The sequence below is a fragment of the Colobus angolensis genome, unplaced genomic scaffold (genome assembly GCF_000951035.1).
Source record: "Colobus angolensis palliatus isolate OR3802 unplaced genomic scaffold, Cang.pa_1.0 Scaffold13, whole genome shotgun sequence".
Taxonomy (NCBI): domain Eukaryota; kingdom Metazoa; phylum Chordata; class Mammalia; order Primates; family Cercopithecidae; genus Colobus; species Colobus angolensis.
Genome location: NW_012114252.1, coordinates 13125558 through 13251363, shown reverse-complemented (window position 1 = coordinate 13251363; position 125806 = coordinate 13125558). Strand labels below are relative to the sequence as shown.

Sequence of the window (125806 nt, the reverse complement as noted above, 5' to 3'; positions counted from 1 at the left end):
CCTTTACTGATATTGCCTTCTGAGAATGAGTCTCTAAGGTAAATTTGGTGATGTTTTTAAATACTCTTCAATTTTTCTTGATGGTGATTACGGTTTCTTCTTTTAAAATAAACAATAGTTGATTCATCAACAGCAGGATCTACCTGATACAAACCTGTTTCTAAGATTTTAAGACTAATTGTTTTTTAAAAAGGAAATCATGCTTCCCCCTACTCCCACATATGTGTGTGTGTGTGTGTGTGTGTGTGTGTGTGTGTGTGTGTATATATATGGTGCTAAAGAAGTCGCCTTTCTCTCAAGCAAAAGGGAAGGAAAATGAACATTCCTTTCACAATGTCCTCCTTTAGGATATAGAATTTACAAGATCAGAACCCCCAAAGCAGAAGATAAGTTGTAGGAATAGGCAGTGTGTCTTCTACATCTGGATACTATGTGAAAAGCACAGGGTGTCTGCCTGGTGACTCCCAATTATTCCACCCAATTTTACTTGGAGCTGCTTCTCTGTCTCGTGTGAGCAAGGCCAGGAAAGTCACTCAATCTGGAAAACGTTGATTTGTTAGTATGAAGCCCAGTAAGCAAGTCAGTTGATTTCAGCTTAAAAATAGATGTATACATCAATTAAACAGAGTCCAGAAACAGACTCACACATATATGGCTAAATGATATGTGACAAAGATGCCAAGGTAATTCAATGGGAAATTATAGTCTTTTAAATTAGTGATGTTTGAACACATTGCACACACACACACACAACCTTGACCCTTCTCATACTATACACAAACATTAAATTGAAATGTATCACAGACCTAAATACAAGAATAAAGCTATAACAACTGTAAAACTTCTATAAGGCAACATAGGGTAAAACCTTTGTTACCTTAAGTTAGACAAAGATATCTTAGATACGATACCAAAAGTACAACTTGTAAATGAAAAAAATGCTGAGTTGGTCCTTATGAAAATTAAAAAGTTTTGCTCTTCAAAAGACTATTACACACACTGGGCCAGGTGCGGTGGCATGTGCCTGTAGTACCAGCTTCTCAGAAGGCCGAGGCGGGAGGATCACTTGAATCCAGGAATCTAGCTTGGACAACATAGCAAGAAACACACTGGGAGAAAATACTTACATCACACACATCTGAAAAACAGCTTGTATCCAAACTCTCACAACTCAAGACAGACAATCCAACAACTGAAAAAATGTGCAAAATATCAGAATAGAAACTTTATCAAAGCATATATACAAATGTCTAGTAAGTTCATTATTGACTGGAGAAATGCTAAAAGATTAAAATGAGATACTGTATCACAACCAGTAGAATGGCCAAAGTTAAAAAGGTGATATCATCAAGTGCCGATGAGGATGTATGAAGCTTGTAACTCTCACACATTGCTAAGTAGGAATGTTAAATGGTACAGTCATTTTGAAAATGGTCTGCTAGTTTCTTACAATATAAAAAGAAATATACCATGTCTCAGCAATTTCATTTCCAGATTATCTACACAACATTACTTGAAAAGATATGCCCAAAGACTTGTACACAAACTTTCACAGCGGCACAGCAGCATTATTCCTAATAGCCTCAAATAGAAACAATCCAAACATCCATCAACTGGTGAAGGAACAAAATGTGGTACATCACACAACACAGTATACACACCAGCAACAGGGAATGAACAGATACACCCAAAGTGGCTGAAACTCAAGAACATTACACTAGGCGAAAGAAGACACAAAAAATTTAAAACTGTGATTCCACGTATATGACATTTCCAGAAAAACTATAGGATTAGCAGTTCACCGGCTGTCTGGGGCTAGGGGTGAGAATGGAGACTGGCTACAAATGAGCTTGAGGGAGTTCTTTCAGATGATTCAGAAGTGCTAAAAATCCAGACTGTGGTGATGGCTGCATTCTAGACATTAAACTGCACACTTGAAATGGTTAAAGTTTATCGTATGTACATTACACTTCAATAAAGCTGTTAAAAACCCATGGTTTGTCCCAAATGTTATGCAAATTTTCTTTCAAATCCTAGATCTTTCAAATACACAATGTAGAGGAATCTACTAAGAAAATTACAGAAATGAACCTCGTTCCTTTAAATCTCTTAAACTTTTCACATTTCCAGGGCAAAGAAATATGATCATAGGCTTATTTTGTAAATCAAGTGTCCTTTTAGAATGGCTGAAATGCTTAGTTATCTTTTTCTTTACACTATTACAGAAAATTTTAAATAGACGAAAGTAGACGAACTGTGTATTTTAAATATGTGCAGTTTATTATATGGCAACTATAGCTCAATATTCTGCTAAATAAGTGTATTTCAATTCACGGAAAACCATGGTTAATCTAAACCACTACTTTCTCTGCTCCCATGTTAATTTGAATCAAATCAGACAAATCATTCCTTTTGTAAATTCAGCTTGTATCTATACAAGATAATCACAATACTATCACATCTAAAATTTTATGTTAATATAATACATTAAAATACACAGTGTTCAAGTTTCCAATTGTCTCATAAGTGTCATGACATTTATTTTTAGTTTCAATCAGAACTCAACCAGGTCCAAATTTGATTAATTAGTTATGTCTCTTAAATCTGATCCTCCCTTCATCTTGCTTTTTTTTTTTTTGTAGAATTTCATAGTACTGCATTATGCAGACTGCATCATTAGAGTGTCGTTTAACTTGTTCCTCAATCCTCTGTTGTTTCTGTAAATTTTACATCTTAATGACTCAGGCTTGAAACCATCTAGCCCAAGCCCAACTTAGATCTGCCAAATTCCAGGCAAGTAACACTTACTAGTGAAAATAAATTATTGTAGACAGCTGAGTTTTGAGGTAGCTTAACTTTTAAAACCACACATAAACTGAAATTACAAAATACATTTTCAGTTGCTTTGTATTCTATTTGCATTTTGGGTAAGACCTGGCCGATTCCAGAGTGAATTTGTTTGACATGACTGAGTAAGCAGGCAACCCTAGCTGCACAGTGAAAACCTGACAGCTGGCACTGACTTCACTGGACCTGTAGTTATACGCGTTTGTCCCTCGAGAGGACTCGGCTTGAATTCATTACATACTTGCCTGATGTTTGAAATCCTCTCACAAATCAGGGTTTCTAAATGAAACTAAAACAGTACATTTGCAGAACTGAGTGCAGAGGCATTTTGCAGCAAAGTGCTGGCAGGTACTGCACCATCACATCCTGACCTGGCTCTCAGGGTATCAGGAGGGCAGGTAGAAATTCTGCTGATTGGGATGCCCAGGAACCCTTCATGTTAGAGCATCACTCACATCTTCCTCTTCTGGTTTTCGGGATTTTACTTAGTCAGCTACCCTTTCCCAGTTTACCACCCATGACTACCGATACATTTTTCTCCCCTTGGTTTACTATGTTAACACAGACTCAGGCTCATGAAGTTCAGTTTCTCACTTTTTCATTCCTCAGAAAATGCTCTCCATTCAAGTTTTTCTCCCCTTCCCCTTTAGGGGAGACAGCAAGGATCCCTCTTACCTATCTCCCTATGAAGGCTTCTCTGACTTAGATCCTAAAGGGAAAGACAAAGACGCATGTATTCTGAATGCTGGGTTGTTGGGAGGACAGAGAAGGAAACACAGTGGAGGCAAAGACTCAGTTAATTCAAATGAAATAATTCTCTAGTTGGAACAGTCACATTGATTCAACACCATGATTTTCTTAAGATCCATGAGGGTCAAGTGATTTGGCTTGTCAGTACTTGAGCCAGGATGAGACAGCAGAGACCCAGGCTGCGGCTTCCAGTCATCCAGTCCCTGCACATTTCATTAGAGCTGGGGGTGGAGAAAGGGTTTGAGATTTGTGGTGCCTAAGAAGAGGAGCAGGTGGGGCTCTTCTGGGGTAAAGAGAAGTTCTCCCAGGAAGCAGCCTAACATGAGGAAGGAAAGAAATCCCATGAGATGGCAAAACTCCTCCCAGTAACAATTGGGAACCACCTCTTCTTATTGGAAAGGGGCCACAGAACTAGTATTGGGCACATACTATGTACTGTCTCTAACGGTTCTTTAAAAGGTTATTTTTACCTAGTTTTTTCAATTGTTTTCAGTGGGTGTGCGCAAACATTGGCTACTACGACCAGAAACAGGAAAACTGCTTGACTTTTTGAAGTACCATCCTACTGCTTGCATTATTTTTAATGTAATCACATAGAAACAGTAATGATTTTACTGAGGACATCTTCTGGAGCTTACTTGGGTCCACTTGTCACCACAGAAATGCAGCTAACATGGCAGCTTTGTATAACTGCCTCCAGTTACAGGAGTCATAAATGAATAGGCATGGCTCTGTTCCAATACAACTTTATTTACAAAAACAGGCAGCAGTCCAGTTTGGGTTAAAGGGCCAAACGTTACTGATTCCTGCTGTATGTAGTACTTACCTGAAACAGCAAAACCTGGGTTGTAAAGCAAGGTCTGTAATTTAATTTCCAACAGTTGATCAGCAGTGTAACCTTGGGAAGTCATCCTACCTTTACTGAGCTTCTCCATTCTCTTACTGGACTAGACCTACACAAATGGGGACCTGTATGTCTGTGCAGGTGACAGTCTATGTGTGAGAGAGAACATGCATGTAGCTGTTCATGGATGGACTTTAGACCCTAGATAGCCCAGAAGTTGTAAACAATATGCTTATACATGTATTTATGTTTCTCATAAAGGCTCTAACACTTTCATGAGATACAGCAAAAACAGGAATGACTAGACAGGATTACTGGTAGGCCTTTTGAAGCAGTAAATTTTAAGAGAACAAGATAAAAAAATCATACATACACACAATTTGCCATTAGATAAGGGATCATAAACTTTTTAATACTACTTGTGTCTGTTTATTTGGTGGAGGAATGATGAGAGATGCACATGTAGTAGCCAAAGATAAAAATAATAAAAAAGTTAATCACACAAGAATTGGAAATATATTCAAATACTTGTAAGCCTATAAGAAACACTGTAAAATAGATTACCTTATGTTTAATTTTTTGTCTATGTATTTGATGTATTATTTCTGTTACAACCCCAAATTTTATTTATGAAAAATTAAGACCAACTTTAAGAAGCTTCAATATTCACTTTTATTATTTATAAAAAAAATTAAGGTACCAGAGTGCATATGGTGTACTGTGATCTTGGTTTTGCAAATTTATTCACGTGTTTTACATTATTTCAATTTTAATAAACATATCATATGTGTATCTTGACAATACCTGATAAAGATTCAGCTGTCTGGCACTTACACATGTATTCATAGAGTTCATTCTGATGCTCTGAACTTCTATAGGATGTGAAAATGACTTGCCTGTAATTACCCCAAGATGAAGCAATTGCCATTCATTTGTGCTGGTTCTATTTTTTCCCCTTAATTGAATGTAAACATTTGCCAAAAAGAAAAAAAAAAAAATCTGGAAATGAAGTTCTGTTAATTTTTAGTCCAATAAATAATTTTAGCTACGCTTAATGTAGCTTTCTTAAGGCCTTCATACAATTGAAAAAAATTAAAGTTGAGCATGTTAAAACCCTGTTCATTTATAAAATAAAAAATAGAACTTTACAGGTTTGCAGTTAAAAGTTACCCTCCAAAACCTATCATGCATGTCATAAGCTGCAACCCAACTCGAAGTCCTCTGTGCTGGCAGGCAGGGCACATCCCCGTGCCAGCAATGTGAGGCATTAAGAAAACATCATGACGTCAGAGGTCTAGATTTACATGTATTAAGCCACACGTCAGTGAATTCTCTGATAAATACACATCATTTTAATAATCAGTATTGGATAGTGGATGAAAACATGCATTAGACTAAAAATGCCACAAATTTGTTTTTATATCCATTCACTATAAAACTTCCTTTTTTAAAATTTAAAGTCTTGTTTCCTATTTTAGAATACGCAATAGTCGGGAGGATACATGATGGGGAGCCAGTTTTCAGTAAAAGATGCACAATGGGTCCATCCAAGTAACTTCATCAGCTACAACAAAATACAATAATATATTATTATTAAGGAAGTGACAGATTTTTAAGCTCAGTATTAGAATAAATTCTGTATTAAATATTTAGTAACAGTAAGATAGTAGCATACAGAATCTTCCTTCTACCAACCGTCACCCACCCATTGATCTTTCTTCCCACCAACCAACTTTTCTTACTGTCAACCACCTTTCCTACTAACCAACCTATTCTTCTCATCATGATCCCTACCAACTGTCCTTTTCCCTCTTTCCTATTAACCTGTCTTCCCTTCTTCCTTCCAACTTACTTGGTCCTTTCCTTCCTACCAACCTAACTTCCTTTCATTCATTTCTTCTGAGTAACTATCATGTCAAACACTGGGAAAACAGCATGGAACAAATTCACCTCCCACTTTCAGGAAAAACAAATAAGAAAATTAATAAATGAATAAACAAGTAATAAGATATTTATCAGGTATACAGTAGATATAATATTTGATACAATATAAACTGACTGGGGAGTTAGATGTTTAAGAAAGAATCTCTATGGAGGTGACACTTAAGTGGAGTTTGAACGACAAGAAGAAATTGGTGTGAAAATCTGGGAAAGACATTCCATCCGGCCGGAGCAGTTAGTGGTAAGTCCTTTGGTAGGAAAAGGTGCGGATGTTTCCGGCCGGAGCAGTTAGTGCTAAGGTCCTTTGGTAGGAAAAGGTGTGGCTGTTTCCAGTGAAATAAGTCTGGAGAAGTAGGTAGGGGCCTTATGGACCACAGGGGAGAGTTTGGATTTTATTCCAAATGTGATGGAGATTCAACAGCAGGTGTCAAAAGACATCTTTTCCAGCTGCTGTGTGGAGAACAGGCAGTGGAGGGGGGGACAGAGTGGAGGGCACACAAGTTAAGAAACACTCCCTGATGTGAACGTCAGCAGGGATCACTGGCTTTACAAACCTAAGTGCTCACGGATCAGATTCCACATGATGAGAACCACATTAGACATATCAATACCTGGCTCCAGAAAGAGTTCTCTTAATCTAGTCAAAGATCTGGAGGAGCTCATTTAAAATGTCTTGCAATTTGGACTGACTGGTGAAGGTAAACAAAAAGCTCTAAGAGTAAATATGAATATATCTTACTTTAATTATCAAACATTTTCAGAGGAACCTACTGGTCAGTTTTACATCCAAAGCGTACCTTACATATGAAGTATAATTAACCTGGACTTGCCCTTTAGCTGAATCTGGCACCACCAAACTCCCCTGCCTTAACGTATCCTTTAGGCATAAACCAACTATGCATGTACAAAGACGAGGTCAGACTAAACTAACTTCTGTAGAATTCAGCTAATTTTTTTACTTGACAACTGACTTGTGCAGAAAGCTCAACTACAGAATTTCTCTGCACATAACATGATACATGGTAAAATAATTTAAAAAATGCCTACCATCGCAAATGAAGAGTAAAATCAAATATAAACTCCAGAAGTTCAACCATTTTAGAGTTGAGGCAACGTGCATTTAAAAGGAATTGTTTCCTTCATAAAGAAAAACTGGCTTCTACTTTTACAAAATTCAAAACGCATTTGCCCTTGCTGAAAACATTTGAGGCTAGTATCAGTTTTTTGGACAGCAGTGAAAAGTGTTTTTAAAATTTAAATAGCTTACTGACCGTCTCTCATGTATTTATTCTATAGTTCACATTATGCTAATTAGTGTAATAACTGGTCACAACAAAACCATGATTTCTATATCACAATCCTAATCCTTTCTCGTTATCCTGTCACTATGCAACATCAAAGTGATGCTTAACAGTGACATTTTAAATATCACTTACTTGAATACAATTTTTCCAGTTTTCTTTTGTTGGTTTTTCTTCCACAAGTTTAGTTGCAAATTTAAGGCCTCTCCCATACATTTTATTTACTAATGCATGTTTATATGCAAATGTCAAAACCTACAATGTAAAACATGATAAAGCTTGTTTATAAAATAATTTACATTTTAAGGCATTAGCTTTAACAATAAAATTAAGGCTTTAACAGAAGTGTAGCTTTTGAAATGAATATGTTATATTGAGTAAATTTTTAAAAACTTTTTTTAAATTAGTGTCTTCAAAAGAGCTGAGTAATCCACAGAATGAACCATTTGTGTTTTAGGAAGAAAACTAATATGAGAAATTATTAGCTGTGGAAATCCACTTAAAAATACCTCTTCATGCATAAGAAACCAGAGCTAACATAAATAATTACAAAGATGCAAATCAGGATAGAAATACAAAATGCAGAATCAGTAAGTCAAAAAACAAGTATTAGATTATATAGGCATGGTTTCTTTGGTACAAGTTTTTACCTGTAATTACTATATCTGTCAAATATACTTGTCATCATTTATATATATTTTTGGTCTCTACTTTGGAATGTGGAGAATGTACTCAAAGAAAATCCTATGACACTGATTTGTATTCTAAAGTATTTAACAATCGTTGCCATAAACACAGTAAACCGGTAACAGAATGCATGGCCCCTAATATAGTAGTAGTATTGCAAAAATAGAATGATCTAAAACAATTTTATTATGATGTTCATCAAGTGTTTGTCAATCTCTGTTAGATTCCTCAAAGACAAAAAACAGGTTCTTATTCATCTTTATGTTTCCAGTGGTAAGCAGTGTTTGGCACATAGCAGGCCTTCAATAACTGTTCCCTTGTTTGTTCGCAGTAACAGCAAATATTGTTGGGGACACTGCATGTACTTAACACTCACTCATCACAGCCTAAGGCAGGTCATGCAGATAAGAAACTAAGGTATCACAATTTAGTAAGTTGCCTAAGGTCACATATAAAAGTAGAGACAGGAGCCAAACTCAAGGGGTCTAATTTCAGATTCAAATTCCTGACCTCTGCTGCAATACTGACTCTTTCAGTTTCCCAAATATAACTGAGTACCTTCTATAAATGCACAACCGTACTGTGCTGGAAAAATCTGAAGCACATAAGAATTTTCTTCCCACTTCCAGGGTTCTTTACTGCAAATTACCAGTTAATTCTGAGAACAAGCATCTGTCTACTAAAACAAAACGATGGTCTGTGATAAGCGAAGGAAATCCTACTGACTCCATTTACTTTATTTTCTTTATTTTCAAAGGAAAAGAAGATTAATGACTTGTATAATCTCTATTGCAAGAATTATAGTAGAGACCTAAAAGAAATTAACAATGTTTTTGTAACCAAAATTCAAAAAAGTTCATCAACAATGCTTTTCCGAATTGGGTTTTAAAACTGATTAGCTACAAATCAAGATGATAATTATTTAGAAGTTCAAGAGTTTTGAGGAAAATAAGTAACATCTAAACTAACCAGTATGCCCCCTCAACCTGCCCCCAATCTCCTACCACCAACAAATTAGCATATAAATAGAGAAGGGTAGGCCTGAAGGCATTTTCTAGAAGGCTTTCTTAATTTAGCTACATACATAACTGATTTAACTAAACACCTACTACATATATTCTCAAACTGTTTTTAAAATTATCATGGTTTAACAGCCACTTTGCAAGCCCACAAAATAATGTTTTTTAAACAAAGGTGAGACAAACATGAAGTACTATGCTAAACATGTCATATTCGGAGCCCAGCTTAACTTTTTCCATTTACCTCTTCCTCTTGTAACCAGCAATGTGGCCCAAGAGAGGTCTGTGAAGTAACCCCAAGAACTTTGCCGAAACAAGCAGCAGAAAGGTTACCTTATTGTCAAAAATATCAGTCCATTTAGTAGTTTCCCAAAATGTTTCTGCCAGAGAATCCAAAGGACTTTCTCCTTCTTCCTCCTTTCCTTCTGCATCAGTGGAAATGGCTCCATCTTGAGCCTGGGTGTGAAGAAGATGGTCTGCCAGGGCACAACCTTTCCTACAAAGGGCATCTACGAGGGTGGATTTTTGTTTGTCCATGTCACTGTACAGCAAATTAAAAAATATTTCAGATATCAGTAAACTGTCTTTAAAAGTAAATTCTTATCTGAACTTAAATTCATGTATGCTTTTGCCTAAGATTTATAATGCAGAAATACTGTATATCCAGGTACATACATTTGTATTGTACATCAAATAAGATGCCTTAATAAACATCAAATGAGCTACTATATTACACATATAGAATGCCAGAAGCAACAGTGTTGAAAGGTTAATCACTATTCTAAATTCTTTTAGCTATATAACTTAATCAGGTCAATGTCTTCTGAGTTTTCAGATTTCTTATAGACAGCAATCATTACATATTTGTCTATATATATATACACAGAGGTCATGTCTCAAAACTTTCAGTTCATGACTAGGACAACCAAATATAATGCTTTACTCTGAATGTGCCAGCAACTGTCTCAGCATTTTAACATGTTAATTCATTCACATTCAAACCGTTCTGAGTAAGAGAGACTATTAATTACTGCCATGTTGCAAAGGAGGAAACTCAGGCCCAAAGAGACTATGCAATTTGTTCAAGGTCCTCCACTTAGGAAGTGGCAGATCCAGGATTCTAAGCTTAGCAGTAGAAATCTGTAATCTGTGCTCTTAATCACTATGGCACACTGCCGTGATCCAGGGCAGGCATCTTTGTTTTCTTCAATGCATTCCAAGTGCCTAGGATAATGCCTGGCACAGAATGGAAACTCAATAAATCATTGCTGAATGAAATACAACCACCACCTACACTCCAGGGGAAAGTGTTAGTCTCTAGAATGTATGCTTATTTGAGGCATTCTGTCCAACTCATGTCAGATACACATGAAAAAAATGTGGACTAGAAGTACTGAGAAAATGATGATGACGCACTTAGCTGTGGAACAAACTAACGGCTAAGAGTGACTCTGAAAGACTCACAGTGAAATGTGTAGCATGTGAAACCTGCTGGGACTACACACAACAAGGATCCGCAGTAGGAAAGACAGCCATCAGCCCAAAAACTTGACGGCTCAAGGGCTCACCCACATTAATCCTGTGCACCAAAGAGTCCTGTTAATCTAAGAGGCCACATGGCAGGGAACATGAACGCTAAGTACCATGGAAAATGCTGCTGCTGAAACATTGCCCAAGACTGGGGTATTCTCGGAGGTTCAAAGCCCATTTGATCTGGTACCTTGAAAGTGAGCAGGGAGGCAACGTGGATAGTAGAGCTGCAGAGAAATTCCTTCAGACTGGCAGAGTTCATCAAAGAGGACAATTACCAACCCCAATACATTTGCAATGTAAATGAAACTATGCCTAAAAGATCCCTCAGTGCTTCTCAGCACAGCATTTCAAAGCTTTAAGAACCAACTTGCACTCCCTTTTTGTGGAGATGTTTCTGGGTACTGCTTGTTTACATTGGAATTAAGAAGAAAAGGATTTACAAGTAGACTTTTGGGGCTTCCAAGCTGTGGGGCATCTGCATGGCTTGTCATTGCCTGACCTAGCCTCCTTCCCCTCCTCCACTCTTAGATGCCAGGTGCCATCCTTAAATGTCTTCTCAGCAGTCCTTTGTTTATGCCTTCCAACAACCCAAGGTGTCAGGCACAACTACTATCCTGATTTTGTGAAGCAGAAAAGGGGCTTGGAACAGCAATGGGTTGACAAGGCAGGTTTCCACACCCAGGCCAATGCTTGTAGGAGATCGATCAGGGTGGTGGGTAAAAGTTAGAGGGAAAGATGGAAACCTTCTTGGAAGGCTGGGAGGTTTTGCAAAAGCTTTGAAAGAGGATTTGGTTGAAGGCAGCCAAATTCTCTTGTCCAGAGCCTGAGAGCAAAGGGCAGATAACAATGGAATGTAAAGAAACTTATCAGATAAATTTGTTTACTCCTGTCTCCAAAAACCAACCTTTGATCATTCACTCTACTTGGGGGTCGACAATGTTTATTACCCACAGATTGTGTTTGCTCCAAGCTTTTGTCATTAAATCTGTACTAAATAAACGTGAACATCGCTGGCTGAGGGGGACTGCTAACTCTCTTCGGCCCCTAGTGCTGGCAGTCCCCTACCCTGCTCTTTCACTGGATACCTGTGCCTTAGTACTCCTTTCCTTTCATCCGTCACTCAGAGTCTGCAGGACAGATTTAGCAGGCGGTGCCCCGTGTGAGGAACGCTGCAATGGATGACAATGGAACCCTCAAAAGTGAAGGTGAAGAGACTGTGCAGTCAGTGAGTCACTGGTGCCCGCTTGGGATTTCCAAGTTCGAGGGAATTGTTCACGCTAGGGTTTCATCATGGGGCAACAGTTATCAGCTCAGCAGCAACAGTATATAAAAGTATTGAAACAGCTGCTTAAAAGCTAGTGGAGCCTCGTTTTCACAGGCTCAATTAAGGGACCTAATGCAAACTGTTGTTTCCCGTAACCCATGGTTCCTGGAAGAAGGTAGGCTAGACATAGAGCTCTGGGAACAAGTCGGGAGAAATCCTAAACAACATCATGCACAAGGGCAACAGGTCCCAGTAACATCTCTAAGGTTACGGGCCTTAGTTAGGGCTGCTTTGGTCCTCCTCTACACAGAAGAACCTACAAAGGGAGGGAGGAGGAGCCATCATCTGTCTACCTTGCCACCTCCTCCGTCTCCCTCAGCCCCGCTGGGCAAAATAACAAAGACGGAATGGAGGTTTTGCCTGAGCCCCTTCCTCCAACAAATTGGAGAAAAGACAAAGAATATGCTACAGCTATGGGACCCTGTCTTAGGCAAGTGGCATTGGAAGGGGAGCTCTTGGCCTGCCTGGTAATGCAAAATCGGCAAGGCAATTAGGTGTATGAACCGTTAGTTTTAACACTTATAAAGATATAAGGAAAAGCATTAAAAAGAAAATGGAGCCGTTAGTCCATTTACAAGAGGGTTGAGGTCACTCTGCAGATCTCTAATAATGTTATTAGAGATCCACTGTTATTCCTCCCCTACCCCTGACGAGGCTCTCTCAGAATCTTATTTGGCTACAACAGTGACCTTTAAAGGGAGAGAAATAACAAAGAGCCCATAAATTAGCTGAGGAACAATTAAAAGCCAGCCATATACAACCGTCAAACAGCACTTGGAATTCGCACATTTTTGTCATTCCCAGAAAGTCTGGCAAATGGAGACTTCTGCATGACTTATGGGCTATCAATGCTAATTTGCAAGCTATGAGGCTCCTTCAACAGGGCCTCCCTTCCCCAGCAGCGATTCCTATAGATTGGCCTATAGTCTTATTGACTTTATTGACTTAAAAGACTACTTTTATACTATTCCCCCTGCAGAACAGGACAGAGAAAAATTTGTGTTTACAATACTAGTTATCAATAGAGGCCAGCTCGCCAATTTCATTGGAAAGTACTTTCTCAAGGAATATTGTATCACTATCATGTAAATCAGGCTTTGCTCCCCAGTAGAAAAGACTTGCCTAATTGCAAGATTATTAATTTTATGGATGATATTTTACTAGCAGCTCCAACAGAGCCAGTACTTTTAAGTTTATATGCCTCTGTCGTAAAGAATACACAGTTAAGAGGTTTAATCATAGCACCTGAAAAAGTACGATTGTCTTCTCCTTGGAAATATCTTGGATACGTTCTAACTTATCGGTCAGTAAGACCTTAAAAAGTTAAATTAAATACTAGCAACTTACACACCTTAAATGATTATCAGAAATTACTAGGCGATAATAACTGGTTTCACCCCACCTTGGGCATAACTACTGATACATTACAAAACCTGCTTTCTACCCTAAAGGGCAATACAGCTCTAGACTCTCCCAGGTATTTAACTCCTGCAGCAAAAAGAGAAATTGAGGAAATACAGCACGCTATTTTTCAGAGGCAACTGGATCGCACAGACCCACAATATTCAATATTCAGTTCAATTGTTTGTTTTTCCTACTAAGCATTCCCCAACAGGATTAATAGGACAGATGTCCCCAGGGCTATGCTTCCTAAAATGGGTTTTTTGCTCACATACCAGAACTAAAACTCTATCTCCCTATATCCAGCTAGTTAGTAAAGTCATCTATTCAGGCTGCAGATGATGCCATCAGTTGCTAGGTTATGACCTTGATGTCATCAGAATTTCTTTAAGTAAAAAGCAATTCAAGGCAGTCTTGCCCTTATCTCTAGACCTGCAAATAGTACTCTCTCATTATACAGGCCATATAGAGCATGCCCTTCCTGCTGATAAACTACTTCAGTTCTTATCTTGTACTCCTGTAGTTATGCCTACAAAAGTGGTTCACCCTCACCATACCTAATGCTTTAATGCTTTTTACTGACGGCTCTGGTAAAAAATAGGAAAGTGGCTATTTGGTGGAGACGACACAATTCCCTCATTCGTTCTGGATTTAATAACACTCAGAGAGCTGAGGTTGGAGCCTTAATATTGGCCCTGGAGACCTTTTCTGCTCAGCCTATCGATATTGTTAGTGACTCTGTTTCCTCTGTTTATTTATTGCAAAACCTTGACACAGCCCTCATTAAGTCCACTCTCGAGCCCACCCTGTGTGCAGTTTTTCTTTGATCTCAGCAATTGGTGGATCAACGCACACATCCTAGTTTTATTACATACATTCAGGCCCACAGCTCACTGCCCGGCCCTCTAGCTTATGGCAATGATCAAGCAGACCTGCAGATTATGATGTCACTGCTTGACCAAGCCACCCATTTGCATCAACGTTTCCACCAAAATTGGAGAAAATTATCTAACCAATTTCAACTTACCCAAAGATGAAACACATTATCCTGCAATGCCCAAACTGCCAGATCACAGGCACATCCCCTCCTTCAACAGGTGTTAACCCTAAAGAACTAGATCCTAATCAGCTGTGGCAAACAGATGCTACACACATCCCTGAATTTGGAAAACTAAGATATGTACATGTATCTGTTGATACCAATTCTTACCTAATTAGCACACATACTCTTCCTGGAAAGTCTGCCTAATATGTTCTTAAACATTTTCTTTTAACTTCTGCATTTATGGAGTGGCCCCCAAAAATTAAAACTGATAATGGTCCTGCTTATGCCAGCTCAACATTTCAGCAATTTTGTCACACGTGGAACATCCAACATTCCACAGGCATCCCTTAAAAACTCCAAGGACAGGCCATAGTAGAACGTGTCCAATCTGCCCTTAAAAATATGCTCAGAAAACAACAACAACAAAGGAATGTGAGTAAGGACCCTGCAACACCACTGGCACAAGCCTTATTTACCCTTACTTTTAAAATCTAAATGATATATTTCAATCAGCTATAGAAAAGCACTTTGCTAAAACCTCTCAAGACATTAAACCCTGCAGTTTTACGGAAAGATATACACAGTAATGTATGGTGTGGTTCAAATGAATTGTTAACGTTGGGAAGAAGATATGCTTGTGTTCACACCCCTTCAGGTCCTCTCTGGATTCCAGCACGAGGCATCAAACCATACCATAGCGTGGCTAGGACCCAATCTGGTACCAGAAATGAATAAAACGACCCTGCAGGACCCATAGCCCTGGATGATGCGGCTTCTTCAGATGACACAAGCCCTGGACATTACCTGGGGGATGCTGAAGAAGAAAACTCAGGAAGCTAAGCGAATCCTGCTCTAGACATAGATATCCTTCACTCCAGATAATCTGTTCCTTGCTATACTTTCTGTTGTATACTGCAACTCTCATAGGGTATTAAACCTTCATATTCTCTCACTCTGCCTGCAACCTGTACCTGCTACCTCTACGGGGCTCATCTCTTTAGATCTGCCTTTCTTCTGCCCTGTTACCTGGGCAGACACCACCTTCCCAGGCTCTAATAATGTAACTGCTTGGCTGGAAGGGGTTAACACACCCCCAGTAGGGTTCCTTAGTAATGGCACACATTGGACTGAGGTGCCAAGAAACACTACACGTCACTTCTTGATTGGAAAAGCATGTTACTGATTATACTCATGTTTGTCTTATATTATTTACTAATTCTAGGAATGCAAAGCTGGAATACAAGCAGTAACCACTATGCCAGACAAACTGGTTACTGCACACATCTGTACTCTTCAATCAACAAAACCTGATGCAAAAAACAGAAAAGGGGGAGATGTAGGACACTGGTCAGGGTGGTGGGTAAAAGTTAGAGGGAAAGATGCAAACCTTCTTGGAAGGTTGGGAGGTCTCACAAAAGCTTCAAAAGAGGATTTGACTGAAGGCAGCCAAATTCTCTTATCTGGAGCCAGAGAGCAAAGGGCAGATAACAAGGGAATGTAAAGGAACTTATCTAGATAACTGTTTACTCCTGTCTCCAAAAACCAACCTCTGATCATTTGCGTGCAGGACTGCTCTCTACTCGGGGGGTTGACGATGTTTATTACCCACAAATTGTGTTTGCTCCACACCTTTGTCATTAAATCTCTACTAAATAAATGTGAGCATCGCTGGCTGAGGGGGACTGCTAACTCTCTTCGGCCCCTAGTGCTGGCAGTCCCCTAGCCCGCTCTTTCACTGGATACCTGTGTCTGAGTACTCCTTTCATCCGTCGCTCGGCCAGAGTCTGCAGGGCAGACTCGGCAAATGCTGCCTGATGGATCCTGGCTGCCCAGAGAAGGGCTGGAATGATGCAGAAATCAGAAGGCAACCTGGGGGTGACATAGGTAATCTGCATTTGTCAGACCTGGGTTAAATTAGCTGTAAGATCCCTTTCTATTTTAGCATCCTCTGATCATGTACTCTAAATGCTACATATATGGAGTATTCCTTTCCTCTCCTTAGGTTGTATACTGACTGGCTGAGATTGAATACCTTTTTAATACATGAGGGTTTTTCCACTCAGGAGAAAGTCAGCTTTTCTTTCTACAGGTTTTTACAATTTGAAATATTTATTTAAAAATACTTGTATTTCATTATCTCTTAATAATTTCCTATCTGGCAATTTCATCTTCTGTATTAGATGATAAGCTTCTTTAGAGACTATTTTGTTCATTTTTTAAGTCCCATTCAGTGATGCCTTACATGAAGTATTTGCTCAATAAATACCTTGAAATCAAATTAACAAAAAGTTAATATCATTTTTAAGATTAGAAAATGGCATTTTATAATATTTGATGTTAGTGATTTAAGAGAAAGCAATTTTGCATGGAAATGAGAAATTAATGCTTAAGTTGGCTGCTACTTGCCCACGGATGAGATCCGTAAGAAATGTTAAGTATTTCCTGATAGCATCTTGTAAAATATTTCAACTCTGAATATTGTCTTCTGTCCAAACACAACCTGGCCAGAGTCTATTTCAGTCAGGCCAAAGCAAAGGCCTGGAGAGAAATTCTTTAATTACAAGGATAGATAAGTTGACCCAGTGTTGCTAAAAACTTAAAGCAGCTCCACTCTCAGCATTTTTACAAAGTTTTATGGCTTCTTTCTAGTTTTATCAAAGCTTATTTCCAATAGCCATGATAGTCAGTGTCTAGTAATCTCCAAAGAGTAGAAATTTAAAAAAAAAGAGATTAAAAACAGTGATTAAAAAAGACCAATAACAAAATAACACTAATCTTGTGTTAGTTTATGGCTCACTGTAATCTGAGATTGAGTTTCCTCTGTGGATGGTAAAATTTAGAAAACCATATGTGTTATTTCATGTAATACCTGAGTTTGAGAAAATCATATTACTTTCAGAAAGTATAAAAAATAACAAAAGCTAGAAAGTATATGGGATAGTTAATGTCAGGGGCTGCAGAGAGCTCAAGGAAGACTCAAAATGGGCCATTCTTTTTTAGCAACTGGTTATCACTGGTGATCTGCAGAAGACAGTTTTAAAGTGACCAAGGCCAGCCTCCTCTTGTAATAAGATGAACAATGATCACCCTGAGACAGAAAGGAACACAATGAGGATGGGTGGGAGGCAGATGATGCTCCTTTTTCTGTGAGATAATAATGAGTTACGTTAACCTTCTCAAGAAGGCAGTAAGAATATACAGAGAAAAGAAAGGGCATGGGCTGTGGAGGCAGATCCTGATTTGACTATGTGCTTTCCGACTTCCTAGCAGTGGCACCTGGGCCAAGTCATCTAACCCTTCTGAACTTCAGTTTTCTCTTCCTTAAAAGGGGGATACAAAGGCCTCTGCCTTTCATGTTGTTTGGAAGACTAAATTTAAATAAAACAATGTATTTAAAATGCCCTCAATAGTCCCTTGTACATAATCCGCACTTAATAAATGGCGGATGTATTTTCTATTATTATTAACAACAACAACAAAATGGCAATGTTTTGAGACTACTCTTTTGAAAAATATGAAAAGGTAATAATAGTGGTCAAAGAACTAATTTTAAATACATTCTATCCCACTTGCAAATTATTGCTTGTAAGATTCATAAGATCCTATAGTGTCAATATAAATGATATAATGGAAAGAATTCTAGCAGTTTAGAATCCAACTATTTCATGTAGAAAAAAATACTGACTAAAACTGATAAAATTTTTAAGGAAAATTTAGTATTTTCAGGCAGCCTGAATAATTTTGGTTTATTAGTTATAATAACCACAAAAGAATCAGGATATTTCTACCTAGTTAACGATCTTGTTATGTTGAAAATGAACCAAAGTGATAAACAAGTAACTGACATTGGGAGAGCTACCATGAGGTGATGGTTTAAGAGTTCATGGAAGGGTGAAAGTGACCAAATGGTAGCTTGGTTCAGAGTCACCGGACCATTATACCAACATGGAAATCTCTTGCATGGAAGGAACCATACCAACCAGTCATAAACTCAGGGAAGCTTCTCTATTTACACACAGCATTAGGCTTTATAAAGGCAAAACTATAAATTCTCTCCTTCTATTCTCCCTAAGTAATACTATAAAGTCAGTTTCATAAAAGTTGCCAGATAGTTTTACCTAATTTTATTTTTTATCATTTATTTCACTACAAACCAAATATTGGGTTTTTCATGTTATTGGACAATAAACATTTTAAATATTAATTTTATGGTGTTAATTTTTGTCTTCCTGATATGGTCCAATTCACATAAACCCTCAAGTGGTTGGACTGCTTGATCACAGATACTCATATCGCTCCACCTTGACAGTACTTAATAGCAGAGAAGGCGAACTACTTTTCTTGGGCTTACTCTTAAAAAGATTGGACAAAATTATTTTAAAATATCTAAGGAGAGTATCCAAATGGTGATAATTCCCATTATAAGGATATAACAAACATCAGAAAAGCAATATCCTCTATATTATTAGTCCCTACTTTTAAAACAAGTTAACTAAGAAATGAGATGCAAGAAAGATTATTTACTGGTTAGGTACTTTTTTATAGTAGCTGCATCAGGCCTGGGATCAGTCTTCATTGCAATATAAACTGCTAGGGCTGTTTGATCTATATGAGAAATAACAGCATTTGCCGCATCAACAATTTCATTAAGTCTTTTCATTCGTTCCTGGAGATGAAAAAAAAAAGTAATAAAAAATAGGTACATCAATCAGCATACGAAAGAAATTTCACTTCTGCTCTCTCAACCATGAGAGCTACAACTGCAATGTGAGTAAACTACATAATTGAACCCAGGGGCTCCATGCTGTCTCCTAAAGTGATTTTTCTAATTGCTGATATCTCTATAAAACTTGAGCTCAGATGTATAATAAAAATACCTTATTTACATTCCCTGCTGGAGTACAATGGTAAAAGTAAGCAAAATATAAACTTCATAAAAATGTAAAGTTTTTTTTTTTTTAACAAAGGTAACTCCTTTTCTATATTTCTTAATATTCTAGAAATGTGATTGGCTATTGTTATTACTCTAGTTGCACACTACATGAAAACAGGGAGAAAAAAAAAAAAGCCCCAGCTGATGAAACCAGTTCTTTCTGATCCATCATGAAAAACACAAAGATGAGAGTAAACACTATAATCAACAGTCTAACTGTGATTACCATGATGTTCCCAACAATTTGCCTCTTTCTTGTTAAAGTCTTTTAAGAAATCTCCTTTAAACACCCTCTGGTTCACTCTGAACCCTTGATGATTTTTATCTGATTAGGACAGCACTTTCCCATTGCTTTGATGACTAATGAGAACTGGTCCACCTCATCACAGACTAGAACTACAGCCAACTCTCACAAATGGGAATCATTAACAAAGTTAATGCAAAGTAGGAATCCTTTCAGTGAAGGTGTTCAGATGTCCATCTGGCCAGGATTACTACCTTCTGCTCCTTACCCTTTAGGTTAAGGTCATGAAAACAGTTCTTAGGGTATCTTCTCTACTACTAATCTCACTGACCAAGCATGAGCAAGAATCCTAAACTAAATTCACAGTAGTGGCTAGGTCTTATAATAACCTTCATGAAAACAGCTTAATACAAGATTCAATTTGAGAAAACATGTTTTAGGTAGCAAGAACAGAAGAGAAAGATAATAATGCACTTTTCCTCAAAACACAAACCTTATCTAATTACAAACAAAATAAGATGTATTAGAATGAACATGTCTAACCTTTTCAGCATCCAATTGATGAAGTCGAGCAACGTACAGAGGAAGATAATTAGGATATGTTTCTTTCAATTCGTTATAAATGTCACTAGAATCCAGCCTATGTATGTAAGAAGGAGATAAATATTTACTTTTTCTTTTAAAAAGAGTATTTCTGTCTTCACTATTATTTAACATTGCTTGGAAGTTTAAGCCAATAAAGTAAGACATTAATCTGAAATACAAGTATAGTCATTGACAAGGATTATCATTATTGGCAGGTAGTATAAATGGTTAACTAGAAAACAAAATAAATCAAACTGGGCTGGGTGCAGTGGCTCACAAGGTCAAGAGATCAAGACCATCCTGGCCAACATGGTGAAACCCCATCTCTACTAAAAATACAAAAATTAGCTGGGCGTGGTGGCACGTGCCTGTAGTCCCAGCTACTCAGGAGGTTGAGGAAGGAGAATCACTTGAACCTGGGAGGCGGAGGTTGCAGTGAGCCGAGATTGAGTCACTGCACTCCAGCCTGGTGACAGAGTGAGATTCCATCTCAAAGAAAACAAAAACAAAAAATAAAATAAAAACTGAAAATTATTTCAATTAAGAGTTCAATAAGATATCCAAATAAAAATATGCATCAATATCTTTCTTACATACCAGCTATTATATTTATTTAAAAGGAAGAAAAGCATGTTCACAAATAGCTAGAAAGATGAAAAGATTTAAAAATGTCTAAGATCTATTAAACTTTTCTGAAAATTCTAAAGTCTTGAATGAATAAAGTTATTCTACGTTCCCTGATGCAGAGGCTGAATAAAATTCTCAATTCTACCTGATTATATGTATCAGGATAAAAACAAATTAACATACAAATGGTAAGTAACTAGCACCAGAAGTGGATAACTTACATTAAAGTCACCTACTATATTAACAAAACTCCATAATAGCATAAAAATAAGGTTGACTGGGATTTTGATACTATAACTAACTTTCTATGAAAATAAATTTAACTTGTAGACAACAAAATTTACACTAATTCTTAGTACAAAAAAAATTAAGTCCTGTTTTTCTCTTTTCCCTAACAATTATACAAGGGCAAAATCAACACTTTCATTTCAGATGTTAAAACTACTGCACCTTAATTATAAATTTCTTTTTTTCCAAAAAACGCTGTAAGGTTTTATAAGTTTTGTAAGGAAATAGTAATAATTTTTTGCTGTTTTCTTCTAAAACACCTATTAGGTAAACCTTTTCAATTTTTTCTCCACACAATTTTCCCATTTTAAGTGTGAATTTCAATGTTTTCTAGCATAGTAACAGATATATGCAACTATCACAACAGTCAACTTGAAAAAATTTTTCATCAATACAAAAAGAAACTGCCATACCTTTTAGCTATCAGTCTCCCCAGCCTCCCCAGCACTAAGCAACCATTAATCTACTTTCTGTCTCTATAGATTTCCTCATTCTGGACATTTAATATGAATAGAATCACATAATACATGGTCTTTTGGGACTGGCTACTACCACTTAACATACTATTTTCAAGGTTCATTCATGTTGGAGCCTGTACTAATCCTATTCATGGCTGAAGAGGAGTCCCCTGTATGGATACATCACATTTTGTTTGTCCATTCATCAGCTGATGGATATTCCACCTTTTGGCCATTATGAATAATGCTGCTATAAACTGTCATGAACATGTTTTTGTGTGAATATAGCTTTTTATTTTCCTTGGGTATATACCTGGGAGTGGAAATGCTGGGCCATATGGAAACTAAGCTTAATCATTTGAAGAGCAGTCAGATTGTTTTCCAAAACGTCTGCATCATTTTTGTATTCTTTACCATCAATGTCTGAGGATTCTGCCTTGTCCACATACTTGCCAAAACTCATCATCTGACTTTGTGATTCTAGCCATCCTAGTAAGTGTGAAGTTGTACTTCCTTGTGATTTTTATGTGCATTTCCCTGAAGACTACTGATTTTGAGCATCTTTTCATGCACTTACTGGTCATTTGTATATCTTTATAGAAATATCTATTCAGATTCTTCACCCATTTAAAAAATTGGGCCATTTGCCTTTGTATTACAAAATTATAGGAATTATTTATGTATTCTGGGGGCTGGGTGTGGAGGTGGCTCATGTCTGTAACCCCAACACTATGGGAAGCTGAAGCAGGAAGATTACTTGAGGCCAGGAGTTCGACTAGCCTGGGCCACACAGTGAGATTCCATCCCTTAAAAAAATTAGCTGGGCGTGGTGGCGTGCACTTGTAGTCCTAGCTATTTGGGAGGCTGAAGGGGGAAGATCCCTTGAGCCCAGGGGTTCAAGGCTGCAGTGAGCTATGATCGTGCCACTGCAGTCCAGCCTGGGTGGCAGAGTGAGAGAGACCCTGCCTCAAAATAATAATAATAAAAAAAAAAGGTCAGCATTCTTTACATATTCTGCATACAAGCTCCTTAAAAATACATAACTTGCAAATAGGCCTTTTTAAGCACTTTCTTGATGCTATGCTTTGAAACACAAAAGCTTTTAATCTTGATTAAGTCCAAATTATCTATTTTTTTCTTATGTTACTTATGCTTTTGGTATCTTTAAAAATTGTTTGCCAAATGTAAGATCATGAAAGTTTACCACTATGTCCTCACTGAGGAGTTTTATAGTTTCAGCTCTCTGATAAATTTTGAGTTAATTTGTATATATGATGTGAGACAAGGGTCCAACTTCATTCTTTTCACATATGGTTATCCAATCCCAGCATCCTTTGCTGAAAATACTATTCTTTCCTCATTAAATGGTCTTTGCATCAGCACCCTTGCCAAAAATAAAAATCAGCTGACCATAGACACATGGTTTTATTTCTGGACTCTTAATTCTATTCCATTAATCTATATATGTCTTACCCTCGTGCCAGTATAACACTGTCTTGTTTACTGTTGCTTTGTATTTAAGTTTTGGAATCAGAAAGTGTGAGCCCAACTTTGTTCTTCATTTTCAAGATTGTCTGGCTATTCTGAGTCTCAGGGAATCACATATGACTTTCAGAATCAGCTTGTTAATTTCTATAAGAAGTCTTCAAGGATTCTGATGGGGATTCAACTGAATTGTTCAATCAATATGAAGAATAGTGTAATGATATTAAGTCTGCTAGTCCACAGACATGGAATACCTTTTCCATTTACTCAGGTCTTTAAAATTTCTTTCAACAATGTTTTATAGTTTTGAGTATAATTCTTACATCTCTTTTGCTAAACATATTCCTACACATTTTATTTTTTTCAATGTTATTGTAAATGGGATTCTCTTAATTTCCTGTTAACTTTAAATTATTGATATATTTGGACTTAGGTCTTCGATTTGATTTTTTGTTTTTGATGTATCCTATGTCTTTTTTTGTTCCACTTTTCCTCTTTTACAGTTTTCTTTTGTATTAAGTGAATATTTTTAAATGAACATTTAAATTTATTTAATGATTTTTTTTCAGTTTATTTTTAGTTTTCCTTAGTGGTTGCTCTAAGGCTTACCATATACATCTTAACTTATAAGAATCAGCTTCAGATTTTTCCTAGCTTAACTTCAGTGATATATAGAAATGTTATCCATTTATAGCTCTACTCCCCTCTCCTTCCTTCTGTAGTATTATTCTATCTGTTGTATCTATCACTGTTATACACCAATCGTTATAATTATTACTTTACTATCTGCAGTCATTTCTTTAGCCCAATACAGTTTTGCTCCTTTGTGCTATCAGTAAATATATATTACAGAATATTACATTTAAATATTACATAGGCCTAATATATACACAACAGTCATAGAACTGCTTTTTAAATTAGTTAACAGGAAAAAAAGGAGAACTTTATGCTTTTATAATTCCATAATAATTAACTTTACCAGGGTTTCTTTCCCCACTCTCACCGATGTAGATTCAAATTACTGCCTGAGATCACCTGCTTTCAGGTTGAAGAACTTCTTTTAGTACTTCTTATAAGGTGGGTTTGCTAGCAACAAATTCTCTGGTTTACCTGGGAATTTTTTATTTCATTTTTAAAGGATAGTTTTGCTGGATATAGGATCATTGGTTGAGATTTTTGAGCACTCAGAATCCCACTGCTATCTGACCTCTACTGTTTCTGCTCAGAAGTCAGTTGTTAACCTTACTAGTATTTCCTTATAAGTGATGAGGAGTTTTTGTCTTGCTCCTTTCAAGATCTTCTCCTTATCTTTGACTTTCAGTATTTTTAACATGCTATGTCTATTTGTGGATTTCTTTCTATTTACTTTGAGTTCATTGAGTTCCCTGGATATGTAGGTTAATATCTTTCAATAAATATGGGGTGTTTCCAGCCATTATTTCACTGGATATATTTTTGCTTTCTCTCTGTTCTCCCGGTACTCGTGTTCCATGGATTTTGGTGCACCAATGGTATCCCACATTTCTCTGAGGCTCTGCTCTGTTCATTTTTTTTCATTCCTTTTTTCCCCGTTTTTGAGAGAACCCTTAGGCACATGGACTTCTCTATCTTCTGTTGCAAATGAAGTCAATTCCTTCAGGAAGAAATTAGGAGCTGTCAGTTTTATGAACTCCTTAGGCCCCACTGGCAAAATCACTAAGTCCAAGCTCTGGAAGAGGGAGTGGAAGAATGGCATGTTTTTCTTTGAGTCACACGCCCACTTAAGGAGCTCAGCACTCTCCTGTGGTCTTCTCAGCTTGCCTCGTGTGGTATGGAACCACAGCCTCCTGGACATCAGGGCCCCAGTGTTCCCAACAGTACTTTACAAGTAAGGGTTAGCAGAAGAAGAGAGTCCCCACCTCTTGACAGCACTCAGCTAGAACTGAGCCGCTGCAACTGGCAGTAGGTCAGGATGAGAAATGATGACATCCTGCTTCTCCAAGGAGGAAAGCCTTTCCTCCCCCAGGAGCTGGAGCTCCTGAAGGCAAGATCGGAAGTAAAGTTTCTGGCTCACTGAACTGGGAGAGGAAGGGGAGGCAGTGGTCTTTGCTCAAATATCACAGACTCTTGCTTTTCTTACCCAATTTTTGTAGGTATTTTTGAATAGATGTTTCTTCATTTGCTGTATGTCCTTTGGACCATTTCCAGGGGCTTTTAAAAGTTGTTTTGTTTTGTTTTTAAATAATTTTCACTAGTTTTACTGGGGACCAGCATCATGGGTCTCCTCAGGCTGTCATGCCAGAAGACAATCTCTGCAATTTCACTTTTGAAGAATTTATATTGTATTGTCAACTGTTTACGACATCCTAAAATCAGGCACAGACAGACCTGAAGACTTTGACTTCCAGTGGAGATACAACTTAGTTTTAAGTGGGAAAGGTATATTTGCATGTGAACTGACATTACAATGGATCAATCTCTGGGAAATATTTTCACATCATGATGACTTCTATTCCCTCTAAAACCATGTAACTGCAAGGATGCATACATAATCAGCTAAAGAGGATTCCCATAAAATATCAGCAGTAAAAGAAATATTGCACAACAGATGGAAAAAGCAACTGACTTGACTACATAGAATAAATTTCAAGTAAAAAGTAAGCCCAAAGTCAAAGAGTAAACTAGAGTAAAATCTGTGGCAAGTGCAGAAAAGCATTAATATCTTTTATGTAAAAAGTTTTAATAAACCAGAAACATCTAATGTCTGAATAGGAAAAAAAGGTGAAGAATATGCTCAACTGTCAGAAGCTACACTAATAATGAACGATACCATCTAAAAAGCTCTCCTTTAATAATAACTAGAGATGTAATTTAAGACAGCAGTAATGGCCCGTTTTTGCATTGTGTAGTAGCACACATACATGGCTAGATGAGTGTAAATTATTATACTCATCTCAGAAAGCAATTTGGCAAAATATAGCAAGACGATTTTTACTTTTACGATGCCATATGATGGAAATTTTAAAAAATCACCTTTATGTATAAAAATGTTTATCACAGCATCAGGAAGAAAAGCTATAAATATATATATGCAAAATAAAACGTTTAAATAGATTATGTTGCATCCATAGAACCACATACAACACAGACACTACAAACGGTGTTTCATAGGGCTGTTAAATCACAATAAAAAAGTAACTGAAAAATGGGAACTAATTTTATTCACACTGCTACATGTACAAACACAGAGGAAAAAAATAATATGAGGACAATGACTATTTATGAATTGTGGGCAAAAGTGATTTTTCTTTTTTATACTTTCCAATATAATTATCTTCCAAGAACAAATTAGAGTGATTAAAATAAAAATTAAAACATTTAATTACAAAATTACAAATTTATAATTTAAATAAATTACACATTTATATAAAAAGAGGAAAATTTAAAAGCACCTATAATCCTACCATCTGCTGTCAACATTTTAAAATACGGTCTATGTATATATACACAATATTGTTATAGTTGGGAAAATAGAACTAAACATTTAAAGAATTAAAATACATTTAAAAACCTACTTTGTCATCCACTGAATTTTAAGATCTCGTAACGCTTCAGTAAACTCTTCTTTCAAATCTTTCTCTTTTTCTGAATCTTTTTCCTTATCTTTGCTGCCGTTCTTAGTCTTTGTTGGTGGAGGTATTAAGTAGTAATGAACAGGGATTACATCCTACGAATGTGGAGAGAGATTCTTAGATAAATATGCTTAATTTTACATATGTCAAAATCATCTTCAATAGCTACATGTCATGTAACATGGGCTGCACCTGAGTTGTACTACACTGTATTCTAGATTCTAAGGGTCACAATACACCAAAAATTCCAATCTCTGGTCACAGTAATATTCTCACAAACTGATGCTGAGTACTGATAATTCAAGTATCTCCTTTAAAATAAAAGAGATAAGAACACACTTTTCTCCATTTGAGTATCTTTGGTATTCTTGGCTTTACTTGGCAGACAGATGACAAAAGTACACTAACCTTTCACATTTTAAATCTGAGAAGGGGATGAAATAAGTTCAAAGTAAAAAAAGATCCTCTAAGTAAATTTAAGGGGACATTTACACCTTCATTAAACCAACAGGACTTACTGAGTCCCCGCGATGTGCCAGGTAATGCTCGAATAGGTAAAGAACAGATCAGATGCTGACATCTGATACGAAGAAAACAAAACAGAATAAAAGGATAGAGTGACTGTCAGGTAACAAGGGGGAGCCGATGTACACAAAATGGCTACGGAAAGCCACTCTGAAGAGGTAACATCTTACGCAAACGACCCTAAATGAACAAGGAGAAGATGAGCAAGTGTAAAGACCTGAGCTGGGTATAAAGCAAGCACAGCTGCATCTTCTGAGAAAGCAGGCAGCAGCCAACTTAAGTAGGGCTTGAGAGAATATGGTTTAAAAAAGAAAAGAAAAAATACTATATATAGTATTCTAAGTGCACTAAGAAGCATACCAGAAGAGTTTTGCAAAAGACGGTGACATGATTAAAGATTTCTGCTTTTTGTTTAATGACTCTAGTTCCTGTATGGATGAAAATTTTGGTTTGTATTCTATTTACAAAATAGATTATAGAGGGTAAATGTGGAGGCAGGAAAACAACAAGTTAGGAAACAAACCTAGGAAACCCTATGCAGCGCCTTAGACTAAAAACAAAATTGGAGAAAATGAACAGATTCGAGCTCTTTAAAGGTAGAACCAATGCGTTTGCCGACAATGCTGAAAAATATGTAGATGAATAAGGTTAGGGATGGAGAATGGAAAAAGCAGCTCTGTAAGTGAGAAAGGGAAAACAAAAAGCACCTGGGATCATGGAAGCCTTGAGGAAAAACCAGCAAGAAGGAAAATGATCAACTGCCCACCTAGCTGAGAGGCAGTGTATGATGAAGTAGGAAGGAACTGAAAACCTGGCAGCACAGAGCGTGCTGACCCCCTTGGACAAGAACAGTGTCAGGGGACAGCAGAACAGTCCAGGCCAGAGAAGACAGAGATGAAAAGAGAATGGAAGTCAACATGTCTGTAGGTCTTTTGAGAAGTTTTGCTTTGAAGACAGCAGCAGAGAAATGGAGAGTAACTGTATTTATTTTATTCACAGATAAATCTTGACTTGTGAAAGGTAAAGCATTATTTGGGAAATGAAATCACATGTTATACCTGCTAGATTTGTTTTTGGCACAATAACTGGGTGTCCTTAATTAAGTTATTATTTATTAAGTCAGTTCCTCAATTTCTATCTTTGGGTTTGTATTTAAAATGGTGCTAAATTAAAATACTATATTCATTTTAATTAACAAAGTTCATAAAATTGAAACAAATGTTACCAAAAAGACATTCACTGAAAAAGCTTTACTCTGGTTGAGTAAAAAAATAATATTGCAAGTCCCCACCTCCCCATAAATAGGATGTTTAGGAGCATATACTACACAAATATTCCCATTTTAACAATTTTCACAAATAAACACAATTTCAGGGTATAAAATGATGTAACAGTAAACACCAGGAACTATGGTTGTAGTTCTAATAGTATTCCAACACAAAATAATAACTGCTATCTCCATACTGATTCATTTAAAGCACAGAAAACCACTTTGATGTCAGATAACCATATAAATCCATTTGTAGCCACTGGCTGTCATTCTCCCTCTGAAGTCAGGGAGCCAGAACCTGTAAACAAAGTCCTTATGTGAAACATGAGACTGGGAAAAGGAAACAGGTCTACTGCTTGGGCTAGTCTTTCAGGACCCAGCTGCCTGTCCTTCTCCTCTCCTTCTCAAGGTTCACTCTCCGGGCAGGCACTGCCCTGAGCAAAGCCAAGGTAAGCGCAAAATCTGAGCTGATCTTCTACCAGCAAGTTCTTATGAAAACAGACTGCATCAGTGTCATCAGTACAGTAAAGACAACACATCTAGGAATTGAAGGGGCTAAGTGGCCTCCAATATTTACTTTCTGTTAATATAGCTCCATTTTTCCATGGAATTGAGCTTCTTTGCCATCTAGTGTGCTAGAATGAGCGGTCTCCAGTCTTTCTCCCTGAGCTTCCCGCACCTCCTTGCCGTATCAGGGAGAGAGGTCTGCTGCTCTTAGGGAGGCAGCCTATATGTTGTGAGGCACTTCCTCCTCAGACTCGGAGATATTTGCTATTGTTTTAGTACAGAAGAGAGAAAAGATAATTGAATTTAAAATGAGCCATCTTCAGGAGAATGGCGTAAACCCAGGAGGCGGAGCTTGCAGTGAGCTGAGATCTGGCCACTGCACTCCAGCCTGGGCGACAGAGTAAGCTTCGTTTTCAAAAAAAAAAAAAAAATGAGCCATCTTTAAAATTAATTTAGGATTTACAATTAACTCTAACAAAGACCTATCAAAAGTAGGAAAGAAGATATCCTAGTAACCTCAAACTATCATTAAAAGAAAAAAAGAGACAAAGTTTATGATGAATTATCTCAGGGAAACAAAAATCAAGGTTTTGTAATCAGCATTTTACGTATTAAATATATCAAATTAACTATAAAAGTTAGTGTAATCCTACAAGATGTTTCAGGACAGGGAATTTTTTTATTAGTAAAAATTATAAACCTGGTAGTTTTAATTTATAATCAAAAGAAAAATGGTGCTATTTGTCACTTGCTGTATCACAATAATTTCTTCTTTGTGCCAATATTAATATTTTTATGACAATTCTCAAGGGGTTAACATAGTATCAATTTAATAGAAATAATTTTGTACCTTTAATCTTGAGAAATCTTGATTATGGTTTAAAGAGACAGTCAAGAAGAATCTTCAGAGCAGAAATGCTATGAAAATTTCTCTACAGTATGTATTTAATGGTTGAGTTTAGAAAAAAAGCATTCCAGCTATTCAGGAAGTATTTCAACAGTGTTCAAACTGAACAGTGTTATTCAGAAAGTCAAACTCACCCGCCAAACCAATAACTACTCTCTGGGCAACACAATGCACTGTAAGTTAAATTGTGGTTCCAAATAGCAATTTCTTTAGTTCTTAAAATTATTAGTAACTGAATATTCAAAATTTTAAAAGTTTCACATAAACCATTTTAAAGATGTATATCATATTTGAGTGCTATTTATGATCTGTTAAAAGTGACAATATTCAGGCTGGGTGCAGTGGCTCATGTCTGTAATTCCAGCACTTTGGGAGGCTGAGCCAGTAGGATCGTCCGAGGCCAGGAGTTTTAGACCACCTTGGGCAATAAGACCTCTCTCTACGAAAAGTAAAAATTAGCCAGGCATAGTGGCACATGCCTGTAGTCTCAGCCACTCCAGGGAGGCTGAGGTGGGAAGACCGCTTGAGCCCAGGAGCTGGAGGCAACAGTGAGCTACGATTGTGCCACTATAATCTAGCCTGGAGTATAGAGTGAGACTCTTTAAAAAAAAAAGTATATTATTGCATTTTGCAAGGAATTTTAAAAAGGGTGACATACTTTTTCAAATCAAGTCACTGAAACCCAGAGAAAAAATCTATTAAGAATTATATACAAAATGCTACTTATCTTCATCAACCGGGAATCGTACATGTATTTTTTTCTTCGTAATGTGACTATAAAACTGTAATACTAACTATTTCTAAAATAAGAGCTTTATTGTGTACTTGCATTGAAGACAGAAAGGAAGAAGCAGAGATAACTCTAGCTGCTAAGTTCTTCAAATGAAGCTTTACTAATCATCAAGTAAATGCCTTTCTATTCATTCAATGTTTTCTTAACTATACAACCTAATTCAAACAAAATCTACCAAAACTTGCAAAAGGTCAACTAAAATAAGAAAAATAATTGCTATGGCCTTCGTGATAAGTGCCTTCTATTTTTAATAGATTCCTAGAGTACCTTTTCCTTGTTCTCTAAAGCAGTGACTTGCAAACTATTTTCACAATGTCCTAAAGATATACACATTAATACATAAAATGAAATTACAATTTTATGAGTCTGATGAACTGACATTTTCTATTTTTAAAAAAATGTTGTTTTTATCCCATTACGTGGCCCCCAAATCGGTCAAGACACCCAGGTGAGAAATACTGATCTTTAGATCTTTCTCCAGAAAGATGATTCCTAGTTATCTGTATTTTGTTTGGACAAATTATTTACTATTATGTAATAATATGGACATTTCAGAAGACATTTTAATAAAGGAATTTAAGCTGTTTATAGAATGGTGATTCCCCAGTTCCATATCACTATGAAATAAGAAATATAAAGTTATCTTTTGTTTATACATTAAGACATTACTGATTTTCCCACTGTAATTCTTTCTGTTTAAAAGGAAATCATGAAAATGCTGAATGTAGCAGGTCTTCACCAGAAAGTGTATTAAATATGCAGTCCCTTTCATACATACACACACACACACACACACACACACACACAAACACACATATATATATGTTTGTTTTGTTTTGAGACAGGGTCTCACTCTGTTGCCCAGACTGGAGTGCAGTGGTGCAATCTCAGCTCACTGCATCCTCCGCCTCCCAGGCTCAAGCGATCTTTCCACCTCAGCCTCCCATAGAGTAGCTGGGACTATAACTGTGTGCCACCACGCCTGGCTAATTTTTGTTATTTTTTTGTAGAGATAGGGTTTCACCATGTTGCCCAGGCTGGTTTCAAACCCCTGAGCTTAAGGGATCTGCCCAACTTGGCTTCCCAAAGTGCTGGAATTATAGGCATAAGTCACTGTGCCTGGCCCTAAAATATATTTATAGCAGAAATTTTCTTTTCTGAGTTAAATCTGCCCCAGCAGTAAATCGAAGATTGCTTAATATGCTGCAGAGAGGCTGATCAGACCACTTAGTAGCGATGGCCTTAAAATCTGTTTGGCCTTAAAATCTGTTTGTGGTCTTAGCGTAAGCTTTAATTGTCAGTGAACAGTCCTTATTTCTGTTCCTGCTACGTCCATCGCTCTTTCTTGTTTCTGTTCTTTCAGAACCAGAATGGATACAAGAGCAGGGAATGAAGTTCACTTTAAAAAGCTGCAATATTTTATTAATCAAATCACCCAATTTAAAAGTGCTTTTAGACTTTAGAAATAATTAAGTGCTTTAGCTTGTATGGCTAAAAAAAAAATATCATATCCATCTCTCTGTAAAATTGTAAACATGAAAAATTTCAAATATTGTTACTTGTTATCATATCTGTAGCAAGAAATGAATAGCATTAAAATTTCTGTATACACAGAGAAAATGAGTCTTCCAGGAATTTATGGTGGGGGAAAAAAAACCCTTTAGAAAAGCAGTATGTCAACAATGCTTATAAGTAGAGCTAAGAGCACTATACTTCAGAATGCAAAGAAAGGAAACTAAGGGAGACTTATTTAAAAAAAAAATAGTGACAAAAAAAGTTTAATATGCAAACAAGGCTTTAAGACATCTTTTTTAAGAACCGACAATCAGTACCTTTTTAAATTTTCCTTGTCGTTTTGCTGCAGACTGCCCCTGGGAGTTAGAACGACATTCTGTAAGAAAACATGCATAATCTACACAGGATGGAGACAGAACCTCTGTCTAATTGTCTTTCAGTTTATGTTCCACCTGTGTCACACCACTTAGAAGGCTCAGGTCTGTGATCAAGATGGCACGCTTTTAAAGAAAGCAACATTGCCACTTTCATTTCTTAAATAAGAAAAAGTACTCAAATATGTTATTACTAAGAGTATGTGTCAACTTCTTACTGAAAAATTTAGTAGATCAAAATCCATTACTTATGAAAGCATTTCTTAAAATAGTAAATTTAGTTGATGGTCTAATCTGATTAAAGGGTACCACAACAACCCCACAGCCTATGCATTCCTGTAAAAAGCAAGAAAGTTACTGTGAAAGTCAAAGTGAAGTAAAAGTTACCTTCCCAACTACCAAAAAACAAGAAATGCTAAACCACTGAGAAAAGCTTACATAAACAATGTGATGGAAGTTACTATGAACTCAACAGCTTTAAGTTACTGCCTTCTCCCGGGAAAGTCTCCCTTGATAAAGAGCTACCATAGTTAACATCACATATTTGTAATTTAATTTCACAATTGTCTTCTAAAACAATATAGCTGGGAAGTAGTAACTATTTCTGAATTGCTAAAAGCCCACTATTTTACTAATAATGCTTTTCTGTTATACTCTTCACAAGTAAACAGACTCTTCAGAAGTGTCATCTGTCATCTGAATGAAAATTCACAGCTGAAGCCCAATAGCTGAAGCAGCTATGCTTCCTGTGAAATGAAATCTACAAAAAAGACTACCAGGGTTTCTTAAATCAGTGCCTGTATTAATTGCAAATCATTAACTATTGATTTACTTCAAATTATACTGAAGTATGTATGTATAAACAGTATAAACTGAAAAGAGACCCAAGAAATGTCAGGGTAGGCAACTTTTTCTAAGCACAAACTTCCCCAATTATGCTTCAATGACAGTAAATAAATGCCCTTTGATTCAATACTGGCAAGAAATAAATATAATTCTTAAGATATATGAGATCTACTCATTTTGATAACAGCATTTATGTAGAAGGCTTACTCAGCTCTGTAAGAAGTAATAGTAAAGAGAGATACAAAACTGTTAAGAATGACAACTTTTACTGGCATTGAGCAAAAATGATTTTTATGACAAAAGGTGATAGATCTATATAAACACCATTCTCATAACACATTTTTAATGAAAACACAGAAGGAAAAAACAAAAACAGGTAGGTACTTGTAAAATTGTAACGTTTATCTCTAAACAACAATAAGAAACAAATTTCTAACAAAAAGCATCATTTTGAAATTAAAAAGTAATACCAAAGGAAGTATCTCATATTTTCCTACTTAACCATGTGAAATTCCAATGAGAAAGGTCTGTAGAAGTGTGAAGACACATGTTTTAGAGTAATAATTGTTCTGACTACTTTTTAAAAGCACCCCAAGATAATCTGATTTATTCTTATGTCCATAATCTTATATTGGTTACATTTCTATAACATGTTCTAATCCTAAACATCGTATTTTTTAAAGCCAATTTTGATTTGTATTTATGTGTTTCACGGGAAGTTCAAGTGTATTAGCCACAGGAGGTAAGACAAGTTCAGGGCCTGAGTACTGCTGGCTTGTGGAAAACAAGCCTAAATATTTCAAAAGTAGGATACATTTTAAAGGACAACTAAATATTAACTGACCTTCACTAGTAACCTGGGAAAAAAGGATTAAAATTTTTTTCCCAAGAGTATCTTCTCTTTTACCCATTTTATCTTCTCTTTCACCCATTCTGAAATGTAGAATTAATTCTTATCTTTAAAGAAATGGAAATTTTGTAATAGGTAATTTCAGTGTTTAAAAAACCAATACTTACAGCTTTCTTTCCTAGTTCAGTCTTTGACAATGTTAAGGATCCTGCAAGATAGCATCCAGGTCCTGCCCCTTTAGGTATTCTAAACGAGAGAATTCAAAGAGAAAAAAAGCAACAAAAGAGAAAGTTTCACAAAGACAAGTAAGGAGAAAAACATGAAAACAATTCCACATTGAATTCATTCCCATAGCTAAGACTTCAAAAATCAAAGGAAGAAATGACTTCAGCCAAAAAAAAAAAAAAGACAACATACTCCAAATTTAGCCTAGATGTCATAAACTTACATTAAAAGTACTACAGTGTATAAGATGGGCAGTAAGCATAAGCAATGTTATCACTTACTTATCGTCAGGTAAGGAAGTAACAAAGAATGGCTGGTTATATTTGGGTGGTAATGTCAAGTTGCTCGATTTCTTCTTCCCTAGAAGTGCAAAACTATGATTTTCATGAATATCTAAGCTCAAGGTATTAGACAATCTATGAGAAACAATAAATGGAAGGTCTTTAAGGCGTTCCAAATCACTGATTTGCTCATGGCGAATTTGCAGTCGAATTGTATAATCTCCTTTCTCCAGTTTCAAAGAATACTGAAAAAGAAAAACAACATTTGGGAAAAGTTAAGTGTAACCAAGTCAACGGAAATCACTGAAAGAGGATACAGTGAAAGTTACCATTCACAGACCTGCTTATAATATGTGAGGTACAGTGCAAGGCACTATCCAGACTTTCATATACACACAAAGTCCCTAGTATGCCGGTGAGCAGACAGGACCAGGGACATCAAGTGACTTGCCTAACATCACACAGAGTAAAGTATAAGAGAGCTGGAGTCAGGTCTGACTTCAAAGCCCTTATTCTTTCCAAAAACATTAGCAAAATTGGGGCACCACAGAATATCTAAGACAAATACACACACACACACACACACACACACACACACGTAACTTATGACTGCTGGTAATCCTTATTTACTCTTAGAGAGGGGGACTCACTATGTTGCCCAGGCTGAAGTGCAGTGGCTATTAACTGGTGCAATCATACTGCACCATAGCGTAGAGCTCCAGGGCTCAAGCGATCCTCCCATCTCAGCTTCCTGAGTAGATGGGATCACAGGCATGTGCCACCATGCCCAGCTGATCTTCAAATTACAACCAAAATGTCACTCCTTTATTACAGACTTGAAACAAACAGGAAACCAATAGAGATCAAGGAATACAAGTTTATTACCCAGTTAACAGGTTCAAGAGGATGAGACGCTGTATCCTGTGTCAGCCACTTTTTCTGAGATTTAAAAAGTAACCAAAGTAATAGCACTGCAGTAGGCCATTCTGTAAGGAGATGTGACTGCTACTTGCTTTGAGGAAAATAGATACCATTCCTTTAACAACGAATTGAAAAAAATCTCCATAAATTATTTTCATTTGTCAGCATAAAATTATACATGTTACAGGAAATGTCTCATTTCTTTGCAGTAATCTCTAAGGGATAAAATATCTATAAATTATGTGATTTTTCTCTTCAATAAAACAGCACAAAGCATAGTGCCTGGTATGTAGTAAGTGCTCATTACAGAGTTGTCCAGTGACGTAGCAAATTTAAAAGTACAAATGAACTGAAGACACGTGGCCACCGCTGCAGTGCTCTCTTTAGCCCTCTCAGACTTAGGATCATTTCAAGAGGTTCACATATCTTTGATGTATGCTTTGATCTACCTTCAGATAGGCAGAATCAGTGTATAGGAAGGAGAAACACTACACATACCAAAAGTTATGCTGGCCAATGTGGCAAGCTTCACCTTTGTCCTCCTCTAATTCAGCGCAACTACACGGTGAAAGAGTTGACACAATCTGTTCCTCACCAACTACACCAAACAACAGGCTCTTGTGGTTTGTGAAAGTACTAAATGCAAAGCTATCATTTTCTTTTTTTAAAGTATGAACGTTACCATAACAAGAAACCAGGATTTTGTTAGTTCAGGAATGAGCTTCTGTATTTTATACCTGATGTGGATAGGCATCACCTGAACCCATTTGTCTTTTGTTCTGGTCAAAAATAATCCACAGTTGGCTGTCAAATTCAGATTCATATAATAGTTCACAAAGTAGTGGGCAGCTTGGAGTTACTTCCCCACTCTTGGGCTATTTAAAAAAAAAAAAAGATTACTTTGCATGATTTGCATATAATTTGATACAAATTTTTAATATTTTTATTGACATGAGACTTTTTCATTTAAAAATGAAAAGTACTTGTGGCAAAAAATTTTGAAAACATAGAACAATAGAACACATAGTATTTTGGCACTTATAAAAGTCACTGCTCTCTTACAAACTTCTGAAAACACACACCTGGCTATGTGTATTCATTAATAAAGCAATATATACATATTTCAGGACCTCTAATTACTTTATAAAACTGAAATCTGAAAACTCATTGAAACCAATTCATTTCCCTAACATTATAACCAAACTGATGTGTGTTTCAGCAATAGTTTTATTGAAATCTCATTGATCCAGCATTTACACTGGCCTCCATTACTTCCGCCACCCATTCCACCTGGGAGCTACTCTGATCTTCTCCTGTTCCAGTGCCTTCTTCACAGAAAGCAATCAGGCCCAGCACCATCATCAGAAGACAGATGGTATTTCTGAGACTTCTAATCATCCCTGGGTCAGATGGACAGTGATCAGTGATTTTATCAACTAAGGCTCAAGGTTAGGTCACCACTCAATTACGTTTTGTGACTTTACGACTGAATGGCATTTAATTACAAATTATAATTTCCTAAAGAGTAATTCCAAATTAACCAGTGTTAATCACTTGATTCTGTTTTATATATATACACCATATACACTGTCCTTCCATTTTTGATTTTATGAATCATAAATAAAACACAAAAGTTCATCCTTTACTAGGCAAACACTTACTTGATGAAAGTTGTATGTCAGGACCATCTCATAAAGTTGACGGTTATTTGGCAAAACATCTCTTGATCCTAAAGGTTTTGTTTTTGCACTCACTGGGCTGTAATGAGGAAACTACATAACTGGTTTGATTCAAGAGTTCATTGAAACAGACAAATAAAATCATAAGCAACAAAATCTGTAACATATTGCAAAAAGTGACAGATGAACCTTCCTGAGAGCTATCCTTTTCAGTATACTCTATAATATTTTAACCATTAACTTACATAATTCTTTGATTGAATCATATCAATACATACAGTTTAAATTTTGCAATAAATATTACAAAGGCAATCTTTTCATGGCAAAAACATTTTCAAATACCAACAAATAGCTCTTAACACAACCAAATCCCAACACTAGGGTGACAACTAAAAGTGCTGTAAGACAGGTTCTGATTTGTACCCCTTGTGCAAACTATTGACAGTACTGTGTTGTGCATAGCACAGACCTCCCCAGATCCCTGCTGCTCACCAGATAGCAGGGGCCACACTCAGCCCTCCTCCTGGCCGAGGGAATGGTATTTCATATTTTTAGTAGTCCTCTGAAGGAAGCTGCTAACATACAGATTTTATAAAGGAGAAAACTGACATTGAAGAGCACGTTTTAAATATAGTTTAAAATGTCAGTGAAACATAATCTACTCCTTTAAATTTAGCTCCAATTTTTTAGATTTAGGAAAACAACATTAGGATGATATAAATTGGATCTATCTTCAAAAGCTGGATGTTTTAATTTTTATTGATAATTCTAGGAAGCGGTGTATCTTTAGACATTACCATGTCACCGACTATTGTCCCTAAATGGTTATTTTAATGCACTTATGACTAGGCTGCATGCCGATGAGTTAAGGTCAGATTAAACAACAGCAACCAGGTATCTTTATAACACTGTGAGTATGTGCACACAGGTCACAGCGCCCTGCTTTTGTAAGGGGAGGTGCTGAGGCACAAACAGCAGGCTACAGTACTTAAGTTTCTACCATTCAATAAAAATTTCAGTATTGCAGTTTCTACAAATGATTGCACTAGAACTCACAAAATAATATCAGAGAGAATGTTAACTTGCTATTTTACGGCAAGAAATAAAAAGGTGAATGTCCACTGATCCTAACTAGTCATGACAGGGATCGGCTACCCACCATCTTTGACTTTGCTGGTCAGGTGGGACAGTGAGGTTGGAAGCTGATACTGGGGCTGCCTTGCAGAGATCGGCAAGGATAAAATTCTCACCTCTAGCATGCAGGTGGGTTTAAAGAAAGGCTCTTTTATCACAGTGTAAGAGATCCCCCCAATCTCTATTCAATATTTGTAGTCCCTAAAACATTGAATGATACCGTAGTGTTTGGACCCAGTTCTTTAAAGTTATGCAGGGAGCCAGATCTTCATATTTCAAGGAGGACTGAACATCAAAACGGTTGATTCCTTCCGACGCATGCTACAAAGGATATTTGTCAAATTACTTTCTCAAACTTTATGAAAAATAAGCAATATTTTGTACCTAAAATAAACGTGTCCAATATAAAGTTTATAAGTACCCACACACAAAGCCTACTGTTATCTTCAGAACCACAGGTAATTTCCCCTCATTAAAGTTTAAATCTAACCAATGAAATTACTCTCCAATAACACAAGTAACTGACATTAAAAATCATGAAAATGTTATGGAACTTACAATGTTTAACTGAGGAGCAGTACACACTATCCCATGGAAAGAAATGGTATAATCAATGTTGACATCACTGAGACTTGCCCACCAACGAGCAATGCAAAATTCAATTGCTTTTCCACCCTGCAAATAAAAGTAAATAAAATGTATCTCTTATTTTTCTCAAATTACAGAATATAAATACTAGCTGTCTCAGAGCAATTCCATGTTTTCAAACTTTTCCTATTTGTAGCAAGAAAACTCAAAAATTTGAACAGCTATGCTAAGAGTTAGACAAATAATTTGCATGTATATTTGCAAAGATGTGGTGCAAGTATTTAAATACTCATAACCCTATGCTTCTTGTCATAAAAGATCCTAGGCAGCTTCTGAAAGCACATATAATAAAGCAAATGTGATTTGATGACTTCAAAGTGAAATAAAAAATTAGGACCAAAAGAAAAATAATCAAGTATAATGCCACAAGAAAGATACTACAACTTTGTAAGGCATACTCAATAGGCACAGTTGAGTTTGGGCTCACAGCTGCCTGGCAATGAAAACAAAATGACATTACGGTCATTTACATCTTTCTCCCTGTTAAAAAACAAAGATAAGAAAAGAAAAAAAAAATTGCTCTTAGCATTGAGTTGTAAAGTACGTTTTCTAGCTATCAGTGAATTTAAAAGTTTAAAAAGATGAATCATGCAACACTGATCCATGGAAGAACACAAATGAAAAGTAACCAGAAACAAAGAGATACTGCGAAAATCCCACAACCAACTGAAAACACAAAGGAGCGAGTTGAAGGAAGAACATCAGTACTTTCACCTTCTGTGGAAGAAAGACTAGTCATCATTTCCAACACCACAGATAAGAATGCAGTGCTGCCATCATTTGAGATAACTTAGACATGAAGCAGTAGCAGTCTTCCTCTAATGCAAATTAGCCTTATAGCTTCTTAACAACACAGCATTAATAAACTAACTTAAGTGACATGCAAACAAGTCTTAAAGAAATTAATCTACTGTACAACAAAGAATAATCTAAATCAGGGTCCAAACTACAAGACACCAGAATCTACCAGACTAGTATGTTTCTTTGATTAAACTATTCAAGAATTACAGAGATAATTACCTCCAACCTGATTTCAAGTACCCTAATTAGATTTTCTATCTTCCTACTTCATTTTTTTTGGCATTAAAAAATATCCCAATGTGCTAAATACAAAATATAAAATCAAATGCAAATACTTAGTCTTAGCCCATACCAAAAAGGCAAATAAATTGTTTTAGGATTATAAACTGTAGTTAAACTTACTAGGACAGGAAAAGCTTCAGTCAGTGTTCCTTTCTCTGGAAGAGAACAAAACTTATAGAATTCATGGCTTCGATATGCTCTTTGCTTCACAAGCTGGACTGCATGAAGAACAAACTTTGCTGATACCTCAGAAGAACACGAACACACTGTCACTTCTAAAATAAGAAAGAAAGAAGCAAAGCTTTAAACTTACAAGACCTAAAATTGACATAAGTGGCTTTAATAATGCCCACTTAGGGAATAATTCCCATGTAGGGAATTAATAGGAATCAAAAATAAAATGATACACTCAAATCTGCATATTTCCATAAAAACAAAGAATCAATAAAATATTAATAAAGTTAGAGGAGTAGATTTTCTATGGGAAAGAAAGAAACTGGTATTAAAATGAACCACCACCATGATGCTACAAACACCTGGAAACAGCAGGCTGTCCATAGATGCATACACAGTTATATTAATCGGGTACCTTTTAAAATCCCTCCTCGTTTTAGCTGCAAACCAATCAATTCCAGATAAAGGTAGGTAGGTTATATTTTTGGAAACCTCTATTTGTTATCATGCCTCAATCCCTCATTGATAACTTTTCCTAATCTCTCTTCTTGGTCTACTTCTGTGCTGTGTGCTTCTACAAAGCCTGGCAGGACTACACATGCTTAACTTTACTCTGAGGCAGCGCTGGAGGTAAGCCAAGATCACCGCAATGCCAGATTGGCAGCTTCTCTAAAGAATACCCAAGCTAATTCAAGGGAAATGAAGCAAGGCGCAATCCCGTGGCTCATAAAACCAAGTGGGCACAGAGCTCTCAGGACCTAGTCAGTTGCTGAGAATACAAAATCTAGTGTTATGACAATATTTCTAATTATTTGAAATAAAACTAAGACTGTTAAATGCTCTGAACTACTTGCATTCTAGATTACTGGATAATTTTTATTCAAAAAATAAATTCTTTTCAATACCGACCTAAACCAATCATAAATCAGTGCCATTTATCACTAAACAAATACCCAATTCAGTATTATAGATTTGTATTCTTTAATTTACTAGTGCACAGGTTACCAGAGCCTGGAGCTGTACAACTCCAAGGGGCCCTATGAGAATGGTATCCCAGAAATGTTGAACACAGCAACTCTGAGTCCACTCCCTAGAAGTACTGTCAAGTGTGAGCGAAATCCCAACGAAGACAAGCTATGTACCAAGTACTCTATAAAATCCCTGATCCTTACAACAGACTAACAACTATATTTATAGTTGAAACAGAAGTTCAGAAAATTTAGAAACCTGCCTTCAGGTAACCATTAGTGTATGGCAGAGTGTGGATCCAAACCCAGACTTCTCAATTTCCAAAGCCCATGGCCTTGCCGCTACTCTGTGCTGTCTCCCTCTAATCCAGTTCTCTTAACTACAATGTCTTGGACTAGATGCTCTTAAGGCCTCTGGAAGCAGGGTCCTTGTCTAAGTAGCTCACCACCTTAGCCCGTTGAAAAGGGCCTGGCACACAGATGGTACAGAAAAATATGCTTAATGAATGAGTCTAGTACAACCCCTGATTATCCTTAGAAGCCTCTCGATGCTGCAATAGCTCCATTATAACCCAGTATGCAAATTAACAGGCAATATTGGGTACTGTTCAATTCATTGCTTTAGCCCTCAGCTTTTGCTATTATTTTGCCCTTACCTAGTTACATAAAGTAAGGAAAGTCTTGTATTTCCTGTGATACCAGGTAACAAACAGATGGACTGCATACAGATAGATGACCACAAGATGGTATGGGGAACCAAATACAACCAGTTATTCCCAAACGAGGTCATACATGTGTGGTATCAATATTGTATTTTCAATAAAGTCTCAGATGTAAATATATTTGTACTTTCATACAAGTACAAAAAACACACTCCTGAGTAAAATACAAGCCATTTTTACTAACGACACCTATCTACCTGATAGGGTTCTGATGGGACTAGACAAGATAATCTCTGTAAAGTGCTTAGCAGAGGGACCAAATCCAAGAAGTATCAACAGTGCTGGCTACTAATTTAAATTGGGTGACACTTGCTTGACTGCCCATATTTGCTTCCTTCTATCAAAGTGAGTGAGCTCTGACAACTGACACACCCCTCCATACTGACTGTTAAATTGTAAATTTAGGACATATAACTTGTGAAGGAAAATATGGTATACCCACAGGTCTTGTATAAAAGAATGACATGAGCACTCTCACAGGACTATAACATGTTAATTCCAGAGCTTTGTGTTAGGCAATCATTTACTCTCAAAATTTTGGAGGCACTGAAGTGAAAATCTCTCATAAACAGAGCTCCAAAGATTAAAAGCTCTATTTCTAAAATTCTAAGAGTTTAACAGTTTGAGGTTTAAGCAACGCTGCATTGTTTAAAATGATTTGTAGTATTTTAAAAATTAGGCCGGGCACAGTGGCTCATGCCTGTAATCCCAGCACTTTGGGAGGACGAGGCGGGTGTCTCATGAGGTGAAGAGATCGAGACCACCCTGGTCAACATGGTGAAACCTCGTCTCTACTAAAAACACAAAAATTAGCCGGGCGCGGTGGCGCGCGCCTATTAGTCCAAGCTACTTGGGAGGCTGAGGAAGAAGAATCGTTTGAACCAGGGAGGTAGAGTTTGCAGTGAGCCGAGATCATGCCACTGCACTCCAGCCTGGCAACAGAGTGAGACTCCAACTCAAAAAAAAAAAAAAAAAATTATTACCAGATAAGGCATTATTCTAAACTAAGCTCAAACCTTAAATATTAAAAACATCTTAAGATGCCTTAATTTTCTGTATGGGCCAATGCAAAATATTACTAGATCTTAAAAACGTTTTGAACTTTACAGAAAGTCTAAGGTGCCCAAATACATATATATTAGTACCATTAGTACCAGGGAAATACATGTTACAGATAAATGAACTTCATATAGCTATAGTCATTAGAATGTAAACAGAGATAAGTGGTCACGTGGATTTTAATTTTACCTACCAGCCCATGTTGCACCCTCAGGAACCTCAATAAAATGCCTTCGAATTTGGCCAGGTTTAAAGTGTACATCTGTAAAGGCTAGATCGTAATGTGATGATTCATTTACTCTGAAAATTAATAAAAATAATTAAATGTATATATTTATTATAAGACCACAGATACTCTGGATTTTATTGGATAAATGCAAAATTTATCCAATTCATTAGAAATAAACACAGGGACTTAGAAGCTGGTTACAAAACAGTATGTACAATATTCAATTTCTGCAGTAGGTTAGCAGAGATAACCTCTGAATAGCAGAGTATAGATGATTCTATTTTTGGTCTATTTTATAATTTTTAAGATACATTCACACATACTATTAAAAAAGCATTCTCTTTTTTGTTAAAGGCATTCTACAACATTCACAGAATTTTCCAATTATCAGATTCCAAGCTACAGTGAGTCCTAGATATTAAAATCAATGACAAAGTTTTATGTCACTGATATTATAGCTATGAGACTAATGTCAAATTAAGCTCCTCCTGTAGCTTCAAAACACTCCCATGATGTAAAATAGTAAAGAAAAGGCAGACTACTTTCAAAGCATTTTTGTAACAAATCAATGAAACAAAGTTTAAATTCATAACTACCCACCATGGAAACAAATCTTATGCTAGAGACAAATTCTTGTCAGTAGGACAGTTAAATGAGTGCCTACTACACATAAGGCCCTGTTATTAGGAGCTGGAAAAGGTAACAAAGAAGAAAATATGATTCTTTACCCTAGACAGTCTAGCATGGAAAGAATCATCATCAGAGACATTTAACATAAGATGCTCCAGATAGACAGGAAGAGTTAGGGAGCCTGGGAAGCTTCCTGAAGGAGATCGCGTGGCAGCTGACTCCTGAAGGTCTTACATATTACCTTGTCTAAATTACTACTGGACTTTGAGGGAATATACGGCTGAGAATTTAACTGCTGCACAATTTTCCCATGTGTACACCACTTTTTAAATTTATTCTCCTCAATTTCGTCCTGTTTCTCATGGGCATCTAGATATCTGTTGCATACTTAATATTTACCAGAGTAACTAACAGAACTGTTAGTTTAGAATTTCCACTTGGCTTCCAGTACTCTCACAATCCCAATCTCACCTTCATCCACTCGATAATTTATTTCATACATCCTGTGTAACAGTAGTCCCTGTGCCTTCAGTGGGCTCACAGTCAAATAGTGTAAGTTAAATAAAAAATTACAAAAGATTGGCTAACGTCTGTTCAGGGGCATGTAAAATGTGCCACGAAGCAGAAAGAAGGTACTCCCTTCACCCAGGGATGACCAGGAATGTACCTGGTCATTAACTGAAGAGACAGGAAACTGAAACCAAGTTATCAGCTGTGCACATGCACAAATTCTTAGAAACCTGGAGTGCCAAAATCAGTGAATTGGCCAAAATGTGTAATTTGTGTACGGAAAGGCGGGAAACACTGGCTACAGCTATAACTGTGAGGGAGAGTCTCTGCTATTTTAAGGAGCTTGAACTTGATCCTTGGAGGTGCCACCGATATATTTTAAGCAGGAAGTAATATAATCTGCTGATTTTTTCCTTGGTTCCCGGGGAATAAGATGGAAAGTTAAGAGTTTCTTAACTTCTGTTTCTACAGTAGATAACTAGAAAAGTGGGAGCATTAAGAGAAGAGAGTAAATCCCAAACATGAAGGAGACAAAAAGGACAGGAATGGAGGGGAATGAAGTAATATTACCAAATACTGCAGTGGGATCAGGTCAGATAAGACTGAGTTAGCCTCTGAACTGGGCAACGCAGAGCTCAGAGCGACTCTGGTGGAAACAGTTTTGATGCAGAGGCAGGGGAGATGCCAGGTGCCATCAGTTACTCTCAGAGTGCACAAGAGACAGCATGGCTGACTACATGACACCTAAAAATGGGAGCAGAACTAAGACAAAATCCCCATTACCTGGTTCTGTATTAGTGAACCCTTAAAAGTTCACAAGACTCCATGAATAGCCATTAAAATCTTAGAAGTAACAGTAAGCTGTGAGTAACCTGTTACTTACTTGGCTGCTATAACTGCAGTGATGGGAACTCGGAAGAGCGGACCTGCGTTAGGGGATGCTATATCATAGCCACATACCTTGAAAAAAGAATTGGTAAGTTTCAGTATCCATAAACAAACATTTAAAAGAGGAGGAAGAGGTCTAAACTATTGACAGAATAAATCAATCTACTCTTAATATGTCAAGGTCTTAACCACAGGTTGACACCAGTTTCCTGACACTAGGTCACATAATTAATAGCAAACAGCCCAAATAAATGTATAGCAACATTTGACTAGTTCAAATGGGAAAAGGAGACATCAAGTACAAAGTAAGTGCATTTTAATTACTCCCAACTGAAAATCAGCTCAAACTAGTAGTAGAGATAACTTCAGATGTGGAGATACTGTTGTGATACTATTCTATGCCTGGTTTACAACTATTTGTTTAACAGATGCTTTCTTCATCTGAGTACTAAAAGGTATAACTAGCTGGGTGTGGTGGTTCACACCTGTAATCCCAATGCTCTGGGAAGCCAAGGCAGGAGGATCACTTGAGGCCAAGAGTTCAAGACAAGCCTGGGCAACATAGAGAGAGCCCATCTCTACAAAAACAAAAAAATTTAGCCAGGCTTGGTGGTGCACACCACTAGTCCTAGCTACTTAGGAGGCTAAGGTGGGAGTATCCCTTGAGCCCAAGAGTTCAAGGCTGCAGTGAACTACGATCACACCACTGTACTCCAGCCTGGGCAACAGAGCAAGACTCTGTCTCTTAAAACAACAACAACAAACAACAAGAAGAAGTAACTGCAGCTTTGTGTAGCTGACAAAAGACCAGTTAGAGGAAGACCTAATTGAAAGGTTCTGCTGTACCTCTTCTTTCCTTTTACTTATTCATACAAGGACAAAAGATATTCTTCAGAAACTTCACTGCTTAAATGAATATAGACACACCAGAAGAACTGCATAACCCGGCAGGTGGATAGGTCTAGTTATTTCTTAGCAAGAAAGCAATACATTGCAAAAATACTTTGGATTTTTTTTTAACCTTTTAAATATTTTAAAGAGTGAAGAAAGTAAAATTGAAGATACATCAATACCTCTGTATAATGCAATCCTTCTCTTAAGCCCCTGGGATCCACACGTATGTTTATGTGTCTACATTGATTCATGAGTTCCAAATGGCTAGGACACTGAACCCAGGATGAATTTGAAGTCAGAGCTAAATGAAGCTGAAGGGATATTTTTTCAGAGTTTTCTGGCACGAAAAAGACCAAAAATTAAAGATGAGCATTTTTTTCCTTTTAAAAATGTTACATCTTCCCAAATAAATTTAGCGACTTAGTTTGGTTGGCGGTAAAACGCATCCAAAACACAGCTTAAATAAAACAGTCAAACAATCTTCCTTACAGATTACTCATGATTCATTTATACTTTCACCAAGCACTGGTATGACCTTAAAATAAAGAGTTGAAGTGAATGTTTTCATTACTGTACACAGGTAATAGTATTCAACTGAAATGAAGACAGCCAGATAATAGTGATGACTATTTTTGTTCACACCTAATCAAGCTGCAATTCTCCTAGAGTACTTCTACTTCTCATTCTTCAACTGAAAGCTCTCTCTTATACCTAAACAGGTAAAGTGGAAAAGGAATTTGATGTTTTATCATCCACAATTTAATAAAGCTGTGGGTCACTGAGGCTCATTCTACTGTTTTCTTTGGTAGTTTAAGATGCTAACTAAATTGCCATTGTACAAGGACCCCAAATTGCTCTAATATTTTCTCTTATGACTATAAGATTTAAAATAATCATACTGGCAATTCACGGATTCTCTTCATAACACTGGCCCAAACAGCAATTCTTTATTATGATACCACTCATTCAAATAGCAAATGCAAATACTTCAGCTTACTGCCAGCCTATTACTGACCTGTGTTCTCTGGAAATACAGGTTCAATGCCAACGCCATGATCTGAAGGTGCAGCCACCTGAACAGGATCTCGGAGGTAGATGCCACGGTTATTTCCAACAGTAACAGTAAAACCTAATTTATTAGCAAATGATGTATTCTGAACGAGGTAGTCATAGGCTTTATCAACCTAGTGAAAAGAATATACATGGTAAGATATCAACGGCTGGGTCAAAAAATATTTTGTTGCAAATTACCAATCAATTTGATTTCAGTTGTAAAACAAAAAGTTAGTGTTTATATTCACTTCTCAAAACTACCTGGTACCCCAACTAAGAGAATAATTCTACATTTTTAGAAACAATACCAGTCACATCTTCCACTCCACCCTATTCACACTGTTATTCTCAAGTGACCAAATTTAGGAACTAATCCCTATGCCATTATGATTGGACAGTTTTTGACCTTGATTTCTTTGCTTTGAATTTCTAACCTCTACATGGCCTCCATCTATTACATTTCCTGATCTTAGTGCAATAGATTTGTCTTAACTACAAAATTTGTTTGTGTATCCTTTTTGCTTATAGTTATATGGCCATATAATCTATAATTCAGATACACTGAATCACTGTTATAAAATGAAATATTACCCAATAATACCTAAGATATTATCTTTTTTTTTTTTTTGAGATGGAGTCTTGCTCTGTCACTCAGGCTGGAGTGCAGTGGCCGGATCTCAGCTCACTGCAAGCTCCTCCTCTCGAGTTCACGCCATTCTCCTGCCTCAGCCTCCCAAGTAGCTGGGACTACAGGCGCCCGCCACCTCGCCTGGCTAGTTTTTTGTATTTTTTTGTAGAGACGGGGTTTCACCGTGTTAGCCAGGATGGTCTCGATCTCCTGACCTCGTGATCCGCCCGTCTCGGCCTCCCAAAGTGCTGGGATTACAGGCTTGAGCCACCACGCCCGGCCAGATATTATCTTAATGATACTTTACAACCCATTTTTCATATAGGTAACAATACCTGAATAATACCATGTCCTTGAGCAAATACTTCTATATTGTCAGCCTTCACTGCAGTGTTTTCTAGAGCTCTTCTGACTGAATGAACTGTGTAGTCAATGTTATTAGCTTTCAGACCTAAAATTAAGAAACAAAAACAAGTAGTGTAGCACTATCTGAAACCTTAGCCTCCTATCAGTATGATCACCTGTAGACTCTCTGGTTTTAATGTCTTGTGTTTTAACACTCATTTTAAAATCTTTTTTGAAGACCTGAACTAAACAGTCTGACTCAAACTGCTTTCATCATATGAAGGTTTCATTCCACAAAAATCACGTGTTCTCATTATGTGGTGGGCAGAGACTCTGGTGTGGGTTTTGTAGTGTAATAGAAATGTACAAAGCAGATACCTAAAGGCATGTGAATGACATTTTCTTTAAAACACTGCTGGGTTAAACTAAACAAGATGGCTGTTGGCGTTATAAGCCCCAGGGGAACTCAAGCAAAAAAGATGCTGAGGTCTCAAGACAGACCAATAAAATCAGAATCTGAGGACTGTCCCAGAGATTGCTATTTATTAAACACCTCTCAGATGATTCTAGGGTACAGCCAGGTTGGGAATTACTGTGTTATGGGAAGAATATGGAGGCCACCAATTCGTAAGATGAGTGCTGTATCATTCTTGTCCTCTCCAGAGCTCATCAAACATCTACACATTGATGATACTGTCAGACACAACGCAAGCATGGAAACACTATGAACTTAAAACAGCAAATCAAGGAAATGACCAGTTTTGTGAGAATCCAAAAAAGGTGAAGCTCCATCAGAGGAACTGACATATGAGCCACCTCTTAGAGAATGTACAGGAGTCTTCAAGGCCACAACATGGCAGAAAGGACTTCTAGGCAGAATGCGGTACACCCAAAGATGGAGGCCAAGAGGCCTTGAAGTATCTGGTGAGGCTGAAGAGAACTAGAAAGGGTCATGTTAGGATCCATCCTAAGAGTGTGGGCTCAACCTAGAAAAGGATGGTAGCACCTGACAGTGGTATATCATCACAGGTTTATGCTGGTAGTACCAGTGTGGACAGGCCATGCCGAGGACATGTGGTCAGCAGAAGAAACTGTGGTGTGGGTCAGAAAAGGGGTGAAGAAAGCAGGCAGAGGAGAGACAACTTAAAGAGGGACATTTCTGTGGAGAGAGTTTCACAGCAGCCTGGCTACCCTAAATGTGAGTCCTGGCTAAACCCAGTGTCACTCTATTTAATCCTGGGCACCACTCTAGAAACCCCTCCTTCTCTTTCTACCTCATTTTGCTCACAGCATCCATTAACTTCTAACACGCAACATCGACAGTTTTTTATTTTGTTCAAAATCTGTTTATCCCAACCATAATATATATGATATAAACTCCACATAAGCAGGTATTTTTGGTGCTTTGTTAACTAATTTAGCCCCGGAGCTAAAATACTGCTTGATAGTCATTAACAAATATACTACATTCAAACTGTCATTATCACATAAGTTACTTGTTACCTTAAATTCTACTTTGTGCCAAGGGAATTATCAATTCTACCACACGTTCTTACCATGAGAGCTTCAGAAAACAAAAATATCTGTCTGCAATAATGTAAGGACAATAAGGAACATGCTTACCTGAAAGGATCAAGGCAATGCCTCCACATGCATTGGGGGAAGACATAGATGTTCCATTCATTAGCTGCGTCCCTCTCAATGTCCAGTTAGGAACAGAAGCAATGGCTCCTCCTGGTGCACTGATACTCACACCAAGGGCCCCGTCAGCACTAAATGGAAAGCCATTGAAGTTTGCTTAGGATGGTGAAAGCTCAACATACACGGGCATTTTTAAGACAGCCACTGGTTAAATCCAATAGTATAACACTGTGTACTAACTGCACCCATTACAAATAATGACAAAGATATTATTACGAAGAATCAATGGGGGAAAAACACCCAGCATAGCCATTTTCCCACAGGCAGCATTTATTTTTTCCTTATAAGCATACAGAAATGTCTGTGTGTATATACATATCTGGGCATGTGTGACAGGCCATAGTGTCAGGTATATCTAGAGAGAGAAAACAAATGTCACTGTTCTGACTCTTTGATGAATGTACTTCTCTCTTATCTGTAATAAGAAACTTTCCTTTTGTTTAACGTCTAATATAGCACTGTACAATAGAAATATAATGTGGGCCATATAAATTAACATTTTCTATAAGTCACACATAAAAAAAGCTAACAAGACACTAATGCAATTAATTTTAATATGTTTAACTAGACAGAGCAAAAATATTAGTATTTCAACATGTAATAGAAAAAAAGAAAAATGAATTAGTTGACTTTTTTTTTTTTGTACCAAGTCTTTGAAATCTGGTCTACCTTTTATACTTATAGCACATGTCAATGCAGACTAACCTCACGTCCCTGATTGCTGCAATACTGGATAGCTCAAGTCTAACAGGACTGCCCAGCTGATGGCTTCAACCAAGCAAAGTCTGATGAATTAAAGCCCTTAGAATTCATAATCACATTATCATTCAACATGGCTCTGTCCTCTGCCCCAAGAAGGAATGGCACAGAATAGCACACTACTTCCACCTTCCTGGCAAAATGGCCATACATTCCCCCACAGAGGCTGCCAGACTCTCCTTATACCATTCTCTCAACTGAGTTAACGATTTTACTTGGGTAAAAACACTAGGGCAATGTGGCTTTACATTTTTATAGAGAACTGAAAGCAATACATATATATTCCTCTTGAAATGGGCTGATGGCACCTCTTTTAGGAAATATCTTAGAACGATTATTATTAGGGAAATATCTGTTGACCCGTGAAGATGTTCACGACGTAATACTGAATGACAAGTAGGTTACAAAAGTGCCTAAACAGTGTCATCTCCCACTAATTCATGGGAGAATGACTAAAAGGATGTTCACCAAAATGTCACCTGTACATATCACAGATAACAAGGTTTAGGGTGATTTTCTACCTTCTTGTTTGCACTGTATTGACTAATGGTGTTCAAAATGAGCATTGGTATTTGATAGCATTAGAAAAAATAACTGGAAAGAATCATGAATTCTGACTACTTATTGCTCTTTATTAATTTTCCACTAGCCTGTTAAAGTGGTAAATGATAAAGCATTTCTGGGTGTTTAAATCAGTATTCTAAAAATGAGTCTCAGCTGGGCGTGGTGGCTCAAGCCTGTAATACCAGCACTTTGGGACACTGAGGTGGGCAGATCATGAGGTCAGTTCAAGACCAACCTGGCCAACATGGTGAAACCCTGTCTCTACTAAAAATACAAAAATTAGCCAGGTGTGGTGGGGCGCCTGTAATTCCAGCTACTTGGGAGGCTGAGGCAGAAGAACTGCTTGAATCTGGGAGGTGGAGGTTGCAGTGAGCCGAGATCATGCCACTGCACTCCAGCCTGGGTGACAGAGCAAGACTCCGTTTCAGGAAAGAAAAAAAAAAAAACAAAAGTCTCATGAAACAGAAATGTTTCCTCAAAATTCAAAAAAAGCCAGTAATATTTTTCTTCTCAATTTATATAATAAAACTTCACGACCTGTTTATGTAGCTGTGATTACATGTGCCTGCCACCATGCCTGCCTAAATTTTATATTTTTTGTAGCGATGAGATTTTACCACACTGGCCAGGCTGGTCTCAAACTCCTGACCTCAAGTGATTCTCCTGTGTCGGCCTCCCAAAGTGGTGTGGTGGGTGGGATTATAGGTGTGAGCCACTGCACCTGGCCCAGACATTTGGTAATATGTCTTTAAGAAATATGCTACACGTGCAAATGCCTGGAAGTAGTAGATGCTGTGTGTCTCAGTCAATGCTGATGCGAGGCAGTGTTTTCCAAAGATAACAGAACATGCTCTGCTCAGTGACCATTAGTCAATGTTTTATATTTTGTACCATCTAATGTAATAATTAAAGCAAATTATTTCTAATAATATTTCATGTTTATGAAAAATGAAACAAATTCAATTCTTAGAACATCTTGTTTGTGAATCAATATCTACTTTAATCCAAGTTTCCCCATAATTCATGATGAATTAGTGTTTTCTTAAAATAATTCTTTAAATGCTCTATGGCAAATAGCAGCAAAGGCTGGTTTAAACATTCTCTAATACTTTGTTTTTACATTGACAATAAGATAAAACTTAAAATTCCAAACTCAGTTTTAGAAGAGAGTAAGTTTAATAATTTTACACTTGTATTAACTGAACATAAAACACATCAAGCTTTGCTGACTTTTGGCTCTTATCCTAAGCCACTCTTACTGAGTGTCTTCAGCTGGGCTGGCAGGGGCAGTCTACAATGACAGTGCAAAGCAAAGCTTTTTGATCCATGTGGATGTCCACAGCCTGGTTGTTCTCAATGACATTTTATAATAAACTACTAAGATTATTTTTTAAAGAGGAATCACCTAGAGAAAATGAGGAAGATACCTGTAACTCAAAGAATATAACATTATTGTATTTCACCTGAGCCCAATTTTTCTAATCTTATCTTCCAGTATTCCCCACTAATCTTATACTTCAAACATACTCAGTTACTAGTTATTTCCTCAAAAAACTTTACTCTAAAACCTGCTCATCTTTGGGTTCATGGTATTCTTGGCATATAGAACTCCTTTCTTCTGTCTCTCAACATCCTATCCATCCTTTAAGGCCAACTTCAATACCACCTCCTCCATGAAGGGGTAAAGTGATTGCTCCCACCTCTGGAGTCCCATCATACTAAAATGGCATTTGAAACTCAGATGACAAACTATTCATTTATGCCTTGCCCACTGTAGGCACTAAGGTATTTGCTGAACTAAATTCAAAGTCTATTCTTTTTATAAATTAACTCCAAAGAGAGGAATTAAAATAGGCTTTATTTTTCATAAGGTTTATGTACCCGTTGATGGTATAATGAAGAATTACATAAATTAGGACTTAATACACCTCTTGAGAAAATTTGTTCCCAGAATCAGATAAATATAGTGCAGAGGGCTTCAGGGAACCAAAAGAGATAAACTTCATTTCTCAATCAGAACTTGTTTACTTACGGATCTCACCCAAAATTGCTCAAAGTAAGTTACAACTTCAAAAACATGACCACACGTATGTGGGCCCTATAACTGTGATGCTTTATAATAAAAACTCAGGGCTTCTGTTTCACCAAAGTTAAAATATCAAAAATTATTTAAAACAAGGCCATCACTACTATATAAAGATAGCCAAGTCCCTACTTTTTCTTTAGATTCTCATAAATGAAGAATTATGGATATAGGAATAAGAATTTATACTCAGAATAGTGATGTTCTCCATGTAACAATGAAACTATTTCATTTATTTTAATTATCTGTCCTTGAGATGAGACTGTTAATCAAAATGAAAATACTGAAGAAAAGTAAAAACCAACAGAAAAAAACTAGCAAACTTTTCTAAAACTCTGCCCTTCTCAACAATGTAAAGTTTAACCAAATATACGTACTGGTCCCGTGTTCTACCTATACCTACCTAGGTCCTCTAGAAGACCAAGTGTATTGATTTGCAGGTAATTTCTCTCTCAGTGAATACTCAGCAACCATCATATCAGGAGAAACATAAGCACCAACACCTATGGGACGGATTTAATCATTAAGAAAAGAAAACAAATGGGGATTCTGATTCTAAACCCACTGCTGGCTTGAGTGAACTGCCTAATCTCTCAACACCAGTCCTCTCTCTAATACAATGAAAGAATAAAATTTAATAAGGAAACGAGGAAAGTCTACTATGTACCAGACATTTTACTAAGAACTTTGCTTTTGGATACAAAATACCTATCTCCCAGGATTATTTTACAGATTAAATATGCTAATGCACCTAAAAGCATGCGTTTATATTTCTATGAAACAACTTATTTCAGTCCACTTTAAATTGCAGTCAGTTCTAGATGTGCCGGTTCCCCTACTAGACTGTAAGTTTCCTGAGGACACACTTAAAGTGTACAGTGTCTTACATGTAATAGAGATACAGGTAACATTTCATTAACTATTGTTTTTTGTTTGCTTGTTTCTAAACAAATCTATTTCTAAAACAGGAAACTAACCTATCACACTTGATGTAGTTCCACCTGGACAACCAACTGTAGACAGGCATGGACCATTATTTCCAGCACTTGAAACATAAATTATATTATGCTTCCATACTGCTTCATTAATTACTTCACAAATTCTCCTGAAAAAGAGATAATTCCTTTGAATATATAATCAGCCTCTATTCCCAAAGTGTATATAGTACCAAAACCTTGTTTAAATATATGGTTACATAAATTTTGGTACATCCACCTTTGGTGGGACATGATACAGCTATTCTAGGTGATATACCCTACTGGGGCTTTAGGGTAGGGAAGCAATTATAAGGCCAAATTAAATGTGGGAAAAATGCTAGATGTAAAACAAGAATATACGGGAAAATATACTACAAGGTAGTAAAATATTAGTAGTGACTGGGGCAATAGGTGGTTCTATTTCCATTTCCCAGTTAACATACTCCTGAAGACACACCTCAGAAGATTCGTACATACAATTATGAGCAGAAATTGACCCAAAGAACTAGTATCTTTTGTGGCAAACGTAACTAAGGCCCTAGGAAGAACTTAAGAGCAAGATTTTAAAGTGTAAGAAACCTGCTTAGAGCTTGATAGCAAACAAGAAAAATTTACTGACAGGTTAGACCATTAAGAAGAAAATGAAGTTAACATTAAAAAGCTACAGGGCCATGTACAGGGCCCTTCAAAGTTGTAAGTGTGAATATCTGAGAAAGGAAAGAATATTAGCGAAAGAGGACTTCAAGAGGATGAAAGTTAAAGAAGTAGAGAAAGAAATACACTTAAGTAAAAGAAGTGAGAGAGGAGGGAAGAATGAAATGACTGATGATAACAGGGTGCATGTTACAAGGACGGTAAAGTGATGTCTCAAAAACCAGATGATAGCTTGGTGATGAGAATGGGGGAGAGATGATCAATAAGTAAGTAAATACTCAAGGCAATTTCAAATAGCTACTACTATGGAGAAAAAAAAGGAAGGTAACATTAAGGTCAAGGCCATGACACTGGATTCGGCAGCAAAAAGACAATGAAGGCAACCAGGAAGGAGGGGAGTGGGGGTACATCCTAGACACACTAGAATGGATTGAGGAGATGTGAAAACTGACCGAGTCAGTGAATATATGACACCAACAGTAAGTTTTGCCGATGAGATGCAAGTTACTAAAGAGAACAGCAAAATTTCAGCAATTCTGGGGGTCTATTGGGTATGTATATACAACTGGGGATGGCTTCAGAGGGAACTGGGTTCCCACATGCACTTGGGAAAAAGAAAAAAACATGTTGGTGCGCAAGGTATCGGGGGAACCCATCCCCGATAATTCAACATAGGTTCTTCTCTATTTCCCTAAGTGTCGGTCAGTCTGAGAAATAAAGAGAAAGAGTATAGAAGAGAGAGATTTTAAAGCTGGGTATCTGGGGCACATATCACATCGGCAGGTTCTGTGATGCCCCCCAAGCTGCAAAGCCAGCAAGTTTTTATTAATGATTTTCAAAAGGGAAGGGAGTGTACGAATAGGGTGTGGGTCACAGAGATCACATGCTTCACAAGGTAACAAAATACCACAAAACAAATGGACGCAGGGCGAGATCACAGGACCAGGGCAAAATTAAAAATGCTGATGAAGTTTCATGTCCCACTGGGCACACACTGTCACTGATAACATCTTATCAGGAGACAGGGTTCAGAGCAGACAACCAGTCTGACCAAAATTTATTAGGCGGGAATTTCCTCGTCCTAACGGGCCTGGGAGCACTACAGGAGACCGGGCCCGGGCTTATTTCATCCCTTATCTGTAACCATGTAAGACAGACATTCTCAGAGCGGCCATTTCAGAGACCTCCCCCTAAGAACACATTCTCTTTCTCAGGGCTGTTCCTTGCTGAGAAAAAGAATTCAGCGATATTTCTCCTATTCGTTTTTGAAAGAAGAGAAACACGACTCTGTTCCGCCTGGCTTTCAGGCAGCCAGACCTAATGGTTATCTCCCTTGTTCCCTGAACATTGCTGTTATCCTGTTCTTTTTTCAAGGTGCCCAGATTTCATATTGTTTTTTTCAAGGTGCTCAGATTTCATACTGTTTAAACACACATGCTTTATGAAAAACATGTGCAGTTAACGCAATCGTCACAGGGTCCTGAGGTGACATACATCCTCAATTTATGAAGATGACAGGATTAAGAGACTGAAGACAGACATAGGAAATCACAAGAGTATTGACTGGGGAAGTGATAAATGTCTATGAAATCTTCACAGTTTATGTTCAGAGATTGCAGTAAAGACAGGCGTAAGAAATTATAAAAGTATTAATTTGGGGAACTAATAAAGTCCATGAAATCTTCACAATTTATGTTCTTCTGTCATGGCTTCAGCTGGTCCCTCTGTTTGGGGTCCCTGACTTCCCGCAACAGTAATTATAATGATGGATAGACTGTCAGACCTAAATTGCCTGGGAAGAGAAGTGAGGATGCAGTGAATCTGACAGTGAAAAAACACCAGAGGAGTCTGTGGGTTGCACATCTCAGAAGAACTGTGAGGGAGATCTAACCAAGGAAGAGTCACAAAGGACAGCACAGGAATGCTCAGAGTTGAGACTTTAGGCATGGTGCAGTGAACGGCATTAACATCATCACAGATGTGACCACAGGAATGGGGGCATGCGGCCTACAAGACATACAGTTACCATCTAACCACTCACTGCAACTGTTCTTTCTTCCACTGTGACATTCAATCCGCTTATGAAAAACATCTAATGCTCTTCACTGGCTAAGGTTCTATGGCTAACAACTGTCAGGGAACACTCACCCAGAATTTGGCCAGTGAGTTGCTTCTCCGTAACTGTAGTTGACAAGATCACACTTATGATTTATAACTTCTATCATCTATTAAAAAGATTAAAGAGTCTAGTTTAGGCAACAATTTATAGAAACAGATTAGCCAGTAAAATAAGGGATATATATATAATCCTATAGTTTCTTAGCCAATCATATTCTAATTTATAAGTTACCTCCAGGCATATCACCATATACCTGGACATGTAAGTACATAAACACAAAAAGGTAGGAGGAGACACATAATAAAGTAGTCAATGAAAAAAAAAACTAGCATTTCTAGAAAAGAGTGGGGTTAGAGGGGGAGAGTGGTAGAGGGAATGGAATGGTCCTTCCTAGGTTAAAAAATCACTAAAATTAGGGCCGGGCGTGCTGGCTCACGCCTGTAATCCCAGCACTTTGGGAGGCCAAGGAGGGTGGATCACGAGGTCAGGAGATAGAGACCATCCTGGCTAACACGGTGAAACCCCGTCTCTACTAAAAATACAAAAAAAAAAAAATTAGCCGGGCGTGGTGGCGGGCGCCTGTAGTCCCAGCTACTCAGGAGGCTGAGGCAGGAAAATGGAGTGAACCCGGAAGGCAGCGCTTGCAGTGAGCCGAGATCGCGCCACTGCACTCCAGTCCAGCCTGGGTGACAGAGAGAGACTCCGTCTTAAAAAAAAAAAAATCACTAAAATTAAATATACTTTCCTACGTTAAAATGACGTACAGAATATTAGCTGAGGTTTTAAATTCCTCTTAGGCTGGAGAAAGCTGGCTAAGAAGTCTTTCTTTTCAAGTATCTCAAAATTGCTTGTTAGGAGATTTGCTAGAAATGACGAGTATGAAGTAAGTAATTTTTTCACAAAGGTTAGGCCAAATAACTTACCGTAATAATATTTAATAAAAATAATTTAAAAATAAATTAGTAAATATTTTTGCTTTGTTAAACAAAGTCCTGTATAGTATATATATTTCAACGTATTCTTGGTAAACCAGGAGCACTTACAAACCTAAAAATATCCAAGATCATTAATCATTAATCTTCTGAATCAACAACTCACAAACACTCACAGCTCTTATGAGGCCTGTGCCTGTTTCCATTGTGCTTAGTCTTGTATCACCAATCTTGATGGAAAGAATCTGAGCAGCAGGAGCTACCCCATTCCGTTCAGGTTCTTCCGGAAAGTGTCCAGCAGCTATACTAGCTACATGTGTCCCATGAGCTCCTAGAGACACAAAAGGTGGGGAAATGACAAAACATTCTCGTGGACTGAAAGGTCATTCAATTCAATTTGTATATTATTAATCATGATAAAAAGAATACACATTACTCTGCTACCCTGTTCATGGAGAGCAAAAACTCAAGTCACAAAGGAAAAGTATGTGCAACATACATAGCTGACAAAGAGCTTATATCTGGAATATATAAAAATCTTCCAAATTCACAACAAGAAAAGGCAGAATCCCCCCTTCAAACATTTGAAAAAGCATTTTATAAAAGAAGATATCCAAAGGAAGATACCCAAAGGGCAAATAAACACACGAAAAGATGTTAAATTTCACTCGTCATCTGGGAAACGCAAATTAAGCCACAAAAAGATGCTTCTACATACCTTCTAGAATTGCCAAAATATTAAAGGCTGACAAAAGCAAGTGTGGATGGAAGTACATACCACAAACTGCTGGCTGAAGTGAAAGCTGAACGCTGCCAGAGCCTATGAGCCAGCCATAACTACCTCCAGCTACACACAATACAAAAATGTGTGCACATGTAACTAAGACACCCGCAAAAATGTTCATGGCAGCACTGTTTATAAAATTCAAAAACTTAAAAACCACCACAATATCCATTAATAGTACATGGTTACATGTATATCAATTCATAGAACTGACAATTATACAGCAATAAATATAAACTACTACTACGTACTATGAGATAAAGCTCACAAAAATAAGGCTGAACTAAGGAAGTCACACACAGAAATGGATATATACTGAAATTTCATATAAATGAAAAAAAGGCTGAACCATCTGAAACTGGCACTATTTTATCATTTCCGATCATAAAAAGAGCAACATCATATGGTCCAAACTAATGTGGCAATGGAGATCAGGATAGGAGTTAACTGTAGGAGGTGGGAGGGAGGTTACTGATTAGGAAGGGGCACGATGGGAGTTTCATTATGTTTTATTTCTTGACCTGAGTTATGGTTACAAGGAAGTGTCCACTTTGTAGTAATTCGAAGAGTTGTACAACTTGTGATTTGTAACTGTTTTTATACATGTTATATATAAAGTAATACTAAAACAAAAAACTAGCCTTTTAGTGAAAAGGTTTCTTAAAAGACATGAACATAGAGAAATATTCCACTACTCTCAGAAAAACAATAATACAAGCTCAATGATAAATGACAACTGGCACTGGGCCTTAACGTTTGGGGACTATAGTGTGTTAGAGCTCCGGGGGAAGTAGGCAGGCATCTCTATGTGGCTTTGAATGGGGTCTGCAGCAATGCTGAGTCTCCTCTGCTCTAGCCAGATGCTGTCATGCAAGAAAACATTCACCCAACGTTGCGGATTCTGGCTTTCATATTTTTTTCCCCAAACAAAATTGGGAAAGCACAATTTTAATGTGATTTTTTTCCTCCAAAACACCTTAGACCAGTTAGAGTGACCACTATTACGACTGACCACAGCCAAGTGTTGCTGAGGATATGGAGCACCTGGAATTCTCACACACCGCGGTGGAAGTGAAGAGGGTACAGTCCCCTTAGATAACAGCTTGATGTTTCTTAAAAAGTTAAATGGCCGGGCATGATGGCTCACACCTGTAATCTCAGCACTTTGGGAGTGCAAGGAGGGCAAATCACAAGGTCAGGAGTTTGAGACCAGCCTGGCCAACATGGTGAAACCCCGCCTCTACTAAAAATACAAAAACTAGCCAGATGTGGTGGTACGCGCCTGTAATCCCAGCTACCCAGAAGGCTGAGGCAGCACCATCACTTGAAACTCAGAGGCAAAGGTTGCAGTGAGCCAAGATCCCAAGATCGTGCCACCTACAGTCCAGCCTGGGCGACAGAGTGAGACTATCTCAAAAAAAAAAAAAAAGAAAAGAAAAGAAAAGAAAAAAAAAGGTAAGTACATATTTACCATATCCAACTGGTTCTCTCAGCTATCAGCCCCAAAATAAATAAAAATATATGTAAACAGATACCAAAACAACCTAAATGTCCATCAATGAGAAGCTGGATAAACAAACTGTGGTGTAGCTATATAAAGAACTATTACTCAGAAATAAAGAGCCAACTTTATAATCATAACATGAATGAATCTCAAAATCATTACGCTGAGTGAAGGAAAGAAAACCGTATTTTTTATTCCACTTACATAAAATTCTGGAAAGTGTGAAATAATCTGGAGTGACAGAAAACAAATCAGTGGTTCCCTGGGATGTGGGTGGAGAGAGGCTGGATAATAAAGTGAGCAAACTTTTGGGGGTAAGGAGTATGTTCATTACCTTGATTGTGGTGGTTTCCTGGATATATTTATATATTTACATAAAAGTTGATCAAAGTATATATATGTATGTATGTGACATTTTTGTACTTAAGCTATACCTCAATGAACTGGGAGGTAGGAGGGCGGCATTAAAAAGTTAAAGTCATCCCACTTCATTCTCCTTTCTCCCCCCACCCAAGGAGGGAGAACTTTCCCCAGAAGTAGCCATCATCCTACTTTGCCCATCTATATATTTAACAGTTTCACCATACAAACACACATATCCATAAACACTGCACAGTACTATTAGGCATGTTATAGAGTTTTACATGTTTTATCATCAATATAATTTATGTATTAGGGGTTCATACACACAGCATTTTGATTGCTATATAATACATTCAGCCCTCTGGATCCACAGGTTCCACATCAACTAGATGCAATTTAACCAACCACAGATCAAAAATATAAATATTTTAAAAAATAGTATAACAACTATTTATGTAGCACTTACATACTATAAGGTATTAGAAGTCATGTAGAGATGACTGAAAACATATGGGAGAGCATGTGTGTAGGTTATACACAAACACTACGTCATTTTATATCAGCTACTTCAGCATCCCAGGGACATTCTAGAACCAATCCCCCCAGATACCAAAGGATGGCTGTATGACAGTAAGAATAACACACAGTTGTTGAAAAAATCTGTTTTTTTGTTAATAGGTATTCAGTTTTCAACTTTTTGGAAATCACACAACGCCATAGTGAGGATTCTTTTATCTGATTCTCTGTACTCATGGGTGAATTTCTCAAGAGTTAAGATTTCGAGGCAACATTGCTGTTTATAAGATAAATTTTACTGATGGGTTTTTTTTTGAGATGGAGTTTTGCTCTTGTTGCCCAGGCTGGTGTGCAATGGCATGATCTTGGCTCACTGCAACCTTCGCCTCCCCAGGTTCAAACGATTCTCCTGCCTCAGCCTACCAAGTAGCTGGGATTACAGGCATGCGCCACCACGCCCAGCTGATTCTGTATTTTTAGTAGAGACGGGGTTTCTCCATATTGGTCAGGCTGGTCTCAAACTCCCAGCCTCAGGTGATCCGCCCGCCTTGGCCTCCCAAGGGATTACAGGCGTGAGTCACCGCACCCGGCCTATTGATGGATTTTCTGATGTTGGACCACCCTTATATTCTTGGACTGGATCCTACATGGTTATGACCTTAGAAAACAACATCTTGCAGGTGAATTAAATCACATTTATGATTCTGGACCTAGTCCTTTAGCTGGGATCTCTAGCTTAAAATTCTCTAGAAGGTTGCTGTGGGCTATGCAATGTATCACTTATCACCTCATAAATCTATATCTCATTGGTCAATCTGAAATGGGATACCTCCGCTGGTCACAATGGAGAGCAGGTTTCCATCATCATATATATTAACGGAGTAATTCAACATCTCAGCTGTGCCAAAAGAGCCATATTCTTGGGCTTCTTTGTAGTTTCTCAATACGGTAGATTTACTCAAGTCCCCATCTTCATTAGAATCAATGCAGGCTCTGTTAATTAAAAAGAAATGGAGACAGTAAAATTTATTTTCTTATCTTTTTAAAAATCATGTAATACAGTCTCTCTGCTATTTTACTACATTACTACTTCTACCATAACAAATATAATGACTACCTGGTTTAGGCTGTTTCACAGAGTGGGCAGTAAGGATTAGGTAAGATAGCTTACAGGAACCAGTTCTTACATCATGCACAAAGTGCTTTAAAAATACTGTCCTTCACAAAACTTTAGGTTGAAAACCACCTGAACTCTTAAGAATTAGAGCTAAAACTTGGCTTAGAGTTTTAGAGCAGTTTAGGATAGTTCAGACACATGGCCTAGGTCTAATTTCCAGCTGCTTATTTTAGTAACGGCTTCAAGAATCTAACAGCTTACACAAGCTCTTTGAAACTAGGTGAATTTTACTGAGCTTCAGTCCTATACTTATAACGGACTTACATTTATTTCTCACAAAAGCACTTTCTACATTATTTTATGGTTGTCTTCCTTCATGTTTTTTCCATTTTACTAGCATTTTAGTCTTTAAATTATATTCCAAACACTTTAGAAGATAGCCTGATTAAAACAAAATACACTTAACATTCAAAAGTCATAAATGAAACGAACATCATTAAAAGTTCAATATTATGTTTTTAGCTGTAAGTATGTTTTAGCTGCAAGAACTGTGTTTTAACAAGCTATGCAAGTCAGTCAAAATTGCCAAGTAAATTAATGGAAGCCTATTGGCAGAGCAGAGAGAAGATTTATCGTAAATACTGAAGCATATTTCATTAACAAATTACAACACTTTGGAAAAAAGGATTCTTAAAAATTTGTTTTTATGCATGCCCTAATATGACTGATGTCATTTCAAATAATACAGAATATACCAACGTATAGGAAACTAAACACTTATGGGGAAAATGAAGCAAACAGCAAACAAGTCACATATTAAAACAGAATCAGGCTTGAGACTGGTTGGTAAAATGCATGTCGCCAAATCTTCCATATGCTACAGAAAGTAGCACTTGTCTCCAAAATGTATGCAATCGGCCAGCATCCATCCGGAAGTCATCTATGAAGTCCTCCCTCTGCCCTTGCCCTAGCCCATCTAACTGCACAGTCCCAGCTCCACAATGTGTCTGCCTGTTTCCACTGTCTCTTCCTTACCTCTGTTGCCTGACGAGCTAATGGCCTGCTCTGCCTCTACGTTTGACTCCTGCTTAAAACCTTCCATGTCTTCCAACGGCTTTTAACATTGAAACTCCAGAGCAAGGCCCGTAATAATCATCTGCTCACTTCCCTTACCTCTTGCTCCCATCATATCCCTTGTGGCCACACCAAACTTCTCACAGTTCCTCCAACATCCTCCGGATCCTCCCTCCACCCTTTCTACCTCTCTGCTTAGTTTACTGTGATGATCCTTCAAGTCTCAATTTAAGATGTCATTAATACTTTTGGGAAATCTTTCTCAATGCTTCCTAGACTGGTTCAGACGTTCCTAACACTTGCTTCCATGGAGTCTAGAGTCCATGGAGTAGCTTCTATAGTGTCAACCTGATACAAAGAAGGTTCTCAATAAACATCTGCCACATGATTAAAGAATTAATGAAATCATCATCTTTAACAACATTCTCACAGCAAATACAGTGACACATTCCACAGGTCCGTTTCTTATAACCACCATCATTGGAGTGACTCAACAATACAACCAACACATCAAAACATAAATTACTACTGACTTCCCTAAGTAATTCGACAGGAGAAGTATGAATGTGGTGCAAGGTCATAACTTTCTGAAGGTCTAGTTAACTGAATTCAAGTAGTAGTTAGAATACAGAGAAAGGATATGAAAATGAGGCTCATACACAGAGCAGGGTACATGTAAGTGGGGAGGATGATGAGAAAAGACTTTTGTTTTACATATTTCTCGACATTTTCACACATCTCTCAATTTTCTATGGAAAGAATCTAGAGCTTTCATCAAGAATCTAAAAGGAAACATGACATAAGCAAGGTCAAAATCCACCATAAAGAAATCAACTAATAGCTTCTCCTTTATGTAATCCTCTGTAAACACTGCTGCTCTCAACCAGTTTTTGTTCCATTTGGAGTGACAGTGAGTCTGAGGTTCTGTGTCCTGACAGATGCTCAGAGCAGAGTCATCTGAGGCCACCCGTTAAGTGCAGAGATACGCACTTAACAATTAGCAGAAATGTGGAAGGGAGAGCACCCGCTGGACATTCGTCATCAAACAAAACAAAACAAAAAAACCCCAACTACTTAAAGAATAGGTCACTTTACCTCCCTTCAGAAATGGTTGGCATTTTTGAAATGTGAAATGAGAACATCTGCAGACAGGACTGGATTAACCTTATGTACCCTGGGATCTTCAAGGTTCTCTTCAAAAAATTTTGATCTAACCTGGAAATCAAAGCTCTACAGGATATACTGTATTATGCAAAGAAGTTACATTTTATCTAGTACCACCTGAAAGTATAATTATGCTATATCTATTATAATAAAATGTTCTAAAATGTTATTCTAAGATTTCAGATTTTATTTCATTTAATGTTAGATTAAATTTCATTTCTAACTCGAAAATTCTAAACAAAACCCTTAGAATAGTTATGAACAAACTGCTACAAGTGAGTCACTTTATCAAGTACCGTGAAGACCAAGGAAACCTTGTAGAAACACACACTGGCACCCTGAACATCCTGACTCCGGATTCCTTTTCCTAGGACAAAGTAATCTGCAGTGTTTTCAGAACCTAGAGCATAGCCGGGCGAGGTGGCGGGCGCCTGTAGTCCCAGCTACTCGGGAGGCTGAGGCAGGAGAATGGCGTGAACCCGGGAGGCGGAGCTTGCAGTGAGCTGAGATCCGGCCACTGCACTCCAGCCTGGGCGACAGAGCGAGACTCCATCTCAAAAAAAAAAAAAAAAAAAAGAACCTAGAGCAAACACTTTAAATGAAAACACCTACTGCCTCACTACTCAATCCCTGCTAATATTTTAGTATTTCTCTAAGTCCTTTTGTCATATATACTTTCCTAAATATACTGTTTTGTATTTAGCATTTTCCTTGAATTTAACCTTGCCTCCTTTCCCACACTAAAACGCACCTAAGGCTTATCACTGAGTGTGACTGTATCATGTTACCCCAGATGGTGGATGTATCAAGGTTTATTATTCTTTATAAAGCCTCTAAAAAATAATTTTTCAAAACGTGTATGCATGTGCATACATCAAAACAACATATGTGAATACACATAAGAGTGCATTAATATTTAGTATCATCTAGATTGAAAGAGTTATGTACAGTTATTTTATTAACACCATCATCCCCAAATTGAGCAGAAATTTCTCATTCACCTGAACACTGTATACACCCTTGATTAAAGATGAGTTAGTACCTGCACGTGGGAGGAGAAGGGTGCATTGTGAAGGTGAACAATTGTGAGAGCAGTGAGGAAGCTGTCATGGCATGATCTGTATCTGCCCCACCCTGTGATGCAATTCTTTGCATATAAGCAGGGACGCGGGCTACAAGTAATTCTTGACTACAAGTTTAAGAAATAGTCCCTGTTTTTTATTTTGCAGAAATTATAAAGCACACATACGGCTAAATATGTGTATTAACATGTCTTCCTGTTTTCATGCAGATAGTAACTCAAGAAGGCAGACTAACCAACTCCAAGAAGCACATATGTAGTGTATAAGGCACTAAAAAAGAAACTGAAAAACGTACATGATAGGTAACTTGGTATAAATCACATTATTATTATTATCAGTTTTAGTAATAGAAACAGCAGCAGCAATAATAGCATACACTGATTGCTTACTATATCTAGAAACATCAAATTAGAAATATCAAATTTAGTTTTCTCAAAGCCCTGTAAGTACTACTATCTCAAGTAATAAATGAGGAAACATTTACAAATACACAGATGGTCAACATACTAATAAATTATTAATGAAACAGGTTTATTTAAATCAGATAAAATTCAGGTTTAGTGTCAAAAATCATAACTAGAAGTTCAAGGGGCTTGTCCAAAACGACCCAGATTTGGCCCTCAAATGATTCTGGTGAGTGATAGTGTCACGAAATTCTGTGCAGCTCTGAGCATTTAATGTTTTTCAGAGTAGATAAGAAAACATTTGTAAATGAAGATCTATAAAATACATGAAGTTTACCTCCAGACTTCGCCATCATGCCATACCAAGCAGTCATATACAGGGCCAGGGTCGCTGTATTTCTTCTCGAAAGAATTCAGCAATTCCACTTGACTTTGAAGCTCCTCCTTGATGAGTTTATTTGCCTAGTCAATTGGAAAACTGATTAACATTAGTACATTCTGTCCTTCTGAAAGTTGTATTAACATACAACAAAAAATACAATGTTAATCAATAGTAAATTTATTTTACCCTGAAAAAAATGTAAGAAAATTTTGTTCTATCTATGCAACTTGTCGTTCAATTCAATGAAGCAGATATCCATTCATACAGTAAAGATCTAAACAACAGTTACTTAATCTCATTTACTCACTCACTAGGCCTGCTTTGGGAAATACATTGTGCTACAGGTTGGTGATTCCCTTTGGCCAAGATACGCTTGTTACATATTTCTCATCTAACTCATTTCCAAAAGCAACTCTAAAACTGCTACAAAACAGGTTATCTATTGACTTTCAGATTTTTATATCAGGATCTTTTCTATCTCAAATTTATTTCTTAAGAATCCAAATAAATAATAAAACCCATGAATCATCTTATCTCTTTTAGAAACTGCTATGTTAAATAGAAACACTTAATGGGGGTAAGTGAAACCTTATTTTAGCTCTGCAGTCATTAATAAAACCAAGTACTTTACATTCGATTATGTACAAACTAGACAACAACTGGCACTAGCATGTGTTACCTCTCCAAACATTTCTCTAACCTGGAGTATATATAAAAAATAAGTTAGGTACTCAAATAATTAGGGAAATGACTGGTTTAAACAGACATAAGCTGGGAGATAGAAAGGCATATAAATACCGATATTGAGACGAATAATATCTCTAGACTCACTATGTTACTATATTAAGATGCAGCAGGGGTTGACAAATCATGGCGCATGGGCCAAATCTAGCCTGTGACAAAGTTGTGTAAATGAAGCTTTACTGGAACATGGCCTTCCTGGTTCAGTTACATATTGCCTATGTTTTCATGATACAAGGGGAGTGTTGCGTAGTCATAAGAGAGTACTAAAAATATTTACTACTTGGCAATTTATTGAAAAAGGTAGCAGTCTTTGATCAAGAGCACCTAATATTGCTTAAAATCAATCTGCCTTCTATAAATAGTGTGGTGTGAGTATTAACCTAGAGGGAAGAAATACGGATTCAATTCAGAAACTTAGCTGTGCAATCCTGAGCAAGTTATTCGTCCTTATGATAATCTGAGGCTGTCACATCAGAAACTAGTAGGATAGCAAATTATCTTGGCCAATGATTACTAAATTCCATGCAAATCACAATCATGTAAAGCCTACCACAAATATCGATGCTATTTCTCGTCCCACTTAGTAAATCAGAATTATCAGAGGATACAGCCCAGAAATCTTAATTACTTTTAAAATAATTCAGGTGATTTAGAAATAATCAGTTTATCAGTATCAGTTCCACAAATCAGTATATGGGAACCAAGGACTATACCCTCTCATGTTTTGAAACAAGGACCATGAGGTCTAACATATTAACTGAAAAATGAAGTACTTTGAAATCCCTTTTTAGAAAAGTGACAATAATACATATAATTAGAGACTACATAGGCCAGGCACGGTGGCTCACGCCTGTAATCCCAGCACTTTGGGAGGGCAAGGTGGGCAGATCATGAGGTCGGGAGTTCAAGACCAGCCTGGCCAACATGGTGAAACCTCATCTCAACTAAAAATGCAAAAAAAAAAAAAAAAGTTAGTTGGGTGTGGTAGCACATGTCTGTAATCCCAGCTACTTGGGAGGCTGAGGCAGGAGAATAGCTTGAACCCGGAAGGCGGAGGTTGCAATGAGCCGAGATCACACCACTGCACTCTAGCCTGGGACACAGTGAGACTCCATCTCAAAAAAAAAAACAAAAAACATACTATATGGTTCCATTTTACACAAATCAAAATAGGCTAAATCACCTGCAGTGTTAGAAGTCAAGGTGGTGATTGTCTTTGGGAAGTGAAAGGGAGCAGTGACGAGGAAGGGGCACAGGAGAAATTCCCAGGTGCAACTTTCATGGGAGAATTCATAACTAAACACAATTTTTGTACTTTTACCCTATATGTATTATATGTTAAGTTTTAAAAATTCATACATATGTACATTGACTTGAGGATAAAGGAAAAATTAGTAAAATTAACCAACTTAAAAGAAAATTTGTGAAAAAAGAAAACTTGTGAAAAACAGTCTATTAGTTCTCTAAAAACTCTATGGGAATATGGTTCTAGGGTAATGTTTAAATGAAATCGACTAGCACCAACTTGAGAAGAGCCGTTGTTGGCAACATCAAATTCTTCCTGTTTTCTACAGGCTTCTGCAAGGGCCACTCTGTGAACAGGGTCCCAGATCTTTTCCTTCCGTTCTTTCTGCAAAGAGAGAAAAATTGCCTCATAATTAGGCTGACAAATGCTCAGGTAAACCCAGACAGGCATTTTTATGTGAACTTTGTTGTTACAGCTGTGGTGCTACACAATTCTCATAGAGAGGTTTTAAAAAATCATTTCTGGCTGGGCGTGGTGGCTCACGCCTGTAATCCCAACAATTTGGAAGGCTGAGGTGGGTGGATCACCTGAGGTCAGGAGTTTGAGACCAGCCTGGACAACTTGGTGAAACCTCGTCTTCACTAAAAATACAAAAATTAGCTGGGTGGGGTGGCAGGTGCCTGTAATCCCAGCTACTTGGGAGGCTAAGGCATGAGAACAGCTTGAACTCAGGAGGCAAAGGCTGCAGTCGGCTGAGATTGAGCCACTGCACTCCAGCCTGGGCAACAGAGTGAGACTCTGTCTCAAAAAGAAAAAAAAAATCATTTCTAATGAGAGGATAAAGCCATGGATCACTTATTAAAAACTGGTTAGTCAATTCATTGTACCTACGGTTTAAGAGAAGTTTACCAAGACCCATCCAGATGTATTGTTATGTGTTATATTCCCCAATTTAAAACCTTCTCTTCTCCAGGAATACCTAGTACCACCTCAGAAAACTGACTGAATTCCCAGTCATTAAAAGGAAGAAAATGTCGTATTCTGGGCCCATACAAAATTGGGAAATGCCATAAGCCTAGCAGAGGACTAGATTAAGACTACAGCTGCACTTTGACAGATAATGCAGGCTTCCTCAATTTCCTCCCTCTATATTTTTTTTCCATCCTCTTTGACTTGATAGGGTTCTGTATTACTGAAATTGGTTTTAACCTTATCTCCAGTGTCTTTAACTCATGGTATCTCCCCATGCAGCTAAAGGAACAGTCCTTTGCATATAAATTATATCCTATCAACACAGCTGATTAAATTTAATACTGTATAAAATGTGGTCATGCAACGGTTCACACCTGTAGTCCCAGCACTTTGGGAGAATGAGGCAGGTGGATCACTTGAGCCCAGGAGTTCCAGACTAGCCTGGGCAACATGGTGAAACCCCATCTCTACAAAAAATACAAAAATTAGATGGGTGTGGTGGTGTGTGCCTGTAGTCCCAGCTACACAGGAGGATTGCCCAGGAGGTTGAGGCAGTTATTAGCTGTGATCATGTCACTGCATTCCAGGCCGAAATTTTAAAATAACATATTATGCAATAAAAGTTATATGCATTATTCTTGTTTATTTTGCAGAATGATTAGAAACTGACAAATAAGGTCATCTGAGTAACTTCTTATGCTTCACAGGCCCTTGGGGAAATAACACTACAGAGGCAAGGGCCCACAAATCTTATTCATCAGGCTCCTGAGATTATACTTTATTTTACAGCTGCAATCCTAGACTTGTATTAGGTACTTGTATTAGCTACTTGTACCAGCATTCTCAATACAGTAGTCACTAGCCACATGACACTATTTAAACTTAAATTTTAAAATATGACATAAGATAAAATTTCAATTCCTCAGTCACACTAGACATATTTCAACTTCTCAATAGCTACACGGCTAGTGACTACCATAATGGTTAGAGCAGAAACTGAACATTTCAAACATTTCCATTATCACAGAAAGTTTACTGAACTGTTTTAAAGCAGGCTCTTCGTCCTTCTGCTTACCACTCTTATTTTTCTAACGGCACACTGGTGCTCCTTACACTTCAGCAGTTTTAGGTCTGATGAACACTTACCTTAATACTAAATGATGACTAAGTGGGAGCAAGAAGACTAAATGGGAGGGACATTATCACAGACACTACGGAACAGAAACGAAAAGGTGGTCTGGACTTTGAATTCACTGTCTTTAGCCTTTTTCAAGCAAAAAAGTCCTTCAAAAATCCAGCAAAAACTATATCCCATCTCCCAGAAAAACACACAAAAATCTGAATATAATTTCAGTGTATTCACAGATTCCCTAAGCTTATCCATGTACTCAAGATTAACAATCACGACTTTACATGGATGACATTCCATTGAGCAGAATCTTTAAGCAGTCACTGTTTGAAAGCCATCAACCCCCCAAAAAACTAAGAGTTAATGAGATTTTATGAAATATTTCTTCAGTAGGAATAAAATCTGAGGAAGAAGACAAGTCTGAAGAATACAAGTCATTGGTACCAGATTGTACATTACCTGTATCCTTTCCTTGAGAGCCTTAGGATAGAAGTCATAGCCATTTTTTATGCCAATATGATATTTGCCTGAGGGATTTGTCCAGCTTGCAGGAATCTACAGAAAAAAAAAAAAAAAAGGTAACCTGTTCATTCACTAAATGCTTTCCAATTCCAATGATACACTACTGAGCAAAAAAGTATATTACTCCTACTCTAACAAGCTTAAATTGGATAAGGATGCTCATGTATGACAACAATGTGTTTAATACTCTAAGTAGTTAATGTCTTTATCACTTCTTTTTTCTCATCCATAAATCATTCAACTAGAATAATACCTTTCATTTATACAACGTTTCGTAAAAAGGGCTTTCAACATACACTGTCTCAATAAACCACTAAAATCTTGTAACAATCTTTTAAACTATCTCAAAGTATTTTAAAACACTTTAAACTTTCAGTAGAGCGATGTAAACAGTATGCTTAGTTTACAAATAGAGAAAGCAAAGCAGCAGAGAAATCAAATCACTTGCCCAAACAACAGGAAAGTTGAAAACTGGAACCTAGTTCTATCATGGAAATCAAAAATCCTGTATAAAGGATATGGGATTTAGAGTCAGATAAATCTGGCTCTGAATCCAAACTCTATCACTAACTAGAAGGAACCCACAGGCTTCTACTTCTTTATCTGTAAAAGGAAGAAAATCTCTACCTTATTCTTGTGAACAACAAAGTGAACTGAGTGTCAACCAACATGAATGATCAATCAAGAAAATGTAGGGTATTTATATTCCTTGCAATCATGGGACTGTGGTCATCAAAACCAGCTTTTAAATATGTATAAATGACAAGGTTGAAACACGCATAGCTGGTAGCCTCATCAATCCTCACTTGTGCAGTATCTTTAACTCATCCCCATGTCCTTCATCCAATTACTTCCCAGGCAGAAAACTTTTGGATGAAATTTCCTCACAACTAAATAGAGGAAAACAATCATTCACAGAGCTCCAAAGAGCTATTAATACTACGTAGTGACCTTTTGAAGGCCTATGTGCCATTAATCACTTCCAAATCAACTGGATGTCTGGAGAATGTGTAATTTCAAACATGTTGGCATACAAGCTAGCACTTTTCACTCAAAACTTAACCTACTTTAGAGAATAGGAATTCTGAACTTTCATGTTTTTGCAACAGCCCATGTCAAAACAGTAAAGCACTGCAACAACAAAATGGGAAGTAGTCACTAGCTTTTAAATTCAGAGTATTTATTCACCAGTGTCCCCTACACAGGTGGCTTTGTAACCCTCGGCAAGCATCAACTTCTTTGTACAAAGACATTACAGAAAATCATGAAATGCCAAAAGATCAAATGAAGCAACTAATTAAAATAACTGCAAAATAGAAAGGCGTTAAGTTATATATAATCACACAATAAAAACAATCCAACAGAATTTATATTTAAATATAAATGAGATCCAAGTCTGCACGGTTCATGGAAACAGATACTTCTCAAATCACAACTATGTATTTTTCCTTACTACGAAGGCAGACTAGTTACAAAAATTACACCAAAAAAAATCATATAAAAGTTATAATCAGGGCTATCTAACTTTAGCCGAGTAAGAGTAAAGCTAACTTTATGAGGCATTATGAAATTTTGTTTTGCATATTTGAGTATTCTAGTTATTTTTTATTTCTAAGAACAAAATCTTTACGTTTGACCATTTTAAGTTGGTATCTTAAAAATGGTTCTAATTACACAGTAACTACAATGTATTAAGACTGATTTTCATATGATACAAGTAATCTTTTAAATTACCAATTACACCTCATTTCTCTGACTCTCTTAAAGAGAGGGTGCCTCACAAATCGAACATTTTTCTTAACGGGCCAAGTGTCACCTGAGTGTTGGGGTACCGTGTGGTGAAGTCCTCTTAGAAGCTTTTTTTGCTTCCAAATGATTTCAGTCTTGCCAGCCTCAATACACAGGCCAGGGCACATGCACACCGTTTCCTTTGGCTGTCACTGCATCTAAGTACCATGCTGAATCTGGCCAAGTCATTCAATATGCCTGCATTTATCTTTATTTATTTATTAAAAAAAAAAAAAAAACCCAAAAACATTTAAGACTAAGTGTTGATTTTTAAAATGACTTCCAGTTAAATGTGGTAAAATGAAAAAAATTCCAAAATGCTACTAAAATTAGAATAAAGGAAGTGGGGGAAGCATCCAAAAACAAAGGGACAAAGAGAATATGAAAGAGACTTTAGAAGCTCACCACATTTTGAAGGGTGCCAAGTGAAAAGAAGGCACTAAAAATTAGAGTGAAAATTGTGGAATACATGGTGCTGGGACAACTGGGGCTTCTTACAGAAAAAATGAAACAGAACTCTTCAAAATTAGCATATAAAATCAATTCCAGGTGAATTCTAGAACAAACAAGAGAAAAGCTGTGAAACTTCTTAGAAATATAGGAGAATATCTCTATGATCATGGGGTCAGAAAACACTTGTTATACACTGCTAGTGGAAATGTCTTTTTGTAATTTTTTTGAGAAGGAGTCTTGCTCTGTCGCTCAGGCTGGTATGCAGTGGCGCCATGTTGGCTCTGCAACATGTTGGCCTCTGCCTCCCAGGCTCAAGTGATTCTCCTGTCTCAGCCTCCCTAGTAGCTGGGATTACAGGCGCGCACCACCATGCCTGGCTAATTTTTGTATTTTTAGTAGAGAGGGGGTTTCGCCATGTTGGTCTGGCTGGTCTCGAACTGCCGACCTCAGGTGATCCACCTGCTTTGGCCTCCCAAAATGCTGGGATTACAGGCGTTAGCCACTGCGCCTGGCCTGGAAATGTCTTTTAATACAAACACTTGGTCAAGGAGATGTCCTGTCCAATTAAAAAACACACAGTTGGAAAAACTGTTTGGCATGACCTAGTGACATATCTCCATGATTCAGCAATTCTACTCCTAAGAACACATCCTGGAGACATCCACACACATGTGCACAGGATACACACACATTACAGCAGAATGGATAGAATGTAGTAGGTACAAATCATGGCATACCGCACAGCAATGAAACTGATAAATCATTGCTGCCCGTGACAACATGGGCAAGTCTTACGAAACTGAAATCACACAACACCAAGGGAAAAACGATGTATGATGAAATTTTATGAATGAAATGAGACTGTTCATATAAAGTTCAAAACTGAACAATATATTTTATGTAGCCACACAGATGTGGTAAAACTACACACAAAAAAGCAAAGGGATGATTATCACAAAAGTTGAAATAGGCTGTGATGTAGGAGGATGCAGGAAGTTTCTGATGTACGGCAATACTCTTTATCTTGATCTGGGTGGGTACAATGGTGTTAGCTATACTATTCATAAAACTGTATAGATGTGTTTTATGTACTTTATGTATGTATATTTTACAGTAAAAGGTTTTAAAGTTATAGTCCCCTTTCGTACTTTCATCTGCTCATGGGAATACCATAGGCCATAAGTAGCTTACCACTGGTTTCTCAAGGAGGCCTAGGAATGTCATTCTTAGAGAATGAGGCTACTGAAGTGTTCAGAGCAAGTAACAAAAGTTATCTTAAACTGACAGAAAAATAAAAAGTCTGTTAGCAGTTTACGGGCTATGTGAAAAAGACTATAAACATTTAATTCATTTCAAAGCATGATGGCTAGGTGCGAAGGCTTACGTCTGTAATCCCAGCACTTTCGGAGGCCGAAGCGGGTGGATCACCCAACGTCAGGAGTTTGAGACCAGCCTGGCCAACATGGTGAAACCCCATCTCTACTAAAAATACAAAAAATTAGCCGGGCTTGGTGGCGGGTGCCTATAATCCCAGCTACTCGGGAGGCTGAGGCAGGAAAATTGCTGGAACCCAGGAGACGGAGGTTGCAGTGAGCTGAGATCACCCCACTGCCCTCCAGCCTGGACGACAGAGCGAGACTCTGTCTTAAATAAATAAATAAATGCATGACTACATCAAATAAACTTGAAGACTTCCTTGCGCTGCTTTCTAAAAACTGTGTACTAAAGAGCTGCAGAGATGCAAGTAGAATCCCAGTGATTAATACTTTTTCCTTTCATTGACTACTGCAAAATATCTGAACACCTGCATGTCTCTGAAAAAAATTAAACTGAACATGTGTGTGAGTACACTTTATGGATGGATGGAGAATACAGTTCTAAGAAGACTGGTGGAAAATTTGTGTAAGAACACTCCCATTGCCCCATCTCACATCCCGCCCAAACTTCACCAACCAAGCAACTCTCCATAGCTGAACTGGAGAAAAGCTGATACGTCAACTTTGTCAACACAGCAAAGAAGAGGTGATATGGCTTGGCTGTGTGTCTCTACCCAAATCTCATGTGGAATTATAATCCCTTCGTGTCAGGGGAGGGACGTGCTGGGAGGTGACTGGATCATGGGGGTGGGTTTCCCCCCGCTGTTCTTATGGTGATGAGTTCTTAGGAGATCTAATGGTTTAAAAATGCATGGGGGCCAGGCACGGTGGCTGATGCTTGTAATCCCAGCACTTTGGGAGGCTGAGGCAGGTGGATCACCTGAGGTCAGGGGTTTGAGACCAGCTTGGCCAACATGGTGAAACCCTGTCTCTACTAAAAATACAAAAATTAGCCAGGCGTGGTGGCGGGCGCCTGTAACCCCAGCTACTCGGGAGGCTGAGGCAGGAGAATTGCTTGAACCTGGGAGGCGGAGGTTGCAGTGAGTCAAGATCACGCCATTGCACTCCAGTCTGGGCAACAAGAGCAAAACTCTGTCTCAAAAAAACAAAATAAATAAATAAATAAATAAATGCATGGCACTTCTCCCTTTGCTGGCTCTCTCTCCTGTTCAATCATGATGAGAAGATAGGTCTTGTTTCCCCTTCACCTTCCACCATGATTGCAGGTTTCCTGGGACTCCCAAGTCATGCTTCCTATTAAGCCTGTAGGACTGTGAGTCAATTAAACCTCTTTTCTTCATAAATTCCCCAGTCTCAGGTAGTTAATTCTTCACAGCAGTGTGAAAAGGAACTAATACAAGAAGGATGAGACATAAAAATGAGTCTGCATGACATCACTCCAGACCCCTTGCATGGTGTGGCTACCTGAATACCTATGGCCAGACTTCTTGCTCATTCCTCCCCTAAACCTGAGACCAAATGAGTGAGCTAAGGATTTCTTTAAGGTAACAGGACATCCCAGTGGAAAAAATACAGTGTATATTGATATTACGGGGGTCCCCATAAATGTTATCATTACCCTATAGTGAAACCCACCAAAAGACCCCACACAAGCAGAGGAGCTTCCAACCACTTTTTTTTGTGCCTTGCTAAAATAAGACAGCCAGGGATGATTAGACACCTAAACAAAATATCTAACGTTAAAAGCAGAGAACAAGGAAAAGAAGGAGGCAGAGACGGAGGAAGGAGAGGGTGAAGAAAAAGGGAGAAAGAAGAGAAAGCAGAATAGGAGACTAAGAAAGGAGAACAGGAGGAAGCAAAGAGAAGAAACAATGAAATAGAAATAAATTAAAATTTTATCTCAGAGATAAAATGTTGCATACATGATACAAAAATATGCTCCCAGTGAACATGAAGGGGCTTTTGCAATTAAAAATAGGCAAAATTTAAAAAAATTCACACAAGGGTTACAATGTTGAGAAAATGCTGGAAATCTCTCGGGAAAGAAAAAGATAAAGGCAGTGAAGAAAAGGAGGGTGGAAAAGAATTTAAAAACTGGAGGATTAAGTCAAGAGGTCCAATGTTCAATTAACCAAAAACAGCAAAACAATGGAGAGGAAGTTACCTATGAGAAAATGCAAAAAAATTTCTTGAAAATAAAGGACCTCAGAATTAAACTCTTTTCTTCCACATATTAATTCTACAAATAAAGACTAAGACTAGAAAAAAACAATCAAGAAATAAAAACTATTAGCAAGTTATTTTAAACTGAAGAGAATGTAATGTATCAATGCACTGTTGAAGTAGAAAACAGTAGTGGAGAGGTGTTACGGGGATTTACTCTTTTTGTTAGAAGCCTTGTAAAAATATTTGTCTTTTTAAACTATTAAGACATACTGAACACAATTAAAAATTAAGTTTAAAAACCCACAATGAAGGGCTGAGAATACTTAATAGTAGAGCTAAAGAAATACGTTGCCAAGCTGAGAAAAGACAAACCTTATAACTTTTTTGACTTTGATATCAATATATGATACATGTATAATTCTACCTTTGAACACTAGTGATATTATTAGTTCATGTGGTTCACCTAAAGCAGGGATTACTACAGCTATTTAAAAACAAATGAGGCCAGGCATGGTGGCTCACGCCTATAATACCAGCACTTTGGGAGGCTGAGGCAGGTGGATCACTTGAGGTCAGGAGTTTGAGACCAGCCTGGCCAACATGGCAAAACTCCATCTCTACCAAAAATACAAAAAAAAAAAACAAAAAAAAAAAACTGGCCAACTGTCGTGGTGCATGCCTGTAATCCCAGCTACTCGGGAGGCTGAGGCAGAAGAACCACTTGAATACAGGAAGCAGAGGTTGAGGTGAGCCGAGATTGCACCACTGTATTCAGCCTGGGCGACAGAGTAAGACTCCATCTCAAAATTAATATAAATAAATAAATAAATAATCGAGTAATAATTTTATATGGCTCTAAGCCTGCAGGACTTACTGGGAATTCTCTCTAGTTTCCCAGAGTGCCATAACTCACAAGAATCCCAAGTTTCCCTTTGAAACATATTCTAATAACAAGATTGACTTGGTGGAAGACAGGCCAAACTCTAGAGTAATTCAGATGGCTGAGCATTTGTAATCTGAAAATCTGAAATGCTCCATTTGAGTGTCACGCTGGCACTCAGAAAGTTCTGGATTTTGCAGCATTTCGGATTTTGGATTAGGGAGGCCCAACTGGTATATACAATGCAAATATTCCAAAATCTGAAACCTAGAACACTTCTGGTCCCAAGCGTTTCAGATAAGGGATTCTCAACCCGCAACATAAACTGGATGACTCTAACAATTGAAACTTATTTTTTCATAGTTCTAGCGGCTGGAAGCTCAGCATCAGGGTGCCAGCATGGTTGAGCGCAGGTGAAAGCCCTCTTCCTGGCTTACACAGGCCACCTTCTTGCTGTGTCCTCATATGCCCTAGAAAGAGCCTGCTCTAGAGAGAGCTCCCTGGTGTCTCTTCTTATAAGGGTATTAATCCTATCCTGAGGGGACACATACTCATAACCTCATCTAACCCTAAATACCTCCCAAAGGCCCAGCCTCCAAATACCATCACAGTGAGGGATAGGGCTTCAATGTATGAATTTGGCAGCGGGTGGGGACACACATTATCAGTTCATAACACACGGAAAAGGAAGTATAACCTGGATTATTAATGGCTGCCATCTGCCCATGACAGCCAGATTTCTAAGAAGAACCAAGTCCCTCCACTAAGTGAAGGCAGGACTTAATGAGATGTCACTCCCATGATTCCATTATGGTATGTATAGAAGGTGAAGGGATTTTGCAGATGCAATTAAGGACTCTGAGCAAAGCAAAAGGGAGATGATTCCCAGTGGGCCTGAACTAATCAGGTGAGTTCTTTAAAAGAAAGACTAGAGTCATCACCAAGGTCAGAGATTCCCTTACTGGCCTTGAAGAAGCAAGCTATCACGACTTTTACAGTTGCAATGAAATGAATTTTTCCAACAATCATGTAAACTTGGAAAAGAAGCCTGAGCCTCAGCAGAGCCTTTAACCTTGACTGCAGTCTTGTGAGACTCTGAGCAGAGACCCACAAAAAGCCATGCCTGGACTCCTACCCCATGGAATCAGGGATATAATAAATACAGAAATACACAAGGTTTTAGGCTGCTAAGTCTATGGTACTTTATTACACGGCACAGACAACCAATATGCTGCCACAAAAAGCTTATTTGAAAGACAAGGCCTAAGTACAATTCAGATAGACGGTAAAAGGTGGGAAAAGCTGACTAAATAATCATAATTTTATATTCCAAACTAATTCTGCTTATTGCTTTAAATGATAGAGTACAGGATCACAAATTCTTGCCATCCTTCATGCTCCTTAGCTCATGAGCTGCTTTGTGCTTGCTTTATACTTATTTTTCATGTTTGGCTTACCCAGGCCTTTCTACCAAGGACATAGAATAAGACAAAGCTGGTAGGCCAGGCACCATGGCTCACGCCTGTAACCCCAGCACTTCCAGAGGCTGAGGCATGGCGGCAGGCGGATCACAAGGTCAAGAATTCGAGACCAGCCTGCCCAGAATGGTGAAACCCTGTCTCTACTAATAATACAAAAATTAGCTGGACATGGTGTAATCCCAGCTACCTGGGAGGTTGAGGCAGGAGAACTGCTTGAACCTGGGAGGTGGAGGCTGCAGTGGGCCAAGATAAAACCACTGCACTCTAGCCTGAGCAACACAGCAAGACTCCGTCTCGAAAAAAAGAAGTTTTTAAAAAAAAAAAAAAAGACAAAGCCGGCCATTTAAGTTAACAGCTACTATAGCCTAAGTATTTCTTCAAGTTCACTGGGAATACTATGAAGGGACAATAAAAGATGAAGGCAAAGCTATGATGTGGTTACTTTCTCCACCTTTGTATTCAAAACAAAATTTGGCAACCTCATTGAAAAATACAGCCCAATTCTAAGCACCTCATCAAACAACAAAATAATGGCTTCTTCTAAGGCAGCCCCAATGATTCACTTCTTGTGAAACCCCTTCCCCTTAAGTGTGTGCTGGATTTATCAACTCACTTCCAATATAGTCAAGTGACAGGTGGTCCCTTCCAAGATCACTTTTACAAAAAGTCTGTGGCTTTCATTGTGGGGACTCTCTCGGTTCACTCCCCCAGGGAAGGTGCTGCCAGGTATTGCAGCACTGTGGAGAGGCCCAGTGGCAAGAAGATAAGGCCTGCCAGTGACCCTCCAGGCATGGAAACAAACTTCCCCCTCCTCTCCCAAGCTGAGACTTCAGCTGAAGTCACAGCCATGGCTAACCATTTGCAACCTCCAAGGCGATTCCGAACTATAGGAACCCCGTTAAGCCACACCCAGATTCCTCATTCACAGAAACTCCAAGGTAATAAATATTTGTTATTTTAAACCAGGAGGTTTTGAGGTAATCTGTTATGTGGTAACGGATAACTAATACCCCATCACTAAATGTAAGGTAAAAACATTAGATGCTTTGAGGCAAGAGTAAAAAAAAAAAATTCAAAAAGAAGACAAAAGCTCTGACCTTGAGCACTCTTCCTGAAAGGCCAACAATTTCACCATCCTTCGGCTCTACTTCCGTAGCCGTATTCACATCGCCACTTCCTGTTGTATCAATGATATCAACGATTTTTGGTTTTCCATCAGTTGTAACCTGAAAATTAAGAAAATTAAAATATGAATGGTAGATTTTAGGTTTTTATTCCTAAAGAAAACAATGCAAACCCACACATATATATGTGTGTGTATATACAAAATCTGCATTCACTTAAAAAGGAGAACTGAATTGTTTTAAGCCAAAAGCCTGGACAAATACTAATAAGAAAATTTAATCGTGGAAACACTACAGAATCCTTCAAGTGGTTTCATATATTCAGTTAACAAATATTTACTGAGCATGTACTATAGGCGACACCCTATTTTAGGTGCTGGGGATATGGCAGTGATCCATACACAAAAATCTCTGATGATCTTACAGTGAGGAAGCAGTTAGTTCAGTTAATTACAAAGTAAAATAAAGAACATGTCAGATGTGCTATCACAATGGGTATTAGGGAAAAAAATAAAAAGAACATGTCAGATGGTGAGAATTAACTACACAGAAAAATTAAGCAGGGAAGGGAGATGGGTGATGTGGGGTTTTCAATGTAAGTTTGACTGGTCAAGGAAGATCTTGCTGAGATGGTAACATTTGAGAAAAGATCTGAAGATGGTGAGCTGTGGGTTGGACAAGTACAGAGCTTTAGGGGGAAAAAATGTTTAGTAATAATGGTGCCATAAATGGCACCATTACTGGATGCCACACTAGCACCTCAAACACAACGAAGTTCAAGCTTATCATGCCCCCCGCCACCTGATTTTCTCCAGGCTTTGCCATCCCAGGAATCCCCACACCCAGCTGTTCACCCCGGAAATTTAACAATCCTCCTCTGATTCTTTACTTCAGTTGACTCCTCACAGTGAAGCTAACAGGAAATCCTGTTAATTCTTTGTCTAGAGGATAGCTCAAATCCATCGCATTTTCACTACCACTATCCTAACACTCCAAACCACCACCATCTCTTGCCTCCATGAGGTGAATCACCTCCTAAGCGGTCCCTCAGTTTCCACTCTTGGCCCCACCAAAAGTAACACAGGCTGAGATCCTAACCTGAAAATTCCAAACGCTCCAAAATCATCAACATGAAGCTCAAAGGACATGTTCATTGGAGCCTTTCAAATTTGTGATACTCAACCTGTATTAAAACAAGCTGTAATTTATCGGTCCTCTCCTTTAAGCCTATCGATGTATTCACGGAGCCCTCAGAATACTTGCATAAAAAGCCTCGCACCATCTGATCCCTGCCAACCCGTTACTCAGGAGTCTAACCACACCAACCTCCTTTCAATTCCTGAAACATGCCAAACTTTTTCCTGCCTCATGACTTTTTAAACAGGTTCCTTCTGCCTAGAATACTTTATCTCTTCAGTCATTCCACAGGGCTCCATCTTCTCTCAGTTTTCTATTAAAGTCCCTCCTGCAGAAAGGCCTCCTCAATGACCTCCTTTAGGTAGCTGCCATCCTGAACTTGATTATTCTTTCTCATTGTACCTCATTTCCTTTACAGAACATAATTCTATTTCTAATCATACAGGTAGGTCATCTTCATCTGTTCCCCCATTAGAATAGAAAGCTCCATGAGGGCAAGAGCCATGTCTACTTTATTCACCAACATATACCCATTACCTAGCAGTGCTTGTCAGGCATTCAATAAATATTTAATTACTGAATTACAAGACACAAGTTACTCAGCACTAAGACTGATTTTCAAAGGTTTGATTTCTTGCCAGTCCACAAATTTTCTTTTGAGCCATAACATGATTACTACAAGTAACAGTATATATTTTCACACATTTTTGTGGGAAAAATAATTTCTGGGCTCTTTCTTGGCTAGCTTTCCAAAGGAAATATGGTGTATTCGGGAATACGAACTGAGTTACCAGTAGGAATCAGACAGAAAACAGAGACACAAAGACTGGAAAAAAAAAAAAAAAAAGACACCATCCTCAAGAAAGAAACAGAAACATAAAAACCGTAGAAACTGTCAGTAAAGTGGACGAGCCCCGTCTTCAGACTCCAATTCCACCTGGGAATTCACACTCTTTAAGAAAAAGTTTAATGTCTACTGCTCCAGGTCTTTCTGACCAACACCAAGTACTTCCTCTGGGATATCCTCCAAGCTCTGTAATTAAGGTACATCCTAAAGAAGGAGAAGGAAATTCACGATGTGGAGAAAACAAAGGCACACATTTTTTTTTCTTCCTTTACCAGACAAAGCAAATGGGTGGCTGGTGGACCCCAAATCTCATTTCAATCTTGTTGCCATGGAACAACTGAGGGCCTGATAGCTGAAGGGGCCATAAAGGCCTCCCAGGCAGAGCTGTTATTTTCATGTATGGTAATTTTCAAGCTGGATGTTTACTTCTTGGGAACTGTTCTATAATCATAACAAATAAGAATTCTAATAACTCAGAAAGCTCAAAGTCATAATTCAAAAAAAATCACTGTGGGAATCATACCAAACCCTGATACAACTATAAAACTTAGATACTGATTCTGAAGAGATAGGCTATGTGTCTCAAAAATATAATTAAAAAAGAGAAAAATGTAAGAAAATCTACCAAAATAAAAACGGAAACAAAGTTGATACTACTCTATAAAATTAAAACTAGCTAGGTCATGTACTAATCATATAAGAAAATAACCTATTTAAAAACGTACCCCAAATAAATACAAAATTTGAAAGATATACAGTAGGACTAAGAACCCAAATCATCCATCTTCACCTCAATAAGCAAACCTGAGTGACTTGAGATCAAGAATAACAAGAGAGCACTAACAGGTCAGACAGATCCCTCTCATTAGAAACCTCATTATCAATATATGAGCAAAGGAAAAAAGTCTATTGGGATGTAATGGCTTATTTGTCACCTATTTCCACATGCTTACAAGGATCTCTCTCCCCCACACACAAATTTTCATTACAAATTATTATACGTGCAATTATTCTCTCCATGAATTTCTTACTTTAACATTAGATAAAGAAAACCACTTCACTAGAAATAAAAAGACAAAAACAGAAATGTAGGGTCAGAGAGGTTTTTAAAAAGGCAAATCCCCTGAGGATTTTGCCATGGTGTTTTCAGAGAAGTAAAGTAAAGGAGGAAGGTGAACTGCTAACAATGGAACGATATCCCTCATCTCTGAGAATGAGGAGGCTTCACATGAGAAAGAGGGACTGCAAGCACGGGCAGTTAGTATGGGTAGAGCTTCAGTACTAAATCCTGGGTCCTGGGGTGGAAGACTGGGAAGTGCTTACTGGGCTATGTTGGCTGGATGAAACAGAAATCGCCCAAAGCTTTTCCCAAAATGTCAAGAATCTTAGTGTATGTCTCCACTGTAACCATTAAGGTAGAGGAGTTAGTGAAGGTTGGAAGATTTGCCAAACATGTGCGGAGAGGACCAGAACAAAAGGTGGGGTGCTTGCAGAGAGGGCCAGAACAAACCTCGGGAAGTTTGTCATCTACCATAAACAACACAAAGCTAATGAATTTACTTAAAATTTCAGGAAAGATACTGAAAATATTCTTTTAAGCAAACAAAGATTTAATAAATATTAACCAGTGACTTTTATTCTGAGAATATAATGCTTAACATAAATAAGACAATCTTTGCTTTCAGAAAGGTTATTGTCAGTTGGAAAGAAAAGTAAGTAGAGAGATGATCACAAAACAGGACAACAAACAGAGGTCAGGCCAGTCTGGGTAACACAGTGAGACCCTGTCTCTACAAAAAAATAAAACAATTAGCTGGGTGTGGTGGCACATGCTTATGGTCCCAGCTACTGCAGAGGCTGAGGCAGGAGGACTGCTTGAACCCAGGAGTTTGAGGCTGAAACGAGCGGTGATCCTGCCACTGTGCCACTGTACTCCAGTCTGGGTGACAGAGTGAGACCGGGTCTTTGAGGGAAAAATAATAATAATAATAAAATAAAAGAGGTTAGGACACTATCTATGAAAGCATATAAAAACATGTAAGAACACAAAACCCAGCTTGGGGGGAATGAGGGAAAGCTAACTGAAAGAGAGGTAATAAAAATTTTAGTGAATGTAAAAACAGATTTTTATGAAACTAATTGTAACCTCCTCAAACCTTTTTTTTCCCTCCATGAGGAAATTATATTCCTTCATTATGCACACACATATTTTTTCCATTCAACAAAAACATTTAACATTACAAGCACATTTCATACAATTTTGATACCTGGTTTCGAAGATTTTTAAGTTAACCAGGAAAAAGTTATCTAAACAGAAATACTAAAATAAGTATTTCAGGTGCTATTAAGGGGATCTGAGCAAATTGCTATAAGAACAAAGGGACAAAAAGCCTAAATAACTCTTAGGAGGGATTGGGCCTTACTCACCTCTGAAGCTGCAGGCCCTAACACAATGGCAAACACACACATAAATATGAGGTGGGGTGGGCACAGAATTAAATCAGTTGATTTCCCAAAACATAACAGTGTCAAGACCCGCCTGGATCTTAAAGGATGAAGCAGGAGTTTACAGATGATGGATGGTAGAAGTCTGATGGTAGATGAAACGCCACATGCAAAGGCATGTATTGGCAAAAAGACCTGAAACATCTGGGTAAGTGAAAGAGTGAAACGTTCAAGGAGAGGCAAAAGATGAAAGGTGGGATGAAGGGGCTGTGGACATAAGAAATGATGAGAACTGAGGCTACATGAAGAGGGCAGAGTTGGATGGCAAACGGCCTCATATATATACCATTCAATTATTTTTTTATTTTTACCCAAAAGCAATTGAGATTCCAAAATGGCTTTTTTTAAATGAGGGTATAATACAAGGTGTTTTTTTTGTTTGTTTGTTTTTTTAAGGAATATAACTCTAGAAATGTGAAGGATGTATCAAAGAGAAACAAGACTGGTGGAGGGAAGACCTTCTGGCTACTGTGTATATATATTCTGGGCTAGTCCAAGTTCCATCTGGTCTGTGAAACCTGACCAGCCCAGCTCTTACTGGCCAGTGCTCCCCACCAATCCCCACCCCATCCCCCCAATAACCCCTGTCAATCTCTGTAACAGCGACAGTTTGCAAGACTACATCATTTAACACAAACTTAGCCACCTAGTAGGTGCCTGAATACCTGCTGAGGAAATATGAAATCAGTTATGTAATTACTACTCTTCTCATGCCACCCATCCTCCACTTTATCATGCCCACAGAGCTGTCACAAAAGAACTGGGACCAAGGAAGTCACCAAAGACTGAGACAACTCACTGTGTTCTTCCAAGTTTTCAGTTTGCCTCTAGTCCTTTACTCAGACCCCACCTGGCTTTCCAAACGGCCTGGTCAGCCTCATCCTCCTCCTATTTCATTCTTTCCTTCCTTTTTATTTCTATCCATCCTCTAATCTGTACACATATATCTACAAAATAAATCTGTTAAAGGTACAGGAAAAAAAAATCCTCCTGTTTGTAAGCCACCTTACCCAATTTCTTTTAACTGGCTATGTTTAGGTAAATATCTGAGTCAAGGTTGTTAAAAGAGGAGAGTTATGCTTTCATTTGATTTCAGCATTTTATTATCTGAATATTTATTACATGCAAATATCTAACATATATTTACCCTCCAAACAGTTGGTGATGAAAGATCCAGCATAAACTTCTATTCACTCACGGTGGGAGCTAAACACTGGGTACACATGGACACAAAGATGGGAACAACAGATACTGGGGATCCCAAAGGGAAGGGGAGGAGATAAGGCTGAAACACTACCTATTAGGTACTATGCTCACTACCTGGGTGACAGGATCAATCACACCCCAAACCTCAACATCAGGCAATATCCCCATGTAACAAACCTGCACTTCTACCTTCTGAATCTAAAATAAAAGTTGAAATTACATATAAAAAAAGAATAAAATAAATATTGCAAAAATAGTTTAATACTTTTCCTGAGCATTTAAAAAAGTCACATGTAATTAGTCCTCTTATAACCAATTTTCACAACAACGCTGTGGGGTGAAAATTATTGTTACTTTAGAGAGAGAAACACAAGAATGTGAGAAACATATCTGGAAATTCTACCAACAAATTCTACCAAGCAGCACGTCTCCAACCTTTTCTGACCCTCTTATTATCCTGACAAAGGAACCGGTGAACCACTTATCCCAGCTGTTTTCCTCCCACTCATGCTATAAAAAGTAAACACACTCCACAGCAGAATGGAAAGCATTACTACTTTGTAATAAAGCCTCAGTGAGTTGATCGCTGTCATTGTTTTAAGTCTTTAAGCTATTAATACAATGACAACTATACAACGCCAGTTACTGGAAGGGAATTCAGTACCTGCTCCTCTTCTGATTCATCAAAGGTGTGCAGTACTCCAGAGTGGTGCTGAAGAACACACACCAGGAATCAAGATTCCCAGGGGTTTCTAAGCAGATTCAGCCAGACTCCCCCGAGTTACTTCCAAAATGCTACCTCAATAATTAGAAAGCACGATAAAGGAGCCAGAAGGGAAGCGATATTGTGGGGAGGAGGATGAGTGTTTAGTGTAGAAAGGAGGATAAGAGAGCCTGAGGCTGATCAACGAGAGATCAGCATACAGTAGGATTAGTCAGGGATGCTGGGAGATGGATCTTGAACAATAGTGAAATTTATTACTGGATTTCAGCAAAGGGCTAAATGTACAAAAGTTAAACTTTACGGACTTTAAACAGAATGCTTTCAACGAGAGACAACACATTTCAAAAAAAAACTACCTTCTGGTATGACACCCTGAATCTACAGATTTTAAAGTTGCCTAAGGCAAAACTAAGTAATTTTTTTTAAAGCCGTCTTATGCTTTCAGGTTTAAAAAAAAAAGTCGCATAATTTCATAAGGTCTGAGAGGCTCACCAAAACCAAACCTAACTGAATTCTCCTTATGTAAACGAAGACTAAGCCACAAGATTCAATGACCCTAAGCAAATACGCTGCAGAGGATCGTTTAAAAATAGAATACACAAAACTACCACAGGAAACAATTCCGGAAGCGGACCGGGTTATCTTCTGGAAACCCAGCTTTCGTGCTTAAAGACAAACTATTCTTCCCCAAACCAAAGCTCCCGATCCCTAAACATTAAGTTCTCGTATGTCACTTGCCTATCTGGTGTCCCCACCCCACCCCAATGATAAAAGATGTAAAATTCTCTTTAAAAACGTCAGGCAGGGACCAGTGTCCGAGGCACGAGGGGTCTGCAGAGGAAGGCGGCGTGGAGGGAAGAAGACTCTGGGGGTCCGGACTGGCAGCGCCGAAGCGAGAAGGAAGGGGCGTCCCTGGGGTCAAAGGCGGACCCAGACTCCCCCCAGCCAGTCGCGCCGGGCACGCTGCTTTTGTTGGGCCGGGAACACGGCCCAAATTGGGGTCCGGGCCCTCGCCCGCCCAGCGACCCTGGCACGGTGCGCCGTTGAGTCCCCTTGGCGGGCGCCGGTCCCTCCATCGCCCGGCTCTGACCTCTGCCCACCCAGGCCCGGACTCGGCCGCAGAGCGGGGCTGGCATGCCGGGCTCCGAAGCTGTGTCCTCACCTGCGTCCCCGGCCGCCCGCGCCCCCGCGCCCGGGCCCTCGGGGGCTGCCTCACCTGCATGCCCGGAGCCCCCGGGTCCACCCCCGTGTCCAGGACGGCGATGAGTACCCCCCGCCCGTCATACTCCGGGTAGCGGCAGAGGAAGGAGGCGGCTCCGGTCTCCTTCTTCGGCAGGAGACCGTGAAAAGGGAAGGGCTCCTCAGTCGCAGCGGTGGCCATGGACGCAGGATGGAGGACGAGGAAGCGGCAAACTGCCAGGCTGCGCGCGGACTAGCAGCGCGAGGACACCCGTGCGGCCTCGGGCCGGAGGCGGGGGCGAGGGGCGGGGTCGGCCCGTCTCCCACCAATCCCGACCTGCCAAGGAGCGGTGGCCAATCACGTGCTACTACGTAAGCCAACGGCGCCGCTCTCAGGAGCTAGGCCCGAGTATTGCACGGGCTGCAGTGAAGGGGGCGGAGTCTGAGGTCATTACTGGAGGATTCGGATCTCGAACCTGGGGTCCTAAAGAGGCCCGCGCTTGGGGTTTTTAGGCAACAACAGGCCTCTAAGCAAAGAGTCCTGGTGTCCCGGACCGAAACACTCCCCGAGAGACGGGCAAGGAGATAGACCGCCAGCCAGGAATAGTGGGAGCCCTTCGCTGGGCAAACGATAGTTTCCAAACTTAAGGTTGTGGATGAAACTTTTTGGTGCGGCTGCTGCAGGGGCCCCAGACCCGGGATGCTGACCCGAGGCAAGGGAGCCGGCGCACGCACGTTAGCTGCTAAGGCGCCTGCGGTGTCGGCGAAAGCTCCGGACATGATCTTGGAAGGTCGCAGGTTAAGGGGTGTAGGCTTTGGGTTCACCTGTGTTGTTACGCCCCTTTGATGGGGGTGAGGTGGTGAGGGGGAGCGATAGGGTGGAGACAGGCAATAGTTTCAGTCAACAGGAAGTGGGTTGTTGGCCATTCCGTCGCCTTTGTAGCCAGTAACAAAGCACGAGACTGAAATGGGCCCCTCCTATCTGCTGATCCTTACCTTCCAGGATTTCTGAAAAACATCTTTTTTTCCCTCTTACACTGAAGTTTCTGATTGCTCGTTACGGCTCTCCACTCAATTATAGAGCCATAATTTGCAGTTTTCCAAACTCACAATGCCTGCTGTCAGTTGCTGCAAGCTGCACAGTGGTCCTCTAATGATCTTTATGTCTATGCTCATGCCAGGGTAATCTTAGCCTTTTATTGTGCCAAAGACCCCTTTGGCAATTTGGTGAGGCCTATTTCTCAAGCAGTGTTTTAAAATGCATACAATGAAATATATAGGATTACCCAAGAAATAAATTATATTTAAATGCTGTTATCAAAAATAGTAAAGGCAATTTTGTTATATAACAATAGGTTTACATGTGTGTATATAGTTACGGGTGTGCTTCTTTTTCATTAAATAACAGGAGCTAGGGCCAAGTCTAATAAACTACCATAACTTCAAAATAATGAAGAATATAATTATTTGGAGATAGCGGTGAAAACTGCACTATGATGAACTGATTTTTATTGGTAACGTAACAGCGAGTGCTACCCTGGTTTTACCTACATTCATACTTGATGTGAAAAAAATTAAGAGGTTTGTATCTTTTTTCTACAGAAGTTTTTGAACCCCTTAGATTCTGTCTATGGACACCAAGTTAAGAATACGTGGTATAAAGGAAAGCCTTATGCATGTGGTTTCCAACCCACAGAATTTCAGAGATCCTCCATGAAGTCTCAAAAATTATTCTCATGGCTGTGAGTTTCATGCAACGGTTTCAGCTGATTCCTTGATCATTTATTCAGTTCGTAAGTCTTAGAGAAGCATGTTCTCTTTAGTGCAGAGGAAAAAGAGAAAAGTTGAATGTTTTTCTTCTTATTCCCAATTGTTTACATTACCTCTAGAAAAGAATTTCAAATTAACACAGAGGAAAACAGAATAACAAACTCGCAGAAGACATTCAATATAGAGCTTACAGTGACAGAATAGATTGGCTCCCAGTTTCAAATGAACCGTAGTCCAATCACTTCATTTTACAGATGAAGAAACAAAGTTAACTGACTGTCATGGCTTACAAAACAGGTTAATGAAAACAGTGGATATGTCTTCTCACAATCTCTCCCCAGTATGTTCTGCCACACCGTGTGCGTGACTTTGCCAGAGTATCACCCAATTAATAAATGGGGAATGAACAGTTCCTTATGAAACCTAAGTGGCAGACTTTTCATTAGACTGCTGTAACCATGTTCTTTAGATTTTTCTTTTCTTTTCCTTTTCTTTTTCTTTTTTTGATGCAGAGTCTCACTCTATGGCCTAGGCTGGAGTGCAGTGTCACAGTCTCCGGTCACTACAACCTCTGCTTCCTGGGTTCAAGCAGTTCTCCTGCCTCAGTCTCCTGAGTAGCTGGGATTACAGGTGTGTGCCACCACACCCGGCTAATTTTTGTATTTTTAGTAGAGATGGGGTTTCGCCATGTTGGCCAGGCTGGTCTTGAACTCCTGACCTCAGGTAATCCACCCACCTCGGCCTCCCAAGGTGCTTGGATTACAGGCATCAGCCACTGCGCCCAGCCAGATTTTTCTTTTTTTGCTTACATATCCCATAAACATGTTTTTAAAAAATTTATGTATCCCTTTGTACAGCTGTAAAATGAAGTCTAAATTTGTCTTTTTTTTTTTTCTTTTTGAGACGGAGTTTTGCTCTTCTTGCCCAGGCTGGAGTGCAATGGTATGATCTCGACTCACTGCAACCTCAGCCTCCCAGGTTCAAGTGATTCTCCTGCCTCAGCCTCCCTAGTAGCTGGGATTACAGGCATGTGCCACGACACCCAGCTAATGTTTGTATTTTTTTAGTAGAGATGGAGTTTCTCTATGTTGGTCAGGCTGGTCTCGAACTCCTGACCTCAGGTGGTCTGTCCGCCTCGGCCCCCCAAAGTGCTGGGATTACAGGCGTGAGCCACTGCGCCTGGTCTGTCATAAATTTTAAAAATTATAAAGGATGTAATTTTTGGCATAGTATAAATATTGTCTTTCTTTAATGAAACTTTCATGTTTCTCATGTAAATATACCCAGTTGAATGTAACTCTGATAGCTACCATCAACTATTTATAAAATACCTGAACATTTAAAATCAGACATTTTACATCACTATTTCTTCTGGAAACTTTATTTCCATTCTATACAGAATTTTTTCCCAATATAATTTGCATTTATGATGGAAAGGTATATTGATAATTTATCATCTGCAAGAAAATATTAATTTTTAAAATTTCCCTGGAAGAAAAATGTTAAACTTATTCTTTTGGGTTATCTTTCAGTTATTACAAAGTTGATTACAACAACATGAGTAAGTCTTAAGCTTTGATTAAAAATTATAGGACAAAAAATTTTTTATTGAAAATAGAGCTCTTAAAAAGATGCTTGGTGTAAATAAGTCATGCTTCCATTAATGACAGGACTAGTTAAAAGGATAAGATTTGTATGTCTGTGTCTCTTGTAAAATTGAATCATTGATTCTCAAGAAGCAAAACCAGGATATGTAAGTATTACATAATATGCCCAGAAAGTGATATGAACAAAATTCAGACTTACGTTGAAGCTCCCATTTTAAGAATCACTCATGTGACAAATGTCATCTTTTGCTTAAATTGGAGAAAAGATGGATTTAATGAGACAAATGAAAAGTGGTTTAACGTAACACACAGCAGGGCATATGCTATTATGCTTTGGTGTTTGTTCCCTAGCCCTTGTTCCTCATAATAGATTCTGGGATGTTTCAAAAATGCTGTAACTTTTTTGCTAAATGTGGTCTTAACAAAAATTGTTCCTGATTTACAAAAAAAGATGAATAGAACTGGTTATTGGACTTTGATATTAAATAAAGTTTTACTGATAGTATTTCAAATTGTCACTTTATTTGATGCCCCAGACGCTATTACACCTGCAGGTGGTACATAATAGTAAGATTCAGGATGTGTTCCTTTTCCCTAAAAAGGTGCAAAAGATAATCACGTCTTTCTACCACAAGCACGCTCTCAGGCAGATAAGCTTAGAAAAAAGTGGATGACTTCAGGCATCTAGAAATTGATTTCATTGAAACTATCTATTACTTTGTACCAGTTTGAAACCCACTATTTTATATAACCCCTGAAATCTCAATACAGTCATTTACTGTTTTTCTTCAAGCCAAGTATTGTACATAATATATGTGCTTACATTTTTTCCTCCTTTGATTTAATGACATTATCACTGGGGGAAATTTTTAATGCTAAGTCAGTTTGTGTGACAGTTCATTGGAAACAAATACAATATAAGTAGAGAAACATGGATAATCTGTAATAATAGATAATAATAAAACAAGGGCTTAGACAATAGGAGGAGGAGGAGGAGGAGGAAGAGGAGGAGCAGCAGCAAAAACAAGGTCAGTAGGCCTAGGCGTTAGTCACCTTATGGAGGGTAAAGTATTAATAATAGGCTGGACGCACAGCAACTTCTGTCACCCAGCATTGTTCAAAACAGGAAGAGCTGAGTCAGATGTTTTTCCTATCACCTGCCCCATTCAGGCTGCAATCCAAGGCACAGGTGCGGTGGAAGGCAATAGCTTTCTATGAATCGCCTTCTTTGCAACTATTGCTGCATCGTATCGTTTAGAGAATATTTTAAAATTTAATTTCCCAAGACTCTAGAGATTGCATAAGCATCCTACATGTGCCAGCCGCTGGGCTTTGAAACTTCCTCAGCACTGCAGCGAGGCCGCACCTCCCGTGGGCGGCTCCCAGCCTGGGATTGATGCGGGAGGGATGCTGGAGCATATCTGTTCCGGGAGGCGGGCAGCTTCGTGGACAGCTGTCTCAGGCTCCAGGACTCCCCAGCAGGCTTTGCCAAGTTGGACTGCGTGGACCTCGTGGTGGTCCAGGGCGCTTCCACCCAGCCTCTCTGCCTCTCCTACTTACTCGGGGTCAGACTTGCATCGCGGCCTTACACCTCTCCCAGCTTTTTGTGAACCATTGACTACCTTACCTCGCGCAGGCACTAACGTGAATCCTTGCTTCTTAGAACCCATTTGCACCCACCCCAAGGACCCGAAACTAAAATAGCTCATACCAAAGAAACAGGTTCGGACGCATGAAGTTTCGCCACTGCTGCCGCCCAAAGGCAAAAGCCGTCGTTACCATTTCTACCAAAGATACCAGAGTCCAAAAGCCAGGGCGACCTGATCAGCAAAGTTTCAGTCACAAGGCTGTGCCTGGCTGTATGGAAGCCTGATCAAGTAGTTCTGATTTCTTACATGGAGAGCACGACTGAAAATGTGGGAAATTCCATAAACATAGGAAGGACTTTCCAGTGATGCCAGCAAATCGTGACAAATACCCACTTCGCTAACAGATATACCTCCAAACCAAAGTAAATTATACAACATCAAGTTCCAGGTACTTGAGTCTCCAGTAATAAAATGGTAAACTAAGCAATTTGGACCAGGTCTTCTGGTGAAAGTGAGAACTGGACAATGTATAAAAAATATCTGCTTGAAATATACCTCCCTGAAGGATCAGAGAGCTAACAGCGTGGTGAAGAGTTTATGTAAAAGACATAAATTCAGAGACTTAAGCTTAACATTTGAGACAGCTTTGCCTTTCAGGGCTTTTGCCAGTGCATAAAGAGGTAGCTGAGAGACAGATTTTTGTCTGTCTGTTTGCTTTTTACAGCCTTGCAGGGCTATGGGTACAAGGGTGGAGGCTAGAGCCTGCCAAGAGTGGGAACAGCAGGAAAAACCTATATTTTGGGTTGAGGCTGCAAAGTCCACACCTGAGAAGTTGGAATAAAAGGAATGTAAACTTAGACTGGCCCCCAGAGGGATATCACATTATAAATAATATTAAGTCCTGAACTTGGATCAAGGTGATTATTCTCAATGGTATATGTTCATTGGAATCATCTGGAGAGCCTTAAAAATGTTGCTGCTTGAGCCCACAGATTCCCAGAATTGCAGATATTCTGATTTAATTGGTCTGGGTTTTTGCCTGGGCATTGAGATATTTTATATTTACCAAGATTATTCTAATGGGTAGCTAAGGCTGAAACCCACTCAGCTAGTGCTACTTGGCAGAAGCAAAATACCTACATTTACTCCATTCAGGAAGATAAAGATATAATTAAGCATTTGGGCAGAAAATCAGAAACTTAAAAAAGACAAAACCAATTTAGAAAGAGCCAAAAGGAAATTTTAGAACTGAAAAATGCAAAAGCAAAACAAAATTACGAACTCAGTTTCTTAATTAAGAATGAGTTTCATAGTTACTGTCATTTAGCCAAAGAGAATTATAGATTGGAAGAAAATACTAAAAAATACCTGGAGAAATAAAAGGATGAAAAACACAGAAGAGGTGAAAAGAATGATAGATGTAATAGTGGGAAGTTCTAACAAACTTTTAGGAAATGAGAAAGAAAATGCTTTAGAAGCAATATCTGAAGAGATAATTTATGAAAATTTTCCAAATTGGTGAAAGCCTATATATTCAAACAGTTCGATGGCCCTAAAGCAAGATAAATTTTAAAAAGCTACATCCAGGGACATCATAGTTAAAAAAAAAAAAAAAAATGAAAAGGCAAGAGTAGCCGGTGAAAAAAGATTATTTTCAAAGGAGCAGCAATTGACTGACAACTGATTCCAAACAGAAATGAAGAAAACCAGGAGACAATGAGACGACAGCTCACCCATGCTGAAAGAAAATAATTGCCAGCCCAGAATTCTGTAGCTAATGGAAACATCCTTCAAGAATGAGAATGTGATCAAGTGATCTTCAGAGACACAAAGGCTGAGGCAATGTGTCACCAGAAAGGCAGCAAAAAATAAATACTAAAGGACAGTCTTTAGGCAAAACAAAAATGGGCTGGGCGCAGTGGCTCACACCTGTAATCCCAGCACTTTGCGGGGCTGAGGTGGGTGGATCACGAGGTCAGGAGATTGAGATCAGCCTGGCCAACATGGTGAAACCCCATCTCTACAGAAATACAGAAATTAGCCAGGCATGATGGCGGGTGCCTGTAATCCCAGCTACTTGGGAGGCTGAGGCAGGAGAATCGTTTGAACCTGGGACATGGAAGTTTCAGTGAGCCGAAGTTGTGCCAGTGCACTCCAGCCTGGGTGACTGAGTGAGACTCCATTTCAAAAAAAAAAAAAAAGACTCAGACACTCCAAAAGCTGTATCAAATTTGAATCAATTTCAAAATGGTATCCTTTATTGTCAGTTAATGCAAGAAATTTTTTAAAATGCCTTCCTAGGCCAGAGATGGGGAGATGTACTTTTAGCATTATAAGGTTAGGGTTATTACTTTACCCAAAAAAGAGCCAATGTTATGTAAATAAGAGAAATGTGATTTTTTCATATAGGAAAAATAGGTGCTTTTGATAGAAAATTAATACTTGGAATGGTGAGGTATATTTAATTTCAGGTATCTCACAAAACACCGTGAAATCTCTCACCATTTTCCTCTAATCTGTGGGACCAGAGCTGCCTTTTCTCCCTTTCTCCCCAACGGCTCTGAACAGCTGTCCCAGGGAGCAGAGGCTCACCTTCTACTGGTCTGCAGAACCAGTAGAAACTGGGCAGAACAGTGAATTCATTTACTTCCAGAGGACGCTAGAGACTGTAGGTTAAAAAACATAAGAGAATGATGTGGCAGACGGCCTTGATTATTTGCGTAGGGCAGATGGTATGTACGGGGAAACACAGAGGCTTAGGCAGGGGCTTCCCTTCGTGGGCAGCACAAACAGATGCAAGCTCAATCCTGGGCATGAGGCCCACTTCTATGCTCCTCTCTGTTGCCTTCTCCAGTTGTGAGACATTCACTGGAATTTTCAGTAAATAACTGCTTGGGACCTCTGTGTCAATCAGGGATAGTCCAGGCTATGCTGTGGCAGAATGTAAGCCCAAATTCCGGTGAGCTGAAAAACATTGCCCATGTCTACTCATGCAGTATCTCCGCTCCGGTTGGCTGAGAGCTCTGCTCCAAGTTGTCACACCCTTGGATCCAAGTAAGGGCTGCACTGTCTGGAATGTAGCTGGTCACCACGGCAGGAGAAACAAGAACATGGGGAAACAGGCATCAGCTTCCAGACCTTCCATCACTTCTGCTCACATTTCATTAACCAAAGCAAGTTTCATGGCCACGGCCAAGTCAAGGACGCAGAGAAGTGCAGTTCTATCATGTGCCCATGAGGACAGTCTTAATCCATTCCGGCTACTATAACAAAATACCGTCAACTGAGTGGCTTATAAATAATAGAAATTCATTTCTCACAGTTTTGGAGGCCGAGACATCCAAGAGCAAGTTGCAGGCAAATTCAGTCTGGTGAAGGCCCATTTTCTGGTTCAGAGACAGCTGTCTTTTCACTGTGTCCTCACAGGGGAAGGGGTAAGGGAGGTATCTGGGGCCTCTTTTATAAGGGTGCTAATCCCATTCTTGAGGGCTCCACCTTCAAATACCATCACTTTGGGGCATTAGGTTTCAACACATGAATTTTGAAGGAACACATACGCAGCCCATAGCAGGAACAATAACTCAGACTTTTGGATGGTCCTGATTGCCCCCACACCCTCACTGGTGTCCACTTTGTTTTCACTCTAGTGAGCATTGGTCGTGGAGGATCTGTGAGGTGGGGGACTGGCAGGACTTATTTCCTGGTCCCAATGAATGAGGTGAAGAAACTGGTAGGAACCAGCAGATGGTGACAACAGTGATTCCTTGCTGCCCTCATTGCTCATTAACATAAAACAGTCCCACCAGTGCCATGACAGTTCTCAAATGCCATGGCAACAACCCAAAAGCTACACCTCTTTCCATGGCAACTACCAGGAAGTTACCTCCCCTTTCCTAAAAAGTTCGAAATAAACGAACCCTCAATTTGCATTAGCCCGCCCCTCAATTTGCATGCGATTGTAAGTGGGTATAAGTGAGTATAAACACAGTTGCCAAGACCCTATATGCTGCTGACTCTGGGTGCACTGCAAGGAGCAGTGCTGTTCAATAAAAGGTTGCTGGTACGACTGGCTTGCCCTTGAATTCTTTCCCGGGTGAAGCCAAGAATCCTCGCAGTTTTGGTGCTCTCTTGTCCTGCATGATCCACAACAGGAAGTGCCCCCCTCCATGGTTAGTAACCTTGTGTGAACTGCTAGACAGACAGTGGGAGGCTTCTACTCATGGATAACCCCCTGGAGAGAAGAAACTACCCCAGGTCATCTGAGAGTCCTATCTTCTCAACTATATACCCCCTAGCACTTGAGTGCTTCAAAAATAGTGGTTGAACTATGCTATGTCCTCCCTGGCCGAAGAATTGTGTTCTACGATACCCAATGATGTCTCACACTGCTTCTAACTCAGAATAGGTTCTCAAATCTTTGTGCACTCGCGCAATTTATTTTACTATCAAATGTTTACACTATTTGTAATTACTGATTGCATAGTCTTTCTAACTTACTACTTCGTGTTCTTAGAAGTGAGAAAAAAGAATAATACAAAAACAGGATAGCATTATGAGTTGTAGTATCATAGAGAGAAAGGAATGTCCAGAAACATTGCAGCCTGAAGAGTGGAAAATTCTCTAGACTTCAATTTTATATCCTTCCAGAAATGTCGTATGCATACAAAGAATATGATGTATATATTTCCTCTTTCCTTTTTTACGCAAACTATAGTATACTATACTCACTGTCCTACACTTTATTTTTTTCTTTGTTTTTTACTTCACAATATTTCCTGATGAACATTCGTACATAGAATTTTATTCTTTCTTTTTAGTCATGCGTACTATTAATTTGTTCGGATATATCTGTTTATTTAACTCCATGTGTTTGTTTTTAAATCTCTTGAGAAGCTGGAAATGGGTACTTTCTTGCAAGTACAGTTGTTTCCAAAACATAAGCCTTTTGGGTAATAAAAGTCTTCATTTACTTTAGTTCTGATGTAGTCAGATGCCTGTATATGGCTTACATAAGTTCCACTCCCATCCTTAGAGGCATTCAACCCACAGTCCCTGCTAAGTGGGCAGGAAGAAAGTAACCCACTTACCTTCTGGCCACAGATGATGGACCAGGAGTCCTGACCTGAGGCAGAGAAGAAGCAAATGGGTATGTAGTGTGTGATGGGGGCTTACAGTGAGCTTCTGGTCCAATCAGCTTCTGCTTTTGGGTTGACAGGTGATTCCTTTGTATCCTTACATTTGACACTTTTATTTGGCATCATATGGGATTTTCCCTTACTTAAAGCAGCTTTTGCTAGAACAGGGCATATGGTACTTATTTTGTTTCCCTTCAATTCCTGCTGTATATTAATCAGCAAAAACATTCTCTCACTGAATTCTATGACAATAAATCACCATGAGGATGGCAGACATGTATTAAATCAGACACAGTGAAGCCATTGTTCAAGGTGTAGTTCCTGCCCTGTGGTGCTTCACTCAATGGGCTCATGCCTGGACTTGCCTAACTGGGACTGTTGTCATTTGCTACACCTGCATGGGACTTCATAAAACCTGTCCATCTGCCCACATTTGGAGTGTCAGGAAAACTTGCCAGGTTTAGGATTTCAGTAAAAGGTGAATCTCAATGATGATCCTGAGCATCCTGAATTGAACAAGAGAAGCCAACAATATGGTAACAAAAGCATCTAGGCAGGAGTTAAAGGGTTTTGTCTTCTAGGTCTAAGTCTGCCACTAATTAGCCACCTGACCTTAGCAAGGCCTCTGTTTCCTGTGCCATCAGTCTGGAAGTTATATGAGTTAAATGAGGCTGGGCGTGGTGGCTCATACCTATAATTCCAGCACCTTGGGAGGCTGAAGCAGGTGGATCCCTGGAGGCCAGGAGTTCAAGACCAGCCTGGCCAATATGGTGAAACCCGTCTCTACTAAAAATACAAAAATGGATGTGGTGGTGCACACCTGTAATCCCAGCTACTTGGGAGGTTGAGGCATGAGAATTGCTTGGGCCCAGGAGGGGGAGTTTGCAGTGAGCAGAGATCGTGCCACTGCACTCCAGCCTGGGTGACAAGAGTGAGACTTTCTTTCAAAAAAAAAAAAAAGAGTTAAATGAGAAAAATAGCTTCCACGTGCTAATAACTATTTGCTGTTAAAATTTGGCTGTATGCATGAAAAAGGATGAGTTCGTGTCCTTTGCAGGGACATGGATGCAGCTGGAAACCATCATTCTCAGCAAACTATCGCAAGAACAGAAAACCGAACACCGCATGTTCTCACTCATAGGTGGGAATTGAACAATGAGATCACTTGAACTCGGGAAGGGGAACATCACACACTGGGGCCTATTGTGGGGTGCAGGGGGCAGGGATAGCATTGGGAGATATCCCTAATGTAAATGACGAGTTAATGGGTGCAGCACACCAACATGACACATGTATACATATGTAACAAATCTGCACATTGTGCACATGTACCCTAGAACTTAAAGTATACATATACAAAAAATTTGGTTGTATGTAGTAGAGACTCAATAAGCAAAACCAAAACTGGTCAGATTTAGCATTCTACCACCTTAAGACTTACTAAAGTTACAGAATTTTTTTTAAAAGAGGACTTTTTAGTTTGCAAGAAATGTTTTTAAAAATCAGCTTGGCCATATAGTAAAGGGACCTTGTTTTTGAGGTAAATCATCAAAATTTATAATTTGTCAAATATTTTATGGACAGATACGTTTATATTGTTTCTAGAATCTAGTTTTTTAAACAACATACATGTCTGATCTTGCAGCACTATTCTTTTTTCTTTAATAAAATAATGACAAATAGAGAACTGGTTATAAAAATCACTTTGTATGTGTATTCATGTGAACTGGGGTAGTCACATTTTGGGGCACCAGATAGAATTCTCTGAAGTCTTCTAAAACTGACTGTAAGTATTCATTTACAACGATCCAATTCTCAATGAATTCATAAAGCTGTTTTTTGGTGTTTTGGGGGTAGTTTGGGGAACGTAAAAGGAATAGGGAGAAGGTAGAAAGGAAAGAGAAGAGGCTTTATAAAAAATTAAATAATTAAAATCTTTTTTATTAATTGATTTCTTGAAGATTTTGTACACATATTTTTTTAAAACAAAATGTTTAACAAAATTACATTATATATGCATGTGTGTATACAGTATACAATATATAAAATACTCTCACATTTACACATGCACATGCAGACCCTATATGCATTTTAAAATCAGCTGCAGATATCTATTACTTGAATGCTAAGACAAATATTTCCTCAACTAGTGTCTCCAAACCTGCCCAAAGATCTGAATCACCCAGCACTCTTGTTAAAAATACAGTTTACCTGGGTTCCAAATCAGACCTACGGAATCAGAAGCTCTAGTACAAACACATCATAATTTGTGTTTTAAACAAAGATTCTGGGTGATTCTCGTCATCAGGAAGTTTGGAGAACACTGAGCTAAACTGTATTCATTGGCTGTACTTAGTTCTGATATAGCATTACAGTACAGAGGATTAAAACCGGGAAGTTTCTCTAAGATATTTTTATGCCATGGGGCAGTGTGCCAGTTGTCAACTTCCTGCCTCTCCCCTTCAAATGCACCTTCTTTGCTCTGCTTTTGATACTGGAGCTGGACCCTGTACACTTGTCTCCCTTCCCAGATGGCACAAGGTTAAGCTTTGCGCACTTTTGAGTTGTGTTTTCTCTAATTTAACACCTCTTATTTTCTTAAGAATCTGCTAGGATGAAGTTCACCTTTGAAACTGTCTGTTCAAGGACCTCCACAGTGCTGACTCCGAAAGCTGAGCCTCGTCTTTTTACTTGACCATAGCATCTTTTTACTTATCCATAGCATTTGACACAGTTGAGTGCTGCTTCTTCCTTGAGAGACTGTCTTTGGTTTTGAGAACACTGCTGTCTCCCGGTGTCTTCCTGTTTCGTGGCTTCAGCCTCCTTTGCTAGTTCCTCTTTTTTTTTTTTTTTCTGACCTCTGAATGTCAGCATGATCTAGGACTCAGTCCTTGAATCTCTTCTCTTTTCTGCCTACACTTACGCCTTTGATGATGAAATCTAATTGCCTGGCTCTGAGTACCATCAGCATCCTGAAGATTGTAAAATGCGAGTCTCCAGCTTGACCTCTCTCCTACATTCTAATTCCTGTTTGATATTTCCACTTGGATGTCTAATAAGAATATCACACTTCATATGCTCCAAACTTAACTACTTGTCTTCCCCAGATCTTTTCTTCTTCTAGTATTCCTCTTCTCAATTATAGGAAACTTTAAAGCTTCTACTTGCTCAGGCCAAAAATCTTGTCTTCTCACTCTCTTGCCATCCATCCAATCCATCTGCAAAACCTGTTAGCTTGATCTTCAGAAAATGCTCAGAATCTGATTACTTTTCATCACCTCCACTGCTAACGTTTTCATCCAAGCCAACATGATGTTTTGTCTGCATTATACCGGAGCCTTCTCTGTCAGGATAGTCTGGATTATGTGGTCATCAAAATGATCCCCCAAATCCCAGTGACTCCAAACCACGTGTTCTCTCTCTCTGGCATGATCATTGCTGATTTATTCCCTGACATCTTCTGTCCAGGCTCTGGCTCATGGAGCAGCTGTAGACTAGAACATTGCTAGACGACCATGTGGTTAATGGAAAACAGAGCATAGTGAATGATATAGTGCTCTGAACACTCTGCCTGGACATCCAACATGTCCCCTCTGCTTCCATTTCATTGGTGAAAGCATGGACATGCCCGAGTTCAATATGACAGGGAGGTACAGGTGATCCTTGTTAGTCACAGTACTTATATTCTATAAGGTTGTAGCAAACATTGAATTAGCAAGTACTGAAACATTGCTCCTACGCTAGGAAATACAGGATCAGGTTCCTGTGAGCTTCTGGCTGAAACATTTTTGTCAACTGAAATGCCATCCTGTTATGTAGGTTTATTTGCCAACTACCTTGTAAAACAACCCAGCCTCACTGATGTTCAAAACCTGTTCTTCCACACAATCCTTTTCCTGCACAATACTTAAATACTTAGCAGGCATTTTTAAATATATATATTGAGGGAGTAGAAAAGATATCAGCCTTATCCTGGGACTGAGTCAATGGCAGCTTCTTGTTCCGCAGGGTTGGGGAAAACTGTGTGGAAATACAAGTTGTTTGGAAAAATCCAGGTGGCATTGCTTTGTATGTTGTGATGGGGAGAGGGCAGAAGTGAAGTGTGAAAGCCCCTCACACCCTCCATCTCACCTCAGACTGTGTCCTGCAACCCTGGGCAGAGAAGCCCCACTCACACTCCTGCCTCTTGGGATTACTGGTGGCCGTGTAGTGATGGAGAATGACAAGTAAGAAGAGCAAGCCGCCTGGCATGTGGGTGAAGACGGCGAGCTGCCCTGTTGTGGTTGTCCTGGTCAGCTCTGCTGGGCACCGACACTGTCTGAGCACACACTGGAGGCAGGATACCTGGACAGCGTCTTTGCAGGCCAACTGAATCCCAAGGGAGGCACTTCGGCCTCGTGGTCAAATCAGAGTGGCCTTTCCAGCCCTGCTACCTCACCTGCTCCAGCAGAGGTTTTAAACATTCTTCCTCAGCCTCTTGATCTGCAGACCCTGCCTGAGCTGCAAGTTCAGCATCTCATGCCATCTGGCCTTTTGAATGAATGACTGAGCCAGGCAGTAGCTGAGAAAGGTTTAACATTTTCCTTGTCCTAAGGAACATGACATAAATGTCTTTGGCTTTCGGCCTCGAAACAATGCCGTCCACATGCTTTTTAAATCAGCAGTTATCTCATCAATCCACGTTTTCCACAGTGATATGGTTTGGCTCCGTGTTCCCACCCAAATCTCATATTGAACTGTAATCCCTTCATGTTGAGGGAGGGCTCTGGTGGGAGGTAATTGAATCATAAGGGCAGTTTCTTCCGTGCAGTTCTTATGATAGTAGCGAGTTCTCAAGAGATGTGATGGTTTAAAAGTGTGCCATTTCCTCCTCTCCCACTTCCTGCCACCATGTAAGACATACCTTGCTTCCTCTTAGCCTTCCACCATGATTGTAAGTTTCCTGAGGCCTCCCCAGCCACGTGGAACTGGGAGTCCATTAAACTTCTTTTCTTTATAAATTACCCAGTCTCTAGTAGTGTGAAAATGAACTAATACACACAAGTTTATCATACACTGTAGACATAACTCCAGCACTTTCTGGAGTGGCCTTGTATACAGACTGATGGATTTCCACTTCCTTTTCCTGGATGTACCATACTGTTGACTCATTAACATTGAGGTCGTGGCCAACAGCACTGAACTCATACCTGAATGAAGTTTCTCTGTGTGTTTTCTCCATAAGAGCACGTTACAGTCTTCTTGTGCTTAACAACACTAGGCAGCACTTCTACTTGGGGGCCATTTTAAACAGCACAATTACCAACAAAATGTGCAAAAAAAAAAAAAAAAAGCAAAAACAAAACAAAACAAAAAACTTTGGCATTAAATGGAACCTGAAAAAGATGTGGATTGTTTTCCTACTTTCCTTTTTGGATAGCTCATTGTGAGTGTGTAGGAATACAACTGTGGTTGCCACGAGGCTTGCATATGAGCCTCAGAGCTGTAATAGCCTATTTCGAGATAACAACTTAACTTGAATTGCATGTGAAAGCTCTACATGTTTACTCCTCCTACCTTATGTTATTGATGTCAGAGTATATTTTTATATTGTGTACCTATGAACAAGGTTATAGTTATTCTTAATAGTTTTAACTTTTAATACTAGAGTTAAAAGTGGTTTACACAGGGCCCTGTGAGGGAGAATTAAATTCAGATCACAACTGGAATTCAGACAGCCATCTCTGCATTTGTAGCACTAATATAAGCGAAGGAAAGAGAGTGATGATGGGCAGCATGTGGTCTACTATGGAGTTACAAGGGAAAGGGGAGAACCAATCTTGCAGGTTACATTGAGCCTTGCTCAGAGTGGAGGCAGTGGGTGGGGGTGATTTGGCCCATGGATCCCTGTTGTGTGCTCATGTTGAAGAGTGGGATTCCTCCACTGTCCTGTCGGAGTAGCCAAGGAAGGGCTTCTGCTTCCAGTGGGAATGAGGCATGATGACTTTACAGTTCCCTCTCACTTTCAGAGGTTTCACACTGCAGTGGTTAAGTGCACAGAGTGGAGTTAGCCTGGATGGATTTGAGTACTGGCTCTCTCGCCTATCAGCTCTGTGACTTGGGGCCAGTGACTTAACGTCTCTGTGTCTCAGTTTCCTTATCCAGAAAAAAATAGAGATGCTAATCCAACAATAATACCAATTCCATAGGGCTGCTGCAAAAATTAAATGACTTTGTATAAAATATTTAGAACTATCCCTAGCACATCATGAGAGCCAGAAAAGCCTTTTTGCTTAAACGGCTGTGATATTTACAATAGGCCACGATCGATAACTGCAAATCTACATATTGTAAAGAAGCATGCTGTCTTGATAGTAAACTTTTAAAATATGTGTTCAGTTTTACAATTGTAATTGCACTATAGTTATCATAAGCAGGAGTACACATTTCTTTATTCTTTTATTGATATACAATTTGATTCAATATTTACTTTTTGTGTATGATTAAATCCTAGAAAATGCATCTTCAAAACAATTCATTTAAATTTTTTTTTTTACAATAGCATTGGCTTTGCAATAGTGCCACCTTCTGGTTGAATTCCTTATTTACAAGCCAGCATCTTGTCTAGACTTGTCCTACTGTGCTTGGTATATTGTGATTTTGTTCTAGGAGATACTTGAGTGAGGCATGGTAAACCAGTCCCAGCAGACCACTCCCTGAAGATGTTGGCTTGATATGTGCTGGAAGATGAAAAAGCATAAAGAATGCAGGACAACATGAAGAAAATAGAACCAAGAAGTTATGCTAAACATATAAACAAACCAAGAGTATGGATTGGAATGCTGTTTTCTTTGGACTGATCAATGCTCCTTTGGAAAGATACAATGAAGCTGAATAAGTTGCAGAAAAGGTCAAATAAAATGATTGTGTCCAAAAGACTAGGGTTTTTCCACAGTTTGGAACAAACAGACAGAGGCAATGCAGTATTTCATGACTGTTCTGAAAAAGTAATTATGATATTGTGGGATGAAGGAGACTCTCACAGTCAAAAGTTATGAAAGAGAGCCACATTCTACAAATTATAGCAAATTTGGGGACATATTAGGGTGAAGGGAGAAGGAAAATAAAGTGTGAACATATGATATAGTAGGTATTTTACCTATATGATCTAAATTTAATTGTCTAGACAACCAAGCCTTACAATTGGTCTTATCATCCTTTCAGATATCAGAAAACAGAAGCTCAAAAAGTTAAGTATGTTGCCGGGTGCCGTGGCTCATGCCTGTAATCCCAGCACTTTGGGAGGCTAAGGCGGGCAGATCACCTGAGGTCAGGAGTTCAAGATCAGCCTGGCAAAACCCCATCGCTACTAAAAATGCAAAAATTAGCTGGGCATGGTGGCGGGCACCTGTAATCCCAGCTACTCCAGAGGCTGAGGCAGAGAGAGCTGCTTAAACCTGGGAGGCGGAGGTTGCAGTGAGCTCAAATTGTACCACTGCCCTCCAGCCTGGGCAACAGAGCAAGACTCTGTCTTGAGGGAAAAAAAAATGTTCAGTATCTTGGTCAATTTCATAGAATAACTGACAACTGTGTCTCTGATCCCTAAAGCTATGCTGATGCCAATGTACCATATGTTCCCCCATTTTCATTTTACTCTAATTAAATTATTTATTTATTTATTTTGAGACAAGGTCTTGCTCTGTTGCTCAGGCTGGAGTTCAGTGGTGTGATCATAGCTCACTGCACCCTCAAACTACTAAGTTCAAATGACCCTCGTGCCTCGGCCTCCCAAATAGCTGGACCATACCACCACGCCTGGTTAATTTATTTTATTTTATTTTTTGAGATGGGGGTCTCGCCTTGTTGCCCATGCTGGTCTCAAACTCCTGACTTCAAGTGATTCTCCCACCCTGGCCTCCCAAAGTGTTGGGATTACAGGCGTGAGCCACCACGCCTGATCTATTTTACTATTATTTTTTAATTTTTAGAGAAAGAAGAAAAAGGAGGTAATATGAGCTAATATTCTTTCAGTATTTACTTTGTACTATGCACTACACTAAATTCTTTTACACTTATGGCGTCAGTTACATTTATTTATTTATTTATTTATGGAGACAGGGTCCTCTTACTCTGTAGCCCAGACTGGAGTGCAGTGGCGCCATCTTTAAAGTTCCAGGTATTAAATAAATGTTCAAACCTATAAAAAATCTCTCCCTCATACTACCTGATCTCAAAATCTACCGAACTATAACAATCAAAATAGCATGGTACTGGCACAAAAGCAGACATATGGGCCAATGGAACAGCGTAAGTAGCCCAGTAATAAATCCACCCATTTACGGTCAACTAATCTTTGACAAAGTTGCCAAGAACACACAGGGAGGAAGAATATTGTCTTTAGTAAATAGTGTTGGGACAACTGGATATTCACACCCAAAAGAATGAAATTAAACTCTAATGTCACACCACATAGAAAAATCAACTCAATATGGATTAAAGAGTTAAATAGCCAATGGGATTACATCAAACTAAAAAGCTTCTGCACAACATGGCAACACTGATCAGAGTGAAGAGACAATGCACAGAATGGTAGAAAATATTTGCAAGCCATACATCTGATAAGGGGTTAATATCCAAAATATATAAGAAACTCAAACAACTCAATAGCAACAAACCCAAATAACCAGATTAAACAGTGGGCAAAAGACCTGAACAAACTTCTCAAAAGAAGAAATACAAATGGCCAATGGGTGTATCAAAAAATGCTCAACATCACTAATTATTCAGGAAATACAAATTAAAACCACAATGAGATACCATTTTACATGTGTTAGAAATGCTATCATCAAAAAGATGAAAGTTAGTGAGTATTGGCAAGGATGTAAAGAAAAGGGAACACTTGTAAACTGTTAGTGGGAATGTAAATCAGTACAGTCATCGTGGAAGACAGTATGGAGGTTCCTAAAAACGTTAAACATACGATGACTATATGATCTAGCAATCCTACCTTCTGGGTATATATCCAGAGGAAATAAAATCAGTATGTTGAAGAGATATCTGAACTCCCATGTTTATGGCAGCATTATTTACAATAGCTGAAATATGAAATCACACTAACTGTCCACTAGTGGATGGATAAAGAAAATGTGATATATATAAACAAGGAAATACTATTCAGTCTCAAAATAGAAGGAAATTCTGTTATTTGTGACAATGTGGATGAACCCGGAGGTCATTATGCTAAGTGAAATATGCCAGGCACAGAAGACAAATAAGGTGTGATCTTACTTATATGTGAAATCTAAAAAAGTTGAACTCATAAAAGTAGAGAGTAGAATGGTGGTAACCTGGGCCTGGGGCTGGGGGTGGGGATGGGGAGATCTTGGCCAAAGGGTAGAAAGTTTCAGTGAGAAGGAGCAAGTTTTGGAGATCTATTGTGCAGCATGGTAAGTACAGTTAATAATAATGCACTGTACACTTGAAAACTGCTAAGAGATATTTTAAATGTTCTCACCACAGAAATGGTAAGTGTGTGAGGTGAAGGCTGTGTTAATTGGCTGGATCTAGTTATTTGACAAAAGCTTCTCCTCTTTTTATTTTGGTAAAAATAATGCAGTGCAATAATTTGTGTTCAATATAGCTATTAAGGTTCAACAGTAATGATTATATACTGCTAAATTTGGATACAAGATACGTATAATTCCCCTACTTCATCATTCTCTTTCTCCCTCAGAAAAGCTTATTAACACGAGTGAGAGTTTCTTTGTTTAAGGAAAACCTTTATTTCCCTCAGACATGTAAAGCTCAATGACTTTGTCACCGCACTGAATCTTGAGTCCAGTCTCACCATAAGAACCACCCCCCGCCTCCCCCTACCTCAGCTCTCAAACTGCTCCTGGTAACACTTCATTAGGAGCAAATCCTTTCTCGAGACAAATCTCACAAATGATCAAGAGAGTTTCTACTGAGACATATAGATCTCTGATCTAAATGTCCGGAACTCAATGAGTATAGATGCACTATTTATTTTCACTTACTCAGCCTTTCAAAATGTACTTAAAATATCAACATTCTTACAGCAAAGGCCACTAGCGGCTTCCTCAATTAATGTCTGGATGCATGCAATTCTTTGTCATACTTTGATACTTTTAAGCACAAAGGGCACGCTAATTCTCAATTATGGAAAATAATAAAGGGTTTTTTTTTTGAGACAAAAATTTGGAGACAAAAATGGATACTGCAAAAGAGTTAACCGGTAATTTTTGTTGTTGTTTCTAACGTTGTTGAACTTCTCAATAGAAAAAAAGCAGGCAGAGTTTCTGCCGATCTCACTGTGGGGCACACAGACTGAAATTTAGTCTTGTATTGATATGTAAATATTAAAAAATGCCTATGATTTTTTTCCTTTATTCCTTCTCCAAATCTGATGACAAGCAAAGCTCTTAAATTGCATGCACATATTTATGTGTCACATGTGAAAACTGTTCATGTCATCTGGATATCAGTTAGTCAGCAAAATGAAAAGTAGGTTTGACTGGCCAGATCTGGCGGCTCATAAATGTAGATTTCCTTCAAAGAACAAAGACCTGAGCAGTGTTCCTAACAAGGAAGATCCTGTAGATGTCTCCAGTTTATCTTCTATATTTGCACTTGTGAGATCATTAGTCAACTGCATTATTTATCTCCTACACAAAAGTATTTCAAGGTCTGTGGGAGTTTTCTCCAGTTAAGGTTAATCAATCTTTATTACTCCCAGTTTACAGCTTCCCGGATGCTTAAGTTGGTGAAGACTTTTTTGTTTTTAATTTAAGAAAAGAGTTCTTTATTTGTCCCCTTTCAACCATTCTTGAAGACTTGAAGTCACATGACTATTAAAAATGATGAACAAAGAGACTTAGATTTTCATTGAATGTCTCTGAGAAACATCTGCAGCACAGTATATCATGGTAAAGCAAGAATAAGGGAGGAATGTTAACAGGTTTAGGCTTTGAAACTTAGTATGTTTCCCCTGAACCTTTTGAAAACCCATAAGCTCTACATTTTTAAACTGAGGAGAATTACAATGTAATTTGTTCAACTAAATAAATCATTTATACAGGAGGAATAATATTTGTGCTAAGCTCTAATTTACCATGAAACAAAGATATAGATTTAACATAACTGTGTTTCTGCATAAAATAAAATCTATACATATATTTTGTCCTAAAAATAAGTTATTAAGGCCGGACGCAGCGGCTCACGCCTGTAATTCCAGCACTTTGGGAGGCTGAGGCCGGTGGATCACCTGCGGTCAGGAGTTTGAGATCAACCTGGCCAACACGGTGAAACCCAATCTCTAGTAAAAGTACAAAAATTAGCTGGGCGTGGTGGCACATGCCTGTAATCCCAGCTACTTGGGAGGCTGAGGCAGGAGAATCACTTGAACCTGGGAGGCAGAGGTTGCAGTGAGCCGAGATCGCACCATTGCACTCCAGCCTGGGCAACAAGAGCAAAACTCAGGTTCTAAATAAATAAGTAAATAAATAAATAAGTTATTAAGCGAGCTTCTGGGCTTCCATGTGACTCTGGCTTGCTACTACAAATGCTCCAGACCACTAAACTGGATTCCTTTCCTAAAATTGCAAATCAGATTTCCCCACCTTGCCTTGGCATCCTCAGATATTATCTTTTCCAATATTTTCTTCATTGTTTCCCATAAATCAATGATGCAACTAACATGATCTGCAATTTTTTCACCAACAGAGGAACCATCCACCTGCATGCCTTCGCTGCGTCCTGCCAGGGCCCCCAGGGCCTCCTGGCTTCTGTGGATTGCCTGCTGGCTCCTCCTCTGGCTCCTGAACGGGTCCTGCCTCTGTGCTCCAGCTGAAGCAGTGCCATTTGTCTTTTCCCCTGCTCTTGCCAATCCTGTCTCCAGCAGGTCCCTTTCAGGATTTTTTTTTGTTGTTGTTATCAGCCAGCTCCAGCAGTGAAGAATATAGATTTTGATATCTATGCCTGCACTCTAATTCCACTTTGCAACAAGTCATGGGGGTTTGCCTGAACTTAACTTCTATATAAAACTACTTTAATTTTGTTAAAACTCATGACTTGCATTTAAATTGATTCTGTCAGTCAACAAATATTCCCTACATACAGCATTTAAATCTTCCTGCAAATGCAATCCAAATGAAGAGTTCAAGTTAAAAGGGGCTTTCAATACACCATCTCAGGAGAGTCGGTGGTGGAATCTCATGGGATACAGGCATTCACACACAGTCTGTGGTCATAGTTTCCTACTGTGGAGACTTTTCAACATCTTTAGATTGAAAAAAACCCATCTTTATATATAAATATCACGATTTTTTGCATGACTTTCAAGGAAAAAGGAATGGATGATATTTTTTATTAGCTCCAAGCCTTAATGGGGGTGAAGTAGTGGAGGAGGTATTTTCTTTGACACAGTAGATGAATTAGGAAAGTGTTACTCACAGGTACATTCAAAAACATGAACATGCAGAAACTTGCAAAGCAGGTAAATACATGAGAGTTAGAGACTGACAGATAGAGAGAAGAAATGAAAGCAGGAGATAGAGCAAGTGTATTTTTATCTTAGTATTTAGCAAGTATAATCAGGCAGTGCAGGTGACGGCACTGAACATAATGCCGTCATCAGGGTGCTTCAGGATCTTCGTGCTGAGCGAGAGGGAGGAGCACAGCTGTCAGGAACAGCTGGAACAAAATGGACCTTGAATCACGTGACCACCATGTAACGAGATTGGCATGTATCACTGTTGTACATGATCCTTATTAGACTGTTACCCACAGGTCCCGTGTCTTTTCCATCTTTCACAGCTCTTCCTTGCTAGGATTGCCCTCCCTCTCCCTCAGATTGGACCATTTAACTGAATTCCCCAGGATGCAGAGGTCCTTAGTTGAGGATTAAGGAGTGCAGTCACGCTCGGGGGCATGCCTTCCCGGGCAGATGTCAGCATAGTCAAGACCGTCTTCTTTGCGATTAGGCAAGGCATGGACTGTAGTAATAGCTGCTGCGTGTTGTTAAAACATCTTTGATACAGTAGATTCTCTGATTTTCTGAGCAAACTGCCTTGAGCAGAATAGGTACTCCATAAATATTCATGGTTAATGGTTTCTGGGACTTCCATTATCAATGTCATCTAAGCAGCTCACCATTCTGGCTGGAGAAATGGAAATTCAGAGAAAACAAGCAGGCAGTCCTGTCTTTCCTAGTATGAATATACCTACAGAAATGAGCTAATCATAAATTTCTTACCAGACTGCAATTTCCCAATTGTTTATGCTGAATTCTGTTGAGCATACATATGTGATGACTGCTCAAATGATTCCCTGTGACACCCCCTCAAATGAGAAGGCATCTGTTTGGCCTCAGTTGGGAAAGCATGCTAAAAATGTCTCCACTTTGGCATTAAATCAGCTTATTGCAACAGTGTACATTCCCAAGTAGATGTTTCTTACTTTTTCCCTTTTAGAGAAGTTATTTCATTTATAATCTATTTCTGGGTAATCCAGGGACTTTACACATTGCATTTGACCTAAATGCTAAGGTAAGGATAAGTTTCTGCTAGTAAGAAATGATAACTGTTTTTCTCTTTTTTTTTCTTAGAGTCTCATTCTGTCGCCCAGGCTGGAGTGCAATGGCACAATATCGGCTCACGGCAACCTCCGCCTCCTGGGTTCAAGTGATTCTCCTGCCTCAGCCTCCCAAGTAGCTGGGATTACAGGCATGCGCCACCACGCCCGGCTAATTTTTGTACTTTTAGTAGAGATGGGGTTTCACCATGTTGCCCAGGCTGATTTTGAACTCCTGACCTCAGGTTATCCACCTGCCTCGGCCTCCTAACGTGCTGGGATTACAGGCATGAGCCACTGCGCCCGGCCGGTGGCTGTTTTAATTATAATATAAAGCGATCATAAAGAAGAGCTTCTTAATGTTTGGAAAGACTCCTGAGATAAAAATCATAATGACACATGGATATATTAGTTTAGCAGAAAAATCACTTGTCATTCTAAGCCAACAATATGCCATTTAACAAAATTTAAGCCAAAAGTGGGACTTTCATAGGTGATTTTAAATAATAGTTGAAAGTTTACTTCTAAGCAATAATAATTTAAGCTTCTTATCCCTCCCTAAAGTAATGAAATCACTTATTTAGTTAGGATAGCTACAACTTCTATGATATGGGTGAATTAACAAGTTATGTTTTTTAAAATTATTTTGTTTTATTTTATTTTATTGAGATGGAGTCTTGCTCTGTTGCCCAGGCTGAAGTGTAGTGGCATGATCTTGGCTCACTGCAACCTCCACCTCCCGGGTTCAAGAGATTCTCATGCCTCTGGCTCCTGAGTAGCTGGGATTACAGGTGTGTGGCACCATGCCCAGCTAAATTGTGTATTTTTAGTAGAGACAGGGATTCACCATGTTGGCTAGGCTGGCCTCGAACTCCTGGCCTCAAGTGATCCACCTGCCTCAGCCTCCCAAAGTGCTGGGATTACAGGCATGAGCCACCACACCCGGCCACAAGTCACGTTTTAATGCTTTAGTGACACACTAGAATTTACTCCTTAATTGATAGCAGCGATGCTGGAGTTTAGTGATAGATGAGAGTGTATGTTGATGTGACAAGAAGAATGTACATGAACATGGTGACATTATAGGTATACATGGTGACTAAAGGATTGCAGTGTTGGAATAATAAATATCTTCATAGTAGAAGAAGGTCTTTCTCCAAGACAGCCCTGGTAGTCCTCCAATTTTGTTTGCCATCATGAGAACATTTATTACTTTTATACACTGACATAAAACTGAACTCATATTTCATAATTTGGTAGGTGATTTCATGCCCTTTTGTGTTTCTGCTGAATTCACTATCCTTTGTATTTGTTTCACGTATACCCATGAAGTTTAGAGATTAAGGAGGGCATCAGCCTACTTTCTTTTTGACATTTACAGTAAGGTGACCTACAGTTTGCAAAGTGGCTATTTTTTGTGTTCCCTGCTGGGCTGGATGGTGGTCCACACAGGGCACCAGCGTCACACATCAGGGCTGAAAGCCAAGTCCTATGAAGTAGGCTTTAAAGAGAATGGAAAAACAAGGCAGAATCATGAAGAAGAGCAGTCATGGATCCCCCTCCCCACCTGCTTTGTCCGGAGAGAAATGTTCTCAAGTCTGCTGGACACAAAACAGGGGTTGAATTTCAGCAGAGTCCCCTTTTTTATGGGGTAAGAGTTAAAGTGTCAGCAGGGAACACAGCATCAGTTTGAAAACCAGGCAGTCTAGATTTGGGTGCCAACTGAAGATAGGAGTCTTTCTGAGGAAACAAGCTGCTCAGAACCTGGTGACTTTGGGGACCTGGGGGAATGAGACCACCAGAACTATGGGAAGATGAGATTGGGAAAAGCTCTTGCATGCGGAGAAGAGGGTGCTTATGCTACTTGCCTAAGCCAGCTCATTGTCAGGTCAACCAGAGTGGGACATCAGAGTCATGGTGGGGGCTGAGGAAAATAAGGGTGTAGGTGAATAAAAGACTGCTTCTAAACAGAGGGACCAAGGTGCACTGAATATTTTCCATTTACCACTCCAGGTCCACTTTCTGTCCTTCTTCATCCTTCTCTTTGCTCTGAGAGAATGATCTTTCTCATTAATGGGTTTCCTTCTTTCCTAGCTCCTAGTAAATGGGAGGCCCTGGCAGAGATGGGATGGAGATAAGACAGGAAGGCCAGGGTATTTATTTCCATAACTTCACCCTTTAGGGGTATCTGTGGTTGGCTTCATCCTCCCACCAAAAGCTCTTGTTGGTTGTCCCTCTTCTATTGTGTCTGTGACTGCTCCCTCTGGTTTCTGTACATTCTCCCTGACCTTGCTCCTTTGCCTGTAGTGATAACTGCTATTGAAGGGGCTGACCCTGAAGGCAGCTGCTGGGCTATGGGTCACTGCTGTGGGACCTAACGGGCATGTCGCCATGTCCTCTGCACCCTTATGGCATCTACATCTGTATTCTACTTCCCCCATGGTCTTAAAAGTCTTTTCTAAATTAAAATGTCTTTGGTCCTAACTTTAACTTTTTGTTCATATTTAGTAAGCTAAACTTCTACTGTAAACCTAAAAAAATGGTATTTATTGAAGGCCAACTATGAGTCCAATAGTATGTTAAATGTTTCCATATATTGTGCCTTTCACTTTTTTCCACAATAACTATGTAAGATCTGTTTTGGGAAGTCAGGGACCCCTAATGGAGGGACCAGCTGAAGCCATGGCAGAAGAACATAAATTGTGAAGATTTCATGGACATTTATCCCTTCCCCATTCAATACTCCTGTGATTTCCTATGCCTGTCTTTACTTTAATCTCTTAATCCCGTCATCTTTGTAAACTGAGGGTGTATGTCACCTCAGGATCCTGTGATGATTGTGTTAACTGCACAAATTGTTCATAAGGCATGTGTGTTTAAACAATATAAAATCTGGGCACCTTGAAAAAAGAACAGGATAACAGCAATGTTCAGGGAACAAGGGAGATAACCTTAAAGTCTGGCTGCCTGTGGGCCAGCCAGGACAGAGCCATATTTCTCTTGTTACCAAGAACGGGTAAGAGAAATATCGCTGAATTCTTTCCCCAGTAAGGAACGTTAATAATTAACAGACCTGGGAAAAGAATGCATTCCCAGAGGAGGCCTCTGAAATGGCTGCTCTGGGGGTTTCTGTCTTATGCAGATGTAGATAGGGATGAAACATGCCCTAGTCTCCTGCAGTGCCCCCAAGCTTGCTAGGGTTAGGAAATTCCAACCTGGCAAATTCTAGTCAGACCGGTTCTCTGCTCCTGAACCCTGACAGTGTGTGCACAGCAGGACAGGGAAGTTCATTAGTGATTCTAGTTTTGTCATGACCTTCTGCCTTGTGATCTTTTGTTGCCCTTAAAGCATGTGATCTCTGTGACCCACACCCTGTTCATACACTCCCTCCCTTTTGAAAATTGCTAATAAAAACTGGCTGGTTTTATGGCTCGGGGGCATCACGGAACCTGCTGACATGTGATGTCTACCCTGGACACCCAGCTTTAAAATTTCTCTCTTTTGTACTCTTTCCCTTTATTTCTCAGACCAGCTGACACTTAGGGAAATAGAAAAGAACTTATATGAAATATCGGGGGCTGGTTTCCCCCGATATCTGGCGCCCAATGTGGGAACCTCATGAGGGGAGGCTCAGAAAGATTGAGTTTAAGACACGTGTCTTTTGACTTGGACACCTGCACACATAAACACTACATCATGCCTCTTCAACCTTTCATGAAACAGGCAAAAATAACTTACTATAATTAAAAACAAGGACGTAACTAACTCTGTATTTGTCAGTACTGAGCATTGGAGGAAGAATGCCATGGGAAGTCAACACCAAACAACCACGTTAGAACCAGTGAATTTAAGTTACTCTTTAAAATACGCGATTTTTTTTTCCAAAAATTATTTTGGGTTTTATCCCTAGAGAGACTTTATTGCTTCTGACTGTCTTGCTTCTATCCTTTCACATATTCAATTATCTTAAATTAATCCACCATGGCATCTGAACTTCTTCTTGTTTCTTCATCATAAGCACCCATCTATTTGCCTTTAATTCCATCCCCCATCTCTTCCTTGGCCCTACTCTGCTCTTGTAACCTTAGTATTTCAGATCTCACGTAACAGCCAGTACCTCCTCTAGCTTTTGAGTGAAAGAAGTCACCTCGTAGGGGTAGATGTGGTTTCCTCAGCACTGGGCTTGATTAGAGGATGTTGTTGTCCTTGTAGAAATTAGGATACAGTCCTGAGCTTGGACGGCACATAGTTTGGCTGAAAAAGCATGGGCTGAGTGCCTGTCCTACTTCCCATCTTAGTTGGGTGTCCTTGCTCAGGGCCATACAACCTGTACAACCTTGTATGGTGATCTTTGCACCAGGCAGCCCTAGCTTGGATCAGCCACCTAATTTTCAGGGTTTCTTTGCTGCTCTACCTCCTATGGTATCTATTTGCTTATTTCTCTGAACCTAGAACCTAGTGATCTTGTGAGCAGGCCAGGTAGCAAAATGCCTCTTGTACCGAAGATTATCCACTAGTCTTTTTCCAGTTGTCTGGTATTGTTCCTAAACGTTTTTTCATTATGTGCCTGATACGTTTATTATAATTTTCTTTGTAAGAGTAAAACAACGGAAACAAACTAGCTATCTGGCTATTAGATAATAAGTAAATGATTCACTTGATGTCATGATAAAATAAGAATTTTGAAGTTTTTGGATAATTGTTAATGATAAATGCTAAATTAAAAAAATTCTTTAAAATCTATGTATACTATGATTGCTCCTATGTAAAAATGTGTGTATAAGGTGATTTGAAGGAAATGCTTAAATTATTATTAGTTGTTTTATTACATAGTTATGAGTGGGTTTTTCTTCATTCTCTAACCTTTTGTTTGGAGAACATTAGAAAAAAACTTAATGTTTTGTTTTTTCCAAAAATGCTCCTTTTGGAATTTAAAAATAAAGTATTTACTTTAAATTACTTTTCTTATTTTTGAAAAGGCTCTATTAAGTTGCATATCTATTACTTGTCAACATAATGACTAATGAATAGTTGTTCATAAGCTATATCAAATATAGAATCTCATAAAATACTGTTGTATTAGAGTGTTGCAACTCCAACTTGAGGGTGTGGAATTTAGTGTACTCAATTCAAACTGTAAAAGTATAAGTTGGATTTGGATAGATATTGCAGAATCTTAACTTAATCACAAAAAGCTGTGTAAGTAAGAAGTTACATCTGCTAAGTTATTTTTCTGTAAGAAGCTGCTCAGGGAATGGGTCACATTGAATCATCCTGGAAGAAGCTCTCAGCCCTTGACAAGGGATTAATACCTAAGAGGTTGATAAAGATTATCCTCAATGTCCACGGCCTCTACTGGGCTTTCTTCCTCTCTAGTATTTCCCTGCACTTACCAGGGGCCTTGTAACACCCTCTCCTTGACAACCCCACCCCCAAGGATGCTACTTATTGGGTTCTTCCTGGAGACACTTCTCATATCTCTTGGCCCTTTATCAAAATGTGCCTGTCCTGTGCCTACTTTTCTTAGTTATCTATGCTCCTAATACCTGCTAAGGAGTTTTAGAAATATATTTTAATATGTAAATTTCTATTGTGTTTAGAAAGGATTATTCTTACTTGTGTTGTAAATAACATGTAACTTGTTAAAAGTTTAATTTTAAACTTTAAAAAAATATAGCCTTTACTATTTAAATTATTTAAACTCTTAGAAGTGATCAATTCAGTAAAGCTGCAAGGTACGAAATCAACACAAAAATTAGTAGTGTTTCTACACATCAACAATAAACTAGCAAGAAATCAAGAAAGCAATCTCATTTGTAAAAAATCTAATTAAATTTATAAAATCAAACTAGTAAATACTACAGAAAAATATGAACAAAGTTATCACTGATTCTTTAATGAATATTCAATCAATTTATAAATACAAATTGATTTACCTTAGATAATCAACACTACTTCTGTACTTCAGACATTCCCTAAGATATTTTAAGTTACACTTACACAGGAAAAAATACGGTTCTCTCAAATTCTTCAAAAGACAGAATTACAAATCTAACAAGGAAGATTTTCTGAGGTTCTTAGGAAACATCTATGTCTTTAATAAATCAGACATGAAAATTCAGTAAATCAAATTATCTTAACTTGTTAGTTTTCAGACCTTTTGTTCTCAGGATCATTTTAACTCTTAAAAAGCTTTGAGAATCTTAAAGGGCATTTGCGTTTGTGTGTTTCTCTGTTGACATTTACTGTATTAAAATTAAATCACAAATTAAAAATTTTATTTATACACGTAACATGAAATGAAGTTTTAATTTAAAAAAAACTATAGTTTCAAACACAAACATAATGCATGAGAAGAGCAGCACTGTTTTAGACTCTTGTAAATATTTTTAAGACTGGAGTTCTGCAGCTACAGGCCAAGGACACCAAGGAATGCCGGCAACCACTAGGAGCTGGAAGAGGTAAGGAAAGATTTTTATCTAGAGCCTTCAGAATGAGTGTGGCCCTGCAGACACCTTGGTTTTAGACTTCTGGCCCCCAGAACTATGAGAGAATAATTCTGTGTTATGTTAAGCCACCAAGTTTCTGATAATTTGTTACTGCAGCTTCAGGAAGGCCTCTAACATATGGTATTTTATTGGGATAAACTCTTATCCATACTTGTATGCCGCTTTAAAAACAGGGTCTAATTTTCAGGATTATATAGATCTGTTGCCATCAAAGCTATATTTAGGAGGTATAGTCTTATGACTCAAGTGATTTCCTCGATATGGATAACAAATCTCTCATGATGGTCTAATATTTAATCAAGCTTGAATGCACATCGTAAATTTTATATCTTCTATCTCTGCAAATATTTCAAGGTGGTAATGACATTTTTTTCCAAATGAACTGTCAGGTTTTTGACCAGGTTTCATCTCACTTATTTGTAAAGTCTACTCATATGTCCTGTCAACATTGATCCCTTTCTTCCTAGTGGCCTGTCGTTTTTCAGTGTCTGAACTATGTATTTTGGCACATCAATCAAACTTGCTCCTGCTTTGTATAACACAGTACAGGTTAGTCATGACTGGGTAATAATAGCTACCATTTATAGAGCACATAGTATTTATGGATGCTTAATATACGTCATTTCTAAATCCTTTAGCTATAGCAATATATCTATCTATCCCTATTTATTTATATATCCTCATTTATATAAAATATATATGGTATGATATATCTCTAGATGTATATATTATATAATATATATCTAGATGTATAAATATATATTTCTATATATCTATAGATATATAAATATATTTATATTACATATATTATATATACATAGATATCTATCGATATATAAATTTCTATTATATCTTACAAATATAGGTCTACATTTTATACTGTGTCTATGTAAAATGCATCTGTAGTTTATAAATAAGGAAGCTGAGATTCAGAGAAGTTAACTGACAGCAAATACAGGGCAGAATCATAATTGAAATTTACTGTGTCTTTGACATCAAAGTCTCAATCCTTTCTACCAGGCTATTCTGCTTTCTCAGAAATTTCTGTAAGTCAGCAATTTCAAATTTGAACAGAGAAACCATAGCTCCCATGTGTTTATTTAACTCATATGTACAACAACATATGCAGCCATAGATAAATGTTCATACATGAATTCCAACCTGACTTACGTTGAAAATATCCTCCCCAGTGGGGGCAGCAGAGTTTGGGAACTTAAGCTCCCGATCTCTGGAAACCAACTGATTTCTTCACGGTAGGATTTCTTGGCAGGATTTCTGATGAGGTAGCGGCTTAAGGTCTTGAAAGAGATCCCAGGGGTTTGGGGATCAAAGTGCTTTGGAGAGGCACCTCACCATCTTTGGCTGGATTAGACTCCGGGCTCCAGAGTCTCTTCCTTCTGTCTGCTACTTCACGGAGAGTTTTGAGGTGCAGTGATTTTGTTTGCAGGCTTTCATTTCCACTGCATTTAATAGTTGATTCTGACGGGGGGTTCTTTCCTCTGGCCAACTACTGAGTAGAATAAAATCTCACAGCTTTTCCCAAATAATTGATATAGGCACAGAACCCTTTAAGCATGTTTAATGATTTTTAACCATAAGCAGTTATGGAGAAATACAGGGCAGAAGTAGGAAAAAAGTAAAAACTTAGAAGAAGTCTCCCTAAAGCAGCTGCCCTTGATGTTTATTGGATGTTCAGTCTCTTATCTTTCCCTTTCTACAAACTCATCTCTACTCTTAGGAGCTCCAATCTTCTCCCATTTTTCTTGCAGAATTAGGGGCTCAGGTCTCACTTACTTCTAAAAAAAGCTCCAGCCCACGTCTTCCGTTCTCAATCGCCATCGCTTAGCTCTTGAACGTCGTCCTTTTTCTTCTGGAGTTTTTTGATTAGCCTCTTGGGGGCAGCAATCCCTCAGTACTGAGTGACATTTTCCTGGACGGATGATATTAAATTTCAAGTGAATCAGAGGCGGCTAATTTGCTTTGTCTTGTCTGGTGGAGTTTGTTGTGATGTCACTGTTTTAATTCTATGCTTCAATCCACTAACTAAAATAGTAAACCTATGAATCAAAGTCAGATGTCCTTGTAAATTAACAAAGAACGAATTTGCATGTTCAATGAAAGGAGCAGTTGATAAATTGGCTCACAGCTTAATTTAGCTCATTTTCATTTTTCTGAAAAGCTATAGAGTAAAATTCAGTTTTTTCATGAAATCACCCAAATAATTGGATTGTTAACTGTCTTATGTGTTTATTTCTGTACCTGACTGTAACCTCCATGACGCCAAAGGCAATAAGGTATTTTTTTCATTTGTTTTTTAACTAGCCCAATGCTCATGAATGCATAATTAGTAATGTGAAAGTTACTGGCTTGAATTTAATTCCGTTTGTTGTTTGTTTGTTTGTTTGTTTGTTTTAGAAACAGGGTCTTGTTACGTTGCCCAGGCTGTCTCGTACTCCTGGTCCCAAGCAGTCTTCCCGCCTCAACTTCCCAAAATGCTGGGATTACAGGCATGAGCCACTGTGCCCCGCCTCAATTCTTTTAATGAATATTTAAGTGTCTCTTTCAGGGCAAGCATAATGCCAGATAATTGAGACACAAAGATAAATAAGATATAATCCCTTTATTCTCAAAGACTTCACATGTCTTATTTATTTTTGTGTCCTAAATCTTTTTTTTTTTTTTTGAGACTCAGTCTCGCTCTGTCGCCCGGACTGGAGTGCAGTGGCCGGATCTCAGCTCACTGCAAGCTCCGCCTCCCGGGTTCCTGCCATTCTCCTGCCTCAGCCTCCCGAGTAGCTGGGACTACAGGCGCCCGCCACCTCGCCCGGCTAGTTTTTTTTTTTGTATTTTTTAGTAGAGACGGGGTTTCACCGTGTTAGCCAGGATGGTCTTGATCTCCTGACCTCGTGATCCGCCCGTCTCGGCCTCCCAAAGTGCTGGGATTACAGGCTTGAGCCACTGCGCCCGGCCCTAAATCTTTATGTATTGATTTGAATCAGTAATAAGGACACGTGATTCCAAATTAGAAAGATAGTTTCTATTTATGTCTCCATTCAACCCGCACTCCCAGTCTAATCAATCCCCATTTGGTATCATCTTCAGTAATTCCAGGTGTATCATTTAAGGGTTTCTTTATGCAGATAGAGAGCGTGCGTGTACACACACACACACACATACACGCATTTTCCTCTTTTCTTTTCCTTTCCTTTTTTCTTTTCTTTTCTTTCTTTCTTTCTTTCTCTCTCTCTCTTTCTCTTTCTCTCTCTCTCTCTCTTTCTTTCTCTTTCACAAAAGTTAACAGGTAAACCATCCTGACTTTTTTTTTCACTTAAAGTATTATAAAGATTTTTTAATATCTGTACACAAAAAGTATTCCTATTCTATTTTTTAATGGCTGCATAATATTCCTTTGTGTGAATGATTGTTTAACCCAAGATTTCTCACTCTCAGTCCTAGTGAGAATTAGGGCTGGATAATTTTTGGTGTGGAGACTGTCCTATGCAATATAGGATGCTTAGCAGCATCCTTGGCCTTTACCCACTAGATGCCATGAGTGCCCCTCTCTCCAGTTGCAACAACCAAAAATAAATCACTCCTGGCTGAAAATCCCTGATTTAAAGAATCCTCTAATGAAGAACATTTTTGTTGCTATCAAATTTTTATCATCACAAACTATGCAGTAATGAGTACTCTTGTACACATGTTATTTTGCACATGTGCAAGGATATTTGTGGAATAAATTACTAGCTATGGGATTTCTGGGTTAAAGTGAAAGTACATTTTTAATTTTGGAAACATTGCAAAATTTTCCCCATAGAGATTGTGTCATTTTGTACTCCCATCAACAACGTAGGAGATGCAGTCACCTTTCTACGGGATAACTGAAAACCTAAGGAAACATGTATGAATGAGGTATGCCAAAAGGTCATTGCACCCCTTTTGGTAAAGAAATCTGTGTTTGTGCTCAGGAAGGTTGAATGACACGCAAATTCCATGTTTTTGTCCAGGTATCCTTCTGCCTAGACTTACACCATCAACCTATTTAGGGAGAGACCAAAAACAACGTTGAGGCTTTGCCTTCCAGGGATGAATGGGAGGCTTTGTGACTGGCTTTGACCAAGAAGCTGTAATTTCTAGTCTCTCAGTCTTGAAACATAATAAAAAGAAACCTGACTTCCCTCCATTTAGGTACCAGGTGGACGTTCAACGAACTCTAAGCTCAGTAGGAAGGATGTTTCTCTCTACCTTCAACACAAGTGAGCAGGCAGTACCTCCACGATGTTCAAACAACTGATGTTTTCCACCTGTCAACAGAAGGCCTGGAGCAAAGCTCAATATTTAATAAAGAATAAAAGGGTCTAAGGAAACTATGACTAGTTTCTTTCTTTTGGTGTTCTGACATTTCCATCTTACTGAGATCCAAAGCCTAAAATATAGCAATATGCAATCCAAGGAGGAGGAGTACATCTAATTGGGCAGATCCCAAAACACTATGTAAAATACAACATAGACATACAAGAATGAACACAGTTCTAAGGGAACACAGAGAATGGATCAAAAGAGCCTGGGAAAGTGATGAGGGAGAAGGGGAGAAAGGCACTGGAGGCAGAAGGAATGATATCTTCAGCCACAAGAATCAAGACCGGTGTGTACCTAGACAGTGAAAAAGGCTCATAGAGAAGTGGACAATGATCGGGAACAGTCTCAACATTCTTTATGTTTTTATTTTTATTTTTTTGAGACAGAGTCTCGTGGTCTCCCTCTGTTGCCCAGACTGGAGTGCAGTGGCACAATCTTGGCTCACTGAAACCTCTGCCTCCCATGCTCAAGCGATTCTCATGCCTCAGCCTCCCAAGTAGCCGGGACTACAGATGTGTGCCACCATGCCTGGCTAATTTTTGTATTTTTAGTAGAGACAGGGTTTCACCATGTTGCCCAACTGGTCTCGAACTCCTGAGCTCAAGTAATATGCCCACCTCGGCCTCACAAGGTATTGGCATTATAGGTGTAAGCCACCATGCCCGGCCTCGAACAGTCTTCCATAACAAACAAGTAGGTCAGGATTTTATGATATAGGAAACATGGAGCTAATAAGAGTGGGGCAGAATAGAGTTTGGTCTGTGTGCAAGACGGTGGCTCACCGTCTTTGGAAGAAACTCACCTGAGTGGGAAGAAACTTGTGGCCTGGACTTAGACAGCCGTTGCAATGACCCAGCAGAGAGAACATGGGGAGTGGGCTTAAGCCCACATGAGAGACCAGGGCAGAATCCTCATGGGAGAGGTTTCTCCTTGTTCAGCAGGCTCCTTCCATCCTCCTTCTCCAATCTGAGGCTAGAACATAAGTTGGATCACATCACTTCTCTGCTCAGACCCCTCTGGTGGTTCCCATCTCATTATGAGTAAAGACCTAACTGGTTAAAATTGCAACAGGGCCCTATATGATCTGCTAGACTGAGACCCTAGAGGGAAACAGAAGCTTTCCAGGAAAGAGGACATGTGCACAGGTTTGACTTCTTCCATCCCCACTGGCTTCTCTCCCTTTCCATCTCAGTTACACAGGCCTGGGAAGCACCAGGATAGCTGGTTTCTGGACCAGTCAGGACAGAAGTTCATGTGAGCTTCTTGGGAGAAACAGGGGATTGGGAATTCGATGTGTGTAAATAGTTTCCGTCCTAGTGTTTAATGTAAGTGGTAGTGATGAAAGTAGCAAATGAGGGGAAAAAAAGCAAGTTAATTCTGATTCTCTAATAGTTGAGATCCTTGGCATGCTGTTGTAACTAACAAAATATATTTTATTCAGACTTTGATTGCCACTAAGTCACAAATAACGTGTGCATTTCTTTGCAGTAAACTTCTTACCCAGTTTTCTTTTGTGTTTATCTTATTTCATTCACTATGTTAGTGACCTTTTGTCTTGGATTGTCTTATTGTGGTGGGATGAATGATGGCCCGCAATGATGTCCACATAATCACCTGGGAATTACCTGTGAATGTTACAGGGAAAAGGGACTTTGCAAATGTACGTGAGTTGAGGATCTTGAGATAGGGGATTGTCCTGGATTTCTCTGGTGGGCCCAGTGTAATCACAAGGTCCTTATGAAAGAAAGGAAGGAGATATGAGAGTCAGAAAGAAGGTGATGCAATCATGGAAGCAGATTGGAATAAGGTGCTTTGATGGCAGAAGGGGCCATGAGCCCAGAAATGCAGGCAGCCTCTAGAGGCTGAAATCACAAGAAAATGAATTCTCTTCTCAGAGCCTCTGGGAGGAATCAGCCATGTGACACTGTGACTTTGGTCCAGTGGAACTGACTTCCTACTTCTGGTCTGTGTTGTTTTAAACCAGTAAGTTAGTGGTAATTTATTACAGTAGCAATAGAGAACTAGCAACCTATTGACAGCAGTTGATTGATTGATTGATTTTTTACACTGATCTACCTAAGAGGTATAGTCTAGTGATCAAAAACATGGTCTTGGGAGCCAGGCTCCTGGCTCTACCATTCACCATCCATGTAGACTTAGCCAGGCTATTAAACTCCATCAAGTTCCATTTTCTTTTTTCTTTTCTTTTCTTTTTTTTTTTTTTTGAGATGGAGTCTTGCTCTGTTGCCCAGGCTGGAGTGCAGTGATGTGATCTTGGCTCACTGTAACCTCTGCCTCCTGGGTTCATGCCATTCTCCCATCTCAGACTCCCGAGTAGCTGGGACTACAGGCGCCCACCACCAAGCCCGGCCAACTTTTTTTTTGTATTTTTAGTAGAGACGGGGTTTCACCATGTTAGCCAGGATGGTCTCGCTCTCCTGACCTCATGATCTGCCTGCCTTGGCCTCCCAAAGGGCTGGGATTACAGGCGTGAGCCACCATGCCTGGCTGTGCCATTTTCTTCATCTATAAAATGGCATATTGATTCGTACCCTACAGAGATTTGTGCAGATTGTACTCTGACACTTGTGAAAATGCTATACCTAATATCTAGTGTGGAGTAGGCCTTCAAAAAATTCAAAATACCAGCACTGGAGAAGTAGCTAAGTATATTAAGTCACCTTCATCCAGTCTGCTGTGCATTCAAAATGGGGTTCAATTTATTAAAATTCCATTTGATACATGTTCTCAGGGACCCAGATAACCTGCAGATGTGATATGTTTTCAAACTATTTTATAGTTGCTTCTTTCCTTCTTTCATTAGCTATGAAAACCAAACATTTTCAATTTTTGAATCAATAGAGAAGTTACAACTCATTTTGGGGAAGTTGTTGCCTCCCTAACATGTCATTTTTAATGGCTTAAGATAGTAATCTCACTTGCAATATTCCTTACTTAAAAAACAGCACACTAATTTAAACACAACTTAAATGACACCTTAATAATTTCTTTGTCTTAAGGATCCTTTCAGCTTCAAGTAACGGAAATCCCAGTTCGATAATACAGAA

At 38.7% G+C, this 125806-nt stretch overlaps 1 protein-coding gene across 3 annotated transcripts; it reads right to left on the bottom strand.

The window, feature by feature from the left end:
* Positions 1 to 5089: 5089 nt before the first annotated feature.
* TPP2 (tripeptidyl peptidase II) lies at positions 5090 to 88505 on the bottom strand. 3 transcript variants are annotated; one of them, XM_011933852.1, is made up of 31 exons: positions 88238 to 88504; positions 80576 to 80704; positions 71311 to 71406; positions 69030 to 69134; positions 66716 to 66840; positions 62367 to 62530; positions 58547 to 58701; positions 57468 to 57544; positions 54666 to 54793; positions 54092 to 54191; positions 50205 to 50353; positions 48572 to 48687; positions 47571 to 47739; positions 46735 to 46892; positions 45657 to 45733; positions 43598 to 43704; positions 40602 to 40756; positions 39309 to 39425; positions 38971 to 39071; positions 37599 to 37695; positions 36675 to 36812; positions 35017 to 35261; positions 34678 to 34756; positions 26867 to 27018; positions 20413 to 20509; positions 19228 to 19358; positions 9723 to 9930; positions 7819 to 7938; positions 5946 to 6005; positions 5612 to 5700; positions 5090 to 5337 (listed from the first exon to the last, which is right to left on the bottom strand). In XM_011933852.1, the coding sequence occupies exons 1-31, from the start codon at positions 88400 to 88402 to the stop codon at positions 5223 to 5225; spliced, it is 3924 nt and encodes a 1307-aa protein (XP_011789242.1). In that variant the 5' UTR covers positions 88403 to 88504; the 3' UTR covers positions 5090 to 5222. The 3 variants fall into 3 exon arrangements, with proteins under 3 accessions (XP_011789242.1, XP_011789243.1, XP_011789244.1); XM_011933853.1 differs by adding an exon at positions 32758 to 32796 and having other exon boundaries at positions 5090 to 6005; XM_011933854.1 differs by having other exon boundaries at positions 5090 to 6005; positions 88238 to 88505.
* Between the last annotated feature and the right edge of the window lie 37301 nt (positions 88506 to 125806).

What these genes read in the sequence shown, in the direction of transcription:
- TPP2 (XM_011933852.1), bottom strand. Translation starts at nt 88,402, where the DNA reads ATGGCCACCGCTGCGACTGAGGAGCCCTTCCCTTTTCACGGTCTCCTG. An exon ending in CCAACAACGGCTCTTCTCAA is followed by an intron (nt 66,841 to 69,029) that starts GTTGGTGCTAGT and finishes CCAATTGACTAG; the next exon opens with GCAAATAAACTCATCAAGGA. An exon ending in GCACAGGCCTCATAAGAGCT is followed by an intron (nt 57,545 to 58,546) that starts GTGAGTGTTTGT and finishes TCTTTTTAATAG; the next exon opens with ATGATAGAAGTTATAAATCA.